Source organism: Nematostella vectensis, chromosome 9, assembly GCF_932526225.1.
Source record: "Nematostella vectensis chromosome 9, jaNemVect1.1, whole genome shotgun sequence".
In the NCBI taxonomy this organism is placed as follows: Eukaryota; Metazoa; Cnidaria; class Anthozoa; order Actiniaria; family Edwardsiidae; genus Nematostella; species Nematostella vectensis.
The window spans coordinates 12543730-12666376 of NC_064042.1; the positions used below are offsets into that span (position 1 = coordinate 12543730).

Genomic DNA, 122647 nt, shown 5'->3' on the forward strand with positions numbered 1-122647 from the left:
TTATCGCAAAGAACTTTAAATGAGAAACGTTACTTATTTGATTTTTTTCCATTAGTTCGTGTGTGTAATAATGCAGGCCGACACGGTCACGCGGTAACCAATAAGAAAGAAAAAGACTGCTTTGGTATGTGATTCTCCTTGGCCTTATGGGGTCATTTAAAATAAGAGGAAAATAGAGAAGGTACGCCTGATTGCAAAATGGGTGGAATTGAGATGAAATGACCCTCTACTACGAAAGCAATGTTGTGAAGTTTCATAATAATGAAAAATATATATTTCTGTGCTTTTATTGGTTCATTTGGGTGTTTTTTGGTTATTTTCTTTCGATTTTTAAAATTATTTCTATCCTTTCTAATCTCTACAATAGTCAATATATATATATATATATATATATATATATATATATATATATATATATATATATATATATATATATATATATATATATATATATATATATATATTATATATTTTTAAAATAAAATGTATTTCAAAACAATAAAAATTACCCCGAAATCATATTTCAAGATTTTTTCAGTTAAAAACCTGTTTTTTTTATATAGTGGCGATAAGGTAGTTGCGACTGTGTATGTTACTTGTGTATTGCAGCTAACACATGCTTGGGGCGTCCAAGTGTGTTTCGCCTTTGTGAAAATCGCCAAGGTACTCTACGGTGTCCAAAGGGAAAGGTCATCTTGGTGGCGTACGCGAACTACGGTCGCACGGCTAAAGGAGTGTGCCGACACAATTCGATAAAAACCACTCGTTGCTACTCCAGGAAATCCAAGATCCTTATTCGCAAAGCGTGCCATGGAGAAAACAAATGCGCACTCAATGCTCGTAACTCCGTCTACGGCGACCCATGTTATGGTACCTACAAGTACATCGAGGTCCTTTATCACTGCGTCTGAGTAAGCACGCTGTAATGATTGGTCCTTATCGAGGATGGAAAATGATTGGTCAATAAAAGAGTGAACATTTCAATTGAGTTGGATATTATTCTCCCCTAGCCTCCTCCGGAGGCGTCTCGAGTGATTTGGGAAAAAAGTTTTTTTTCGGTTTCGGGCTACCTGTGGCATGTTCAAGTAAGATTGGGGGCCTGGGTTAGGGGGAAAGGTTTTTCGCCATAGAAACCCCAATTCATAAAAATACTGAAAAATTATAAATGGAAAGCAAACTTGCATATGCATATCTTTGTAAAGCCACATTAAAGAGGGCCAATCCCGAGTCCATTTTACGCTCCTGCACAATGCCGACTCACGCATAAAGGAACCCATTCCATCGGCTAATTTAAGCAAGATATTTTTAATACAATATTATTAATGAGGCTTTACACTGAAATCGTTATTTTGAAGTTTTCTCAATCTGCTAATAGTAATGAAAGAAACTAGCTGAATTTACACTAGCTGTGCTAAATAAAAAAAGGAACGACAATCTGGGTATAAAAACTACTTGGCGGAAGAAATAAAAAAAGATCTGAGCAACTTCAGAAACGTGACAATTCCTATAAATGGCATAATTTAAAGTCCTATTTACGTTCTGCACTGTGAGCATATTTTCATGTGCACGCCCTACTGTTCTAAGTAGACCCTTTAGCAAAAAAAAAACAAACAATGCATTCATCTGTTATGCTGTATGTGTAGAGATTACCGCTGACCACTCTCGTCCCCAGAACTATGGGACGTGTGGAGAAAACAAGATGGCGGACTAAGGTTGACTTCACGAACTATACACCGCTTCACTGGGTTTAATCCACCAGTTTTTACCCATTTATAGTCGTAAGAGTCTCCTGTGTTTTGTTTATTACCTCGTTCATGTTATTCAAACGATTTATTGTTATCTATCTGATCATTGTCAGAGCGACTTTAACATCTTTGTCAATAAATTGATTTGTAATCGAGGAGTATTTATCTTCATGTTGAAGTCGTTGGCTCACTAGTGATTTCCCAGCACCACAGCTACAGACAGCCATGGTCATAGTCCGGTTCTCCGTCCCAAACTGCGAGTTTGCCACCGACGACGTTTCTGAAGCCCTGGCTATTACCCTTCTTACGAATCACGGACTCGCCCACCAGATTACACCGCCTCCCGTCTTAAGACCTACCCCAGCGCCTGCTCCCCGTGGCCCTAAACTCGAGCGCCCAAAAGTGGACATTGGCGTATCCACCGAAGGATAAAATGTCTTCACTCGCCGCTGGCAAGTTTTTCGCACTGGATCTGGCATCGATGACGACTCAGCGCCTTCCCAATTATTCCAGTGCGCAGGTACTGAGCTCGGCGACAGTTTGTTGAAAGCAAACCCGGCTGCCACCTCAAGCTCCCTGCAAGACCTCCTAGCTGCTATGCGATCCCTCGCCGTCATCCCAATCGCAACGGGTGTCCTACGCGCCGAGCTGCTGCAGATCCGCCAAGAACGCGACGAGCCGTTCCGCGCATTCTCTGAACGGGTACGCGGTAAGGCCGAGACGTGCTAGTTCGAGGCAGGGTGCGAGTGCGGAAGAAACCTCGACTACACTGACCACATCATCCGCGATGTCCTGCTAAACGGCATCAACGACCCAGACATCCGCCGGGAGGTACTGGGTACCAAGAACATCTTTAAAACCCTCGTTAATGACGTCCTCGCACTGGTCGAGGGTAAAGAGATGGCTCGGAACGCGCTACCATCGTCGTCCTTGTCCGCCATCTCGTCTTACCCACGGCAGCAAAAACCTCCCTCAAACAACCCCCCAGCAGCCCCTTCGCAACCTGACAGGGCCAGGCAGGCTGCCTGCCCGGATTGCCGCGCTCTTTTCCACGTATTTTTGGAAGGGACCAGGGGCTGGAACAGCAAGCCACACCAGACGTGCATCACGTGCCACCGATCCCGCCGCCGCCGCCACCGGCCACAACAACCACCCCATGCCCAAAAGCCTGCAGTCCAGACAGTGGAGTCAGAGCCGATATCTCAGATTGCAGCGCTCCACGACAAAGAAGCCAACGCTCCCCCACAACACACGCCCACCACCCATGGCACTGTGCACAACCCTACCGCTGTCACGCTTGATCACCATGTCTTCACCAAAGGCGAGTGGAAACGAGCACGCCTCCGCGCACACCCAGCCGTCCCGATCACCGTGTCGCTCGATAAGCAAACCACAACCAGACATAGCCACTCTGCACGCAATTCGTCTCTCCAAGCTGAGGTCTCGGCCATAGCGGACACTGGCGCACAATCTGACCTGTGGTCTCTCGCAGAATTCCTGGCATATGGCTTCTCGCTGGAGGACCTCTTCCCGGTACGCCTCGACTTCACCGCCGCCAACCGCTCGCCAATCGCCATCGATGGAGCGTTCTTCGCCCGACTGTTGACGATCACTCGTGACGGTGAAGCAGTGTCTTGCCGCTCAATGCTATACGTAAGCGGCAGCGTCCAAGCCATGTACTTATCGTACGAGTCCATGCTTAACCTGGGCATCTTATCACATGGCTTTCCCTCCGCCGAGCCCCTGAAGAACCCAACCGACGAGCACACCGATGACTCAGTCACCCCGCACAGACCCCTGACAGTCAACTCCACGCGAGCAGTCAACGAGGGCTGCAGCCAACCCGACAACACAGCGGGCACATGCTCGTGCCCCCAGCGCATCGCCGCCCCCCCCCCCACGCCCTCCAAAGCTACCATTCGAATGCACACCAGAGAACAACGTAAAGATGCGGGCCTGGCTGCTGGAGCGATATGCCTCCTCCACATTTAACACCTGCCCCCACCACGCGCTACCCTGCATGAAGGGGCCGCCAGTCGAGATCCACGTGGACCCTACCGCAACCCCGAAAGCATGCCACACCCCCGCCAATATCCCCCTTCATTGGCAGCAACAGGTATACGACGACCTCCTACGTGACGAAGCCCTGGGCGTGATCGAACGCGTTCCATATGGCGAACCCGTGACATGGTGTCACCGCATGGTGATCACACGGAAGCAGAATGGATCGCCACGACGCACGGTCGACCTCTCGCCACTCAATAAATTTTGCCAACGGGAGACATTCGCCATGGAGTCTCCGTTCCACCTCGCGCGACGCGTCCCGATGGACACCTGGAAAACCGTGACAAATGCCTGGAACGGCCACCACAGTGTTCCCCTCCGCGAAGCAAATCGACCTCTCACGACCTTCATCACACCATTTGGGCGCTGGCGTTATACTAGGGCGCCGCAAGGCTTCCTCTCATCGGGAGATGGATATAACCGCCGCTTCGACGCCGTTCTATCGAGCTTTGAGCGCAAGGAACGTTGTGTCGACGACACAATACACTACGAATCCGATCTGGAACAGCATTGGTGGAGGACCATCGACTTCCTCACCCGCGTTGGTGAAGCCGGCATCGTGCTTAACCCGGAGAAGTTTCAGTTTGCGCAGAAAAGCGTAGACTTTGCGGGCTTCCGCATCTCGGAATCCACCATCGAGCCCCTCCCCAAATACTTGGATGCCATCCGGGACTTCCCTACTCCGATCTCTACGACTGACATCCGAAGCTGGTTCGGCCTCGTAAACCAAGTGTCGAACTATGCACAGCTACGCGACATCATGGCGCCATTTAAGCCTTTCCTGAGCCCGCGCTGCAAGTTCTCCTGGTCATCCCAATTGGAAGAGGCATTTCAGGCGTCAAAAGCGGCCATTATCCAGGCCATACGCCAAGGCGTGGAGATCTTTGACATGCAGCGACGCACTTGTCTACGCCCCGACTGGTCGCAACGTGGCATCGGTTACTTCCTGCTGCAGCAGCATTGTGAATGCCCTTCTGACGTCCCCGACTGCTGCCCTGGGGGATGGCGTATCACCCTGGCCGGCTCGCGCTCCCTACTCTCGGCTGAACAGCGCTACGCAGCAATCGAAGGAGAGGCCTTAGCCGTAGCTTGGGGATTAGAACAAACCAAGTACTTCACACAAGGCTGCGACAATCTCCTCGTCGTCACCGACCATAAGCCGCTCGTGAAGATATTCGGCGACCGCACCCTTGACGAGATCACCAACACACGTCTGTTCCGCCTAAAACAGCGTACCCTTTAGTGGCGTTTCGACATCAAACATCTGCCTGGGACAAGTAACCTTGCAGCTGACGCAGCATCTCGACACCCGTCACCCACAGACCCTGACTGTCACTCCTCAACGGGATCGCCGAGCACCCCCGACATGGTAGAAGCAGCACACATGGCATCCATTTGCGACAACACTCAGGACATCAGTACCATATCATGGCCCCTCCTCGCACAAGAAACAGCCTCTGACACGTCGCTTAGCAACCTCCTTCAACAGATTGAACACGGAACGACAACTGCTGACAGCCGCGATCCTGATCTCGCACCCTTTGGGCCCATCCGTGATTCTATCTATGCACATGAAGGGGTCCTCTTGTACCAGGATCGCGTCATTGTCCCCACCTCTCTCCGTCCCCGTGTTCTTCTGCACCTCCACGCAGCCCACCAAGGCACCTCGTCAATGGAGCAACGTGCTCGCACAATAATCTACTGGCCAGGAATGGCAAGGGACATCCGTGCCATCAGAGAACGCTGTTCAGACTGCAATAGGAATGCACCATCACAAGCTGTCACCCCTCCCCTACCATCGCCGCCACCGTCTACCCCGTTCGAGGCGGACTTTGCCGACTTCTTCGACTACGGCGGGCATCACTACTTGGTCGCTGGCGACCGCCTCTCAGGGTGGGTAGAAGTGTTCGGTTCAAAAGTGGGGACCACCCTTGCAGGCGCTGCCGGCCTGACTCGCCATCTACGCTCCCTCTTTGCCACGTTCGGCGTACCGGAAGAGCTTTCCAGTGATGGGGGACCCGAGTTCACAGCAGGGGTCACACAGGACTTCCTCCGAGCATGGGCGTACTCGTGTGTCATCGGGCGTACCGTGTGTCATCCGCGCACTTCCCCCAGTCTAACGGACGGGCAGAGGTGGCCGTTGAAACGGCCAAGCGCCTCCTTATGTCAAACACTGGTCCGGCGGGTAGCCTCGACCATGACCGTTTCCTACGCGCTATGCTGCAGCTACGCAACACACCTGACCCAGACTGCAACGTCTCGCCCGCTCAGATTATCTTCGGTCGCCCCCTGAGGGACAAACTCTCTTTCGGCAACAGACTAGAGAAGTTCTCCAACCCTCACATCAGACCACTCTGGCGCGAGGCGTGGGCTGCCAAGGAAGACGCCCTCCGCTCCCGTATCACGCGTACTGCTGAGACACTGAAAGAACATTCGCGCCCACTAAGACCGCTTGCCGTCGGCGAGAGGGTCTTCCTCCAGAACCATCAAGAAAGAAACCCTAACAAGTGGGACAGGTCGGGAGTTGTAGTTGAGCCTCCAGGCCACGACCAGTACCGTGTCAAGGTTGACGGGTCCGGACGCCTAACCCTACGCAATCGTTGATTTCTACGGGCTTACACTCCAGCCTCTCCAGACATCAAGCCACCGCCCGCGGTAGCAACACCTCCACACCAACCTTGTCACACATCAGAGCAGCGACAACGGTCTCAACGCCCCCCAGCAAAGGACACCTACGGCGACGCCCTCGCCATCTGAGTTGGGATCACCAGAAAAGTCTCCCTTCGCAGACTCTGATCCAGTGGGTCCCGCAGCTCCCGCCCACCACCCTCACTACAGCCCTGCCGAGTCGGCGTGTGCACCACTTCCAAACAAAGAGCCTCCAGTGTCCCCTCCGCAACAGGAGAAGGCAGCGGCACCGCAGCCGCAGCTGCACTCCCCACGTCCATGCCGCGCACGCCGACCGCCAAAACGTTACGAGCCTGAGACTGCTGAATGGTACGAGCCGTAAGTCCGTCTATCTACGGTCGCCCGTAGCCTCCCGGACTGGGGGGATGTAGAGATTACCGCTGACCACTCTCGTTCCCAGGACTATGGGACGTGTGGAGAAAACAATATGGCGGACTAAGGTTGACTTCACGAACTATACACCGCTTCACTGGGTCTAATCCACCGGTTTTTACCCATTTATAGTCGTAAGAGTCTCCTGTGTTTTGTTTATTACCTCTTTCATGTTATTCAAACGATTTATTGTTATCTATCTTATCATTGTCAGAACGACTTCAACATCTTTGTCAATAAATTGAGTTGTCATCGAGGAGTATTTATCTTCAGTATGACCATTCAATTAAGGTCTCAGCTGCATATGTTTCTCTATAGTATAGATATGGAAAGAGTATCTATCTCAGTTTGCCGATGGTTAAGAAAGCAGCTAGCCTAAATTTAAGCTAAATGTGCTAAATAAAAAACGCTATAACCTGGATAAAAATAATACTTAGCAGGAGAAATAGGATAACACTTGACCAACTTTAGAAACTTTACAAACAACACCGATACGTGACATAACTTAAAATCCTATTTACGTTTTTACTGTGAATATATTTTTTGTGTGAACGCCCGACTGGTCTAAGTAGAACTTAAAACGAAGTAACAATGCATTCATCTGTTATGCTGTATGAGCACCCAATTAAGTTCTCTGCTGCAGATTCTTAAAATTATTTCTATCACTTCTAATCTCTACAATAGTCAATATATATATTTATATATATTACATTTTATTTTATATATATTACATTTTATTTTATATCTAATATATATTTCATAACAATAAAAAATACCCCGAAATCATATTTAAAAAATTTTTCAGTTAAAAACCTGTTTTTTTTATATAGTGGCGATAAGGTAGTTGCGACTGTGTATGTTACTTGTGTATTGCAGCTAACACGTGCTTGGGGCGTCCAAGTGTGTTTCGCCTTTGTGAAAATCGCCAAGGTACTCTACGGTGTCCAAAGGGAAAGGTCATCGTGGTGGCGTACGCGAACTACGGTCGCACGGCTAAAGGAGTGTGCCGACACAATTCGATAAAAACCACTTGTTGCTACTCCAGGAAATCCAAGATCCTTATTCGCAAAGCGTGCCATGGAAAAAACAAATGCGCACTCAATGCGCGTAACTCCGTCTACGGCGACCCATGTTATGGTACCTACAAGTACATCGAGGTCCTTTATCACTGCGTCTGAGTAAGCACGCTGTAATGATTGGTCCTCATTGAGGATGAAAAATGATTGGTCAATAAAAGAGTGAACATTTCAATTGAGTTGGATATTATTCTCCCCTAGCCTCCTCCGGAGGCGTCTCGAGTGATTTGGGAAAAAAGGCGTTTTTCGATTTCGGGCTTCCTGTGGCATGTTCAAGTAAGAGTGGGGCCTGGGTTAGGGGGAAAGGTTTTTCGCCATAGAAACCCCAATTCATAAAAATACTGAAAAATTATAAATGGAAAGCAAACTTGCATATGCATATCTTTGTAAAGCTACATTAAAGAAGGCCAATCCCGAGTCCATTTTACGCTCCTGCACAATGCCGACTCACGCATAAAGGAACCCATTTCCATCGGCTAATTTAAGCAAGATATTTTTAATAAAATATCATTAATTATGTGTTACACTTAAATCGTTATTTTGAAGTTTTCTCAATCTGCTAATAGTAATGAAAAAAACTAGCTGAATTTAAACTAGCTGTGCTAAATAAAAAAAGGAACGACAATCTGGGTATAAGAACTACTTGGCGGGAGAAATAAAAAAAAAAGATCTGAGCAACTTCAGAAACTTGACAATTCCTATACATGGCATAATTTAAAGTCCTATTTAAGTTCTGCTCTGTGAGCATATTTTCATGTGCACGCCCTACTGTTTTAAGTAGACCCTATAGCAAAATAAACAATGCATTCATCTGTTATGCTGTATGAGCATTCAATTAAGGTCAAATTAAGGCATAATTTAAAGTCCTATTTACGTTCTGCACTGTGAGCATATTTTCATGTGCACGCCCTACTGTTCTAAGTAGACCCTATAGCAAAAAAAACAACAACAATGCATTCATCTGTTATGCTGCATGAGCATTCAATTAAGGTATCAGCTGCATATGTTTCTCTATAGTATAGATATAGAAAGAGCATCTATCTCAGTTTGCCGATGGTGAAGAAAGCAGCTAGCCTAAATTTAAGCTAACTGTGCTAAATAAGAAACGCCATAACCTGGATAGAAATAATACTTAGCAGGAGAAATAAGATAACACTTGACCAACTTTAGAAACTTTACAAACAACACCGATACTTGACATAACTTAAAGTCCTATTTACGTTCTGCACTGTGAATATATTTTTCGCGTGCACGCCCGACTGGTCTAAGTAGAACTTAAAACAAAGTAACAATGCATTCATCTGTAATGCTGTATGAGCACCCAATTAAGTTCTCTGCTGCAGATTCCTCTCGATAGTACAGAAAGCATCTATCTGAATCTGCCGATATCAATGAAAAAAATAACTAGCTAAATTACACTAGCAGTGCTTGGCGGGAGAAATAAGAACAACTTCAGAATCTCGACCATTCCGATAATGACCTATTTACGTTGTGCACTATGAACATATCTTTCGTAAGTATCCCCTACTGGTCTAAGTAGACCTTTAAACAAAGAAACAATGCATTCCTCATTATGCATTCCTTTTATGCGCTAAGAAACCCCCTTAGGGAATATTTGTGCCTGATAGCATAAAGGGATCCAGCTCAAGACTTATTTGTCAATCGGACGAAACACATCCCAAGTAAAGAACTTCCAGAACAACTCTTGACAGCCGGTAGACTACTCAAGCAACATGAAGTTACTTGTCCTGACTGTGCTATGCTGCATTGCATTGGCAAGTTGTGTTCCTGATGCCCATGATAATGAGGAAGCTAAACCTGCTTCAACTCAAAATGAAGAGCTCTTGCAAGACGCCCCAGAAGTTGATGAAACCTCTGGAGAAATGAAGGAAGGTATGACATCTTAAAACCAGAGTACGTAGACATAGAGGAAACTTTGAAGAAGATAATACTGGAGTTATGAGATCGAAAAGAGAGTAAAGGCTGGGGGCCACATATTCTTGTTTTCTTCTGCCAGAACGTCTAATTCCAATCTAAAGTTAAGGCCGGGCTCTTTTTACTTCTGGAGCACATTAAGGCCTGAAAATGTTCTTAAAGTATCGGAAAGGAATTACACAAATTTTCCACAATATTTCCACTGTGTTTATTTTATTGGTGATTTGTTACAGATATCTCATTGGTAGTGGAAGATGATGATGAAAACGAAGAGGATGGAGATGATCGTAGGAGAAATCGTATGTAGAGTTCATTGAAATGAGGGATAGGGTTAGGGTAGGAAAGAAAAAAATAGATGATGAATAACTAAGTTGCAAAGCAAGGATTTACTTCTTACCTCTTAATTTTGTCTATAATCTCAGAGGCGAACATGATATTTCTGAAAAGCTTGGGGGAGAAAACACAAGTAGCATATGGCGGGAGTGAAATTTTAGACGGCTACCCTTATATTTTAATCAGACCAATCCCATACTGAATTCTGCAAGAAAAAGTTTTATTAGAAGAGACTATAAGAGTCTCTGGTGGACTCAGTCAATCCTTGGTTATCACACCTAGTGAAACAGCGCTACCAGCTGTCACATAATTTGTAGTTTAAGTATTTGTACCAAAGGTTTAAAATCGGTTGCTGCTACGGGATGCAATGAAATGTTGATGTGGCAATGTGATGATGCTAACTGTCTGTCCTTTTTTAAAAGTTGGGTTGAGCAACAAATGCCTCAAGACACTCGATAAAGGTAGGGTAGATTTTAAGCCACACCGTCAAATCACAACTCCCTGGTCAAATTTATCGCGAAGAACTTTAAATGAGAAACGTTACTTACTTGATTTTTTTCCATTAGTTCGTGTGTGTAATAATGCAGGCCGACACGGTCACGCGGTAACCAATAAGAAAGAAAAAGACTGCGTTGTTATGTGATTCTCCTTGGCCTTCGTATTTTTCTTCGCCATTTTTTAACGGGTAAATTCTAAATGCAATTTAAAAAAATGAATTAAATAGATACGAAGGAGAAACTCATCGTAAAATAAGATAACTGCTCAACAAAATAGGAAGAAATTATTGACAGTAAGTTTTCAAAGCTGTTTAATTGAATGACAAGTAACGAGGTCAGTGTAACGTGATAATTAATCCATTTGACTTGATGTGTTATACAGGAGTCGTAAGGATGATGTCGCTTCTAAGCTACGTCAACCGAGAGTTTGGGAAACTCAGAAATCAAATGAACGCTTGTAACAAAGGTCAGAACACTTTAGAACACAAACAACCCAAACAAAATTATCAAATTTAACGCACTTACCTTTTCAAATTTGATGCTCATCATTTTTAATCAATTTTGATTAAAATATGTTTTATTTTATTACACAAGTTAAAAGGAAACATTTTAACCTAAAAATAGTTGCGGAACAATTCTATTGGAAAAGTAATTTTCCTCTAAATAAGAGGAAAATAGAGAAGGTACGCCCTGATTGCAAAAGAGGTGGAATTGAGGTGAAATGACCCTCTACTACGAAAGCAATGTTGTGAAGTTTCGTAATAATGAAAAATATATATTTCTGTGCTTTTATTGGTTCATTTGGGTGTTTTTTGGTTATATTCTTTCGATTTTTAAAATTATTAAAATTATTATCACTTCTAATCTCTACAATAGTCAATATATATATATATATATTACATTTTATTTTATATATATATATATAATATATATTTCATAACAATAAAAAATACCCCGAAATCATATTTCAAGAATTTTTCAGTTAAAAACCTGTTTTTTTATATAGTGGCGATAATGTAGTTGCGACTGTGTATGTTACTTGTGTATTGCAGCTAACACGTGCTTGGGGCGTCCAAGTGTGTTTCGCCTTTGTGAAAATCGCCAAGGTACTCTACGGTGTCCAAAGGGAAAGGTCATCGTGGTGGCGTACGCGAACTACGGTCGCACGGCTAAAGGAGTGTGCCGACACAATTCGATAAAAACCACTTGTTGCTACTCCAGGAAATCCAAGATCCTTATTCGCAAAGCGTGCCATGGAAAAAACAAATGCGCACTCAATGCGCGTAACTCCGTCTACGGCGACCCATGTTATGGTACCTACAAGTACATCGAGGTCTTTTATCACTGCGTCTGAGGAAGCACGCTGTAATGATTGGTCCTTATCGAGGATGAAAAATGATTGGTCAATAAAAGAGTAAATATTTCAATTGAGTTGGATATTATTCTCCCCTAGCCTCCTCCGAAGGCGTCCCGAGTGATTTGGGAAAAAAGGCTTTTTTTGATTTCGGGCTTCCTGTGGCATGTTCAAGTAAGAGTGGGGGCCTGGGTTAGGGGGGAAGGTTTTTCGCCATAGAAACCCAAATTCATAAAAATACTGAAAAATTATAAATGGAAAGCAAACTTGCATATGCATATCTTTGTAAAGCTACATTAAAGAAGGCCAATCCCGAGTCCATTTTACGCTCCTGCACAATGCCGACTCACGCATAAAGGAACCCATTTCCATCGGCTAATTTAAGCAAGATATTTTTAATAAAATATCATTAATGAGGTGTTACACTTAAATCGTTATTTTGAAGTTTTCTCAATCTGCTAATAGTAATGAAAAAAAATAGCTGAATTTACACTAGCTGTGCTAAATAAAAAAAAGGAACGACAATCTGGGTATAAGAACTACTTGGCGGGAGAAATAAAAAAAAGATCTGAGCAACTTCAGAAACTTGACAATTCCTATACATGGCATAATTTAAAGTCCTATTTAAGTTCTGCTCTGTGAGCATATTTTCATGTGCACGCCCTACTGTTCTAAGTAGACCCTATAGCAAAATAAACAATGCATTCATCTGTTATGCTGTATGAGCATTCAATTAAGGTCAAATTAAGGCATAATTTAAAGTCCTATTTACGTTCTGCACTGTGAGCATATTTTCATGTGCACGCCCTACTGTTCTAAGTAGACCCTATAGCAAAAAAAAACAATGCATTCATCTGTTATGCTGTATGAGCATTCAATTAAGGTATCAGCTGCATATGTTTCTCTATAGTATAGATATAGAAAGAGCATCTATCTCAGTTTGCCGATGGTGAAGAAAGCAGCTAGCCTAAATTTAAGCTAACTGTGCTAAATAAAAAACGCCATAACCTGGATAAAAATAATACTTAGCAGGAGAAATAAGATAACACTTGACCAACTTTACAAACAACACCGATACGTGACATAACTTAAAGTCCTATTTACGTTCTGCACTCTGAATATATTTTTCGCGTGCACGCCCGACTGGTCTAAGTAGAACTTAAAACAAAGTAACAATGCATTCATCTGTTATGCTGTATGAGCACCCAATTAAGTTCTCTGCTGCAGATTCCTCTCGATAGTACAGAAAGCATCTATCTGAATCTGCCGATATCAATGAAAAAAATAACTAGCTAAATTACACTAGCAGTGCTTGGCGGGAGAAATAAGAACAACTTCAGAATCTCGACCATTCCGATAATGACCTATTTTCGTTCTGCACTATGAACATATCTTTCGTAAGTATCCCCTACTGGTCTAAGTAGACCTTTAAACAAAGAAACAATGCATTCCTCATTATGCATTCCTTTTATGCGCTAAGAAACCCCCTTAGGGAGTATTTGTGCCTGATAGCATAAAGGGATCCAGCTCAAGACTTATTTGTCAATCGGACGAAACACATCCCAAGTAAAGAACTTCCAGAACAACTCTTGACAGCCGGTAGACTACTCAAGCAACATGAAGTTACTTGTCCTGACTGTGCTATGCTGCATAGCATTGGCAAGTTGTGTTCCTGATGCCCATGATAATGAGGAAGCTAAACCTGCTTCAACTCAAAATGAAGAGCTCTTGCAAGACGCCCCAGAAGTTGATGAAACCTCTGGAGAAATGACGGAAGGTATGACATCTTAAAACCAGAGTACGTAGACATAGAGGAAACTTTGAAGAAAATAATACTGGAGTTATGAGATCGAAAAGACAGTAAAGGCTGGGGGCCACATATTCTTGTTTTCTTCTGCCAGAACGTCTAATTCCAATCTAAAGTTAAGGCCGGGCTCTTTTTACTTCTGGAGCACATTGAGGCCTGAAAATGTTCTTAAAGTATCGGAAAGGAATTACACAAATTTTCCACAATATTTCCACTGTGTTTATTTTATTGATGACTTGTTTCAGATATCCCAACGGTAGTGGAAGATGATGATGAAAACGAAGAGGATGGAGATGATCGTAGGAGAAATCGTATGTAGAGTTCATTGAAATGAGGGATAGGGTTAGGGTAGAGAAGAAAAAAAAATAGATGATGAATAACTAAGTTGCAAAGCAAGGATTTACTTCTTACCTCTTAATTTTATGTCTATAATCTCAGAGGCGAACATGATATTTCTGAAAAGCTTGGGGGAGAAAACACAAGTGCATATGGCGGGAGTGAAATTTTAGACGGCTACCCTTATATTTTAATCAGACCAATCTCATACTGAATTCTGCAAGAAAAAGTTTTATTTGAAGAGACTATAAAAATCTCTGGTGGACTCAGTCAATCCTTGGTTATCACACCTAGTGAAACAGAGCTACCAGCTGTCACATAATTTGTAGTTTAATTATTTGTACCAAAGGTTTAAAATCGGTTGCTGCTACGGGATGCAATGAAATGTTGATGTGGCAATGTGATGATGCTAACTGTCTGTCCTTTTTTAAAAGTTGGGTTGAGCAACAAATGCCTCAAGACACTAGATAAAGGTAGGGTAGATTTTGAGCCACACCGTCAAATCACAACTCCCTGGTCAAATTTATCGCAAAAAACTTTAAATGAGAAACGTTACTTATTTGATTTTTTTCCATTAGTTCGTGTGTGTAATAATGCAGGCCGACACGGTCACGCGGTAACCAATAAGAAAGAAAAAGACTGCTTTGTTATGTGATTCTCCTTGGCCTTCGTATTTTTCCTCGCCATTTTTTAACGGGTAAATTCTAAATGCAATTGAAAAAAATGAATTAAATAGATACGAAGGAGAAACTCATCGTAAAATAAGATAACTGCTTAACAAAATAGGAAGAAGTTATTGACAGTAAGTTTTCAAAGCTGTTTAATTGAATGACAAGTAGCGAGGTCAGTGTAACGTGATAATTAATCCATTTGACTTGATGTGTTATACAGGAGTCGTAAGGATGATGTCGCTTCTAAGCTACGTCAACCGAGAGTTTGGGAAACTCAGAAATCAAGTGAATGCTTGTAACAAAGGTCAGAACACTTTAGAACACAAACAACCCAAACAAAATTATCAAATTTAACGCACTTACCTTTTCAAATTTGATGCTCATCATTTTTAATCAATTTTGATTAAAAAATGTTTTATTTTATTACACTAGTTAAAAGGAAAAATTTTAACCTAAAAATAGTTGCGGAACAATTCTATTGGAAAAGTAATTTTCCTCTAAATAAGAGGAAAATAGAGAAGGTACGCCCTGATTGCAAAAGAGGTGGAATTGAGGTGAAATGACCCTCTACTACGAAAGCAATGTTGTGAAGTTTCGTAATAATGAAAAATATATATTTCTGTGCTTTTATTGGTTCATTTGGGTGTTTTTTGGTTATATTTTTTCGATTTTTAAAATTATTAAAATTATTATCACTTCTAATCTCTACAATAGTCAATATATATATATATTACATTTTATTTTATATATATATAATATATATTTCATAACAATAAAAAATACCCCGAAATCATATTTCAAGAATTTTTCAGTTAAAAACCTGTTTTTTTATATAGTGGCGATAAGGTAGTTGCGACTGTGTATGTTACTTGTGTATTGCAGCTAACACATGCTTGGGGCGTCCAAGTGTGTTTCGCCTTTGTGAAAATCGCCAAGGTACTCTACGGTGTCCAAAGGTAAAGGTCATCGTGGTGGCGTACGCGAACTACGGTCGCACGGCTAAAGGAGTGTGCCGGCACAATTCGATAAAAAACACTCGTTGCTACTCCAGGAAATCCAAGATCCTTATTCGCAAAGCGTGCCATGGAGAAAACAAATGCGCACTCAATGCGCGTAACTCCGTCTACGGCGACCCATGTTATGGTACCTACAAGTACATCGAGGTCCTTTATCACTGCGTCTGAGGAAGCACGCTGTAATGATTGGTCCTTATCGAGGATGAAAAATGATTGGTCAATAAAAGATTGAACATTTCAATTGAGTTGGATATTATTCTCCCCTAGCTTCCTCCGGAGGCGTCTCGAGTGATTTTGGGAAAAAGGCTTTTTTTGATTTCGGGCTTCCTGTGGCATGTTCAAGTAAGAGTGGGGGCCTGGGTTAGGGGGGAAGGTTTTTCGCCATAGAAACCCAAATTCATAAAAATACTGAAAAATTATAAATGGAAAGCAAACTTGCATATGCATATCTTTGTAAAGCTACATTAAAGAAGGCCAATCCCGAGTCCATTTTACGCTCCTGCACAATGCCGACTCACGGATAAAGGAACCCATTTCCATCGGCTAATTTAAGCAAGATATTTTTAATAAAATATCATTAATGAGGTGTTACACTTAAATCGTTATTTTGAAGTTTTCTCAATCTGCTAATAGTAATGAAAAAAACTAGCTGAATTTAAACTAGCTGTTCTAAATAAAAAAAGGAACGACAATCTGGGTATAAGAACTACTTGGCGGGAGAAATAAAAAAAGATCTGAGCAACTTCAGAAACTTGACAATTCCTATACATGGCATAATTTAAAGTCCTATTTAAGTTCTGCTCTGTGAGCATATTTTCATGTGCACGCCCTACTGTTCTAAGTAGACCCTATAGCAAAATAAACAATGCATTCATCTGTTATGCTGTATGAGCATTCAATTAATGTCAAATTAAGGCATAATTTAAAGTCCTATTTACGTTCTGCACTGTGAGCATATTTTTATGTGCACGCCCTACTGTTCTAAGTAGACCCTATAGCAAAAAAAACAATGCATTCATCTGTTATGCTGTATGAGCATTCAATTAAGGTATCAGCTGCATATGTTTCTCTATATTATAGATATAGAAAGAGCATCTATCTCAGTTAGCCGATGGTGAAGAAAGCAGCTAGCCTAAATTTAAGCTAACTGTGCTAAATTAAAAACGCCATAACCTGGATAAAAATAATACTTAGCAGGAGAAATAAGATAACACTTGACCAACTTTAGAAACTTTACAAACAACACCGATACGTGACATAACTTAAAGTCCTATTTACGTTCTGCACTGTGAATATATTTTTCGCGTGCACGCCCGACTGGTCTAAGTAGAACTTAAAACAAAGTAACAATGCATTCATCTGTTATGCTGTATGAGCACCCAATTAAGTTCTCTGCTGCAGATTCCTCTCGATAGTACAGAAAGCATCTATCTGAATCTGCCGATATCAATAAAAAAATAACTAGCTAAATTACACTAGCAGTGCTTGGCGGGAGAAATAAGAACAACTTCAGAATCTCGACCATTCCGATAATGACCTATTTACGTTCTGCACTATGAACATATCTTTCGTAAGTATCCCCTACTGGTCTAAGTAGACCTTTAAACAAAGAAACAATGCATTCCTCATTATGCATTCCTTTTATGCGCTAAGAAACCCCCTTAGGGAGTATTTGTGCCTGATAGCATAAAGGGATCCAGCTCAAGACTTATTTGTCAATCTGACGAAATACATCCCAAGTAAAGATTCTCCAGAACAGCTCTTGACAGCCGGTAGACTACTCAAGCAACATGAAGTTACTTGTCCTGACTGTGCTATGCTGCATAGCATTGGCAAGTTGTGTTCCTGATGCCCATGATAATGAGGAAGCTAAACCTGCTTCAACTCAAAATGAAGAGCTCTTGCAAGACGCCCCAGAAGTTGATGAAACCTCTAAAGAAATGACGGAAGGTATGACATCTTAAAACCAGAGTACGTAGACATAGAGGAAACTTTGAAGAAAATAATACTGGAGTTATGAGATCGAAAAGACAGTAAAGGCTGGTGGCCACATATTCTTGTTTTCTTCTGCCAGAACGTCTAATTCCAATCTAAAGTTAAGGCCGGGCTCTTTTTACTTCTGGAGCACATTAAGGCCTGAAAATGTTCTTAAAGTATCGGAAAGGAATTAAACAAATTTTTCACAATATTTCCACTGTGTTTATTTTATTGGTGATTTGTTCCAGATATCCCAACGGAAGTGGAAGATGATGATGAAAACGAAGAGGATGGAGGTGATCGTAGGAGAAATCGTATGTAGAGTTCATTGAAATGAGGGATAGGGTTAGGGTAGGGAAGAAAAAAAATAGATGATGAATAACTAAGTTGCAAAGCAAGGATTTACTTCTTATCTCTTACTTTTATGTCTATAATCTCAGAGGCGAACATGATATTTCTGAAAAGCTTGGGGGAGAAAACACAAGTAGCATATGGCGGGAGTGAAATTTTAGACGGCTACCCTTATATTTTAATCAGACCAATCCCATACTGAATTCTGCAAGAAAAAGTTTTATTAGAAGAGACTATAAGAGTCTCTGGTGGACTCAGTCAATCCTTGGTTATCACACCTAGTGAAACAGCGCTACCATCTGTCACATAATTTGTAGTTTAAGTATTTGTACCAAAGGTTTAAAATCGGTTGCTGCTACGGGATGCAATGAAATGTTGATGTGGCAATGTGATGATGCTAACTGTCTGTCCTTTTTTAAAAGTTGGGTTGAGCAACAAATGCCTCAAGACACTCGATAAAGGTAGGGTAGATTTTGAGCCACACCGTCAAATCACAACTCCCTGGTCAAATTTATCGCAAAAAACTTTAAATGAGAAACGTTACTTATTTGATTTTTTTCCATTAGTTCGTGTGTGTAATAATGCAGGCCGACACGGTCACGCGGTAACCAATAAGAAAGAAAAAGACTGCTTTGTTATGTGATTCTCCTTGGCCTTCGTATTTTTCTTCGCCATTTTTTAACGGGTAAATTCTAAATGCAATTGAAAAAAATGAATTAAATAGATACGAAGGAGAAACTCATCGTAAAATAAGATAACTGCTTAACAAAATAGGAAGAAGTTATTGACAGTAAGTTTTCAAAGCTGTTTAATTGAATGACAAGTAACGAGCTCAGTGTAACGTGATAATTAATCCATTTGACTTGATGTGTTATACAGGAGTCGTAAGGATGATGTCGCTTCTAAGCTACGTCAACCGAGAGTTTGGGAAACTCAGAAATCAAGTGAATGCTTGTAACAAAGGTCAGAACACTTTAGAACACAAACAACCCAAACAAAATTATCAAATTTAACGCACTTACCTTTTCAAATTTGATGCTCATCATTTTTAATCAATTTTGATTAAAAAATGTTTTATTTTATTACACTAGTTAAAAGGAAACATTTTAACCTAAAAATAATTGCGGAACAATTCTATTGGAAAAGTAATTTTCCTCTAAATAAGAGGAAAATAGAGAAGGTACGCCCTGATTGCAAAAGAGTTGGAATTGAGGTGAAATGACCCTCTACTACGAAAGCAATGTTGTGAAGTTTCGTAATAATGAAAAATATATATTTCGGTGCTTTTATTGGTTCATTTGGGTGTTTTTTGGTTATTTTCTTTCGATTTTTAAAATTATTTCTATCACTTGTAATCTCTACAATAGTCAATATATATTTATTACATTTTATTTTATATATATATAATATATATATATATTTCATAACAATAAAAAATACCCCGAAATCATATTTCAAGAATTTTTCAGTTAAAAACCTGTTTTTTTATATAGTGGCGATAAGGTAGTTGCGACTGTGTATGTTACTTGTGTATTGCAGCTAACACGTGCTTGGGGCGTCCAAGTGTGTTTCGCCTTTGTGAAAATCGCCAAGGTACTCTACGGTGTCCAAAGGAAAAGGTCATCGTCGTGGCGTACGCGAACTACGGCCGCACGGCTAAAGAAGTGTGCCGACACAATTCGATAAAAACCACTTGTTGCTACTCCAGGAAATCCAAGATACTTATTCGCAAAGCGTGCCATGGAGAAAACAAATGCGCACTCAATGCGCGTAACTCCGTCTACGGCGACCCATGTTATGGTACCTACAAGTACATCGAGGTCCTTTATCACTGCGTCTGAGTAAGCACGCTGTAATGATTGGTCCTTATCGAGGATGAAAAATGATTGGTCAATAAAAGAGTGAACATATCAATTGAGTTGGATATTATTCTCCCCTGGCCTCCTCCGGAGGCGTCTCGAGTGATTTGGGAAAAAAGGCGTTTTTCGATTTCGGGCTTCCTGTGGTATGTTCAAGTAAGAGTGGGGGCCTGGGTTAGGGGGGAAGGTTTTTCGCCATAGAAACCCAAATTCATAAAAATACTGAAAAATTATAAATGGAAAGCAAACTTGCATATGCATATCTTTGTAAAGCTACATTAAAGAAGGCCAATCCCGAGTCCATTTTACGCTCCTGCACAATGCCGACTCACGCATAAAGGAACCCATTTCCATCGGCTAATTTAAGCAAGATATTTTTAATAAAATATCATTAATGAGGTTTAACACTTTAATCGTTATTTTGAAGTTTTCTCAATCTGATAATAGTCATGAAAGAAACTAGCTGAATTTAAACTAGCTGTGCTGAATAAAAAAAGGAACGACAATCTGGGTATAAGAACTACTTGGCGGGAGAAATAAAAAAAGATCTGAGCAACTTCAGAAACTTGACAATTCCTATACATGGCATAATTTAAAGTCCTTTTTACGTTCTGCACTGTGAGCATATTTCCATGTGCACGCCCTACTGTTCTAGGTAGACCCTATAGCAAAAAAAAAACAATGCATTCATCTGTTATGCTGTATGAGCATTCAATAAAGGTCAAATTAAGGCATAATTTAAAGTCCTATTTACGTTCTGCACTGTGTGCATATTTTCATGTGCACGCCCTACTGTTCTAAGTAGACCCTATAGCAAAAAAACAAAAACAAAACAAACAATGCATTCATCTGTTATGCTGTATGAGCATTCAATTAAGGTCTCAGCTGCATATGTTTCTCTATAGTATAGATATAGAAAGAGTATCTATCTCAGTTTGTCGATGGTAAAGAAAGCAGCTAGCCTAAATTTAAGCTAAATGTGCTAAATAAAAAACGCCATAACCTGGATAAAAATAATACTTAGCAGGAGAAATAAGATAACACTTGACCAACCTAAGAAACTTTACAAACAACACCGATACGTGACATAACTTAAAGTCCTATTTACGTTCTGCACTGTGAATATATTTTTCGCGTGCACGCCCGACTGGTCTAAGTAGAACTTAAAACAAAGTAACAATGCATTCTCTGTTATGCTGTATGAGCACCCAATTAAGTGCACCAGTCCCTTAGATTCAACTGAGGAGTTCCAAATACGAAATTTCAAAATCGCCCAAAATTGGTTTAAAGTTAGCCCCTGGTTCTCTTATCATGGTAAAAAAGTTTGAGTTACAAACAATAAATATTTTTCGAGAAAAACCGAATTTACGATTTTGCCTATAAAATCGTCGATTTGGGGGCATTTTTCACCTTTCAAACAAAACCGTAAAATTCTATCTAAATATAGGCGGAATTTAAAAAAGCGCTACAAATCCTTAGAAAGGAGTGGATAAGGTATAAAACGAGTGGTTTCTTTACATTTTCCGGCAAGAAAAAATATATTTTATTGCTGTCTAAACATGTCAACAAAAAACGTCGACTAAAATATTAGTCTAAATTAGGGGCTTATAAATCCAATGGTACGTGGATTTTCGCAGAAATTTTGCACTTTGAGCAAAGATTGGTGTTATTTCTTTCGATTCAGCAAATAAAAAATTGGGGGAATCAAATTCCCGAATTATAATGAGGCCGAGCGCAACCCCATGTCGAGCTCAAATAACACACGATTTTCTTGACAGCCGTCTTTATTAGATACACATACCTGTTTGTACGGAAGACAAATCACAGAAAATAAACTCTATCCTTGCTGTATTCTTATTTTAGATGCTGTATAATAGTCTTGGTTCATCCTTGGAAGCTACTGGAAGTCAATAAAGACATTACAATGAAAAATATTTGCTATTTTGTACATACTTCAGTTCAGAACGCCTGCCGGAATGGCAAACTTTGAAGGATTTGTTTGGGTTTTAAAGTTTCTTTACGCTTCATTGAAGTAAATGATATTCAAGCACATCAGTTTTTACCTTCTGCCAAGAGGTTTCTAGGGATAAGGCCGATTTGTAAGATTAATTTCAATGCAAAGTCAAGTACTTGAACACGAGTCTGGTTTCAAGTGACAACAACTGATCAGCGGTCTGCCAGATGAGAATGCGTGACTTTCCACAGGTATCCTAATCCCCATAAGAACAGACAGTTTAGAGTCTTAGTCTTTCTTTATTAGAAAACCATATTTGATAAGAAGTCGATATCATGTCTTGTTTGTCTGTTTTTAAAAACATCTGATGATTTGGTAAAGAACTTAGGCGTAAGAGTAAAAATTGTATACGTATTTACGTTTATCTGCATATTAGTTGTGTGCTCATGAGCACTGCTTGATTACTGCTGAAATTGTATCAATAATGGGAGCGGGTCTCTGTAAAATGCAGACCGGACCTTCACAGACCTCGGCGGACCGGTTTTATTTATTTATTAGATAAAATAATAAAAATGTCGACAAAGAAAAAAAGCTTGCTTACATTTTGCGTGGGAGTCCTTAGGGCAAGTGTGCCGTTGTTGCGGGGCGCCGGTGGGACAGAGTTTCTTTTTCATTAAGGACTTTGCGCAAAATTTCCGACTTGCTCTAGGTGACTGAAGTAGTTTAAAAATCGGTAGCTGGGAAATCGGCAACTACCGTGAGAATAGTGACTTTAAATGGGCTGCTTCGCTACTTTGTAGCAAGAGAAAACAAATATCACTCTGTCCAAACACTGAGCTGTCAGTTAACTCAATGGAAACTGTTGATTGCCGTTAGAACAGTAACCCTCTATTGGCTACTTCCCTGCATTGTATTAAGAAGAAAACAAAAGCCGCTATGCACAAGCACAATCGTAGATTGCCGTGAAAACAGTAACTTGTTATTGGCTACTTTGCTTGATATAACAAGACCAACAACTGTGCAATGCCAACAAGATTGCCTGGAAAAGGGTTACAAATTCAGTTGGAGCTTGCGACAGATTGAATGAACATGTCTATGATTCCGCTACAGGCGACGATCTACTCCCCGTGTTTGAGAGGTAAAATAATACTTTCGCTAAACGAAAGATATAATGCTAATTGACATTGTTTTAATGCGAGGGATGTTTTAGCCTGTGAGCAAGTCTGTACTTTTGCGCAAAATCCGAAATAAAAAAGAAATCTCCGTCGCATACCCCCCCCCCCCCCCCCCCCCCACACACACACAACATCGACACACACATAAATTAATATCAGAATATAAGGAAAGCTGAGGTGCGTGATAAAGAAGTCAATTCTACCAAACGGGAGTTGAGTTGAAATAGGGACTCCCCAAAATATGTTCAGAGAACAAGCAAAATGCAGTCCCGTACCCAGGGGGGGAGGAGGGGAAGCTGGGGGTGCGAACGCATCCCCCCACAACGGCCGAAGGTCTTTCGGTTCCCAATGGAAGTGCTATTTGTAGACAAAACTATAAAGCATAAGCTAAATAACCCTGGTACGTAGCCAAATCCGACGATAAAAGTCCCGTAAAGATACTGCAAAGGCATAAAAAATCTCTCTTTGTTCTTTCGGGGGTAGTCAGATTTTTATTAGAGAACTCATTTTACTCGTCGTCGCTTTACTCGTTCCCCTCTCAGAACAGCCGAATTCCGAGCTACGAACAAGCAACCATTGCCTGGGCTACCTGTGATTACATTTGCGTTTCAAGAGTCACCTACGCGCGGGCTTAACAAATACTCCGGTCGTTAAATCATGATTCACTTACCAGCTCTAGCAAGAAGAAGTTCAAACTCAGTTTGAAGAGACTTGTCTGATATGTTAAGCAGCTTCTTTTGTCCATGAATATCCTTGTTACAGTCTTTCAGAAGAACGCATTTTGAATTGCTCGAGCAATCGACACTAGGGCCACAAGGAGCACCCACGCAAACAGTGTAATCACAGGTAGTCATGATCAAGAAAAATATCAAGCATCATCTGATTTACAATTCTAGCTTGCCTGATTTTATAAGAAGCAGATTAATGGGATCTCTTTGTGTTGCCCTAAAGCCTTTTGTGGCTGACGGAGGTGTTACTGTAACAGGATGCCGCTTTGAGGGAGTGTGACAATTCTTCCAGCTCATGCCCTTATGTCAACGAAGCATGTTTGCTTGTGGTATTTGTGTTTTATTCTTCGATTGGTGTTTTCTATCTAGAATTACGCTTTCACAACGTAGGCGAGCCAGCTGGGAAGAGATATCTCATACTTTCGGGTGATGTCCTGCTGCAAGAGACCATGATACATCATGGTCTCTTGCCTGCTGTGAGTGACACGATAATGTCAAGTAGCGCATACGCATATACATATCCCATATTAATTTTTGAAATAATTTTGGCATCATTAATATGTTTTTTTTAGAATGAAGAACATAAAATAAGAAACAATCTAAAATATAAAAACTGCAAGCCGACTAGTTGAACTATTCTTTATATCGGGTTTCCTTTGGAAATTCACGCATTCTCATCTGGTAGACCGCTGATCAGTTGTCATCTGAAACCAGACTCGTGTTCAAGTACTTGACCTTTGCATTGAAATTAATCTCATAAATCGGCCTTTTTCCCAGAAACATCTTGGGAGAAGGTAAGAACTGACGTACTTGAATATCTTTTACTTTAATGGAGCGTAAAGAAACTTTAAAACCCAAACAAATCCTTCAAAGTTTTCCATTCCGGCAGGCGTTCTTAACTGAAATCTGTACAAAATAGCAAATATTTTTCATTGTAATGTCTTTGTTGACTTCCAGTAACTTCCAAGAATGAACCAAGACAATTATACAGCATCTGAGATTAGTATACAGCAAGGGTAGAGTTTATTTTCTGTGATTTGTCTCCTGTTCAAACAGGTATGTGTATCTAATAAAGACGGCTGTTAAAAAAATCGCGTGTTATTTGAGCTCGACATGGGGTTGCGTTCGGCTTCATTATAATTCGGGAATTTGATTCCCCAATTTTTGTCTTTGCTGAATCGAAAGAAATAACACCAATCTTTGCTCAAAGTGCAAAATTTCTGCGAAAATCCATGTACCATCGGTTTTATAAGCCCCTAATTTAGACTATTATTCAAGTCGACATTTTTTATTGACATGTTTAGACAGCAATAAAATATATTTTTTTTGCCGGAAAAAGTAAAGAAACCACTCGATTTATACCTTATCAACTCCTTTCTAAGGATCTGTATCGCTATTTTTAATTCCGCGTATATTTAAAGAATATTTTGCGATTTTTTACGCAAGGTGAAAAATGCCCCCAAATCGGCGATTTTATAGGCAAAATCGTAAATTCGGAATTTCTCGAAAAATATTTAATGTATGTAACTCAAACTTTTTAACTATGATAAGGGAACCAGGGGCTAACTTTAAACCAATTTTGAGCGATTTTGAAATTTCGTATTTGGAACTCCTCAGTTGAATCTAAGGGACTGATGCACTCAAGTTTTCTGCTGCAGATTCTTCTCGATAGTACAGAAAGCATCTATCTGAATCTGCCGATATCAATGAAAAAAACAACTAGCTAAATTACACTAGCAGTGCTTGGCGGGAGAAATAAGAACAACTTCAGAATCTCGGCCATTCCGATAATGACCTATTTACGTTCTGCACTATCAACATATCTTTCGTAAGTATCCCCTACTGGTCTAAGTAGACCTTTAAACAAAGAGACAAAGCATTCCTCATTATGAATTCTTTTTATGCGCTAAGAAACCCCCTTAGGGAGTATTTGTGCCTGATAGCATAAAAAGGATCTAGTTCAAGAATTATTTGTCAATCGGACGAAACACATCCCAAGTAAAAAACTTCCAGAACAACTCTTGACAGCCGGTAGACTACTCAAGCAACATGAAGTTACTTGTCCTGACTGTGCTATGCTGCATAGCATTGGCAAGTTGTGTTCCTGATGCCCATGATAATGAGGAAGCTAAACCTGCTTCAACTCAAAATGAAGAGCTCTTGCAAGACGCCCCAGAAGTTGATGAAACCTCTAAAGAAATGACGGGAGGTATGACATCTTGAAACCAGAGTATGTAGACATAGAGGAAACTTTAAAGAAGATAATACTGGAGTTATGAGATCGAAAAGACAGTAAAGGCTGGGGTCCACATATTCTTGTTTTCTTCTGCCAGAACGTCTAATTCCAATCTAAAGTTAAGGCCGGGCTCTTTTTACTTCTGGAGCACATTAAGCCCTGATGAAAATATTTTTAAAGTATAGGAAAGAATTACACAAATATTTCCACTGTGTTTATTTTATTGGTGATTTGTTTCAGATATCCCAACGGAAGTGGAAGATGATGATGAAAACGAAGAGGATGGAGATGATCGTAGGAGAAATCGTATGTAGAGTTCATTGAAATGAGGGATAGGGTAAGGGTAGGGAAGAAAAAAAATAGATGATGAATAACTAAGTTGCAAAGCAAGGATTTACTTCTTACCTCTTAATTTTATGTCTATAATCTCAGAGGCGAACATAATATTTCTGAAAAGCTTGGGGGAGAAAACACAAGTAGCATATGGCGGGAGTGAAATTTTAGAAGGCTACCCTTATGTTTTAATCAGACCAATCCCATACTGAATTCTGCAAGAAAAAGTTTTATTAGAAGAGACTATAAGAGTCTCTGGTGGACTCAGTCAATCCTTGGTTATCACGCAAACTTATATGCATATGCATATCTTTGTAAAGCTACATTAAAGAAGGCCAATCCCGAGTCCTTTTTACGCTCCTGCACAATGCCGACTCACGCATAAAGGAACCCATTTCCATCGGCTAATTTAAGCAAGATATTTTTAATAAAATATCATTAATGAGGTGTTACACTTAAATCGTTATTTTTGAAGTTTTCTCAATCTGCTAATAGTAATGAAAGAAACTAGCTGAATTTACACTAGCTGTGCTAAATAAAAAAAGGAACGACAATCTGGGTATAAGAACTACTTGGCGGGAGAAATAAAAAAAGATCTGAGCAACTTCAGAAACTTGACAATTCCTATACATGGCATAATTTAAAGTCCTATTTAAGTTCTGCTCTGTGAGTATATTTTCATGTGCACGCCCTAATGTTCTAAGTAGACCCTATAGCAAAAAAAAAATGCATTAATCTGTTATGCTGTATGAAATGACCCTCTGGGAGGGACTGGGGGGTTTCAGAGAAACTAGTGGGAGGCGCGAATCGCTGAGGCGTAGATTAATAATTTAATCTACGTCGGGCCACTTCGCGTAGTTGGGTAAATCACTCCGCGTAGATGGGTAAATAGAGATGGTGTCGGGGACGTGTGCTAGGGCCGCGAAAACAAGAAGGGCCGCTGGCGTGGCGTTTAAACCTGAGCTTTACTCGAACACCTCGCTCCCGAACTCCTCGCGAATTTCTCGAAGCCTCTTTTTCATCTTTTCGCGCGTTTCTAGGGAGGGCCCTTTCTTGCTTTTTTTCTCACGCGATGCGAGGCCGTGTCGAGCTCTGATAGCGGCCTTGAGCGCGTAGTATTCCTCTTGTTCCTGAAGTATTAGCCGAAACTCTTCGTCTGAGATATACCCGTCTTGCAGAACCTTAGAGACCAGCTCGCTGATCGAGTTTTTCTTACTCTCCGCTAAAACCATCGTGTCTTCGTGTTTAGCCACCTTGCTCGTAAGACCCCTAGAGACTACCCCCGCGCCCGCGCCCACGACACCGACCAGCCCAGCGACCCCTGCCAGCGGATCGCCGATCAGAACCCCTATCCCAATCAAAGAGACCCCTACCCCGGCACTGGAAAGCGCCCCAGCAGCGATGCCGGATGCCACAGACACAGCATGGGTAACGGCAAAGGCGCGCTTATACTTCTTCCGCACCTGTCGATGATGCGTTATCTCGTTGTCTAGAACCGCCTGAGTGTCACATATTTTCTGGAGTCGGAAGCTTTGCACGTCGCCGCCGATGCTTGCCGGAGCGGTAGGCGTCATGTGCGCACCTTTCGGGGGGCAGACGCTGGGAAGCGAGGGGTATATGCCACCGCTGCTAACGTCGCTGTTTGCCATGCTTGTTATGTCGGACCTAGGTTAGCTCTAATACGAGGCGAACAGGCTTGCCCTTAAAGTCCACCCGTCTACCGCGGTCATCCCTGATCCATATTTGGATACTCGAGACAAACTAAGAGGAAGATGCTGCGACACAAACGGGGATGTCGGGCCCATAGACGACTTTCTCGTACGGCCTCCCGCGGGTTTCTAGGCAAGCGAGAACGTTTGAAGGCTCGTCTAAGGCGAGGCATTGCGTGCGGTTTACGATATCACAGAAGATGTAGAGGACCTCTAATTTCGGCAAAGTCACCTTAAGTGAGCCCCCCCCCAAGGGCAGTGCGAGGCCCCGCCCACCCAACTGATCGTCTTTAGCCTCTAGGCCAAATAGTGCGCAAAGCTCGGCATTCAGGAACGCAACGCCTTTGGACATGAGCGCGATTTTCCCGGTGAGGGGATCCAGCTTCGCGGTCAGAATCTTGCTTTCAGCGCGGTTGATCGTTTCCACGAAGGACTCGGCCGTGTTGTGCCCGGCTGGCAGAGTAGCGATGGGCGGGAAGGAGGCTATGGTCGGTATCTGATGCTCCCGCTCGAGATTATACCAGCTGTTAAACAGCGAGCACTGCCGCAGCGCCACGAATCGTGGGCGTTTTATCGGCTGCTCGAAGAAGAGAGTCAGTTCGCCTTCGGTGAACACAGCATGTAGGACCACTATTGTGTTGAACACAGCCCGCCTTCTTGTTTAATAAGGCTGAGCATGGATTGGGAAGGCTGGCGGATGCTGAACGAGGAGGCGATTCCCCGAAGGGAGGAGGAGGAGACGAAAAAGGCGGCAGTTGCGGCGGGAGCCTCTATAGCCGAACATATCAAACACGCTATAGCCGAACAAGTCAAACGCGCAAAAACTGGTTTCCCTAGGTCTCTGACCCTCGCGCAAAAGCTGCTCTACTCCGTGCCTGCGACCCCCGTGGAGAGCACGGCCTCAGACATCACCCCACTACTCACGCAGCTAGAGATACACGTGGCTGGAAACAAATCATTCACGACTAGGGTCCGAGACATATTCAAAGAGACAGTAGTCACGCACAAGTCCGCCAAGGAGTCTCGCCGGTGGCTATCGGAGCCTTCCTATGGGTACTGGCCACAGCAACTCAACTTTGCGGTCTGGTGGGCAACCGCTGGATGTGGGGTGCCCCTAGTCGACCCCGCTTTCGCCACGCTCCCCTCTGTCATCAGGGGATTTCTAAGGTTTCACGTCTACTTTACCACCCGGAGAATACTCTACAAGCTTGGCGCCCCCCTGCCTGGCGACAGCCCGTTCACGCAAAAAGGTAACCCCTACAAAAAGGCCGCTTTCGAGCGTCTATGTATAGAGTTCGGTTTGCCGCGTAAGCCGGACTTCCGATGGAAAGGCGGGCGGAACCACGGGCTAGGCGATGTGTTTGTGTTCTACCCGGGGGAGGGGTATCGCAACGTGCACGTGATCCGTGGCTACGACACGGTGGCGGACGAGTACCCGAGCCACCTCAATCTGTTTAGCGACGAAGGTGGGACGTACAATAGTGGGAAGCAGGTGGGTTACATACGCAACGACGACCTCGGGGGCTGACAAAAGCAGGGCTAGGAAGACTCGATTGCTCGGTCGAGGCGTTCGTCTACACAGTGCTTGGCGCGCAGGTAAACGTCCGTTCCTCTATCGAGGGGGCCGGTGAGCCGGCCATGGAGGCGCAGGCAGAGTTCACGAAGCTGCTTGAAGACGCGATCATAGAAAACGGCATCGCTCAAAGCGTGCAAAGGTACCAGTTAGCCGTGCAGGAGGCCAAGGTGAGACTGAGTCTTGCGGTCGCACCAGGAGTGTGGCTGATGCCGAGCGATCTGGTGATAAACACGCAAAGCGTCGTGGGCTACAACAATAAGCTGCAGAAAGCCACAGACTCCATGACGCTCGGCGCAAACGCGATCAACACCGAGACAAAGCCAGTCGGTGCTCATAACATGGCCGCTGGGCATCCTAGGAACAACACGTGACTGACCCCGGGATCGCCCGCATGCCGTCCCGGCGGCGAAGCAAGGCTTCCGCCCCTGCAAAAGTGCACGCAGAGGGCGCGGCCTCTGCCCCCTCTCCACGTGATGAGCGACGAATACTTTGAGAGTCTTCTTGAGGGGGGCGCTCCCGGCCGTCGAGTCGTTGGACTGCTCGACGCAGCCTGCCGGAACGGCAACCGGAGGTGAGCAAACTGAGATAGCAGACGCGAGGGAGAAACTCGCGATTCTCGTAGCCTCGGGGAAGTCGAGAGAGATGGTAGGCAAGGCCCTGACTCACGACGACGTCAAACGCATGAGCGCCGAGGAGGTGAGGAAGTACGAGAGGCGATACGAGACTTCTCTAGCCAGCCGGACTACAGACGCCCTGGCAGACAGCTTTCTGAAGCTTACGACCAAGCTAGTAGGCATGGCGCTGCCGATAGACAGTGTGGTCGATCTTCACAATGACCGACTACATCATCAACAACGAGCTCCGCACATTGTGCAGAAGCCTGTCTCTACGCTGCGGTCGTTTGATGGCTTTAGCCGTCGGGGCGTTACACGTAGCACGTCATGTGGACACCGCCGGAAAGGCAAGCGCTGACACGCGGTGTCAACACGAGTTAGCAGTCGCGGACTCACCAGTGGTTTGCCTGCCGGAACGGCAAACGCACAGTGGCGAGTCTGCCACCCCAGAGCAGACGTTCATTTGAAAGTTTGTCACTTCTTCAGCAACCAAGTAGTTGCACCACAAATGGAGGAATCTCAAGGAAGTACTAGTGCCCAGCATCTCGCGAAACCTGACGAACAAGCTGCGGAGCAAGCTGCTCATGAACCTGCACGTACGCCTTCGGCGTTGGCGGAGAGGATCACGAGCCACGAACCACCCGCGACCCGACCTAAACACCCTGGACGAGTCGAAGCCGGAAGGCGCTTGGCAAAGTGGAACCGAATTAAGAGAGCGAAGAAAAAGGCACTTCGTGTCGTGCAACACGTTGAGTCGCCGGTCGCTAGCGAGTCGCAGAGACTCGAGAGCTTGCGCGCGCGCGCCGAAGGCATACACACACCAGTCCCGGAAAGCAACTCTGCTTGGTCGGCTAGCTCGGTTATCGGAGTCGCTGGTCTTCTAGTGTCATTGATCGGCCTCTACACACGTAGGCGGGAGCTAGCTGCCGCGTTCACTCGTTAACCAGCTGTTAACCAGCGAGCTACCGATCCACTTGCTACCGAAGGTACCGACCGCGTGACTTCGCCCGCAAGGCCGCCGCTGGCGGCCGCACAGCAGACCAAGGATCGACCGCTTGCCGTTCCGGCGACAGCGCTTCGCGCTCCCGGACAACGCAAATCTCAACTGTTATCCATGGAGTAAGCAGACATTTAGACACGAGGGCCCCACCCATATCCGCACGTCCGTGTACCGCAATGTCGACGACGCAGCAGAGCAAGATTACAAAGACCATCACCGACGCCGCAGTCATAACCGGCCTCGCCGCCGGTATCGGCTGGTTTGGGCGCAAGGTCTTACGCGAGGACTTTACCAAAGACCCCTCCGCGAACGCCATGAACTACGCAAAAATGACTGCCGCCGTTGCAGGTGCTGTCGCTTTGAAGGGTTACCTTGAGGACCAGAAGATCCTGACCGTGTAGTCGTGTACACTACTACAGTAGTGCACACCACTGCGCGTGTGAGCCATGTATTAGACTCGTGTACGTTTCATGGGCATGCGCCGCCGAAGGCATACACACAGCACGTGAAGTGTGCGCACGTGAAACGTACACGCACTACTCGATGGCCTCCATCGCGATTTTGGTTGGCGGCGCCGTCCTAAACGCGACTGCATTCGTTGGCGGCAACTACCTCGCAAAGTTCCTGTCGGACGATGAGAGCCCTGCCTTAGCTGAGAAGGAGAGGCACGACAAGGCCCTAGAGAAATACCAACAAGACAATGGACGCTACCAACAGCGGCGACAAAAAATCCTCGATTGGCAGGCTCGAAGTCGCGAGGGAGGGTACCTCGCAAAGCATAACTTCACCGACACCGACTACGCGCTCAAACTCTACAACCAGACCCGGCCGAAACAATCTCTGGAGTCGATGCGGGCCCCCGAGCTGTCCGACTACTACATCCCCAGCAAAACCCAGAAGAACGCCGAGTTGGCGTACATTGGCGCCGGCGCTCTCGCCATCGGCTACGCAGCTAGCCGCTTGCTGTGATGCAGCTGCCGTTCCAGCGCTGCATCTAGGCGGCCTTTTTCCATGCTGCGCGTATACGTATAAGATGATTGCAGACCGAGTTCGCGCAGCACTGCCCGAGCAGACGGCAAACGCCTGTTGGAGACTGATACACCTGTTGCAATGCATCGCGATACACACGTAAAGGCCCGCCGGAACGGCAAGCGCATGTCCGACGAAGAACTCGGTGCATTCCTTCGTCCTATATACTACGCCAGAGGTGGCTTCCAGGGAGTGACCGCTCTGCCTGCCAAACTTACCAAGGGCTCAGCCTCCATAGATCGAGTGCGCAAGTGGGTAAGCTCGCAGCCCGTCGGGGGCTACACACAGACCCCCCCTCCGACTACCTACGCCCACTTCTCGGAGCAGATACCAAACCGTACCCACAAGTCGGACCTGCTATTCTTGCCAACCGACCGCGGGTACAAGTATGCCCTGACTGTCGTTGTCGTTGCTTCACGATATAAAGCCTCCCGCCCACTGAGGACTAAGAGCGCGGCCGTCGTCTCCCGCGAACTCGCTGGCATCTATGCAGAGGGACCTGTCACATGGCCTAAAGTCCTCATGGTTGATGACGGCACGGAGTTCAAGGGTGCTACCACAAAGCTCCTAACAGACCACGGGGTGGAGGTGCGACGGGCTGAGCCAGGGCACCACAGGAGCCAAGCTTTCGCCGAGTCTTTCCATCGCTGGCTAGCACAGCGCCTATTTCGTGCGCAGTACTCGAAGGAGCTTGCATCCGGCGAGACAAACCGCGAGTGGGTTACTGCATTGCCAATTGTCATCTCGGACATGAACGCAACGAAGACTCGCATGACTGGCTTTGCGCCTAAAGACGCCATAAAGCTGAGGCGCGTGCCTCTCAAAGCCGAAAAGCCCCCCTCCGTAGGAACGGAGGTGTACATCGCCGTAAACGAGGAAGACCTTCAGGACAAGGGCCGACGGCGAGCGACGGACCCGTGGTGGACAAGCAAGGCATACCCAATACTAAAGAGGGTCATGGAGCCCGGACAGTCAGTGTTGTATTACATGGCGTACTCTAAGCACGGCTTCACGCGTTCGCAGTTGCGTAGTGTGACGCTAGCGTGACAAAACAGATGAAAAAAATCTGCTGATCGCGCAAGCGTCACCTAGCGTGATCAGCGCTTGTGCCTTCTATTTCAGCTAAGGCACGTGAGTCTGACATTCCACTTGTAGTGACCCTGACTGTCGTCCAGCCGGTCGATACTGAAGCATTGGGGATAATTCTTGGTGTACCCCTGAAGCACAAGCTGAGGGCCACAGGACGTGCACTTCTTTTCCGCGTTAGCAATCATGCCGAGTACGTGGTCTACCGTCAAAACGTGGTGCGGCCCCGTGTACTTTGTGCGACCCTTTCGTCTGTAGTCTATAGCGTATCGCTTGATTCGCGCTATAATGAGCTCTTCACTGGGCGTAGCCTGCAGTCCTGTGGGAACCAAGGCACCGGGGGTGTTATCGGGGGGGATCACGCGGACTATCTGGTCGGCGCCCCGCACGCGGGAGATGCCGATGTATACAGCATTCGTGATCCAGCCCTCTAAGCTGTGGTCTATGATGAACAAACGTCTTGGAGTCTGGATAGTCTTGCCCTGCACCCGGTGGACTGTCCCCCAGCCCGTGTATTTCCACTCGAGGGGAAGCCCGTTAAGGACCGCGTCGAGAGGAACCTCGACTACCGTGCCTTTGTACGCGTCGACCTTCGCACCCCTTTTGCCTGGCACGGGCACCGGCCGCCCTTGCTTGCGATAACGATGCGCGACGCTGGGATCGGGGTCAAAGCGGATGATTGCTGGCAATCGGGGGTAATTTTTCCTGTGGTGCTCTACCAATTGCTGCTGAACAAGGGCCCCCATCTTGTTGGTCGAGCACACCCACATATCGCTTGGGTGGGCCTGCTCGATCGCCGCGTCGAACGCCACCCCATCCCACTCCTCTCGAAACACCTCAAGCTGTTGGGAATCTGGCTAACACCAAATCCGGCCCTTTATCTCGTGGAGCCTGGAGGAGGGCGCGGCAGAGCCGCAATCGCATGTACTGTTCGGCTTTCCGCAGTCTTCACACAGGCAGCGGTAGTCGGACTCTAACCAGCGGATGTTCCCTTGTGCCCACTGCTTGAGATGCTCACCGCCCACTCGGTCTTCCCCGATCCTCCTTGGCCTGCTAGATACATCTTTGCAGAGGTTGGGGCCACTAGATCGCACGGCAGGCTCGGCGCAGTGCTTGGCTCCCTAGCCAAGCTCCCCGACTTCTTCGGACCCCAAGCCGCTTCGGGTCGCCACTCGTACCCAGGCTTCTTGTGGCGCCACTCTCCATACCTCGGATTTCGCTCCACGAGCTTTACACCACTGGGCACCGCCTTTGCGTATATGGCATCTGTGCACACTCGGAGGACGTCTTCGCGAGGGATCCGCCTCAACATGCGTCGCAACGCTATGTTTGTGTACGCCAAGACGAAGGCCCTGATATGGTACCATTGTGAGCGCCGTACGCCGTATTTGTATTGGATCAGATGAGCCCCGTCGGCATGCTCGAAGTTAAGTGAGTGGTCGGTGCCCGCAAGGAGGTTTGTCATATACGCGGCTTCTACACGGTCGCGGACTACGATCGAGTACTCGTCGCCATGGCGAGCGCACTTGCCTACGAAGCGGACAGCGAGATCTCGACCCTCAGGGTACTGCGAGTCTTCGCCGCCGGGGCGGCACGCGATGGAGTGGGGGAACTTGATGGAGTCCTTTTTTCCGACGCTATACAACACCTCCCTCGCCGTGGCCATGACGAGGTCACCCGAGTCTAACAGGTCCTTGAGCTCTGGCGTGGTGATCCAGCCCTCGGTTTGCTCCAAGTGCTGCCCCACCCTTCCGGAAGTGTAGGGGTGGCAGGCCTCAGAGAACTCCCACTTGGTCAGCTGAATGGCCCCGGTAAGTTGAAGAACCTCGCTCAATGGCCATCCCACAACATCCGCGATACGATACACGTTCGTAGGGAAGCCGTTTTTCCGTACCAAATCAATGGCGTCCGGGGCGCCGCCGGAGAGACTGTCCTCGCATACTAGGTACTCCGCACGCATGTCGATGTGCGCATGAGGCTGCGCCCCTAAGTTTTCCTTGCTATTCCACACTTTGGACTCAACCTGCGCCGCTCGCCAGACGTCCCTGTACTTAAGAGGCGTTGGCCTGATGTTCTCTCTTTGGGTCCACTTCTTGAAGCGATACCCTATTGCACCGCCCATCGAGTGCGTAGTTTCGGTGTACTCTTGGTAGGCTGGGTGATCATCAGGGAGCCATTGAGGGTCATGTCCAGTCTCGTCTGTAAACGCCCTGTCGATAGCCGCTCCGTCCTGTTCCGATCGGTACAGTTTGCCTTCGTGCGTGACTATAACACGCCCACACAGCCAGATCCTCGTGCTTCTGGGTATCGCCCTGTTTATAAAGCAAATGAGCACCTCTCGCACTTTTGCCTCGCGCGTTTTTGTGGCGGCACTGGTAGCGCGAGGCGCTGCCTTCTCCTGACAAAACAAACGAAGCTCCCCCTCAGCCTCGAAGTCTAGGCCGTGGATTCTCGCGATCGCAGGTGGTTCAGTCGGAAGCTCCGCCCAGGCGTGGTTATTGTGGCAGGGGATGCGGATTTGTGTGCACCCCCTCTCGTACTTCCCCGAGTCCCACATAACGTTACCCAGGGCGTCCACGGCTACCAGCTTTATCTCGAGCTTCTTTTCCATCTCAAAGAGGTCTTCTTTGGTGCATCCCGTAGTGGCCAGCTTCTTGTCAAATCGCTCGAGGACCTTGCCTCGTGTCTTGGTCAGACCAAGGGAGCGCGAGGTGCCGCGATTCCTCAAGAAGTCGGCAACATAGCTCACAACACAGTTAGCGAAGGCGTCACTCCCCTCTCGCTCAAACATTGGCCCAGGCTCCCCATTTTGCTCAGGTAAAGGGCGAAGCTCGTATCTCACGTAGACTAGGTACTCTCGTCCTTTCTCCCAAATACCCGCATCGATGCCTTCCAGGGCGCCGGCTGCGATTTGGTCCCCTCTTTTGACTAACGACCCACCAATCTTGTGCTGCGAGCGCCCTTCCTCCTCCGTGATTGGCGCCAATGGCTCTGCGGGGGCCTTACCAACGACCGTGAAGAGTCCGTAACGCCGGTGGGGGTCTACCATCTCGAGCACCAGCGGCAGCACTGCGTTTGCCCTCAGAGACTCTCGCTCGTGCGAGACCCACCACACCGAACCGTCGTCATTAATATCAGGCCCCCGCATAACCGGCTTTAGAGCAATGACACCTGTTCCACCAAGATCCCGTATCTCCTGGTAAACACCGGCGCTTATGTCTTGGCCCCGAAGAGTGGAATCCACGCTTGGGAACCAAAGATGGGCGCCGCCGACGAAGAGAGAATAGTGCTCCTCGGGGTCTAAGCTCTCTGGGCCCTCTTGCCGCCGTCCCGGCAGCAAAGGGTCGAACTCGCGCTGGACTTCCTCTGTCCACACTTTCGCCGGTACGAGCGGCTTAAGCAGCTTGTGTTTGACATCGTCGGGGATGTCCTCGTCCAGGATGTTCTGGTCCAGCCCTGCCAGTACGGCGGGCGCCTCTTTGTCAGGCATGCTATCGAGAATCTCTTCTATATAAGCGTCCATGTTTGGGTATACCCTGTGCCACCCAGTCTCCGACTGCCCGTATCACAACCGGAGGGACGAGTGTTCGGGTATGACCTGTGCCACCCAGTATCAATTGCCCGTACCGCGGGCTGCGATGTCAGACAGGACGAGTGCGAACCATTTCCGAGCGCGCCTCTCGACGCCACGTATCCTCTGCCCTTCAAGATTCGCTCCGCAGGGGCAGCACAACCGCGTCTCCGACCGAGTCCCTATGCCGCAGATCCTGCACGGCACGGGGGGGATGCCTTTACGGAGCCTTTGGAGGTGCACCTTGCAGTAGGTGTCCATGCACCTCCGGCCGCACGTGCCTGCGTGGCCGACCTTTAGCCACCCGCAATAATCCTTTCCGCACCTCGTCCTTCGAACGCTCGGTATACCACAAGACAGACGGATGTCTAATTGCAAGTCCTTGGGGGTTCGAACTGCATCATTGGAAAAATATAGCCATGATACTTCATAACAGCTCCATTTATTAGGGTGCGAGTCACAAAGTCCTTAAAAACGTATGTCATGAAGTACCAAGCTGACGGCCAAGATGGCGGCTCGACTCAAACACGGGATTAGACCTAAAGTGCTTGGCTGGAAACTTTCAGTAACAGGGGAAAGAGGAGGACGCCTTCGTGGATGGAGTTTTAAAGAGTTCGACCGCCTCTCTGAAACTGTATTTTGGAAACAGGAGGCTTCAGTAGCAAACAAGGACTGCCATAAAATCGTAGACCTGCGGCCGGCGATCGAGCGTTCGATAAAAAGAACACACGACGGTATTCATCGCCCTATTATCGCTGCTTTAGCAGAGAAATCCCGAGAGAAGTTAGAAGTCATGAAAGCAAGCAAAATTGAACGGCCAAACTGGGGGATTGGGAGCACCACGTGAGTAAAACTCAGGCTTAAACGCCACGCCAGCGGCTTTGAATTTACGGCCGAAAAACGGTCATTCCGCGCTCCGTAGGTTGGCGGCCCTCCTCGTTTTCGCGGCCCTAGCACACGTTCCCGACACCATCGCTATTTACCCATCTACGCGGAGTGATTTACCCATCTACGCGAAGTGGCCCGACGTAGATTAGATTATTAATCTACGCGTCACCGAAAGACCCCAGCCTGGAGTGAGGCTGGCAGGCCCGGAGGGGCGATTCGCACCTCCCACTAGTTTCTCTGAAACCCCCCAGTCCCCCCCCCCCCTCTACTACGAAAGCAATGTTGTGAAGTTTCGTAATATTGAAAAATATATATTTCTGTGCTTTTATTGGTTCATTTGGGTGTTTTTTGGTTATTTTCTTTCGATTTTTAAAATTATTTCTATCACTTCTAATCTCTACAATAGTCAATATATATATATATATATATATATATATATTGACAATTTCGTGGTTGCCCACTCATCCCCTGATGAGTGGGCAACCACGAAACAGACCTGTAGGGAAACCTATGTAGTTTGTATTTTTCTCAAACCAACACTATATATATATATATATATATATATATATGTATATATATATATATATATATATATATATATATATATATATATATATATATATATATATATATATATATATATATATATATATATATATATATATATATATATATATATATATATATATATATTATATATTATATATTATATATATAAAATAAAATGTATTTCATAACAATAAAAAATACCCCGAAATCATATTTCAAGAATTTTTCAGTTAAAGACCTGTTTTTTTTATATAGTGGCGATAAGGTAGTTGCGACTGTGTATGTTAATTGTGTATAGCAGCCAACACATGCTTGGGGCGTCCAAGTATGTTTCGCCTTTGTGAAAATCGCCAAGGTACTCTACGGTGTCCAAAGGGAAAGGTCATCGTGGTGGCGTACGCGAACTACGGTCGCACGGCTAAAGGAGTGTGCTGACACAATTCGATAAAAACCACTGGTTGCTACTACAGGAAATCCAAGAACCTTATTCGCAAAGCGTGCCATGGAGAAAACAAATGCGCACTCAATGCGCGTAACTCAGTCTACGGCGACCCATGTTATGGTACCTACAAGTACATCGAGGTCCTTTATCACTGCGTCTGAGTAAGCACGCTGTAATGATTGGTCCTTATCGAGGATGAAAAATGATTGGTCAATAAAAGAGTGAACATTTCAATTGAGTTGGATATTATTCTCCCCTAGCCTCCTCCGGAGGCTTCTCGAGTGATTTGACGAAAAAGGCTTTTTTTTCGATTTCGGGCTTCCTGTGGCATGTCAAGTAAGAGCGGGGGCCTGGGTTAGGGGGAAAGGTTTTTCGCCATAAAAACCCCAATTCATAAAAATACTGAAAAATTATAAATGGAAAGCAAACTTGCATATGCATATCTTTGTAAAGCTACATCAAAGAAGGCCAATCCCGAGTCCATTTTACGCTACTGCACAATGCCGACCCCATTTCCATCGGCTAATTTAAGCAAGATATTTTTAATAAAATATCATTAATGAGGTGTTACACTTAAATCGTTATTTTGAAGTTTTCTCACAAAAAAAAAACGATGTATTTTCGATTGTAAACAGTAATTTATAAAGGAGTCGTTGATCAACATTCTTTAAAAAATAAAGAAAAGGAAAAGGGGATTTTGAAGGGGCTAAATTTAAATGGGAGCTGTGGCAGAGCAAGTCAGAATTTAAGAAAAAAAACTTTTTGGATTTTCGGTTTCTTTGAGGATGTGATTGATTTTTTAGAGCGGATGGCCTGTTAAATATCTCAGATTCAGATAGATTCTTTAGTATTTTAACGGTTGAGGTTTCCGTCGGACCTCCGGAAGTAAACAGGTAACAATGCGGCTTTAAAATAGGAAATATTACAAAACTAAAGACAGCATCCTGTTCTTATATGTTGTAACCGTCGGAACTTGACATTCACCGTGCGGTTACGAAAAATGTAGAAACAAATGCAATACTGAAAGCAAAACTATCAGGTTCTGACACCAGCCAAAAAGTAGGCAAAAATAAATGGAATGAAAAGAAAACGATCGAGCGAAAGGCAACGTGAGAACGAATACATGATGCAAGGCATGGTCTTATAAGGATTTATTAACAAATTAAATAATAAACTTTAAGTGATAACAAACATAGTCAAATCCGGGTGACCTTAGCCAAAGGCTAGTTTTAAAAACAAAGTACTTACAACAAGTAAATCAAACTGAACACAACTGGCGTGACAGGCCCGTACGGACAGCGCTCTAAGCTTGTAGCTTATCTCTGCTGACTGTTGTCCCTGAGTAACTGCATATCTCGCTCCCGCATCACGCCGCGCAAGCAATGCGTCTCCTTTGCTCAACGGTACTAAACTAAACAAAAACTAACAGATACTGTAAAAACAGCCGCTTTTATACTCGCTTTTGGACGCGCATTTTTCTAGGGACGCTAACATTTACTACCGTTCACTCAGCGTCCATTGTCCTGTCAAATTTAGAAACTAATCTTCCTGGGAAATGGTAAAAGGACGCTTACTTGATTCAATTATCACTATCAAGCTATTGATACTAATCTAAAGGAATTTGAAACATGTTGAAAGTAAATTCCTAAACGTGTACGGATCGAATTAGAATCACGTTTGAGAAACAATCCGTAAAATACGTAAAACAATTACAATCGCTTCCTTAAAATCTTAGCAAAATCTAAAATAACCCAAAATACCACCCGGTCACAATGTGAATAAAATAACTATCCAAATTTCACAATCTTATTTGAATCCCACGTTGCTCATGACCGTGTAGAGGGGTCACAGTTTGAGGTTACATTATTATCATGGTCTATTTTTGGTAACCTTTTCATGGCTTTGTGTTGTAAATTTAGCCAAGATTCCTGCTCCACAGGACATTGCACTAGTTTGTTTCGCTTCTTGACTCTAAAACATTTCGTTATCCCCTGCGACTAAGCTCTTTTCACACAAATCGTATGAATCCGCAACGTTCACACGTATACGACAATTATGCAAGCGAATCCGCAAAACTTTTTAAATCCGCAAACCGTATAGGTGTAGACGGTCGAATCCGGGACTTTTGGATTACGATTACGTCAATATCACCTCCAGTCTCTTGCCGTGTGATAAAAACAATACAATGAACTTCATTTCACGAGGGTTGCATATCAACCTTTTTACAGTTTTTTTAATATATGGCGCAGATAGTATCCCTTCTTCTTGGGTAAAATTTCCAGTCTTATGGCCTGTGTCCAGGATAATTATATCCAATTTTCTTGGTAAAATTTCCAGTCTTCTTGGCGTCTGTTGGACGAATAGTTCAACAGAAGCAGTTTTAGCAGCTTTTAAAAACGGCGTGGAAGAAACCAACCACGTCCTATCTGCCGATTAATGTAATACTAACTTATCTAATAAAACAGTCTCAGGACGTGAGTAGTATATGATAGTGCCGATATCCTGGAATTAGCATATTGAGCATATTCAAATGAGGATGACGTCATAGGACCTGTCAAAAGGAAACCAATCAAAAAAGCAGAGATATATTCCGCAAATTAGCATAGTGAGAGGATGCAAATGAAGACCCAAAGCTGCTCAGGAATGTGTGGAATGTGTAAACCTGTCAATCTGTCGAAAAGGGGACCCGTCAAGCGTGGGAAAAACGGAAGGCGTCGAAAGAGGGTAAAGAAAAAGGAAAAATGATGCAAATGGACAGAACAAAACCGCTGCGGAGTGAGGAGTCCTACACTTCTGGTTCTTGGACGTGAGGGAGGAGATCGTGATGCCTACAACCTTCGGGTCAGCTACGACATGAGCGCTCCTCGTTTGTCTCGTAACTGCCCTGAAGGTAGTCCTGGCGTCTTTACCAATACGGTGTGTGTCTCTCCGAGAACCCTGAGCTGAAGGCCCTTATGAAACGTTTTTTTCTTCTTACTGATTTTATTAGTAGTTCAGATCATGATGAATAAAGAGAGTGTTGTTTTTTCTAAGGTGTCTTCGTCTTGGTCTAAGGTCTGTAGCGCGAGAGCCAGGCGCCTAGCGGGTGGACGGGTCCGGGCATGGTCGTTTCGCTTTTTTGGTAGACGTCGAGTTTGAAGGTTCGCTTGAGGAGTTGGCCCAGCTGGCTTTCGAGCATGTCTCGGCAGAGGTTCAAGGCTTTGCGTCTCTTGCACCCCAGTTGGCCAAGAGCGAGGCTGCGAAGTTCGGCTTCGATGAGTTTGTAGAGTTGTTCGGCAAAGTGACGAATATGGTGGGGGTCGACGGACCAGAATGCGTTCTCCGTGTTGCTCCCAAATAGTGAATTCAGGTTTTTCGTTTTCGTGTTGGTGTGCTGCGGAGGAGGACGTGCTTGTCATGGTGAAACAAGGCTCGAAATGACGGGGTGACGCTTGGTGGGGTCTTTTTTCTTTCTTTTAGGTTTGGGGTGACTGACAGGTGACAGGTGGTGTGACGTGAAAGACAGGAATGCAAAAGTCGAAAACCCTCGCTTCATTAGCACATTGCGATAAACATCGGAGAAGGTATGGCGGACCGTTTACAGGCTATTACGTGTGTGATGAGTGCGATGAGATTTCCGGTGGGACCGACGACTCAAACGCAGCGCGGACCTCTCGATGCGGTGTGGCCTAAAGAGATCGGGTTCAGTTATGGCTCGTTCCGCGATATGAGTGAGCAGGGGGTGAAGGGACAGTTTTTCCGTTTTCCACGGCCGTTTTCTCATCTATCGTTGCGAAATCGCCGTTCGGTTCGATGGTTGTTGCCGCGTTTGGGCTTGGAGTTCTCGACGATGAACCGTGCTCCAGGGGTGAGGCCTTTGCACGAGGTAGCCAACACGATTTTCGAGTTGTACGAGACCTATGGGAACGAGGGAACACTGGCGTGGGCGGATGCGGTCTCGGCCTCGCTGGTGGCACCGCTGGGGATACCGTCCGTGATGTTGTCTTGGTACGACTGCCCGTCGTACCAAACGTTACACCACCGGTATTACCCGAGAACCGCCGCGGATTCGGCAGGATGGGACTTTGCCGAGAAGTTGAGTTCAGCGGTGTGTGGGGTTCATGGGGCCGCGTCGTCGCCGCGTATCTCTTGTCCACGAGTTCGAGCGATGGTCTTTTAGCGTTTGGTGATGGAACAACAGCGGAAGGGAAACGACGACGAGGAGGAGGAGGGTGATGGGGAGAGAGAAGAGAAGATGCATGACACTTTTTTTTAAAATAAAGTGTGTTTTATTAGAATGCCAAGGTCTTTGGTCTTTTAGTGTTGTTATTGTCTTTTAGTAGCGGGACCATTTCTTGATGGCTTGCCGTGAGGGTTTCATCCGTTTTCGTCGCGGCTGGGTGAGAAAGTCGGCGAGATCGGGCAGGGCCGAGGGGGGTGAGGGTCCCAAGGGACGGTCCGCTTTGGCCTTTCGCATGGGTTGCCGCTTGCCCGTCTTTTTAGGCCGAGGCGTCTCGAGGGGAGGGACGGGTAGGTCCAGGTCCAGGTCCGGCTCCGGTTCAGGCTCGGGAACAGGTGGGGGTGGCGCGGCTCTCGAGGCTCCTGGGAGTTGGGCGAGGCGACACATGGCCCGGTACTCGTTGTAGAGTTGGGCGTACCGTTGCATCCGGACGTCGGGAGGGAGGGTACCGTCTTCGAGAAAGGCTCCCAGGCGTTGCTCCATAGCCACCATGATTTGGAGTTCAGGGGCCGCGGACCACCAGCGTTCGGTGACGAGTCCTTGGACGATCTCCTTGGGCACCAGGGCCATGCGACGCAAGGCCGGTGTGGGTGGCGTCTTGCGGGTGGGCATGGTGGTGGCGCAAACTGAAGGGATTCGGGGGTGGGGCTTTCCTTTTCTAGGCTGCGATCAACTTGGGTCCCGGTGTGGGTCGAGGTTTAGCCCTAGGTTTGGGTTGGACCCTAGGTGGTGGGGGTGGGGGGTCTTCCTCGTCACCGTTGTCGTCGTCGAGGTCTTCGACGGGAGGAAGGTGTCGGCGCTTGGGCTGACGTGGGAGGGGGAGGTCGAGGTCGAGGTCCTTGATCAGCTCACAGCCATGGTGCTGGAGGCGACGGGTCACGTTGGGGGCCTTGTCTTGGGCGCTGTCGAGCATGTGTCCCACAAACCCTCCGGCGATGGGGAGGGCACGTTTTTGGCAAGGGCTTGGAGGTAGCGTTTGGCCACGGCAGGGAGGAGGGGCGCCAGAGCGTTCCCTCCATGTTGTTGGAGGACCTGGCGGCGACGGCGGCTGGCCAATTTACGGGTGGCCAGAGCACGGAGTTGGTTTCGGTGGGGGTACAGTTTCCGGTACATCCCACGGCTCAAGGGGATGTTCCGGTTGACGACATTGAGGGCCAGTTCGCTGACGGTGTTGATTTGTTCGGGGGTAGCGTGGAGGACCAGTTTCTTGCGTACCGCCGGGGAGGCTTTACCGGGGACTTGGAGAAAGGTGGCGTTGCGTCGGGTAGACGGTTTGGGCACGCCAGTTCCGGCCCAGTTGCTCGAGGCGGATGTCGGGGACGAGGGGGAGGCCCCTACCCCGTTGTTGGGTGCTGACGGTATGGGTGGTGGTCTCAGTGATGGGGCCCCGGCGCTTGGTGGACGTCTTAGATCGTGTGGTGGTCCGAGTGGTGCGTCCTTTTCCTTTTCCTTCCCCTCGGACGAGGTTCAGGTTCAGGTCTTGGGTGTTCATGGGATGTCGTACACCAGCTGCCTTTGGGCGCCGACCTGGACGATCCGCTTGAGCTCACCACCAATGAGTGCGGTGTACGCCTTGGTCGTGGCTTGTGTGAAGTCGACGTAGATGTCGACAATGCCTTTATGCTGTGGGTGAGCGAACCCCGAGGCCGCGTTGCCCGCAGGGGTCAGGTCAAACACCATGACGCCGTACCCATTGGCGAACTCCTTGCGGGTGGTGGACACCAACCCCATCGATTGGTTGACCGTTCCAGCGATGGCCCCCAGGGTGTTGTAGTAGAGGTCAGCACTCCACCCGTCGGTCATCTTGTATTGGGGAGCGGGCATCTTGATACCGTCCACGACCACCTTGATCGCGCTGAACATGTTGGTGGGGAAGTGAAACGGGTTAAGGCGGTAGCTCCCGTTGTACCCCTCGCTGTCCACAAAGGCCACGAAGATGCGGTTGGGACGGTCTCCCACAAACACGTCTTGCAACTTGGTGGAGCGTGGTCCCTGGGGGACCTCTCGGGTCTTGATGATCAGGGGACGGACAGGGAACTTCTCGGGGGCGGTGCTGTGGACCACCCCTTCCTCGCTGGGGGAAGCCTTCTTCGCTCCCATCAGGCGCCCCTCGACGGACAGACGGAGGTGGGGACCACGTGAAAGAGGCTCAACTGGGCGTCGACGATCCTCACGATCTCGTTCTGGTTCTCTGACATAAGGACAAAGGCGTCAGGGTTGAGGTCCAGCTTGAGCTTCACGGAGACCCCGTCGGGGAGGTACCGGTCCGATTGGAAGAGCTCGGTGTGGAGGACACCATGGAGCCCTACGTTCACCCCCAGGGCCGTGTAGGTGGCGCGCTCCACGAGGCCTTTGTTGGTCCCTGCAGCCGCCACGTCGAAGGACTCCATGGCCCCTGGGGTGTAGCGGTCCAAGAGTCCCGCCGACAGGGCGGTCTCCTGAGCCTGTTTGGTGTATCCGGTCAACGCTTCGACGTAGCCCCGGTAGGCGGACGTGTCCGTTTGGCTGCAGACCAACGTTCCGTTCAGGTGTAGGGTGATCTGCTTGATGAGGGACGCGAGGGCTTAATTGACAAAGCCCACCTTCTGGTCGGCGTCCAGGGCGGCCCCGTCCGTTTTCCTAATCTGGACCGTGAGGTGCAGTTGTGTCTTCTCGAGGGCAATGTAATCCCCACCCGCCGGGACGTAGAAGAGGATTTTGTCGCGGGTGATGGTCTCGGCAGGGGCGTAGTGGCTCCACTTGTCCATGGCCAAGGTCCCGTCGGTGTTGGGCACGGAGAAGAGGTCGATGCCCTGGTTGGCACAGACCGTGGAGAAGGGGTTGACGCTCATGGCTGTGTTCACTGTCCTCCAGCGAAAGGAGGACTGGACGTGGCGGAAGTGAGAGGGCAGGGTTTATACCCTCTTGCAGTACCGACCAAAGGCGTCTTGGCACACCCGGCGTCGCTTCCATGACCCGCCTCCCGGCTCTGGGTTTGGGTCTGGATCTTGGTCTTTTTTTTGCTCCCCAGACCCCCACTGTCCGCGCGGGTGGGTTGGCTCTGGAGGGAAGGGGTGGGGGTGGGTAGCGTTAAAAGGATGCCATAGACTCCCCGACGGTGGTCGTAGGGCTCTCTTGCTCCACCCCCTAGGCCCCCACCGCGTTGGGGGATGTAGACGGGAGAACCCTGGAACACCCCACTCCCCCGTTGGGGGATGTAGACGGGGGTGGCCTTGGAAAACCCCCTTTCCACGTTGGGGGATGTACACGGGGTAGCCGCGGAACACGCCTTTGCCCTCTTAGATTACCCCCAACTTGCGTAGAAGGGCTTCTTGGGCTACAGCGCTGGTCTTTCCGACGACGTTGGAGATGAACCTCTGGGTGAGCTCGTTGGTGGTGGTCTGGACAGCGCTCTTGACGAGGGGCTTGACGATGGGCCCGACTAGGGCGGGAAGGAGGGACTCCATCGTGGCTCTAGGTGCGGCGGCGGCGGATGTGGAGTGTCGCTTTGACGGCGCCGGCCCAAAATGGGACGGGTCGGCCCGTGTCGTCGGTTATGTACAGGCGTACCCGGTAGAGGGACCGCACCCGGGCCGGGTAGTAGAACACCTTTTGGAAGACGCGCTCTACGGCCTTTAGTCGTCACGTGGGTCTGGGACAATCACCCTGAGGAGGTGACGGGCTGCGCTGCCAAAGACGAAGTTCCCGTCGGTGAGGTTTGTGTAGATGGGCAGGTTTTGGAAGTACCTCTTGGCAGAGACGTTGGGGTCAATCTGCTGGCTCTCCCAGATTTCTAGGTTGCCCGTAGCGTGGGCCGGTTTATCGTTGGCCCCTTGAAAGACCACCCAATGGGTGGGGGGATCGAGAGCGTAGTGGTCCAGGATCCTCGTGGGGTCCGTGCGGCGGCGTGTGGTGGTGGAGTAGTAGTGGTCCGGGAACGTGGGACTGGTGTTGGCCTGGTTGAGAGTGATGTCCATGCCTTTGTACTCGAGGGGATTGTCACGGACCGTGTAGGCCCGGCTGGGTTGGATGAGCCCCAGGACCCGGGCCAGCTCCACAGGACGAGCAGTTGGGCAAACTGCGGTAGTTTGACCGCCACCTTACCCTTCCCTTCCTCCGGGTGGACGGACCACCAGGCGTCTCGTCCCACATCGACGTCAAAGTAGCGTTGGCTGAGTTTAACGTAGGTGGGCATGCGGGCTTGGTTCCACCGATTCACGGCCAGAGTGACTTTCTTGTAAACGTCGAAAGGCCAGGCCGAGCGGAGGGGGCCCACGGTGATTTTCTGCCAGACGTGTTTTCGGGTGGTCTCACCAGGTTGCAGGGGTTCCGCCTGGCTGGGGAAGACCCATAGGTGGTACTCGTACTCGGGATCCACTTGATTCCACGTTTGAGGGTAGATGAACTGGGACAACCCCACCTCCCACTCTACATCTTTGGGAACCGAGATGTTGTCTGGGGCTTTGAGGGTGAAGTCCCCGATTTGGTTGGCGGCGTCGGCCCCCTCCACCGCGTTGCTCGAGAGAGTTACGTACATGCTGCTCGAGTCCTCGCCCATGGTGTTTCTGCGACTCCCCCTAGGGTAGACTGGGGGGAGTGAAGGGGTCTCACAGGACCTTATGCACCTCCGTGGCCGGAACCCAGCTGTTGTATTTGTCGGGCCATCCTTTCCAATGGACTCAATACTCGTCGCGCCCCCCACGCTTCCGGGTTTTCACTACACGGTCGATTTTGAAGTGTTGGGTCTCTGTCACGTGCACCTTCTGTAGCTCCGGCTCGTAGAGGCGCCCCCCCAATGCGTCACCGTCCCACTCGTGGAAGATGTAGGCCGTGGGGGTGGTGTGGTCATACACCTGCCCTATCGTGAAGACCTCTTCGGTCCAGTTGGGGAGGTACCCCTTGGTAAAAGTCCTCTTCACTTTGCTGAGGCGCACCTGATCCCCCACCTTGAAGCGCGGTGATTTCTTCTTCTTTTCCCTCGTCGTCGTCGTCTCTTTCTCTCCGGTGATGGCCTCAGCCCAAGGAGCCTCGGGGTACAACGTGGCCCACACCTCTTGGGCATCGCCGGGGGTCACCACCTCCGCGGGGGCCTTCCGAATGCTGCGGTGGTACGAGTGGTTGTAGTTGGTCACCAAGTCGGGAAGGATGTCCAGGTACCGTCGGGTCTCGTGGTGGGTAAAGTAGCGCCACATCGACCCCTTAAACGTTCGGTTGAACCGCTCCACCACGCTGGCTTGGTCTCGTTCTTGGTAGAAAAGTGCCGAATCCCTCGCTTCTTCAGAAACGCTTGAAACACCCGGTTACGTAACTCGGTCCCATCGTCCGTCTGCAGTTTCTCGGGGACACGAGAAACTGAGCTGCTGAGCACGTCGATCACCGTCAAGAGGTACTTGATCCCATCGTTGTCCTGGTGGAACGCTTGCATGTCGCACAAGTCGGCCTGCCACTGCTCGTCCATGCCTTGGACCATCACCTGTTGCCGGGGGTAGGTCCTACGCGCGGGCGCGTGAAGGTTGAAGGTGGGTTATGAGCGTAACCAGTTCTTCACGTAGCTCAGGCTCGGGCCCGTCTTCCTCCTCACGGCCCGCGCCAACTTGGTCACACCCCCCAAGCTCCCCGCACTCCGTGGGTTGTAGTACGTCCTGTGGAGGAGCGCATCCCAAGCCTTTTTCTTCTTTTTGGTCTCCACGGACCTCGCGTTTCTCGTAGGGGGGTGCCATCCAGTTGGGAGGCGTGGATCACGATGTGCCCTCGACAGCACGCAAGCATACAGCGAAGGCGTTCCCACCTAGAGCGGCACTGTACAAAAGGGTTCGTGGGGTCTGGCGCGCAGCACGGCATCGTTCTGTACACTGAAAAGGGGGGTGGTGGCGTTTTCTCTTTTATGCGTGGGACAAACCCACGTGACCGTAAGGTATGTTGTGGATCCCTTCCTGGAGAAGCACCCGCATGTCGTAGACCATACGGAAGGTCTTCCTAGAGGGGACGGTGTGTAAGGTCTTCCGCTGCACGTCGCTCTGAATGGAAAACGGCTCGGTGACCACGCGGAAACCTTCCAGACCTTCCTCGAGCAGCGCCTCCATGGTCTGCATGGTCATCACGTCGGCGCTCCGCACGTTGAGGTGCAACCCCTTGATCTTACAGACCGAGACGCCACCGCGGGTGCGGTAGGAGAAGCTCTTGGGGCCTGTGGGGACGAACTTCACGATGGTATCCCCAGGGGGTAGCTCACTGGTCAAGTCACCCAAGTAGTTGCCTAGACGTGGTTCCCAATCTCCCGGCGTCCAGACGTAGATCACGCTATCGGTGTCGCGATACAGGCACCGGTCCTTCAGCTGGCTCATCACGTCGTACAGCTTGAGGCGGGCGTACGTGGTGGTCAGCGCGGCGTACACCACGTTGGTGTGGCGTCGGGGTGTCACGAACTCCTCGTTCATCTCGTACTGAACCTGGAGCATGTCCTCGCTGACCACCATCACGTCCTTGACTTCGGCTTGATCTCCAATCAGCAGCTCGATGTAGCGTGAGGGCTCTGTCACGTACTCCGTCTGGCGGCGGTTGGGCCGCTCTCCAAACTTGCCCCGCATGCTGTTGAGGAGCAGCTTGGCCATCGCCCGCAGTCCGGGGTTGCTCTGGATCTTGGTGCGCTCCAGACGGATGCCCTGACGCGCAGCGTACTCGGCTAGGTACTCCTCCTTCTGCGCCTCTGTCGTGCACTCGGAAGGCCATCCTGAAGCCTCCTGCTTCATCTTCAGGAAGGTACTCACGTAGTCCTGGAACAAGACTTCCCAGTCTTCCCAGTGCCACACTTCGTAGACCTCCAGCACCCTTTAACCCTGGCGCAGGGCCTCGTTCACCTCGGGGTGGCACCGGGTCCCCAGCAGGGCACGCTCCTCGTCGTTGGTATGGGGGCACGCCCCTTTCACCGAGGCTTCAGCACAAGCCGCGCAGAAGGGAAACACCAGCTTGCTATCAGGTGAACGTGTAAGACCGGTAAGAACAAGTCGTTGGGCAGAAGGATCTTGAGCTTGAGGAGTCCCTGATAGACCGTGAGATCCTCCTCGAACTGCTCCGTGATGATCTCAGGGTGGCCCACCGGGTTAGGTTAGTAGAAATTCACCCAGGGGTACAGGGAGCAAAAGTCCACGTAGCGAATCTCGCTTCCCTCAGGAAGGTCCTCCACGTTCTGGCGCAGCATGATGGCGTTAGTCCGTCCCCCGAAGAAGACGTCACGAGGGTTTAAGGGCACTTCTCCACGGTCACGGCTAGAGACCTCAGGATTGGAATTCTTTGAGCACCTAGTCAAAGGCACACTCCCAGACCTCCACCATCTTGTACCCTTGAGCCTTGATGGTCGCGCTTCGTTGCAACGTCATGTCGTGCAGTGCCCCCATGGTGAGCTTCTTGTTGGAGCTCGGGGTCTCGGGATTCTGATAACACTGAGGGCAGCCGTGGTAATAGCACCCGTGGTACTCGTAGACCGTCCTGGTGGCCTCGGCGTACTCGTCCACTTTGTAGTCCCCCACCCGAAACTCGCCTTGGGCACTCGTGGCGGTCTGAAGGGTCACCTCATCGCGCTGGCTGCGGTACTGGAGCCAAAGAAGCGCTTTGGCGGACTGCACATCGTGTGGACGGTACCCACGGTAAGGAAGGATGGCCACGGTGTCCTCGGGCAGGTAGGAGGTGCGCAGAACCCTGCTGCCCAGTGAAGCAATCGTCACACAGTCTTCAAAGGGGTCCACGGTGGTCAAGGAGTACACCAGGTGACGGAAGGCCAGGACGGCCCGCTTGAGAACCTCGACATCTTGGTGGCAATACGCGGCAAGCTGGTCCTTCAGCACCCATCGAATCCCCCGCTGCACCTGCTCAGCGTGCCACTCCCTCAGGGCCGCCGCTTCGACCGGTGACTTGCTCTCAAGATCGTAGTAGCTCAGATCAGGGATAGGGCCCTCGTACCCTTGGTGCTCGGGGTGTTGAAGAAATGGGGAAACACGCCTTTGCAAGCCACATCCTCAAAACCAAAGACTTTAGGAAATTTAGCCAAGGCCATCTGAAAAAAGTTCAAGGTGCACTTCAACGTGATCTTCTACTCGGGGACACTGAGGTACATCACTTTTCCACCATTGAAGATCACTCCTCCTCCTCCTCCTCCTCCTCCTCCTCCTCCTCCTCCTCCTCCTCCTCCTCCTCCTCCTCCTCCTCCTCCTCCTCCTCCTTCTTCTTCTTCTTCTTCTTCTTCTTCTTCTTCTTCTTCTTCTTCTTCTTGTGTTAGACAGTTCCTAAGGCCGCTCGCCTGCCCACACAAAACTGTCACACGGAAGGTTGGGGGCTGGAACGCAACACTTGAAGTACACACGGCCCTTGTTCTTCTCGCTTCCGGACACCAAGGGTTTAGTGATCAAGTCGTGCTCACAATTCGGAAACTCGTTCACTCTGGTCCCCTCGGGAATGGCCTTCCGAATATCAAGCACTTGCTCCTCCGTGTAATAGAATCCACAGCCCACCACGCGGTTGGCGTAGTCCACTTCCGTGCCACACCGTACCGAAGCGCCTGAACGTTTCACGGTCTCGCCACAAAAACAATTCATACCTCAAACCCTGTGAAGACTCAACTGAACCCTGCAAGCTACCTTCTTAACAAAATAACACCTCCCTCCCCACATTACTGAGCCGGTTATTTTTGCTTTTGCATCAATTAAACGATTCAATTTTAACCCTTTGTTCTTTTTTGACAGGTCCTTTGACGGGTTGTCACATTCCATACATTCCTGAGCAGCTTTGGGTCCTCATTTGTATCCCCTCACTATGCTAATTTGCGGATATACCTCTGCTTTTTTTATTGGTTCCCTTTTGACAGGTCCTATGACGTCATCCTCATTTAAATATGCTCAATATGCTAATTCCAGGATATCGGCACTATCATATACTACTGACGTGTGAGGAGTAAATAATTACATATGTCTGTTACAAAACTAATGGGACACTTTCCCTCCCCCTTCCTCAATGTTGGAGGGCAAATGATCATCTTGCTACTGCTTGTTTTTTGAGCTGAAAAATCGCCTCTAACCAATATTAATCTGGGGGAGGGGGTTGGCGGTTGTTCGTATGGGAAGTGTCCCACTTACTTTTGTTGTGGATATGTAGCTATGTTACTTTAAAAGCTGAGACAACCTGATGAAATAAAAAACAGGACGATGCTTGTGAAAAAGAGATGTGTTCATTCAAAGTTATTTACATTCGGCTATATTAGCATATAATTGCTAGTAATGCATTTAATATTTTGTGGATGAAAGAAATCCAAAATCGAGCCAGACAATGCCGCAAAAGATAATAGCATCGACGTTCCTCAAGAAACAGAAGTCAATGCGAATGTGAGCATAAGGAGAAATACAGTAGGAACTCAGACTAAATACCCGAAATATTCTCTGCGCTACCGTTGCTTAGTTCTATTATTATATCAGAGACCTTACGCAAGAACGACGGCATCAAGAACGGCGCGCGCGCTCAGGAACTGCTCACACAACACGGCGTGTCGTCCGCGACGGCAAATCTAGAACGGCATTTTCCAATTTTCGCGTTCTACATGCGCCGTCAGGACGTCCTTGCGTAAGGTCTCTATTTTATAAATAAAACGATAAAAAAAGGAAGCCTAACTTCGAAGTTTTGCAACACTTCTGCCTCGTAAAGTCTTGGTGTGTGATCTGCTGCAATGCAATGAATACCACCGATACCAAACCACCCTGGCGCAAAACTTCATTTTCCCTGAGAACTGTTAACTCGCGACGATCCTCTGCGTTTTGACTTGATCACTAAAACTCGATAAAATTCACTAAAATCACGGAGATTCGCTAAGAAAATGTAACCGGTACAATCCAACGAAAACCAGTACAAGTCGGCGACATCCCAGGCAGCCAGCAAGGGGTGAATGACGTATGCAAAAAAGCGGATTCTAATTGGGTGATGTTGATTACAGAACGTAAGATCGTGCCGCACGCTCTTAACAACGGAATTTTTTACCCCGGCCCCTGTGGAGATCGTTGCTTTTTGAGCATATCTTTGATTGAATACAGAACAATACAATAAACTTTATTTTACGAGACACCAAAACCTGGTATTCGATTAATTTTTGTCTTTAATAACTCTTCTTCAGGACAAACTTTATTTTACGAGAGAATACATAGTAACCATAAGTATGGTTTTAGTTTTCTAACCTATTGCCCTCCCTGCTCTACTATGATAAGAAAATATGCCAAGATAGATTAAAAAGGAGAATGGCGGACCACTTATGTTACATGTAAACTGAAAAAACCACACTACCTACAGTGGAATGAAGAGACCAATACAAAAAGACATCCAACACTAACATTTGACATTTGCAAAAAAAAAAAAAAAAAAACAATGATTGTAGAAAAGACAGGAAAACGTTTAAAAATCAACAAGAGCAAAACAGCGACAATTTCGATAAAAACGACACTTGTGACATTTTCGTCATTTTTCATGTTTTCACTATTGGTCTAATATATAGATTTAGGCACTGCCTAAAAGCGGAGCCTGCGTGGATGCACTTTTTTTAGCAATACTTGTAGCAAATTTAAGGATATAGGGGATGCATTTCCAAGTAAATCCTGGTGTCTTGGGTACATTACTAATTTCTGCCATGACCCCCACCCCCTGGGGTTTGACTCTCCCAAAAAGTAGATGGGGTGTAGATAATCATCTTTTAGGGTATAAACTTCACCCAACTACTATCCCTCAGGGGGTGTTCAATGGTTATTCTGATACTGCTATCCTTTAGGGGTATCAAGTTAATGAATTTTTGTATTCAATAACAACTGATATATTTCCCTCCACTCCCCAAGGAAGACTACCCAAGATTATGATGGATGAATGAATTGAATTGAGCACGAGAATGACAATAAATACTTTTATTAACAAATGGGTGCCTTTTTGAGAATGCTTGTTTTTATTATGATTGTACAAATGCACCATTATTTGACATGAAAAAGCCAAAGCTGTATGGGATTGCTTTTAGTAGGAAAGTGGTGTATACACGTAAGTAGGAAAAATGCATGATGTTAAAAAGGTGTTATTCTGAATTATTAAGAAATCATGGCTTTTAATTTAAAAGCATTTATTTAGGCTGGTGTCTTATCACATATAATTTGGTTGTGAAAAATTGTGCAAGCCATAATAGAAATAATATTGTATTGACACAGGAAATGAAAATGGTTCATTCAAAATTATTCATTTCTAAAGTTAGGCTCGTGTCCTATCCTTTATAATTTGGCTATGAAAAATTGTGCATGGCTTTGAAAAATTGTGCACACCACAATATGAATATTGCAATGACATGAAAAAAAATAAAATGGTTCATTCAAAAAGTATTCATGTATAAAATTATGCTTGTGTCTTATCATTGATAATTTGGCAATGAAAAATCATGCACAACCTAATAAAATATTGTATTGTCATGAGAACCTATTGGTTATTTAGATGAAGAATAATAAAATATAACGGGTTAGGATATTTTTGAAATATATATTATACACCTATTTCAAACAAGCTATTGCATTGGAGGATCAATGTGTGGTAACACTGATTGTTCATTCAAAAGACACACAAAAAGAAACATGGGTAAGCTTTGATCTATGCTTATTTGTTGGCTCATTTTATATCTTTGAAGCACTGCAGTTTGTGACATTGGTATTGCAACCTCATTTGAAATAGGTGTATTATATAAAATAATAAATGTTAAAACATTTATTAATAAAGAGACAACAGTTTGTCTACCACGTAACAATTAATTTCCATATTTAGAGGAGGCACCAAAAGCACTCCCCTAAATATGGAAGACAAACCACCACTGCTGCCGCCTATAGCTGCATCACCTCTTTTTATCTTGTTGTTGTTCTTCTCTATAAAAAAAAAGGATTAAAGAAGTATCAAATTATATATTTTCCAAACGTTAGGGCTCACCTAAAATACACCAATAAACACCATCTAGGATCTATGTATCATACCGGCATAGGTTCATGGGTAACATATCAATTAATTAATGGGTCATGTAAATATGCGATTTTTTTTTATGCTGTAATTGACACACAACAACCTTGCAAAACATCTTTGAGAACTGAGGGGAAAAAAGCATAAAATGTGTCAGATAAATAAGACTTGACTGGAATCATTTAGCCATATTTCTTTCATACTATCAAAGTGAATCGGGTTCATTTACACCAAAGTCTTGATATACAGCTTACTTATTAAATAATTTATCAGTGTTTTTTTTACACTTACCTCATTAAGTGGGAAAAAGGAATTAAAACCTACCTGGTCCCCCTAAGAAAAAAGCTCTTATGTTGTATGCAAAGTAAAGAAGGATTTCAAAAATACAAACTTACTTTGTGTTAGAATATCTTTCTCCATGTTTATATCAGCAATGAGTCAAATGTAAAACAGTTTAGAATCTAACCTTCAGTGTGTCTACAATTAGTGTATGTAGCATCTACACATTCATCTGGTATCTTTAAATTATATAGTCTGCTATGGCAGAGTCTGCTAACAGGACTTTATGCTTGTACTCCTGGATTTCAAAATAGTACACCTGTCATTTAAAGTATCTTTCATTGAAAATTGTTGTGCAAAATTGATATTTTAACTATAAAAGGGGTAACATCAAAACTTTAAAACTTTTAGAAATACGACAGATCACCACCTACAATATGTATGTATGTATACGAGATTTAACTAAAACACAACTATAATATTTATGAAACATCTGAGGTAACAAAAACACAACTATCATAATTATGCATTATTTTATGCAACAAAAACTATAATAATTATGCATTATATTTTGGGTGCCAAAACTAAACCCAACTATGATATTTATGCAATATTTGAGGTGACAAGAAATAAGACAACTATTATATTTTGAAATATTTGAGTTGACAAAAACAAACACGTCTATAATATTTCTCTTTCGGATAGGCCTTTTGATTACTGTACACGAAGTTTACAAACAATTATAATGCAGAACGAGAATTTCACTCAACAGGATTGGGCTTAAAGTTCGCTTATGATCAAACCGCCTAGAAAGCCGTAAATTTGCTAGATCCTGAGCAAGATACCTAATCTAAGCACTGGTCTAGTCAGATTGCTGTAAATGATAGTGGAACCATGTAGAAATTTTCATTAAATATTGTAGGTTTACGTCCGCCATTGATTTGCCGTGTCCCTTTGACCTGGTTACCTTGCGCCTGTCAAAATGTCAAACTAACCAGGACGTGACGTCACATACTCAATACGCTTTAGGAGCACATGGCTAATTTACTTACTCGAAAGAGATAAACATAAGATAACTCATAAAACTTTTCGCTTTATCGCATTTAAAATGACCGGATCTCGATGCGTTGTTCAGGACTGTGAAAACAATCATAAAACAGGGAAAAGCCTTCGTTTGAGCCCAAAATCGGGTCCAAAAAAGGCGGAGTGGATACGACTCCACTCGAAGAATTTCAATCCGTTGGGTCGTTTTGTTGTGTGCTCGGACCACTTCGAGAGAGAATGCTATCACTTTGGCGAGGGGTCCGAGTTAAAGCGCTATTTGATAAAGGGATCCGTACCAACAATTTGGAAACCAAAGAAAACCATTGCTTCACCATCGGACCGGGAATTGCGTCAAAGAGCAAAGGTGAGTTTTATAAATATCTCTACATGCTATTTTTCCTTTTCACCAATAACTGCCATGGAAATTTCTTTCCCCGGCCTAAATAATTTCTTAGGTACAGTTCTTTTGCATTTAACGGATATTTATCAAATAGTTTACATTCACTTCTTATTACAACTCTCCCTGTACTCATGTTTACAATGATTTCACGCATATATTATTGCTAATCCCCAACATTTCCTTTCTAAAATTCAAGTAAGTACTTAACTTGTAGGCTAGCTCGCAGTCTTCGAGTGGTTTTCAAAATCCCGTGAAGTACTATTTAGTTTATTTACTACTAATACACTGCAATGTCTTTGTTCTCTTTTGTTCTGGCTTGACTATTACATTAAAAAAATTTGTTTAACGGGATTTTGAAAACCACTCTATCTTTCTATTACGTGATTACTGTTGGAGAAAGCGGAATTTTTCACTACATAATCTGTTTAATATCCCAATTACAGGAAATTAAGGAGCTTTTAGCAACAGCAGGTGACAGTGGAATGGTAATAATATTTGTTTTTTTTTCTTATATTTTTTCTTTTTAGATAATAAATTACTCTAGTCAATTAAAAAAGGTTTTTTAAAAGCAGGAAGTTCTTTAAAAGCAGGAAGTATTTTAATTCAAAATGTCTGAAATCCTTGAGAAAACATATTTTTGCTCTCACGTGTTACATTGGCTATCTGACTGTATGTTCTTTTGATGGCTTTCTGAACTCAATCCTTAATTATTTTCTAGGTGCGAGCTCATGAATCTGCCACAACATCTTCCACGGTCTCTACCTTGGACCTACCCGCCTCAGCTGAAGACACACCAACTGAAACCATGCCCCCCCCTTAGAAACCCTCCCCATAGACCAACCTGCCCCAGTTGGAGACATGTCAACTGATAACTTGCACCTCCAAGAATCCCACCCGGTAGACCCACCGGCCCCACTTGGAGATGCGCTAATCAATACCATTACTTCACAAGGATCTCACCCCATAGACCCACCCGCCCTAGCAGAAGACACACCCATAGATGCTACGACCATACCTCCCAGAGCCAATGTGTTCCATGTAGTTGATTAGGGTAGTGAGGGGTCATTATTTATAAACAAATGATCTAAGATTTCTGTTTTTATGTCAGCATAATGGAACGAGCTGAAAATATGTACATACAATTGTCAATTCAGAGCAATTTGGCTAACATGGAAACTGATTAATGAGAAATAAATACGATGTTTCACTGCTCAATTCCACCAGGTGCAAGTGCTTGCATTGTTCACTTAAGAGATTAGTCATAAAGGAAGAATACCAATGCTGCATAGAGCTTGCAAAAAACAGCAAAACAAATTGAGAATGTGGGTATATAGAGATGTATTGTTGACCATCCAGGGCTCAGTGTAGATTGTCCCAACGAGTGGTTACTATGCACAGAAGCTGTTGGAATAAAAACAAGGAAGAAAAATCCTATTCAAACTCCATGTCTTCAGAGTTTGCATCCTCCTTATCCTCTTCAAATCCATGAAATGTTTCGCTAGGGAATGCTTCCCGTATTTTGTTGTAGACACAACTTGGGAGTGATGCCCTCTTTGACCACCCGACACACTCATATACCAGGCGCACGTATTGTCTGTAGGCCACAGACCTCAGAAATCTGAAGAAATAATAATAATATCCTGAAAATGAGTTATTGGAATGGGAGCATTGGAGTTTTGACAATAGGAAATGAGTGTGGGATTGTGGAGTGAATTCAAAGAGGTCAAGATGCATTAATAAATATACTGTATGCTTTGCTTTCAAATTATAAGCTTAATCAGCATTAAAAGCTTCTTGGTTTTAGGACTTCAATACTGAAATAATATAATATGTTTGACTTTTGATCAGATTTAAGACATTATGTATCTCTTGCTTTTTCATTTTCCTAAATATAAATCCTCTCCCCTCCTTTTCTTTTGTTAGCTAGTGGGAGCATATATTTACATAGATCTTTTATCTTTAGAAACTTACTCAGATTCAGATGCATTTTTTGCAGATTTGACAGAAGTATAGGATTTTTTCTTCCTTGTTTTTAGTCCAACAGCTGCTGTCCGTAGTACCCACTCGTTGAGGCAATTCACACTGAATCCTGGATGGTCAACAATACATCCCTCCAAACCAACTTCTTGTAATTTTTCGCTGCATGTTGCAAACTCTGTGCAGCATCGGCATTCTTTCTTTGTGACTAATAACTTGAGCGAACAGTTCGAGCACTTGAACCTGGGAAAATTGGATCACCATGAGCAGTTGGTCGTTACGAAACATCAAAACAACAATATAAAAATACCTACCATGTGGAAATACTTGCTCCCTTGAAAATCTTCGGAGAAGCTCCTCTTCTTGCTCATTCTCCTCGTGGAGTTGCTGCTCGTATTCAGCAGCCTCTTCCTCGTTTGGGACGGGATCGAGACTTTCGTCGTAGCCATGAAATTCACTATACAAAAGCTCGGGTTGTGATTCAAGAAGCTCCGACTCTGAGTCAAAACTAGAGCTTACGGATAACTCTTCGCTTTCTGAAATACTGCGCTGCCTCGTTAACTAAGCCATAAGACTTTAGTTCGGAAAGTGTCGAGATAAAAGAAATTCTTGAGTATTTTCAACTAGAAGCGGCGTCTGAGCTCGCGAAGCGTATTGAGTATGTGACGTAGGAGGTGAGAAACCGCATCCTTTTCGTGGGCTCAAGAGAGATCACACCAAAACAATGGCGGACGTAAAAACGATGTTTTAAATGCCATAATTCACACGCCCAAATTCACTAATTAAATAGATTATGCACTTGAAGTATACATTGAAGATGTAGGAAGGACTCGAAGTTAATAGAAGCTTGAAAATACAGGTCTAAATCTGGTCATAAGCGGACTTTAACACTTTCAGCTTATTATGCATTTTACACAACCAAGCTAAGTATGCCACATCTGGCACATTTAGCTTGATAAATAAACTAAATGACAAATAAACTAATTCTGCATTACTGATTCTAGTTTGCTTTATTTGAGGTATTTGCTCTTACTCTCAATAGAAAATGATAGCCTTAGTCTAAGAAGAAGAAACAAAACAAATGAGAATATCGATACAATTACAAAAGAATATCGATACAATATAGACATTATTTTACTCAAAGAAAACTCACCAACAAAAGCGGTAGCAGTGGAGGGCTGCCTCTGTTGTTTTCTCCTGAGTCTAGACGCCCTCTGTCGCTCACGAGCCCTTTCTCTTTGCCTTTGAGCAAACAAGCTGTCTTCCGCCATCATTGCACGCAGGGCGTTGAGTGTTTCTAAGTTTCTCTGCCTCTTATGAGCTCTCTGCTCTTGATCTAGTTCGTACTCCGAGTCCTTTTGCCCTTTCCGGACTCTTTGCTTACCACTTAACCTGTATTCGGAGCTCCTCTGTCTTTTTCGCACTTCTTTCCTCCTCGGTGAGTACAAGGTCACGCGCTCTCTTCCGAGCTCTTTGTTCTTCTGTCAACACTCGTGGCCTGCGTGACCTCTCCCCCTCATTATTTCGCTCCTCCCCTCTTCTTGGTTCTTCTTCAACTATTATAGATCGAAACGAGATGACATGATATGAAAATTAGCCCAATGGTATAAAATATACCTAAAAAGTAAACACAAGCGCGCGCAAGACTACCGCCATCTTGTTTTTGGGCGCGAGTTTTAACAAAACCATTGTACACACACGTTCTTCTCTGTACAATAGAAGTATTTTATTCTTAAAAATAACATGCTAGTATCGTCTGATAATAAATCCGTGAAAAACCTTTCTAACATATACTTAAAAAGGCACTCAGTTCAAAACCGTTTGTTTTTTTTAACATAATACCTACTGGATGTAAACATAAAACTATAATAGTTGTGCACTTACCTCTTTTATCACCACGTGAAAGGTCGTCCATGGTCACAGTGGAAATAAAAAAACTTCTCAATATTCAATTTCTTGTTTCGCTTTGCGGGTTTGCGTTGTTCATAAAAGAACTTTAAAGCATAAGTACGGAAGTTTGGGGGTGGTGGTAAAAAATGTTATTTCCAGTTAGACTGGTTATAAACCGGTTATGTCCAGTTTTGGTGAGTTAACATTCTCATGACGTCATCGTGATTGACGTGTCACTTGACGATGACTCCTTTCTAGTTGGGTGAGTGGGGCCTGGGAGTTGCACGATTTACTGGATTGTGACACACAGGGTACCCGAGCGATGACCACAAAAACCAAGTCGCATAGTTATACCATATTTCTATACCTATGGGGCTCCGCTATAATACACTACCTAAAGGTGTAATTAAGAATTTTCTCGATACTACAGAAAGCATCTTCAATCATTACTTTCTCATGTGTGGTTTCCAGCCAACTACCTTACCTAAAGGGTACTAAATAATATCCAGATTTGTTTGGCTTTACCTAGCTAGACCAATACTTTTCATTCCAGATAAACTTAGTTTAAATGTGGTTTTGCTAGAGATCACTGTGAAAGATGGTAATGAGCCATTTTTGGCAGGTCAGCATTTTAAACAGTGCTAGCTTGCAATCCAGGAGGGGGGGTTCTACAGGGTAAAAGTGTCAGGGGTGCTCGTCGGGAAATAGAAAAATACCCCTAAAAAGTACCTGCATGCAGAAAATTGCTATCCTCACGATACCCGATAAGCCCTAAAAATACAATTTCTAGTTATTAAAAAAGCCTCTTATGAAATACTTGAGGCCCGATTTTACTCGAAACGTCAGAGCAACCACTCTGTTTCACAAAGGCGTTCAACATACCTTTTGAACCTTGTGTTCACTTATACCTTGTCTACACCACGCCTAGGCAGATCATCTAGTTTTTCTACAGCTTGCCTGTAGTCTTTCTAGTTATACCATTTAACCTGGATATAGAGTGGTTTACAAAAACCCGTGAAATAATATTTAGTTTATTTTGTACTAATACATTGTAATGTCTTTGTTCTCTTTTGTTCTGGCTTAACTATTACACTATAACAATTTACACTTTGCTTCACAGGATTTTGAAAACCACTCTAAAAACTACTTGGCGGAACACCAGAAACTTGACAAACGATTCCAATACATAGCATAATATATCACGTCCTATTAATGTTCTGCGTTATGAGCATATCTTTTATTGAATACAGAACAATACAAAAAACTTTATTTTACGAGGGTATACATAGTAATTATAAATATAGTTTTCTAACCTATTGGCCCCTCTACTCTACCATTTTATTCAAAGATATACTTACAGTCGACGGAAGAGACTATTACAAAAAAAATATCAAACACTAAGAAAACTAACACGGGACAACCTGGGTATAAATACTAGTTTGATATATACATGGCATAATTTAATATCTTTCGTGTGCAGCTCCTACTGGTCTAAGTAGACCCTAAAGCAAAGTAACAATGCATTCATCTTTTATGCTGTATGAGCATTCAATTGAGGTCTATGCTGCCGATTTTTCACGATAGTACAGAAGGCATCTATCACAATCTACTAATAGTAATGAAAGAAACTAGCTGAATTTACACTAGCTCGCCTCATTTTCCTATTGCTCTCCATAATATAACAGGAAAACAACAGCTATTCCGTAAAAACGCTATCGCTAACAATTATATAAAGAAGATGTTTTAGGGATATAATGAGAAAGAATTATTTTTATAGTCCACCCTTCTGTTACCTTTTACAATCACGATTCAAAGGCAAATAATATTATGAATATTTGAAATAACAATCTGAAAATGTTTAAACTTTATTCACAACATTTAATCCCAAAAAAATATTGCAATAGGTTTTCTAAATCAGCCGATGAAAATAGCTGTTTTCTCATGCTTTTTGTTTAATTGTGTTAGGACATATAAATGTCGACATTAAATATGAAGTCATTTAGCGTTCACGTCTCTCAGTTTGATACTGGTTTGTCAGTTTATGGCTGGTGCACACGGTAAGTGTGGTCTTACGGCATTATTGCGTCGTCTGTACCATCTCTTTAAAGCAAGGATTCCAAGAAGTCTAAAAAGTTCTCGTCTGAAGTGCCCATTACGCGCCGTGTAGACAATAGGATGCAGACACGAAGACATGTGCACTACATTCAAAGCAAAGATGTAGGCCGGACGTGGAATGATTGTTGAACTATTGCCAAGCTTCATGGCCCCACAAACTCCTATAGGAAGAAAACATAGAGTGGAAACACCAATGATAAGTAGAATGGTAAAAGTCACCTTACGATCCTGTAAAGTATCCGGATTCGATCCACTCCTAAGAGCTTTCCAAATGCGCAAGTACAAGAAACGGGGGGGGGGGAGAATGGGGGGTTTCATAGAAACTTGTGGGAGGCGCGGATCGCCCCTCGGGGCCTCCCAACCTCATCTTAGGTTTGGGAGGCGCGAATCTCCCCTCCGAGCCCCCCAGCCCCGTCTCCCTCCTTCTACATATCAAGCGTATAATTTTTCACGTACATGAATAATTGGGGCAATTGTGCATGTAGGCAGGGGCCGTTTCACGTACATGAATAATTGGGGCAATTGTGCATGTAGGCATTCAGGAACGCAACGCCTTTGGACACGAGCGCGATCTTCCCGGTGAGGGGATCCAGCTTCGCGGTCAGAATCTTGCTTTCAGCGCGGTTGATCGTTTACACGATGGACTCGGCCGTGTGGTGCCCGGCTGGCAGAGTAGCGATGGGCGGGAGGGAGGCTATAGTCGTTATCTGATGCTCCCGCTCGAGATTATACCAGCTGTTAAACAGCGAGCACTGCTGGAGAGCCACGAAGCGTGGGCGCCTTATCGGCTGCTCGAAGAAGAGCGTCAGTTCGCCTCCGGTGAACACAGCATGTAGGACCACTATTGTGTTGAACATAGCCGCCTTCGTGTTTAATAGGGCTGAGCATGGATTGGGAAGGCTGGCGGATGCTGAACGAGGAGGCGATTCCCCGAAGGGAGGAGGAGGAGACGAAGAAGGCGGCAGTTGCGGCGGGAGACTCTATAGCCGAACATATCGAACACGCTATAGCCGAACAAGTCAAACGCGCAAAAACCGGTTTCCCTAGGTCTCTGACCCTCGCGCAAAAACTGCTCTACGCCGTTCCCGCGACCCCCGTGGAGAGCACGGCCTCAGACATCACCACATTACTTACGCAGCTGGAGATACACGTGGCTGAGGACGAATCATTCACGACTAGGGTCCGAGACATATTCAAAGAGACAGTAGTCACGCACAAGTCCGCCAAGGAGTCTCGCCGGTGGCTATCGGAGCCTTCCTATGGGTACTGGCCACAGCAACTCAACTTTGCGGTCTGGTGCGCAACCGCCGGATGTGGGGTGTCCCTAGTCGACCCCGCTTTCGCCACGCTCCCCTCTGTCATCAGGGGATTTCTAAAGTTTCACGTCTACTTTACCACCCGGAGGATACTCTACGAGCTCGGCGCCCCCCTGCCTGGCGACAGCCCGTTCACGCAAAAAGGTAACCCCTACAAGAAGGCCGCTTTCGAGCGTATAGAGTTCGGTTTGCCGCGTAAGCCGGACTTCCAATGGAAAGGCGGGCGGAACCACGGGCTAGGCGATGTGTTTGTGTTCTACCCGGGGGAGGGGTATCGCAACGTGCACGTGATCCGTGGCTACGACACGGCGGCGGACGAGTACTCGAGCCACCTCAATCTGTTTATCGACGAAGGTGGGACGTACAATAGTGGGAAGCAGGTGGGTTACATACGCAACGACGACTACGGGGGCGTGCAATATAGCTGGTTTGCGCCTCCCAAAGGTGAGGGGCTGACAAAAGCAGGGCTAGGAAGACTCGATCGCTTGGTCGAGGCGTTCGTCTACACAGTGCTTGGCGCGCAGGTAAACGTCCGTTCCTCTATCGCAAACGCGATCAACACCGAGACAAAGCCAGTCGGTGCTTATAACATGGCCGGTGGGCATCCTAGGGTGCAGCACGTGGATGACCCTGGGATCGACCGCGTGCCGTCCAGGCGGCAAAGCAAGGATTCCGCCCCTGCGAAAGTGCACGCAGAGGGCGCGGCCCCTGCCCCCTCTCCACGTACGCACGCTGCGCATAGCATGACTGCCGCTGGAGCGGGCGAAAAAAGTGACCACACCGCCCTCAAGGGGGGTTGTCGGCACTCGCGGTGGCCGCGGCGTATTACTTGTTCCGATGACTGCTTTGCATTCGACGGACCAAACGGACCAAGACACGGCTACGGCTAGAACGAGCAGCCACGCATTTTCGCCAAGGAATTTCACCGTTTCTCCTGCAGCCTTAAACACGAAGTTCGCGATGCTGCCTACTAGCCCGGGGAGAGGCTCGCCTAGCTTTTTCCCGATGGCCTTAAGCCCGTTACCTACCCCTCTGGCCACAGAGGAGAGCGACCTGCCGACCGGCGTCACAATGGCCGCGATAGTCGTCGCTACGGCCCACCCGATAGCGGTGACGGTAAAGCCGTACTTTTTGAAGATGGCTTTGATGCGCTCTCTTAGCGGCTTTTGGTTCTCGAGCTCTCAGTTTTCGCGTTCTAGTTCGTCAATCTCGGATAGCCTCTCCTCGTTGCGCTCACGGGCCTCTTGGCGGCGACTCTCTGACGTGTTAGGGTCGTCGATGGTCTCCTTGTCTGTGGCTACCACCCCTTTCAGCTCTTGGACTCGTTCTGTGTTCTCCTGTATGACCGCGTCAATCTCTGCCACGGACCCCATCGCCATCTTGAAGCCTTTCAGCTTTGCAACGTCCTGTCGAACGCCCCCGTTCTCATTGAACAGCTGTCTTGGTTTAGTCCAACCTCCTTTGCCGAGGTTGCGAAGCTGTATTAGCGTCTTTTCCCTCCGGTCTGACTGGAACCGTATCAGATTCTCGTTAAGGTCTGGGTATTCCTTCCTAAGGGACTGGAGACCGAGTCTTGTCGCTGCATCCCCTATGGTGAACGAGGTTTCAGCGCTTGCCGTTCCTGCGGTTTGTGTTGCGCTTCGCGAAGCCATGCTATGCGCAGCATGCATACGCGATGACGTGCTCGTCATTGGGATCGACTCCCCATCGTCGGGGTCAAACGGGATGAGGGGCGTCGTCTCGTCGTCCCCCGCCCCGCGATCGGCGGACGCACACGGCAAGGTATCGTCAATGCCAACGTCAACGTCACCCATGATGCGTGCGCATAACTCGTGCTATGCTATGTTAGACATGTCTAACAGTCCGCACCATAGCCACGCGGCTTCGTACATTATGTGTATATAGTACATGTGCGCGCACACGTATACGATGTCAGTCAGCGAAAACTTGACCCCCAACGAACACCAAGAACTTCTCTGGGGTTGAAAGCCGAGAGAACTGTTCACCAGGTCACTCTCAACCCGTCGACGGCCTCCCCAGGCGAGACGCTATATGTGGCGGTCCCAAAGCTATCGGAAGGCGGCACACTCGTTCCTGGCTCCTTGAGGGTCGGTCTCGATCTCTCCGTCTCAGGCCATGCGAATAATACCGTCGTGAACAACGTCGGCCGAAATCTCGTGAGCCGCCTGAAAATCACGTTTGCAGGAGAAACGCTCTAGGACACCAACCGCTACGACGTCTTCAAGACGTATGAGGAGCTTTACCTGTCCAAGGTCGAGAGAGAGGACCGCCTGGAGCAGGGCGTACAGTCAGAAAACATGCGCAAGCTTCGCTCCAAGGCCGGCGATAAAGCGATCAGTAACGCCAAGGAGAACAATCTAAACGCCGCCCACGGGGCGAGGTACACCATCCCGCTAGACCATTCTCTGCTGACGGACCACGGCGTGCTGTACCCAAGAGCGCTCTCCGAGGCGCTGCTCTTCGAGATCACGTTCGCAGCGGTTGATCAGGTAGTAGTCGGAAGCGATGCCACCAAATTATCCTATGGCATCAAAAATCTAGAGCTGGAGTACGAAAGCCTGAGGGACGACAACCTCGCCCGGTCTGCAGCCGCCGCCTACCAAAACGGCACAACGTCCTTCTACGAGCAAGTGAACCTTCACAAGACCTTCGTGATTAGCAAAGGGACGGACAGCATAATCAACGAGAGTGTCAACCTGCCGCGAAGGTCTATGAGTGGTCTGTTGCTCCTCTTTGTGGAGCCATACACGGCAGGGGCTCGCGACTCTGAGAAGTTCGTGTACCCCGACATCAAGAGCGTTCGCTTTACGATCGACGGCATGCCAAACAAGGTCTTCAGCCAGGGCCTGCGCCCCACGGATTTCTGGAGGGAGGCAAAAAGGCGGTTCGTCCGCCCCTCCCCGGGGGGGAGAGGGGCACAGCGGTGCGCCCGCCGCCCCGGCAATCGGTCCCGAGTCGTTCTATTGCTCTGTGGATCGACCTTCGAACGACGGACGACAGTGCTATCCATGGGGGTGGTCTTCGATTGGTCAATACCCGCGACGGTGTGCACCACGAGATAAAACGCACGGCGAGCGGCACGGGTACCGTAAACTGTCACGTGTTTGTGGTGGCCGACGCCCAGATGAACCTTATGAACGGACTGCTAGAGGCCATACAATACTGAGCACATACGCCGGAGCGGTATGGACCCGAAAAACATCCCATTTAACGCTCTCATCGTGGGCCCGACGTCATGCGGGAAGACCCAATTCGTAGTGGACCGGCTGCGCGGCCCTTTCCGGGGCAAGTTTGACTACGTCGTACTCGTGTGCCCTACCTTTGTCTACAACAAAACATACGACGGCTTCGGCGAGGACGACAATCGTCTGTTTGTCATCGCACCTGAGGCGGGTCAGATCGACATACTGCTGAGGTTTGTCTCCGCTCTCTTCGAAGGCACTAATACGCTAATCATACTCGACGACTGTGCGGCCTCGTAAGACGTAAAGGGGCGCTCTGACCAGCTCGTCAACTTGGCGTTCAGCGCGCGCCACGTGGGTATTAGCGTGTGGGTGATCACGCAGCAGCTCACCAGCATCACGAAGCCGTTCCGCGAGAACATCGCGGCCCTGGTGGTCTTCTATACCCCAAGCAAGGCGGACATGAAAGCTATCCTGCATGACTACGGCGCGGAGCTCTCAGAAGAGAAGATGAAAGAGTACATGAAGGCCCTCAAGACGAAAAAGTTCTCGAAGTTAGAGTTTTGCTTGCGTCACCCTTATACCATCGCCCTAGTTGAACGGTAACCACCGCCCTAGGGCATAACGTATACGTACGTATATGCACCTCAGCCACGGCATGATGAGCGACGAATACTTTGAGAGTCTTCTTGAGGGGGTCGCCGCAGGCCTCCCGGCCGTCGAGTCGTTGGACTGCTCGACGCATCCTGCCGGAACGGCAACCGGAGGTGAGCAAACTGAGATAGCAGACGCGAGGGAGAAACTCGCGATTCTCGTAGCCTCGGGGAAGTCGAGAGAAATGGTAGGCAAGGCCCTGACTCACGACGACGTCAAACGCATGAGCGCCGAGGAGGTGAGGAAGTACGAGAGGCGATACGAGACCGCTCTAGCCAGCCGGACTACAGACGCCCTGGCAGACAGCTTTCTGAAGCTTACGACCAAGCTAGTAGGCATGGCGCTGCCGATAGACAGTGTGGTCGATCTTCACAATGACCTAGTGTCCGACTACATCATCAACAACGAGCTCCGCACATTGTGCGGAAGCCTGTCTCTACGCTGCGGTCGTTTGATGGCTTTAGCCGCCGGGGCGTTACACATAGCACGTCATGTGAACACCGCCGGAACGGCAAGCGCTGACACGCGGTGTCAACAAGAGGTAGCAGCCGAAACTCACCTGTGGTTTGCCTGCCGGAACGGCACACGGACAGTGGCGAGTCTGTCAATCCAGAGTAGACGTTCATTTGAAAGCTCGCCACTTCTTCTACCACTCGGTACCAAGTAGTTGACGCCGCATGTGTGTTGACACACACACAAATGGAGGAACCTCAAGGAAGTACTAGTGCCCAGCCTGCCGGAACGTCAGCGGAACCTGACAAACAAGCTGCTCAAGAACCTGCACGTACGCCTTCGGTGCTGGCGGAGAGAATCACGAGCCCCGAACCACCCGCGACCCGACCTAAACACCCTGGGCGAGTTGAAGCTGGAAGGCGCTTGGCAAAGTGGAACCGAATTAACAGAGCGAAGAAAGAGACACTTTGTGTCGCGCAGTCGCCAGTGGCCCCGGGGCAGAGCGAGCCGCAGGGACGCGAGGGCTTGCGCGCCGACGATGCCGCCGCCGGAACGGCAAGCGCTGGCATCGCACACACACCAGTCCCGGAAAGCAACTCTGCCTGGTCGGCTAGCTCTGTTATCGGGGTCGCTGGTCTTCTAGTGTCACTGATCGGCCTCTACACACGTAGGCGGGAGCTAGCTGCAGCGTCCACTCGCACACCAGCTGTTAACCAGCGAGCTACCGATCCGCACGTAGCGGCCGACAACGTGACTCTTCCCGCAAGGCCGCCGCTGGCGGCCGCACAGCAGACCAAGGAGCGCGTTCCGGCGACAGCGCTTCGCGCTCCCGGATCTCGGGTGTTATCCATGGAGTAAGCAGACATTTAGACACGAGGGCCCCACCCATATCCGCACGTCCGTGCATCGCAATGTCGACGACGCAGCAGAGCAAGATTACAAAGACCATCACCGACGCCGCAGTCATAACCGGCCTTGTCGCCGGTATCGGCTGGGTTGGGCGCAAGGTCTCGCGCGAGGACTTCACCAAAGACCCCTCCTCGAACGCCATGAACTTCGCAAAAATGACTGCCGCCGTTGCAGGTGCTATCGCTTTGAAGGGTTACCTTGAGGACCAGAAGATCCTGCCCATGCAGTAGTGTACTGTGGCGTGCGTAGGCCGCGTATTAGACTCGTGCGCGCTTCGCGCGTACACACAGCACGTGAAGTGTGCTTCGCACAAACATGGCCTCTATCGCGATTTTGGTTGGCGGCGCCGTCCTAAACGCGACTGCATTCGTTGGTGGCAACTACCTCGCAAAGTTCCTGTCGAACGATGAGAGCCCTGCCTTAGCTGAGAAGGAGAGGCACGACAAGGCCCTAGAGAAATACCAACAAGACAATGGACGCTACCAACAGCGGCGACAAACAATGCGGCTGGTGCCCAATTATAAAAATTATATTTATTTTTCTCCTTTTCTTATTTAATAAGTAATATCTGTATAATAGAGGGTGCTAATAAAAATATGTTGTTGTTGTTGTTGTTGTTGTTGTTGTAGAGAGGGTCCCTCGCAAAGCAGAACTTCACCGACACCGACTACGCGCTCAACCTCTACAACCAGACCCGGCCGAAACAATCCCTGGAGAAGATGCGGGCCCCCGAGCTGTCCGACTACTACGTCCCCAGCAAAACGCAGAAGAACGCCGAGTTGGCGTACATTGGCGCCGGCGCTCTCGCCATCGGCTACGCAGCTAGCCGCTTGCTGTGATGCAGCTGCCGTCGAAACGCGTTCCGGCGTCTAGGCGGCCTTTTTCCATGCTGCGCGTATACGCATGCGTATACATACGCCGAAGGCGTAGCAGACGGAATCCGCCTGTTGGAGACTGATGCATGCGTTGCAACGCATTGCGATGTATCGCGACGGCAAGCGCATGTCCGACGAAGAACTCGACGCGTATGTGGTCTACCGTCAGAACGTGGTGCGGCCCCGTGTACTTCGTGCGACCCTTTTGCCTGTCGTCTATAGCGTATCGCTTGATTCGCGCTATAATGAGCTCTTCACTGGGCGTAGCCTGCAGTCCTGTGGGAACCAAGGCACCTGGGATGTCATCGGGTGGGATCACGCGGACTATCTGGCCGGCGAGCCGCACCCGGGAGATGCCGGTGTATACAGCATTCGTGATCCAGCCCTCTAAGCTGTGGGCTATGATTAACAGACGCCTTGGAGTCTGGATGGTCTTGCCCTGCACCCGTTGGACTGTCCCCCAGCCCGCGTATTTCCACTCGAGGGGAAGCCCGTTAAGGACCACCCCGAGAGGGACCTCGACTACCGTGCCTTTGTACGCGTCGACCTTCTCACCCCTTTTGCCTGACACGGGCACCGGCCGCCCTTGCTTGCGATAACGATGCGCGACGCTAGGATCGGAGTCAAAGCGGATGGTAGTTTTTCCTGTGGTGCTCTACCAATCGCTGCTGAACAAGGGCCCCCATCTTGTTGGTCGAGCACACCCACATATCGCTTGGGTGGGCCTGCTCGATCGCCGCGTCGAACGCCACCCCACCCTACTCCTCTCGAAACACCTCAAGCTGTTGGGAATCTGGCTGACACCAAATCCGGCCCTTTATGTCGTGGAGCCTGGAGGATTGCGCGGCAGAGCCCCAGTCTCATGTACTGTACGGCTTTCCGCAGTCTTCACACAGGCAGCGGTAGTCGGACTCGAACCAGCGGATGTTCCCTTGTGCCCACTCCTTGAGCATATCGTGAGGCCCCTCTTTATCTCCCCAGGGCGGGACCTGCCCATAGTCGCCACAACACACTACCTGACACGGCCGCGTGGCGAGATACCCTAGGATGGCGCGTAGCACTTTAGTCTGTACCTTACAGCACTCGTCAATGATAATCACTTCTGCGAGGCGGTCGAGTTTGTGCCCCAGCTCGGAAGGTCTCCACTCCTCTATGGGCTTCTCCGCTGGTATGCAGAGGTAGTGGTGGTAGGTTTGAGCCTTCACCGCGAGGCGCGGGTTGTTGCAATGGTCGTGGGCGAGGTCGTTCTCGGGGGTGAGCACCACAACGTTGCGGCCGCGGAACATGCTCACCGCCCACACGGTCTTCCCCGATCCTCCCTGGCCGGCTAGATACATCCTTGCAGAGGTCGCGGCCACTAGATCGCACGGCAGACTCGGCGCAGTGCTTGGCTCCCTAGCCAAGCACCCCGACCTCTTCGGACCCCAAGCCGCCTCGGACCGCCACTCGTACCCAGGCTTCTTGTGGCGCCACTCTCCATACCTCGGATTTCGCTCCACGAGCTTCACACCACTGGGCACCGCCTTTGCGTATATGGCATCTGTGCACATTCGGAGGACGTCTTCGCGAGGGATCCGCCTCAACATGCGTCGCAACGCTATGTTTGTGTACGCCAAGACGAAGGCTTTGATATGGTACCATTGTGAGCGCCGGGCACCGTCTTTGTATTTGATCAGATGAGCCCCGTCGGCATGCTCGAAGTTAGGTAAGTGGTCGGTGCCCGCAAGGAGGTTTGTCAGATACGCGGCTTCTTCACGGTCGCGGACTACGATCGAGGACTCGTCGCCATGGTGAGCGCACTTGCCTACGGAGCGAGGGAACTTGATGGAGTCCTTTTTTCCGACGCTATACAACACCTCCCTCGCCGCGGCCATGACGAGGTCACCCGAGTCTAGCAGGTCCTTGAGCTCTGGCGTGGTGATCCAGCCCTCGTTTTGTTCCAAGTGCTGCCCTACCCTCCCGGAAGTGTAGGGTTGGCAGGCCTCAGAGAACCCCCACTCGGTCAGCTGAATGGCCCCGGTCAGTTGAAGAACCTCGCTCAATGGCCGTCCCGCAACATCCGCGATACGATACACGTTCGTAGGGAAGCCGTATCTCCGTACCAGATCAATGGCGTCCGAGGCGCCGCCAAAGACACTGTCCTCGCATCCTAGGTACGCCGCACGCATGTCGATGTGCGCATGAGGCTGCGCGCCTAAGTTTTCCCTGCTATTCCACACTTTGGACTCAACCTGCGCCGCTCGCCAGACGTCCCTGTATTTAAGAGGCGTTGGCCTGATGTTCTCTCTTAGGTCCCCTTATTGAAGCGATACCCTATTGCGCCGCCCATCGAGTGCGTAGCTTCGGTGTACTCTTGGTAGGCTGGGTTATCATCAGGGAGCCATTGAGGATCATGTCCAGTCTCGTCTGTAAACGCCCTGTCGATAGCCCATCCGTCTTGTCCCGATCGGTACAGTTTGGCTTCGTGCGTGACTATAACACGCCCACACAGCCAGACCCTCGTGCTTCTGGGGATCGCCCTGTTTATAAAGCGAATGAGCACCTCTCGCACTTTCGCCTCGCGCGTTTTTGTGGCGGCACTGGTAGCGCGAGGCGCTGCCTTCCCCTGACATAACGAACGAAGCTCCCTCTTAGCCTCGAAGTCTAGGCCGTGGACGCTCGCGATCGCAGGTGGTTCAGTCGGAAGCTCCTCCCAGGCGTGGTTATTGTGGCAGGGGATGCGGTTTTGTGTGTACCCCCTCTCGTACTTCCCCGGGTCCCACAGGACGTTGCCCAGGGCGTCCACGGCTACCAGTTTTATCCCGAGCTTCTTTTCCATCTCAAAGAGGTCTTCTTTGGCGCATCCCGTAGTGGCCAGCTTCTTGTCGAATCGCTCGCGGATCTTGCCTCGTGTCTTGGTTAGACCAAGGGAGCGCGAGGTGCCGCGATTCCTCAAGAAGTCGGCAACATAGCTCACAACACAGTTAGCGAAGGCGTCGCTCCCCTCCCGCACAAACATTGGCCCAGGCTCACCATTTTGCTCAGGTAAAGGGCGAAGCTCGTATCTCACGTAGACGAGGTACTCTCGCCCTTTCTCCCAAATGCCCGCATCGATGCCCTCCAGGGCGCCGACTGCGATTTGGCCCCCCCTTTTGACTAACGACCCACCTATCTTGTGCTCCGAGCGCCCCTCCTCCTCTGTGATTGGCGCCAATGGCTCTGCGGGGGCCTTACCAACGACCGTAAAGAGTCTGTAACGCCGGTCGGGGTCTACCCTCTCGAGCACCAGCGGAAGCACTGCGTTCGCCCGCAGAGACTCGCGCTCGTGCGAGATCCACCACACCGAGCCGTCGTCATTAATATCAGGCCCCCGCACAACCAGCTTTAGAGCAATGACACCTGTTCCACCAAGATCTCGTATCTCCTGGGAAACACTGGCGCTTATGTCTTGGCCCCGAAGATGGGCGCCGCCGACGAAGAGAGGGTGGTACTCCTCGGAGTCTAAGCCCTCTGGGCCCCCTTGCCGCCGTCCCGGCAGCAGAGGGTCGACTTCCTCTGTCCACACTCTCACCGGTACGAGCGGCTTAAGCAGCTTGTGTTTGACATCGCCGGGGATGTCCTCGTCCAGGATGTACTGGACCAGCCCTGCCAGTACGGCGGGCGCCTCTTTGTCAGGCATGCTATAGAGAATCTCCTGGTAAACACCGGCGCTTATGTCTCGGCCCCGAAGAGTGGCATCCACGCTTGGGAACCGAAGATGAGCGCCCCCGGCGAAGAGAGAATAGTACTCCTCGGGGTCTAAGCCCTCCGGGCCCCCTTGCCGCCGTCCCGGCAGCAAAGGGTCGACTTCCTCTGTCCACACTTTCTCCGGTACGAGCGGCTTTAAGCAGCCTGTGTTTGACATCGTCGGGGATGTCCTCGTCCAGGATGTTCTGGACCAGCCCTGCCAGTACGGCGGGCGCCTCTTTGTCACGCATGCTATCGAGAATCTCCTCTATATAAGCGTCCATGTTTGGGTATACCCTGTGCCACCCGATCTCCGACTGCCCGTATCACAACCGGCGGGACGAGTGTTCGGGTATGACCCGTGCCACCCAGTCTCTAATTGCCCGTACCGCAGCCGGCCGGACGAGCGTTTGGGTGTGCCTTGTGCCACCCAGCCCCTAATCGCCCGTACCGCGGGCCGCGGGTGTCGGACAGGACGTTTGGGTATGCCTTGTGTCACCCAGTATCAATTGCCCGTGCCGCGGGCTGCGATGTCAGACAGGACGAGTGCGAACCATTTCCGAGCGCGTCTCTCGACGCCACGCATCCTCTGCCCTACACGATTCGCTCCGCAGGGGCGGCACAACTGCGTCTCCGACCGAGTCCCTATGCCGCAGATCCTGCACGGCACGGGGAGGGGGATGCCCTTACGGAGCCTTTGGAGGTGCATCTTGCAGTAGGTGTCCATGCACCTTCGGCCGCACGTGTTTGCGTGACCGACCTCATCCTTCGAACGCTCGGTATACCACAGGACAGACGGATGTCTAATTGCAAGTCCGCCTCCCAGCCGCCCGGCCTACAGCCCTAATTAATTATTCATGTACGCGAAACGCGCCCACCGGCCTGCAGCCCTAATTAATTATTCATGTACGCAGTCCTAATTAGTTATTCATGTACGTGAAATCGATTTGGCCTACATGAACGATTGCCAAAAGCTTATGTACGTGAAATCGATTTGGCCTACATTAGCGATTGCCAAAAGCTTATGTACGTGAAATCGATTTGGCCTACATTAGCTTTTGCCGATTGTTTATGTACGTGAAGCATTATCTGCCTGACATATAGAGACGGGGCTGGGAGGCCCGGAGGCGCGATTCGCACCTCCCAGGCCGTTTCACTGAAACCCCCTGGTCCCCCCCATTGTATTCTAGCTCTTACTGCCGAACAGACCTTCTAATAAAATTGTGTAGATGAACTGCTAAAAGTTGTGTATTTGATTGTATACTCTCGTCTCAATGAGTCTTTGCATTAAAAACTGTTGTAAAATGAGGGTCGCTCTTCGGGATTGAACAGAGTAGGAGAACTGGTATATAGAACCTGAAGGATAACAGAATAAGTTACATGCTACCCTATAATAAGACAAAAAAAATCTATCTGGGTATAGAAAGCATAATACAATTTATATGTGGGCTATGTGTGCAGAATCAAAAACAACTCCTTTTTTCTCGAATGGCTCCAATCTCTTGAAAACATTTCATAGTCTGGGAGAGTGTTGATACAATGAAATAATCAGTCATCAATTGTTTCGGAATTAAAATTGCTGTCTGGTTTATTAGATGATTTGGCCAAAAAAACTCTCAAAGTATACCAGATTCAATTCAATTCTTCAGTTCTGAAATACCAAACTCTACTAGAGACTATGATTAACATGCTTACTGGAATTAAAGCGCCAAATCATAAAAACAGGCTTATGTTTACGGTAAAATTCTTGTAAAAAGCAACCCTTTTTTTTCATTGCATTTCAAGTTATCATGCAGTAGAGAGCGTGCATGGTATGGTGTTCACCATCTTGGTAAAATATGAACTATAACAAATTTGGAATCACCATAACAGCATCAAGACTTCCCTAGTAAGCCTCACTAGTCAGCTCCCGGGACAATTTTGCTTTGTCAAGAAGAGGGGTCTTAAAAGAAAATAGAAATAGGGGGTTTAGAATGATAGAAATAGGGGTTTTATTTCAAAATCTCTGTCTCTAGCTTTTGGCACTTGGTGATTTTAGCCCCTAGTTAGCAAAGCTTTTACTGTGTTCACATAGTAGGTAGCACTAAGCAATAAGCTAATAGATGTTCATATAAAATAAGACAAGACAACTCCTCTCTATTTCCGCCATTTATTGGTTCAACAAAAGAATGAATATAAGATTTCTGCTGAGCATTAGTGCATTTCCAAGGGAATTGCAGCCCCAATCCAACAACCACGTCCCCCTCATTGACACACTCCAGGCTACAGGCAAGGGGTACACTATACAAAATCATATAAAAACTAGTTTAGATATTGGCAAAGTGTGGTGCCATGATTTTGTCCATAGAAAACTAAAAGGGTTGATCTTTTTGCCCAATCTATTAATGATTGATATTGATTGTGTTCAAGTAAAAGTCTAACACTGACCCATAACCCTAGGAGATCACTCCAAGCAATTTAGTGCTGTGTGAGATTCAGATATTTGCAATTTTATTGAAACAAGTCTGTTAGTATATTCCATATAGTCAAAATAATTGTAGATTCACATATATAGCACTGCTGCACAACCTTTTATTGTGGTACAGGTGTGAAGCATGAAGTTATTCTTTTTAGGTTCTTCATCAGTGCAATCCTTGCATTTAAACATTCTCATATACTGGTAACATTTGATTGGACTTTTATCATGCAGAGGTGGGGAATGCAGTCATCAACCACATTCCAGAAAATGATAAGCAGCACATCACATTGTGATTGCCACCAAATGAACAAATAAAATGACTGTTTGTACAATAGTATTTTAAGTCGCTAGCTTGATTCTTCATTTTTAGAGCATAACTCTAATGAAAAAAATATTTTGCTGCTATCTGAGCATTGGCATGTTCTTAAAATTTGGCGAAACCCCAGCCTGGACGTTCTTATTAAAAAAAGGAGTGTATTTATGATAACTTACAGTACTTTCATATTATAAAAGAGTCCAAATACCAACAGACAGTCAAGAGGCTATATTAAAACACTACAGTAGGCATCCATGAGTTCAAATAATTGTGTAAAAAGTAGCCAATAAAATGATGGTTGTACTTTATTGACTGAAAAACATTACAGCATCATTGCAGTATAAATGTTAAATAATATATAATGTATATTAAAAAACAAATGATATATGAACTATTTTCAAAAAACGCCATTCATATTATAAAATACAAATTAAAACCATGCCAGTCAAAGCTATTACAGTAACATTAATAAATATATTTCGCAAAATAAAGAAGAATGAAAACCTGAAGTTTCTAAATAAATTCTCATTATAGCCTAGCGTATGAATGATGCAATTTCGGATGTCATGTAACACAATTGACTTCCAAGTCGCTAGCTTGATTCTTCATTTTTAGAGCATAACTCTAATGAAAAAAATATTTTGCTGCTATCTGAGCATTGGCATGTTCTTAAAATTTGGCGAAACCCCAGCCTGGACGTTCTTATTAAAAAAAGGAGTGTATTTTTTATAACTTACAGTACTTTCATATTATATATTTACAGTACTTTCATATTATATTATTGTGTCATGTAACACAATTGACTTCAAAGCAAAGTACTCGAAATAATATAAGACAAGGAAAATGATTTACCTGAATCTTCTGATTCATTTTCAAGTACTTAAAAGCTTATTTTACCCATTTTAAGGCTTGCAATAACTTCATTAACAGCACGACAAAGTTTTTACGCACATGTACACCGATTCCTCAGATCCATTGTCGTTTGGTTGTGATATGCTTGCTCTTGCCTAGTTTGAGCTAGGATGATTCAACGTGAGGTTGTTTGATGCAACGTGGAATGAGACGAAAACAAATGGCTGCCACAAAGTTTCAGCGGTAATCCCAAAGATCCACATAGACCACGCCATCTTTTTCATACAGTACGTCACAAAAGCCACCGCTGACAGTTTATGCGCTGACGAGCAAAACATCCAAGATGGCGGCGAAACGTCGAATTTCTCAAAAACGAATAATAACCGCGCGAAAAAACCTACAGCAAGCGTTTTTTTGTTTGTTTTTACATCAAAATATGAGTCTTGGTTGTATTTAGCTTGCAGTTCCCCTTTAATAGTTTTGTCTAGAAATAATAGCACGTCTATTGAGAACCGAAAGTGGACATTTGGCCGTCGTGGTGTGTTCGCATCCCCCCCCCCCCCCCCCCCCCCCCCGGGTACGGGACTGGAGAGTAAGGCACCTACTTTAGTTATTTGTCAACGAAGTGATCATATTATCGTGGACTTTAAAAGCACACTTGCATACACACATTGGCACCAGTCGGGCCAAGACGGGACGCTAGCACAGTCTATTACCCGTGCAGTTCGGCAACCATGGACAGCTGTTTCGTCCTTATTAGGACTCGTCAGCATGGTATAGCCGGTTTGCCTCAGTTAAACTTCATCGGCAAAAAAACTGCAGGGCGACTTCGACTCGAACGAAGTGCTTTAAACCAGAGCTCAGATCCATGTGGGATCTAGAGCTGCGACCGGGCTAGCGTGATGCCAATTGTGCAGATCACGCATGCGACCTTTGCTAGTCTAAAACTCCGTCGGAAAGTAATTGGTTAGTGTTGATGGCTTGGAAAGGCAAAAATTGCCAGCTTCTTTGCATGCTATACTACTTCAGTGGAACCTCTATATAACGACACCCTAGGGACCGTGAAAAGTGTCCCTTATATAGAGTTCTCCGTCAATGGAGTTTGCCTTTTTTTAATCAAACTCGAGAGTAAACACATTCTTTTTATTGACTTTACCTGAGAGTGCATAACTAGCTGTCTCAGTTTTTGGGCAATCTTCTTATTGCTCAAGACGCGATCGCTATACTTCACAAGGCTACAGCAGGGGGTCGGGCATTGGGGCACGTGCCTCCCAATATTTTCATAAATTATAAGGAAATGACCAGTAGGGGCGTGGCCGTGCCCGTACAAATTTCCTTGTGATTCTGAACGGTGCTACGGCTCTGGAAGAGTGTGATGCTTTTTCTAAGAAATGTGGGTTTGTCAAGACATCATCAAGTCCCAACTTTCCTCAGTCCAACGGGTATGCGGAAAGAGTGGTAAACACAGCAAAATAATTACTTATCAAGGCTAAGTTGGACCACAGGAATCCCTACCTGAGCCTGCTCAAGAACCGGAACACATCCATTGATAATTTAGGATTGCAAGCGCAAACACTGATGGGACGACGCCTTAGGTTCATACTTCTAACAAATAATGCACAGTTGACACCGAAGACACATGATTTAGAAGAAACCAAGTTTAACTAGTCAAGCAACAAGGACCTTTAATATTTTTTTCATCATTCTTGTATTTTTATATTTACAAAAGAAAGGGATGCAACATATTGGGCACCCTGTGCCACTTACCCTGCATGCTTTGCAGCAATTTTTCGTTGTTTGTTCGAAAAAAGTTACATCATTATTCTGAAAGATAAAGTTTCTATGTTATGTTTATCGTTGGTGGTTATGCCGTTTGCGGTTTCATGGCATTGCCATAAGAAAATCTCGTAAAAAGAAGCAACGGTGTCCGCTGAATAGAGGTAAAAAATGCAGAGATTTCTAAAGATTGGAGCGTGAGATATTTCCGCAAGCGCTTGATTGAAGTATCTTCTTGATGGAGGTTTGATTTATTGAATTTTTGTGGCTAAATAGAGGGTGTCCGCTTGAGTGGTCCGTACATACAGAGGTTCCGCTGTGTATGTTTCCGACGTGCCCCACTCCCTGCGACGACCCTACCTTTAAAAGTTTTTGGTTAAAAGCGGGTATTCGTACCATGGTACCTGGGGAGAAGGGGGGGCATAAAATAGGGGTAATGGTTGTGATACGGGTAGAGGTAGGTGGCAGGGGTGAGGGCGGGAGGGTAATTGTGGGGATAAAGCTACGGTGAGTGGAGTTGGACTATAAGGAGTGTATGGGATAGTGATGCATTTGTGCTTACCATAGCGTAGTGGGTAGGGGGTATAGACCGGAAAACAAAAAGGCTGATAAGGGGTAAGGTTTTAGCGAAGAGTAAGAAAAACTCGATCAGCGAGCTGGTCTCTAAAGCTCTGCAAGACGGGCATATCTCAGACGAAGAGTTTCGGCTGATACTTCGGGAATAAGAGAGATACTACGCGCTCAAGGCCGCTATCAGAGCTGGAAACACGCGAAAAGATGAAAAAGAGGCTGGGAGAAATTCGCGAAGAGTTCGGGAGCGAGGTGTTCGAGTAAAACTCGAATTTACGGCCGAAAAACGGTTATTTCGCGCTCCGTAGGGTGGCGGTCCAATCCAATGCTATGCACATGTGTATATATACGTACGTACGCACATGTGCATATACTACAGGGCAGACGGGGTCTAATTGCAAAGTTCCCACCCGTTTCTATGAAAGGCCCCAGTCCCTCTTCTGTCGATAGACAGCGGATTAATGATTGCTAACCATTGCTAATTATTTATCTACGCGAAGTGGTCCCGACGTAGTTTAGCAAATGCCAATTATTGCCAATTATTTATCTACGCGAAGTTGTCCCGACGTAGATTAGTACGTCATCAACATCCTCGCTCATATCTGATTTGCTGTCTTCCTCTCTCTGTTTCTTTTCTTTCTCTTACTTCACTTTTCTCGCAAGGAGAAGAACGAAACGCCTTTTCTACGTCATATATAGCAAAAACCTTTCTCAGGTTGACAACCTGGGTTTAGTCGCACCTTTGAGAAATTGAGTGCCTTTACTTTTTCTGAATTAATGTTTTCAGCGAATTCTTTCCCCTCCACTTTCTGACCAGCTTGCAGCTATTCTCTTGATCCTGTTCCTTTGACATTGACGTTTGCGTTTCTTCCTTTGCTCCTTCATTCTTTGGTTTTCTGGAGGGGAAGGAGGGAGGGGAGACAGAAAATATGGGGGAAGCATAAGGGGCGGCATGGAAAATTTTGTTCCTCCTGAAGGGGGCAACTAATTTTACCCCTTACTTCTATCAAAATACTCACGACCCCAACCCTCCTTCCCCTCAGGATAATAAATGAACTTTCCCTTAAATGATTTTTGTCCACTTTAGCTATAGGTGGATGTTTTTTTTTTTTTTTTTTGCTGTGCAACTGCAACAATAACACATTAAGGTCAAAACACAAGCATGTCGAAGTAACAGGGTAAACGAATGTTATGGTTTACCGGGCTTACCTGGGCTTGCTGGTTTGGCAGCCATGGGTGGCATCACTCTACCGTAGACACAACGAGCGCCAGGCTTTCTTGCATTTCTCACCCCGCTCCATCCTTTAGCTGGCTTAGACGGCACAAACCTCAGGTCTCCGATTGGCGGTTCAGCATATGGGATGCCATAGAATGATTCGGCCTCTCGCTCTGTACCAGAAACACTCTCTCGAAGACCACGCAATTTGCCCACGGATAAATGAACGACAACATCGTCGGAAGTACCTTCTCTAGCTTGAGAGCCATACAAAAATATTGATAGAAAGACAATAAAGAAAACTCTGGCTTTGAAAGCCATGTCTTTTTTTAAATAACAGATCTGCCTTGACAGATGTGCAGTTTTTCACGAACAACAACAAGAACAGACCCTGTATCCTAGTCCCCCCTTTCACTCTGGCCTTCACACCACAGGTTACCTATTAAATTACTCAAGATTTCTACTGTTTTTTATGTTCTTTTATTAAAATAAAACCATGACCTTTTATCTAAAATCATCATCCTTGATAAAGAAACTCTGACTGATTGCGAAACACTTGTTGTTTATCCCATGGTTAAATTTGGTTAGTGTGACTGCTTGGGCCTCCTGTGGTAGTAATAAATCTGTCAAAGTGCAAAATGAGGACCAGAATATCTCTCCATTTACTATCACTCTTTCCTTTTCTATTTAGCGTCTGTTCGCTGGCAGAGCAGGATGTAGTTATATCCCTAGACCAGGGTAAGATTCAAGGAATGCGCGAACCTGTTCCGGGTGGGTACGAAGTTGAAATATTTCTAGAAATACCTTATGCCCGCGCTCCGGTTGGCGAGTTGAGGTTTGCAGATCCTCAGCCTCCACTAGAATGGACAGGAATACGTGATGCGAAGTCTTATAGAGCTGTTTGCCCACAAGCACCATTTCTACCGAATTTTCAACCGCTCACAGAAAACGGTAAGCTCACAAAAAGTGGTAGATGGGTTATTGATAATACGTAAGGAAAAACAGCTTGATATCTTTATTACGGAAGAAATTATTATATAATCTAATAATGTATGAAATAAAACGATTGTCAATAATGCACTAGTCAATTGAAACCCCCACCCCCATGCTCCCGGCGAAGGGTGGGGGATTAGACTTTGACTCTGTACAAAACTAAGAAAATCCCCCACGTCCTCAGGACAAAACTGCAGTCAAATGCCCAAGGGGGGGGGGGGGGATCTAGCTTTTTGCCAAGAGGGGAGGGGGGTGACCCAAAAATTTTCCTCATTATTTTACATTCCTAACGATTTTGGAATAAACAGACACAATGAAAACAATAAAAAAGGCAGCCACCCACCCGTAGACCCGCTAGTGCTACTGACAACAAGTCATCCGAAATAAGCCTTTATCCTTCAAAGCCAGTACATTTTAGCGAGTAAATTTGTACCAATAACTATGAAGATGACTGTTACTAAAAAACCCAAACCCCTAGGATGGTGACAAAGTAAATTTGTGCCAATAACTATGAAGATGACTGTTACTAAAAAACTCAAACCCCTAGGGTGGTGACAAGTCTTTGATTCAAAAACTGTCAATTCCCCCACCCCTTCGGGACAAAACTGCTCTGAAACCAAAACGTTAACCCCACACTTCTCCAGAACCATATGGGTGTGGGGGTTTCAAATGACTAGTGCATAAGCCTGCTGCTATTTTAAAAATTCTGTGATCTCTCGCCGATGACTTCCAGCAGCTAAAATTGCCTGGCTTCTATCATTCAAAATCATTGAAGCCTGATTCAATGGCCAGAAACTAAATAGTTTCAAATCAAGCCACATCTCCAAAGTGGCTACCAAAAAGCCCCAAATGCAGTTGCCTTTTAAGCAGTTAGAAATTGTTGACAAGAGTTTGCAGAATATTGAAAATTGCAGTGAGCTGTAGACTTTTGTTATGAAACTTTTTTATCAGTGTTTCAAAAACATATTTAAATGCCACAAATCACACCATCATTCCGCATAGATACTCCTCCCAGTCTAGGTAAAGAGGTGGAAATAATGGGATGGTCCTCTTGCACTCATTTGTGTTGTGTAACTAGCCAATGATTAATAGCAACATTTAAATGTATTGTATAATTCAGACTCTAAAAAGGGTGTAGACAAACTAGAAAATGGAAATGGAAAGGTGTCGGTAATACAAAGAATGTAACAGAAATTAATCATAATAGAGGATGAATAGGGGAATCTGTTTACAGCCAGCTTTTGCACTCTTTGCCTGTTTAGGATAAAGCTTGAAGCTATCATCCATCACCCTAGTTAAAAAAGTAGCAAGCCCGAGGGGGGGAGGGGGGGGAAATATTTGAATTTAGTGCACTGTACGAATTATTATTAAAACAAGTTATTTTATTTACTTTTTACAGACACAGCAGTAATATGATGCACTGGATGCTACGGGCTAGTCAAGGAGCAAAGAAGAAGATACAGTAGTTTGCCATATGATTGACTACCTTTTTTGTAATTGCTAAAAGGTTATTTGGGAATGTTTTGTATGTGCTAATGTTTACTGTAAGACAAGCAGGCATCCCTCTTGAAAAAAAGCATTTCCATCAAACACGGGCTAGTCTTTTCTTATTCTCAGAGTTTCATTGATCTAAATAATTGGATTGTTATTATTATTATAGGATATCCTATCGATAGAGATAGCTCAGTGAATTTGATTGTACATTTAAAGTTAAATAAAGTGTGTATTTATTGTATATTGGTGTGTGTGCTTATTTTTTAAATGATTTATATAAAACTATTGCATACGGGTCCGCAATACGTAAATGTATGCAAAATCCGGACATAAAGGTTCAATTTAATATATAATATAAAGTTTAATGGACATTTCTATACTTATACGCAACGTTTAATGGAATAACATGTCCTGGATAGTCTCAGAAAGGTTATATTTAAAGGTCTTTCCAGATAAAATTTAATGGATTTACGTGTTCTCGATAGTTTTATAAAGTTTACATTCAAAATAACACATTTCGAAACCTTTGAAAAAGTTAATATTCCAGCCTACTGAAAGGAACACTGAAATCTAAAGTTTAGATTTTTTATTTCATCCCCGGGTTGCGGACATGCACAAAGTCGACGTTGAAGGATGCAGGATTTATTACCTTTCTTTTTTTTTAACGGGAAATCAAGAGAGCTGTGTGATGCGGAATTGGGCATAAAATTGAGCGGAAATGTGGGATCAGAACCCCTTTCAAGACCACACGTTCAGGTACAATCAAAAGAAACCCAGAAGAATCTGTGAATTAATAAGGCTATTAATGTGTTAACATGTCACCACTAGCTCCCGCTTTTGAGTATCGTATATCAGTGTTTATTATCCGGTATTTTTTACCCGATAATTTATCGGGTATTTTACCCGATGTTTTATCGGGTATTTTTACCCGATGTTTTATCGGGTATTTATACCCGATGCTTCATCGGGTATTTATACCCGATGTTTCATCGGGTATTTATACCCGATGTTTCATCGGGTATTTACCCTTTTAGTTAATGGTTATATTATAAATAATATTTTAATTACCCGATCCAGTATTTGTATTAGTATACCTAATATACTGGTATTGACTATTAGTATACCTAAGAGTTGACGCTCTATGACTCTTTGAATACCAAAGAGTTGACGCTCTATGGCTCTTAGCATACCTAAGAGTTGACGCTCTATGGCTCTTAGTATACCTAAGAGTTGACACTCTATGACTCTTTGAATACCAAAGAGTTGACGCTCTATGACTCTTTGAATACCAAAGAGTTGACGCTCTATGGCTCTTAAAATACCTAAGAGTTGACGCTCTATGGCTCTTAGAATACCTAAGAGTTGACGCTTTATGATACTAAGTGTACCTAAAAGTTGACGCTTTATGGCTTATAGAATACCTAAGAGTTGACGCTCTATGACTCTTTGAATACCAAAGAGTTGACGCTCTATGGCTCTTAGAATATCTAAGAGTTGACGCTTAATGGCTCTTAGAATACCTAAGAGTTGACGCTCTATGGCTCTAAGTATACCTAAGAGTTGACGCTTTATGGCTTATAGAATACCTAAGAGTTGACGCTCTATGGCTCTTAGTATACCTAAGAGTTGATGCTTTATGACTCTTAGTATACCTAAGTATTGACACTCTATGGCTCTTAGTATACCTAGGAGTTGACACTCTATGGCTCTTAGTATACCTAAGAGTTGACGCTCTATGACTCTTAGAATACCTAAGAGTTACCGCTCTATGGCACTTAGCATACCTAAGAGTTGACGCTCTATGGCTCTTAGAATACCAAAGAGTTGAGGCTCTATGGCTCTTAGAATACCAAAGAGTTGAGGCTCTATGGCTCTTAGTATACCTAAGAGTTGACGCTCTATGACTCTTAGTATACCTAAAAGTTGACGCTATATGACCTTTAGTATACCTGAGAGTTGACGCTCTATGGCACTTAGTATACCTAAGAGTTGACGCTTTATGGCTTTTAGTATACGTAAAAGTTGAAGCTCTATTGCTCTTAGCATACTTTAGAGTTGACGCTCTATTACTCTTAGTATACCTAAAAGTTGACGCTCTATGGCTCTTAGTATACTTTAGAGTTGAAGCTCTATTACTCTTAGTATACCTAAAAGTTGACACTCTATGGCTCTTAGTATACCTAAGAGTTGACACTCTATGGCTCTTAGTATACCTAAGAGTAGACACTCCTTGACTCTTAGTATACCTAAGAGTTGCCGCTCTATGGCTCTTAGTATACCTAAGAGTGGACCCTCTATTACTCTTAGTATACCTAAGAGTTGACACTCTATGGCTCTTAGTATACCTAAGAGTTGACGCTCTATTACTCTTAGTATACCTAAGAGTTGACGCTCTATGATTCTTAGTATACCTAAGAGTTGACGCTCTATGACTTAGTATACCTAAGAGTTGACGCTCTATGACTTAGTATACCTAAGAGTTGACGCTCTATGGCTTTTAGTATACCTAAGAGTTGACGCTCTATGATTCTTAGTATACCTAAGAGTTGACGCTCTATGATTCTTAAAATACCTAAGAGTTGACGCTCTATGACTCTTAGTATACCTAAGAGTTGATGCTTTATGATTCTTAGTATACATAAGAGTTGACGCTCTATGGCTCTTAGAATACCTAAGAGTTGAGGCTCTATGGCTCTAAGTATACTTTAGAGTTGACGCTCTATGACTCTTAGAATACCTAAGAGTTGACGCTTTATGGCTCTTAGAATACCTAAGAGTTGAGGCTCTATGGCTCTAAGTATACCTAAGAGTTGACGCTCTATGGCTCTTAGAATACCTAAGAGTTGACGCTTTATGACTCTTAGTATACCTAAGAGTTGACGCTCTATGGCTCTTAGTATACCTAAGAGTTGACGCTCTATGGCTCTTAGTACAGCTAAGAGTAGACGCTCTATGACTCTAAGAATACCTAAGAGTTGCCGCTCTATGACTTAGTATACCTAAGAGTTGACGCTCTATGGCTCTTAGGATACCTAAGAGTTGACGCTCTATGACTCTTAGTATATCTAAGAGTTGACGCTCTTTGACTCTTAGTATACCTAAGAGTTGTCGCTCTATTACTCTTAGTATACCTAAGAGTTGACGCTCTTTGATTCTTAAAATACCTAAGAGTTGACGCTCTATGACTCTTAGTATACCTAAGAGTTGATGCTTTATGATTCTTAGTATACATAAGAGTTGACGCTCTATGGCTCTTAGAATACCTAAGAGTTGAGGCTCTATGGCTTTTAGTATACCTAAGAGTTGACGCTCTATGATTCTTAGTATACCGAAGAGTTGACGCTCTATGATTCTTAAAATACCTAAGAGTTGACGCTCTATGACTCTTAGTATACCTAAGAGTTGATGCTTTAAGATTCTTAGTATACATAAGAGTTGACGCTCTATGGCTTTTAGAATACCTAAGAGTTGAGGCTCTATGGCTCTAAGTATACCTAAGAGTTGACGCTCTATGACTCTTAGAATACCTAAGAGTTGACGCTTTATGGCTCTTAGAATACCTAAGAGTTGAGGCTCTATGGCTCTAAGTATACCTAAGAGTTGACGCTCTATGGCTCGTAGAATACCTAAGAGTTGACGCTTTATAACTCTTAGTATACCTAAGAGTTGACGCTCTATGGCTCTTAGTATACCTAAGAGTTGACGCTCTATGGCTCTTAGTACAGCTAAGAGTAGATGCTCTATGACTCTAAGAATGCCTAAGAGTTGACGCTTTATGGCTCTTAGAATACCTAAGAGTTGAGGCTCTATGGCTCTAAGTATACCTAAGAGTTGACGCTCTATGGCTCTTAGAATACCTAAGAGTTGACGCTTTATGACTCTTAGTATACCTAAGAGTTGACGCTCTATGGCTCTTAGTATATCTAAGAGTTGACGCTTTATGGCTCTTAGTACAGCTAAGAGTAGACGCTCTATGACTCTAAGAATACCTAAGAGTTGCCGCTCTATGACTTAGTATACCTAAGAGTTGACGCTCTATGGCTCTTAGGATACCTAAGAGTTGACGCTCTATGACTCTTAGTATATCTAAGAGTTGACGCTCTTTGACTCTTAGTATACCTAAGAGTTGTCGCTCTATTACTTTTAGTATACCTAAGAGTTGACGCTCTTTGACTCTTAGTATACCTGAGAGTTGACGCTCTATTGCTCTTAGAATAAATAAGAGTTGACGCTCTATGACTCTAAAAATACCTAAGAGTTGCCGCTCTATGACTTAGTATACCTAAGAGTTGACGCTCTACGATTCTTAGAATACCTAAGAGTTGACGCTCTATGACTCTTAGTATACCTAAGAGTTGACGCTCTTTGACTCTTAGTATACCTAAGAGTTGATGCGGTATTACTTTTAGTATACCTAAGATTTGACGCTATATGACTCTTAGTATACCTAAGTGTTGACGCTCTATGGCTCTTAGTATACCTAAGAGTTGATGCTTTATGACTCTTAGTATACCTAAGAGGTGATGCTTTATGATTCTTAGTATGCCTAAGAGTTGACGCTCTGTGACTCTTAGTATACCTAGGAGTCGACGATCTATCGCTCTTAGTATACCTTAGAGTTGATGCTTTATGATTCTTAGAATACCTAAGAGTTGACGCTATATGACTCTTAGTATATCTAAGAGGTGATGCTTTATGATTCTTAGTATACCTAAGAGTTGACGCTCTTTGACTCTTAGTATACCTAAGTGTTGACACTCTATGACTCTTAGTATACCTAAGAGTTGTCGCTCTATTACTCTTAGTATACCTAAGAGTTGACGCTCTTTGACTCTTAGTATACCTAAGAGTTGACGCTCTATTACTCTTAGAATACATAAGAGTTCACGCTCTATGACTCTAAGAATACCTAAGAGTTGACGCTCTATGGCTCTTAGTATACCTAGGGGTTGACGCTCTATGTCTCTTAGTATACCTAGGAGTTGACGCTCTTTGACTTTTAGTATACCTAAGAGTTGACGCTCTATTACTCTTAGAATACATAAGAGTTGACGCTCTTTGACTTTTAGTATACCCAAGAGTTGACGCTATATGGCTTATAAAATACCTAAGTGTTGACACTCTATGGCTCTTAGTATACCTAAGAGTTGACGCTCTATGGCTCTTAGTATAACAAAGAGTTGACGCTCTATGATTCTTAGTATACCTAAGAGTTGACACTCTATGGCTCTTAGTATACCTAAGTGTTGACACTCTATTACTCTTAGTATAGCTATCCTTTTTTGTCCATTATCTCAGGCGCACTCCACCGATTGTCCAAAGAGGGCTGGAAGTTATAGGCATCATATGGAAAAAGCATGGTATTTGAATATTCCTTTATAAGAAATGACCCACTTTTTGGCCTCCCATAGGGTTGGGAGAGGGTGGGTGGGTGGGGGCGGGGGTTGTGCTTTCGCACCCTGTGTACGCGCCTGTATTTCCTAGAAGTTGAGTTCACTGACCACGGATCAATTAAGTTAAAATCGGTGTCCTTAGCAATGGTAATAAGTCACTAGATCCATCTATAAACTGCTTCTACCCAGATTTACCGCCTTGAAATTAACCGTCTTCTTAACTACCAACAGAGGGGTCAACCGGGGTCGAGCTTATCTCACATGAGCAATGTGGGGCCCAGACCCCTCAGACCTCCCCCTTTCTGGACACTGCCTGCTTGATGAGAAATACTGATATTTTAGGGAACAAACTTAACATGGTAGAAACAAATCCCAACTGTTCTTTTACTAACATTAAAATCAAGCGATAATTTCTCTATTCAGACCGAATCAATAAACAATTACAATATGCGTTTTTGTTGAATCCTGCAATAACTGGAAACTAATTTTACCAATTTCTACAATGAACAATCACACCAGACTTAAGTTCTTACTAACCGTCCGTCTCACACGTAGTATACACAAGAGCCGTACTGCTGTCGGCGAACAATAGAAGACCTGCAACTTGTCTTCTGATCGATATTTGTCTTTCGAAAGTACATAAGTCACTTGGCGCTATTGTATTGACAGGTAGTAATGTCTTGCTATGTTTAGCAAGTCTGTTGTTCAAGAAGCTAGCGCTCTACCACCTTTTAATTGCATCATCAATTTCAATTCAGCTGTGAAGAAATAGTCAGTGTGCGCGGTGATGAAGGACTTTCTTTTCACGATAAACATTCGCTGTTTGTGCAATTTAAGATTACCAAGTAGCACAGTTGACACTTTTGTAGGAGTTTTTTTCTACTGGAATGGTGTACACACTAACTATAGTAACCAACAAAACATCACGTTCCCGCCAATAGAGTTAATTCTTTCATTCGACTACGTTTTGAGGTTTTATTCTAAGTTGAATATATCTCCCCAAGTCTTCTTGCTTTACTCTTTCTTATTTATCCCCTTAGTTTTCTAGCGTATGATATTCATTTATGTCTTTCAAATCAATTTGCAAACCTTTTTCTATATGTTATCGTCAATTTTACCAACATTAAATGCAATTTGCAATAATTGCCTTGGCTAAAAATGACAAATCAGTGGACAGCATACACGTGATCATTCCTTGTCAATCTAATTGAATTCAAACCAACTACAAATAGAACAGTTTCCCCAGATAGACCAACCACTACCCTGTGACCCATTAAACATGACTAATGACCATGTGCGTCGTGAAGGCTTGTGTTGCTCTGCTTTCTTTCTTTATTACTATACATAACACACGGTGTGGACTGTGGAAAGGAGACAGGGGTAAGATCAAAATCACGCAAATTCTCCTTAAGTGTCGGATTTAAACCTTAAATCTTTACTTTCGAATTTGAAATGTCTTTAACAGTTTTAGGTAATTGCTTTGAAGACAATTTATTGGTGTATTTTAGATTTACTCGCAGCTGAAATGGTCTATTGTTTTGTAAATAATCATCGTTATAGCCGGCTCACAATCGATATTTGAAAATCGCGCGCTTCGACAAAGTGCTCTGTGATTGGTTTATTCTTATATTGTCGCTCTTCCACTCGATATAAAAAACGCACCAAACCGCTTGAGCATAAAAAGGCATTATTCAATTTTCCGTTTACGTAGTCTTATAGAAACTACTGGAGTATATGGAGGTAGTGTGTTAGTTCTCCTAATGCTGTTCCAGTCTAATTTATTTTTTCGGTATGACTAGCAATAATATGGCCAAAAATGGTCGTTTTCGCCAATCCCGGTCACTTTCATATAAAGAAGCTAAGTCCACGTTTACTATTCATACTATAGAATTTAAAGGTGGCCGTACCACAGGGGCTTTGTTGACTTTATTACTTTTATAAGAGAAAATAAAGAAAAAATTCCTGGGTGTCAGACTCCAAAACGACAACGTTTTCTTCATATGTAGCAACTTATAGTAATCTTAAGTCAAAGCGGTAAAACACCAAAAGCAGTATCACAGTTCTGTTTCATAATAATTAAGCACTTTATTTACTATCTGCTTTTAAGGTGGTACAGTTTACGCCTTTCATCTATTGAAAGAGTAATTCTTTAAAACAACTTCGGTTATATTACTACGTAGAAAAATACAAACAGGGCAGTAGCAGGGCCAAACATTCTAAGGGACTTTGACATCAATTCAAGGGTCCTACGGTAGAAAAATAGCAAAAAATAGCAATAGCAGAAAATTATACCTCTTTATCTAGAGAAAATACAACGTAGAGTGGCATAAAATTTATGTTTCGTTGTATTGCCTAAGGAATGTCTATCGACCGATCTCTAGTGAAGCTTCAATTTAGAGCATTGAAAATCCCGCGAATTTTGAGCAAAAACGGTTTGACTGGTCCATGATAAAGATATATTGTGCTGCAAAAATTCAAATAGCATTCACTCGCTTGATAAAGCGCGTTAACCGATATATCGTTCCAGCTTTGTGCTGGTATAACCTAATTGAGCATATAAGCATTGTAGCTTTACTTGCTAAAAATTGTATTTTAAATGTATTTCGACATTAATGTGTTGGTTTCTTTTATCGTCAGCCCAGACGAAGAATTCCACGCTGCACTGCTTCCATTTTATCCCATTTATTGCTGACTTTGCATTCAACAAATATATCAATCTCTTCATTCTGAACAGATTGCGGATGGCGCCCCTCCCTGCCTGACAAAGAATTTAAGAGAATCGTAGGGGGAGAAGAGACAGTCCCCGGGGCGTGGCCATGGCAAGCAGCGCTGGTTTTCAATGGAAGTCAGGTGTGCGGTGGAACACTTATCAGCAGGGGATGGGTGGTGACAGCAGCACATTGTTTTCACGGTAAAAAGACGACGATGATGATGATAATGATGATGGAGGGTGATGATGATAATGATGATGGAGGGTGATGATGCTGATGATGATAATGATGATGTTGGCTGATGATGCTGATGATGATAATGATGATGGAGGGTGATGATGATGATGATAATGATGATGGACGGTGATGTGCTGACGATGATGATGATGATAATGAAGAACGAGGGTGATGGTGCTGATGGTGATGATGATAATGATGATGGAGGGATGGTGCTGATGGTGACGGTGATGATGATAAGAGGGTGATGATGGAGGATGATGATGCTGATGGTGACGGTGATAATAATGGAGGGTGATGATGCTCATGGAAACAAATATGGTGACGATGAGGATGTTTATGATGATGATAATGATGAGTATGACGATGGTGATGATAATGATGATGGAGGGTGATACAGCCGGTAATTAATATAGTAAGGATGATTATGATGACGATGATGACGATGATGACGAGTTTAAGGATTTATAGCGGAGCGAAGCGCGGCCCCATAGGCACGCGCGTAGCCCCATAGGCATAGAAATATGGTATAGGTATGCGACTTGGTTTTTGTAGTCATCGCGCGGATACCCTGTGGTGTCACTCGCCAGCCAGCCAGTCAGTCAGTCAGCCGAGCGACTCCCAGGCCCCACTCGGCCCCGAAATGGCGACTAAATACAAGCACGGAGCAAGGGAAAAAGTTCTTGTCGATTATGCGATGATTATTTATTTTGCCTCAAATTTTGTGACTTAAGGATAAGTGAACTAGAGGAGATCTACTAACATTCATTCACGCCAAGATTTATCTGGTTTTAGCTAGTGAATTTAAGCAAGTATCAGTTCACATTAAAAAGCGAACACAACCACAATAAAGCGACCAAAAAAAAACAAAAAAAACAATGCAAGGTGAGTTTCGGACGACGATTTGTATTGTCTATTGAGGATATGACAGTTATTAGGCTTTTTGTTGTCCTTTTTATATGCTTTGATAATGCGAGTACTTAACTTAGTAATAAAATTATTTGAGCATAACAGGTTTTGTTTTGACATTCTTCGTTTTATCTATATTCTTGATTGTGTTGAATAAAATACAATACAGCAAAAACTGGAATTCGTCTTTAATAAGTCTTCTTCAGGGCAGATTGATTGTGTTGAGATATTTCATAAAGGCTAACCAATATCGTGTTGTGCTAAAGAAGACCGTTCTTGTCTTTATATCCTGTGCTTTTAGTCCTAAGAAGATACATATCCTTGATACAGCAACTTTTTCAACTTACAAGAGAAATTTTAATTACCGAGGATAAAAAAAAACCCTATTTCAATATGTATTGTTGTTATTGTCTGCATCTTGCATCTCATGTGTTTATTTTTTTTTCAAATAGTTGTGGAAATTAGTTAAATTATAAATGGCTTGATAAAAAGATTGTTTTGAAATAAATAATAAATAATTGTTTTCACTCTTTTATGAACCAGGAACTACCTGAGGGCCAAGATAAATGCTAAAGACTGGAAGACATGAGAATTAAAAATCATGTCTTGAAGAGAACAGTGGGATGTTCTTATTCACTACTCATTTGATACCCCCACACCCATGGTCCCAGGGAAGGGTGGGGGATTAAACTTTACAAGTTAAGAGTAAAAAACAGTCAATACCACCACCCCTCTTGACATATTCTGGTTAAAAAGTGGTCTAAAACCCCACATTAACCCCTGACTTCTGCGGGACCATAAGGGAGGGGGCGCAAATGACTAGTTCATTACTATGTGATTCAGCAGTACACACTCATAGGTTTTTTTTAGAACAAGATACTTTATAATATAAAACTAAAAACAAACTTTTGCTTTTTAAATAATAAATCTGTAAAGAAAACAGTTTTCTATCAACCTAAAGATAATGGGAAAGGGGATATTTTAGAAAAGCACTGAATATAATTATCACATTATTGTTATTATATTTTCTTTTGAAACATTTAAGGAAGAGTCATATTTCTTCTTTTTTCTTCTCCCTGTTGACTATTTTTTATGCAATTGATGCTCTTCCCCATTTCTGCTCTACACCAAAAATAAATTAATGAACAGATTTGATTTTTAAATTAGAAATTTTCATTTATTATTTTCACTTATATTTTCTTTCTAGGATTTTCTTTCCAAGTCTCTTGCCCATTACATTTATTTTAGATGTTTAGATTTATTTCATTGGAATAGTTAGATCCAGGGTTTCTCAAAACACCAAAATATAATGCATTAATGGATGTATATTTGTAGATATTAATTCCCATGGGGATGGAAAATCACCACTTAAAATGGTACATTAAATCTTCAGCATTGCATCTTAAAATTGTGTCTGACACTATATTCCATCTTTAAAATCCTGTTTCATCCATTGTTCTTCGCAAGGACAAAGCTTGTCAGAATGTAGCTTTACAAATGTACATTAATGAAACTTTAAAGGGGAAGGGTTTTTTAGGGCAAGATACTTAAACTTATAACACTAGCAAAAACCTTGTTCTTTTTCAATAATAGAATTCTGGTCACATAGCTTGGATAGCAAAGACATGGCCTCTTTAGAGGCCTGTGGTGGTGAAAGGGTTAAGATAATGGGAAAGGGGAAATGTCAAGAAATGCTCAATCAAATTATTTTCATTACTGTTATATTTTTTCCCCCAAACCTTTCAAGTTGAGTCAATTCACTTTATATCTCCTCTCCCGTCGATTATTTTTTAGTCAATTGATATTCTTTGCTTCCTCTCTACCCCAAGCATAGATCAATGAAAGGGTTTGGTTTGAAATTAGAAGTTAGCATTTTAGCACTGTCAGTGCTGCCTTGGATGTTTTTTTTTTAGGATTTGCTTCCAAAATAAATTTCTTCATTGCATTCATTTGGGAGTAGGCCACCAACAACAAGGCCACTATATGGTAAAGGGGGGTGCACCAATATGTAATGCATGAAAGGAGATATATTTTTGGATTTTAATTTCCAGACATTTTTTTGAATATTCGGTCCAATGAAGGAGAGAATCGCCTCTAAATCAATACATAAAAATTACAGTATGGCATCTAAACAGTCTAAATATATTATTTTGAATCTTTGGAATGCTGTTACATCCATGACATTTTCTGCACAAGAGCAAAGCTTGTCAGAGTATTGTTTTGATTAAAAAAATATTCATAATGGAACTTCTATGATGGGACATAAGAATTTACCATTAGACTCTTGACAACTTGGACAGCCATATTCACACCAGGAATTGTGTTTGTTAACTTTGATGTACTGCATAATTTAAATTATTGAATAAGGCCTGTATCCATTTGGTTGGTACAATAAATAAATCTCAATAAAGAGCAGGATCCTAGATCGCCCAAAAATACCTCGATCAGTCAACACAAAAGGTGTTCAATGCTGGCTCCGCTTTTAGGCAGTGCCTAAATCTATATATTATTACAATATACCGTGGTGCCATTTGTTGTGGCGATAACAGTTGTTTATGGTGATGATGATGTAAGGATAGATGATAGATGATTTTTATGATGATGGTATTGGTGTTGATAGCAACGTCCTTCTTTAACAGATCTGGCGAGTGATAATTTCCTGGCAGCCCTTAACGGGTTGCCTTTTTTTTTACCGAGTCGGTGCAATTTCCCAATTTTTTTTTTCTTTTTTGGTTCTGCGCAAACTTTTTCCACCATATCAGAGTGAAATTGTACCAGGGAAGGAATACTATGACACATAGGCAAAAAAATTTAACAAGTTGGTCGTTTCACATACAAGGTAAGTGGTGGTGGTGGTGGTGGTGGGGGGGGGGGGGTATTGCAGCAGCATAAACACTTTACAACAATCAAATTACTGAGCCAAACGAGCTACATGTTAACGTGCAGTGCATAAATAGGGGTTATTGCGCCAGCGAAAACATACTTTGAGCGAGAAGCGCCCGCAAAATATCGATTCTGGGACCTAGGGCAGATATAGGAATCTCCGGACCGCTCTATAAGCCAACCAGAATGCAGGATTCGTTACCGTGACCATTAAAAAAAGTGGCTGTTATACGTGCTTTTTTCCCTCTAGGGACCCCGGTATGTGGAGTGTGACTCTGGAAGAGCATCATCTACGAGAGAAAGAAGGGTTCGAACAAATAATCGGCGTGGATAAGATCATTATACACCAACAGAACAACTTGGATCTTCTGCTACAGCTTATGACGATAGCTACAACGCCACCTGACTACGATCTGGGTATGGATAACAGCAAAAAAAAGAGCCTAGATACTGTGGCTTATAGCACTTAAGTTAAGTTAGTCGTAAAGGCGCCCTGAAGTTAATTGCCGATAAAGTTTACTTGCCATGCTTGTGAGTACCGACAAGGACGAAACAGATTTCCAGGGTCCGAAGTTCACGGTTTATACTGCACTAGCGTTCCATCATTGCCACAACTGGTGCCAAAATGTGCATAGCTATTGTACTTTAATAGTTCGCGAAATTTATATTATTTTTTATCGGTTTCTGCAATATCGAATAAAGTTTTAAAATAATTTAGACATTTAGAAATTTAACCGGATTCCTGACCCTGACCGATTTTCTATCGTAGAATCTGATTGGCTCTTTACATAAGGGGATGTCAAATTTTTTACCGTAGAATCTGATTGGCTATTTACATAAGGGGATGTCAAATTTTTTACCGTAGAATCTGATTGGCTATTTGCATAAGGGAATGTGAAAGATTTCCTTCCGTAGAATCTGATTGGCTCTTTGCATAAGGGAATGTGAAAGATTTTCTACCGTAAAATTTGATTGGCTCATTACATAAGGGAGTGTGAATTCCATGTCATTTTGGATCTAGACGACATTTTCTTGTTTTTTTTTTTTTTCAGCTCTCCTAAAACTCTCGAAGTCAGCCAAACTGAACAGAAACGTGCACCCGATATGTCTCCTACCTCCCAGCAAAAAGCTCCCTTGGGGCAGGAGATGTTACATATCCGGGTGGTGTGCGACGGAGTATGAAGGACCAAAACCCGAAACCATACGTGAAGCTACAGAACAACTTGTCCCCCCGGAAATCTGCAACCAAGTTGAGTCGTATAACGGAACCATCCATTCCCGCGCGTTGTGTGCCGGGTTCGATCAGGGGGGTGTAGATGCGTGCCAGTTCGACAGTGCGGGGCCCCTCAGCTGCAGTATCGGAAGCAGGTTTTAAATGACAGGGGTGGTGTCGTGGGTTCACGAGTGCGCACGGCCTAAGAAGTACGGTGTGTATGCGACCATGATGAGGATGACGGGCTGGGTACGAGACACTATCGCGGAGGTCGAGGAGAACCCTGGGTACCATTGATTTTTACAAGTCGACACCAGAAGTTAAATACGTTTTTCACCATCTTTACAAGCTCTATGATTATAATATTAAAACCCTGCGGCCAGATTCAATTTATTTTACAGCATGTTATAAGCTTAAGCCTTAGTATTATGCAACCTTTCATTGTATTGATACACTGTACATCCTATTATATCATTTATATTTTAATAAAAACTATTAAAATGTTTTCAATTATGATATCAAGGTTGGAAATCTTTCCCACACCAGCAAAATAACAAAATGTAATTAGAGAAGCGACGCGGTATTTCAGGCGCCCCTTAGACTAGCCCCAGATCTCTCGAGCGGCCATCCAAAAAGCTAACAAAAAAAAAATAAGAACGAGTTCGCGTATTCTCGGATAGAAAATTGCTCTGAAACTCAGCATACGCAGGCTAGTGGATATCAATTGGAAAATGTATATTTGACGATTTTTCCTTACCCTAGCGAAGTACCAACGTAAAAAAAAAGAATCAATTTACGTCGCCTGGTCTGGGGATACCAATGCACTACCTACCGATTGAATTTGGTAAATAAAGTATAAAACTTGAGATGTTTTTTTTATAGATATTAACACAATGTCTGCCCTCCATTACTTAATTAATACAATAACAAAGGTTTAACTGACGAGGGCCCTTCAAAGGAGAGACACTTTTGGTGCTCGAGGAGTAAGCCGCGTCCCCTTCATGCATGCATCCGTGGCTCGCTAACGCTTTTGCTTATGACAAGAAATAAAAATATATAGTCCGCCTATGATTTAAACTACGTTAGGCTTATCATAACCAAGGAATGCCGAACGTTTTTTATCGACAAATAGTTGTCCAGTGGGAACTTGTATTTTTAAATAAAAAGAGATTTTGGATGCCAATATCACAGTTAACTCCTGACAACTTGAACCATCAGGACGGAACAATTCTTGCTATGGTGCTTTAGGGATGTACTCAACAATCAGTCAAATTTATTAGTGTGCACTAAATATTTATCCGTACCTAAATATTCATTATTGGGTCAATTCTGCAATAATAAGGCCACATACTTTTTCTTAACGAATATACATTATAACAAAACAGATTGAAAAAAAGATACGCAATAAGATGTATGGATAATTATTCGAAATTATATATATATATTTCTGATGTTTATAGATATTCGTAATTCAAATGCATTTTTATAGTTATGACTGGTTAGTGAAAGTTTTAAACAGTTAATTCTAACTGTGAAAGCACATTTGGGACATCGAAATTAACATCCTTTAGCGGAGTTGTTCACGTCAGGGCCGTAGCAGGGGGTGGGGCACTGGGGGCATGTGCCCCCTCCAAAATATTTCAAAATTTTCAATATTTTCTTAATGTTTCTGTATTGTGCCCCCCCCCCCCCCCAATCTTATATGGCCTACTTTTTGCTTGGGGGCATTTGCTAAGTGAAAAAGGGGGTGAGGGGGGGTAAATGTTTTGTTACATATGGCTTTATGGCAGCCCAAAGGGGGTTTAACCACCCTAAACCCTCCCCCTAGATCCGCTACTGAAAATGACTATTGTAGCGTGTAAAAGCGGGAATTTTAAATATCTTTTGGAAAAAGCTCAAAGCAGTGCTATTTCTTCCACAGTAGTTTCAAAATTTACTTTACTGCAATCAGAAAAGGGTGGCTGTTCGCAATTGTTTATTGAACAATTAACATAGCAAGACATTACCACTTATCGAAAGACAAATATCTGTCAGAAACAAGTTGCAGGTCTCCTATTGTTCGCCGACAGGAGTACGGCTGTTGTGTAAATACCCTATTACCCTTTATTTTCGCGACGTCAAAATTTCGCGATTTTAAGATGGCGATATTTCGCGACAAGTCCAACTCAACCCCTTGCCGTACTATATGTATATTAGATGACTAGATAAGGTGTTTACATAAAGCTTATTAAACGGCCAATATTCCCCCTAAGACTTCGTGTACTCACTTAATTCACTCACTTAATTTAAAAGTGTAATAAGGTACTACGTGTGAAACGGACCGTTAATAGTTCTGCAATTAACTTTTCCGCCCCGCTTCGAAATAGCATCCTCTCGTTATGCAAGCATTAACTGTAAACGATTGATATGGCTTCCAAACTTATAACTAATAACATAAAAAGTTACTTTGACTCAGTTTTCTTTTTCGTTTTTGAAATCATATTTTACCTTACAATCATCCCTTTAAAAGTCGTTTTTTAAAAACTTTGTAAAAATCGGCCCTTTAAAATGCATTTCAGTTGTTATCTATTTTCATATGTCAATCAGAAACACCGCAATATGCTCGCTGTACTGTTACAGGGGAGTTTCACCCCTCCCCTGACAGTACTGCTTTAGCTTAGGTACAAACTTGTTCCAGAACGCAACCCGATCGGCGTGTGGCATCCTGCGAACTCTAGTAACCAGGTCTATTTCGAGGTACTTCTGTCGCTCGGCCGAGTATAGGGGCCAGGTTACGGTTTCGTTTGGGTCTCTAAAAAAACGACAAAAAAGGTAAGTTATATGTATTACCGCCGTTTGCATTACTATGCTGCCAGACGAAGTCTTGAATCCAAACTTTTAATACGTTTTTCAATGAACGTGTTGCTTGCAGTGGAATAATTAGCCTAATGCTTGTATTTTTACGTAACTTTCGCTCACACGAAGAACATCTGCTATTTTCAAAATAAATAAGCCATCTTAGCTTGGCTTAAGTTGTATAACCTATTCTCTATTGAAAAAAAAGCAATATGCTTGTAAATAATCGTCAACATCAACATCAATGATGTTGATGATGATGCTGAGGTTGATGACATTTTCGATGATGATGATGATGATGATGATGATGATGATGATGATAAAGATGATGATGTTAATGATGATGATGGTGATGATGATGATGATGATGATGATGAAAGGAAATGCTGTATTTGTCAAGGCGTAATGTGTGTATATATTGGCGATTTGAAATACCTGTTCTTTGCGAAGTCTGTCCAGAGCTTCATCAGAAACGAGCTCAATCCCCTCTCGACCTCCGTGTACCCGGATGTGAGACCAATCTTGGGGTTCGGTTTCCATGGCGACCCAAACACGTACTGCACCTCAACAAAGTGACAAACACCTGTTTCAGGCGGAAACATCGAAAACGTCGAGCGGTGAGTAAAAAGGTACATATACGTCGAGATCCCCGCTTTTGCCAAGCTGTTCGCTGTTCGCGTGACCGGCGCAAAGAAGAACGTATCTCCCATGAGGTTTTTCCAGTTCTCCCACAAGTTCCATGGATTGCTGGGGTCGCTGTGGTTAGTGTATCTATGTATAGCCGCCTGCTTGAGAAGTTCGCAGTCGTCGCCGTTCTGGGTGAGGGTGACTTCATGGACGGCTTTGTGGAAGGCGCCAATAGACGGAGGTGCGTAGGTCACGGGCTCCGCTGAAGAGTATAAGAAAGTGCCCTCGTCTTTGTTGAATCCAATGATAACTGATTCGATCTTGTTGAATCGTCCTGCGAGAAGTAACGCTTCAGGTTCGTCGGGTAGAAATACCTTATCCACTGTTGGGACAGGGAACATGGGTCCGGGCATTCGAGGGTCCACACCCCCTACAGCACGCTCAAAATCCTCAAAGGGTTTCTCTCTAAGACAATTTAGCAGGTTCTCTTTATCAAAGCAACCCAGTCTTTCGATAAATACGTCATAGTGGTTGCTGGCCCGAGGGGAGTATGCGCCAAAGGGAGAGACCGCTGAACCGCTCTCTATGATTGCGGTCTGAAACAATCCCGCGGAGAGCGGCGACAAAATATGCAGCGTAACGCTCGCTGCGCCAGAGCTCTCACCAAATAAGGTCACGTGGGAAGGATTCCCACCAAAACTTGCAATGTTTTGCTGGACCCACTTCAGCGCCTGCACTTGATCTAGCATCCCATAATTCCCTCGGAGCTGAGTTCCAGGGATATGCAGGAAGCCCAACAGGGCTAGGCGGTAATTAATCGTAACGACGATGACGTTATTATGTGACGCGAGCACGGAACCGTCGAACCAATTAGCGGTCGCGTGGTAGTAACCGCCACCGTGTATCCAGACCATAACGGGTAGCTTGTGGTTGAATTTGGTCGGGCGGTAGACGTTGAGGAAGAGGCAGTCCTCAGAAATGGTATCTGGGAGTCAAATTGAAAGAATCATTGCGCTTTTCTCATATGTGTGGCATAAAATTGCTTATTTAAGAGGGGATGCCTTGATGCTTGGTGCTAAAACGAGCAATTTGTCAAAAACTACGCTAGGTGGATACATGGCTAATAACATTTACACGCAATGCATGCACCAGGAGTATTCTCTTATTTATATTATTACCTATATATTATTTATTTCTATATTTACTTGATCGGATGGGTCGGTAAAGAAAATACCAAAATAAATGTCGAGCAAGCAGAAATATATATTAAACGATCAAAAGGCAATCTATTGCCAGGCTCAGGGATACCCCAGACAAGAGCTAGCCGCTTGGTTGCTAAACAAATATCGAGAAAAAAACATATGTTGGCTCTGCTTCAGATATTAAATGGTCGATCCCTTATGAACAGAACAAGTCAAAGCAATCTTTCTATTAGTGTAAATTGATTCAATAGACGACTCGCACAACAAAGTCACGTGACTTTTTGTATGGGAAATCCACGGCAAAATAAAAATAAAATTGCTTTTTGTTGTTGTTATTTTGCCTAAAAATTCAAACATGGATAGTTAGTTCCTAATCTGTTCGTGGAAGAAATTATATCAGTCATCGTACAGCACAAAGAAACGTCTAGCATGCTGTAATCACAGGCTTCCCACCCTAGTCTCCTGCGCAGCCGTCCTTAGTGTCAGTCTCGATTCGTTGGGATGTAAATTTATCCGTCTGTTGTGTTTTGTTTCTCCCTAGACTTTTACGAGCTTAGAGCGATAAGTTTGTCTTTTATTTTGTGTCGATACAAGGCTGGAAACTTAATTCTAACTATCGCAGCTTTAACGCCTTTTTCTGACAGATTTTAAGCATTACGAAAACACTGACACCGGTAGAGGATAGGAGAGGGATGGAACTATCCGAATCGATTCTTCGAGCAGTCCGCTCAAAAACCAGACTGTGGTTATATGCAATATAATATTGGCTTGACCGACCGACATAGCCAACTTTTTACAGGCCCGTACCCAGGAGGGGGGGTGAGGTGGGGGTGCAGGGGGTGCGAACTCACCCCCCCCCCCCACACACACACACACACACACACACACACACAACGGCCGAAAGTCCACTTTCGGTTCTCAATAGACGTGCTATTTGTAGGAAAAACTATAAAGCATAAGCCAGATTACTCAGGTATGTCATAAATCCATAAGTCAGACTTGTATTTGTAGTCAAATCCGACAATAAACGTCCCGTGGAGATACTGCAAAGGCAAAAAAATTCATTTTTGTTCTTTCAGGGGTGGTCAGATTCTTATTAGAAAACTCACTCACTCACTCCCCTCCCCCCCCCTCCCCCTGAAAAATTAGGTCCACTTTTTCGGATTTCGCACCCCCCATCCCCCCCCCCAAGAAAAAATACTGCATGTATTAGTTCTCGATTTATTATTTCGGATAATTATTTCTCGATTTTCTAAGTGTTCGAATTTTTATCAGACCCATTAAAATGAGAAAAACTTTATCAATAAATGTGCACTCTGTCTATATGTTTTAACAATCGCCATTGCTGATCGATGAAAGTACCGTAAAGTGATCTAGCGCCCCCTATCTAAAGATCGCATCCTATCTAATGAACGCCTCCCCTCAGCTTACAAGTTTATATTGAACACCCCTCTCTAATAAATGCCCCTCTGTATTTAACGTCCCATCTCGAGTCCTGGATCGCAACCTAGGTACCCTCAGTTTCATAATGATAAAAAAAAATATATCTGTGCTTTTACTGGTTTATTCAAGGTCTTTTTTAGTTATTTTTTCTCGATTTTTACAATTATTTCTATCACTTCTAATCTTCTAATTTTTACAATAGTCAAGTATATAAATAAAAAATTTAAATGTATTTCAGAACATAAAAAATACCCCGAAATCAGAAACTTAGTACAGTCATATTTCAAGAAATTTTAAGTTAAAACATGTTTTATTTGATATAGTGGTGATAAGGTGGTTTCGACTGTGTGTGTTATTTGTTATTTTGTATGGTATTGCAGCTAAAACATGCACGGGGCGTCTGTGAGTGTTTCGTCCTCATCCAGAGTAAAATATGATTGACGGACAATAAAAGAATGAACATTTCACAATTGAGCTGGATATTATTCTTCCCGGCCTTTGTCACGTTTCAATATTATAAATGGAAAACAAACTTGCATATGCACGTCTTTGTAAAGCTACATTAAAGAAGGCCAATCACGAGTCCATTTGACGCATCTACTTCTACATTATTGACCAACAACGTTTTCACATCGAGTTGGTATAACATAAAAATATATAAATAATACATACACACTACATATGTACATAGAATATTTAAAAAGATCTACACTGTGTTAAAAGTAAATAATTAATTAATGAATAAAAATAATAATATAATAAAAATAAATAAAATCATTCATGTCTATTGGTTGCGGTGCAGTTCTTTAAAAGATAAGATAGATGGGAGATCCTTAATATGGCTAGGTAAAAAGTTCCAGTCTATAATGGTTCTAGGGAAAAAGCTGTAAAGATAATAATCATGTTTTCAGCTGGGCTGAATAAAGTCATGGCCAAAAAAAGCCCTAGTAGGACGTAGCTTTGGTAAAAAAATAATCTGGTATGGGTAATGCAATGTTGTTATGAATTGCTTGATAAAATATACTCAACCTATGAGTTCCACGTCTGTCCTTCAAGGGGGGGGCAGAGGGTAAATTTAAAGAATTAAGTATTTCTGTTATACTAGAGTATCTAATATAATCCCCCATTATAAATCTTGCTGCCACATTTGGACTGCTTTAATGGCAATTTGATCTTGTCTATATGGATCCCACACTGACGTAGCATACAATACCGACTCACGTACAATACTGACTCACGCAAAAGAACACATTTCTATCGGCTAATTTCAATAACATATAATTAATTTTGAAGTTTTCTCGCAAATAAATCAATTGTAAACAAAAATAAAAAAGTGTTTGATCGACATTCTTTAAAATAAGAAAAGGAAGAGGGGATTTTGAAGAAGGGGCTAAATTTTCAGGGACGCTGTGGCATTTTGCCTGCCTCTAAGTCAGAATTTAAGAGAATTGACTAAGCCTGATATATTTAATATACAACCAAACCAAAAAATTTGCCCAGCCTTAATTTCAAAATGCATCACACCTGGAGTTACTTGATGATACAGACGTTGATTTGAAAAGGGAAATATTAAAAATCTTAAGTTAGCATCCTGTTCTTTATGTGGATAAAAAAACTTTCCAAGTTTTCCAATCTTATTTGATTCCCACGTTGCTCATAACCGTGTCCCAGTCTGAGGTTACATTATTGTAATTGTCTATTTTTGGTTCCCTTTTCATGGCTTTGTGTTGTAAATTCAACTAAGATTCCTGCACAACAGGACATTGAGCTAATTTGTTTCGCTTTTTGACTCTAAAACATTTCGTTATTTCCTACGACTAAGACTCTTTCCACACAAATCGGATTAATCCGTATCGTTCACACGTATACGATGATATGCAGGCGAAACCGCAACTTAATTAATCCGCCAACCGTATACGGTCGAATGCGGGACTTTTGGATTACGATGACGTCAAAATCACCTCCTGTATCTTGCCATGTGATAAAACAAAAATAGCGCAGATAGGTATCCCTCTTTCTTGGGTAAAATTTTCAGTCTTATAGCCTGCGTACAGGATACCGTATTTACTCGGGCGCTTATTAAATGTTTCGATTCTCAACCTCTATTTGAAATAGTTGTATACAGGGGAGGAGAAACCAGACCTGATAAATATTACCGATATATTAGCGAGAATGGATTAATTCAGGGCGGGCTGAGCTAAATGTTCAAGGGGTTAGGCTTAGGATTAGAGGCATAATTTAAAGACTTTTCTAGGGCCATAGGGAAAATTGTCCAAAACTATGAAAAATGCTCAAACTCTATGGGAAACTGCTTAATTAGGTCCGTTCACCGAATCCTTTCATTTGTGTCATTTATTTACATACCAATATGAATATTTTTCACCTCATACTAGTCTCTGTAGTAACGAAATAACAACAAGTTTCGGCATAAAAATAACAAGGTTTAAGACTGCTAGCTATTGTTACTTAAAAATCTAGGACAACCTGATGAAAAAAAAACAGGATGACACTTGAGATGAAGCAAGATTACTATTACTATCTTTGATAGTAAAGAAAAAATCTAGCTTAATTTCCGGTAGTTGTAAAATATAAAAAACAATAAGAAAACCTGGATAAAAGTACCTCTAGGCCGGGGAAATAAGAAAACACCTGACGAACATAAAATCCGATACATGGCATAATTTAAAGTCTTATTTACGTTCAGCCCTATGACAATGTCTTTCGTGTGTACCAACTGCTGGCCTAAGCATACCTTAAAACAAAGCATTGTTAATAGTCTCCTTCTATTAACTATGAACAGGTATCGATGCATTCATCTGTTATATGCTGTACGAGCATCCATATTGGGTTTCTGCTGCATCAGTATTGAAGTTAGAAATATAATAGCATGTTTCCAAATCTGCCAATAGTAACGAAAGAATCCAGCTGAATTTCCCGATAGTAAAAAAAGGATTGATAGCTGAATTTAAGCTAGTTGTGCTAAATAAAAAAACCTGTAACCTGGATATAAGTAATCGACTTGGCAGGAAAAATAAGAAAAGACTTGACTAACTTCAGAAAATTGACAAATAATTCCGATACGTGGCATAATTCAAAGTCCTATTTACGTTCATCTGTTATACTGTATGAGCATCCAATAAAATTCTCTACTTTATCTTTCTCGATAGTCTAGAAAGCATTTATCTGGCTCTGTCAACAGTAAATAAAAAACTAGCTAGATAGAAGATAAAAAAACTGGGACAACCTGGATATAGATACTACTTGGCGGGAAAATAAAACAAGACTTGACCAACTTCAGAAACTTGACAAACAAGACCGATACATGGCATAATTTATCAGCATATTTTTCGTGTGTACCACCTACTGATCTAAGTAGACCTTAAAACAAAGTAACAATGCATTATCTGTTATGCTGTATGAGCAATCAATTAAGACCTCTCCCGCAGATTGTTCTCGATCTGCCGATAGTAAGAAACTAACTAGCTGAATTTGAGCTTGCTGTGTTAAACAAAACAAAAAAATGCCATAACCTAGATAAAGTTATACTTAGCGTGCAGAAATAAGATAACACTTGACCAACTTCAGAAATTTGACAAACAACACCCCGATACGTGCCATTTATTACGTTCTGCACTATATGTGCATATCTTTCGTGTGCACCCCCAACTTGTCTAAATAGACCTTTTAAACCAAGTAATGCATTCATATGTTATGCTGTATGAGAATTCAATCAAGGATAGCTGTGCTAAATAAAAACACTGGGACAACCTGGATATAAAAACTACTTGGCGGAAAAAAAACCCGAGGAACATCAAAAACTTGACAAACGATTCCGATACATAGCATAATTTTATCAAGTCCTATTTATGTTCTGCATTATGAGCATATATTTTATTGAATACAGAACAATACAAAAAAACTTAATTTTACGAGGGTATACATAGTAACCATAAATATAGTTTTCTAACCTATTGGCCCCTCTACTCATTTTATTCAAAGATAAGAAAATATTATACACATAGATAAAATAAGAGAATGCAGGACTATCTAAGTTACATCTAAACTGAAAAAGTATATTACTTTCAGGCGACGAAAAGACTAGTACATAAAAAAAATTTTCAAACACTAACACGGGACAACCTGACTATAAATACTAGTTTGATATATACATGGCATAATTTGATATCTCTCGTGTGCAGCTCCTACTGGTCGAAGTAGACCCTAAAGCAAAGAAACAATGCATTTATCTGTTATGCTGTATGAGCATTCGATTGAGGTCTCTGCTGCCGATTTTTTCTCGATAGTACAGAAGGCATCTATCACAATCTGCTAATAGTAATAAAAGAAACAAGCTGAATTTAAACTAGCTGTGCTAAATAAAAAACGCAGCGACAATCTGGGTATAAAAACTACTTGGCGGGAGAAATAAGAAAAGATCTAAGCAACTTCAGAAACTTGACAATTCTTATACAAGGCATAATTTAAAGTCCTATTTACGTTCTGCACTATGAGCATATTTTTCATGTGCACGACCTACTGTTCTAAGTAGACCCTAAAGCAAAGTAACAATGCATTCATCTGTTATGCTGTATGAGCATTCGATTAAGGTCTCAGCTGCATATGTTTCTCGATAGTATAGATATAGAAAGAGCATCTATCTCACTTTGCCGATGGTAAAGAAAGCAGCTAGCCTAAATTTAAGCTGTGCTAAATAAAAAAAAGCCATAACGCGTCTAAAGATGCTTTCTTTACTATCGAGAAACATCTGCAGCAGAGACCTTAATTGGATGCTCATACAGTATAACAGAATTCACGTTAGTGATGACAGAAATAGAAATTCAGCCAAAATCCGCTAAATAGCGGAAAAATCGCTGTAAAAAATATGTTGACTCCATAATTCTAAGCAGAAAATAGGAAGTTTTGAATTTTTTTGGTTATTAACAATTACCCCCTCCTTGCTATTAGTTTCTGAATCTGTTTAGTATCTAAGAAATTTTAGTATCTAGGATCACCGCGGTCAGCCCTACTTTGAGCATATCTTTCGTAGCACATCGTTCAGAAGAACTTAAAACAACAGTAACAATGCATTTATCTGTTATGCTGTATGAGCAATCCATTAAGGTCTCTCCTGCAGATTTTTCTCGATCTGCCGATAGTAAGAAACTAGCTGAATTTAAGCTTGCTGTGCTAAACAAAACAAAAACGCCATAACCTAGATAAAAGTTATACTTAGCGTGCAGAAAAAAGATAACACTTGAACAACTTCAGAAATTTGACAAACAACACCCCGATACCCTAAAGCAAAGGAACAATGCATTCATCTGTTATGCTGTATGAGCATTCAATTAAGGTCTCAGCTGCATGTTTCTCGATAGTATAGATATAGAAAGCATCTATCTCAGTTTGCCGATGGTAAAGAAAGCAGCTAGCCTAAATTTAAGCTGTGCTAAATAAAAAAAGCCATAACCTGGATAAAAATAATACTTAGCAGGAGAAATAAGATAACACTTGGCCAACTTTAGAAACTTTACAAACAACACCGATACGTGACAAAACTTAAAGTCCTATTAAAGTTCTGCACTGAGTATATTTCATGCGCACGCCCTACTGTTCTAAGTAGACCTTAAAACAAAGTAACAATGCATTCATCTGTTATGCTGTATGAGCATTCAATTAAGGTCTCTGCTGTAGATGTTTCTAGATACTAAAGAAAGCATCTTTCTGAATCTGCTAATAGTAATGAAAAAACGTGCGGAAATTAAGCTAGTTGTGCTAAATAAAAAAAAGGATATAAGTATTACTTGAGAAATTTCAGAAACTGTGCAAACAACACAGATACGTGACATAACTTAAAGTCCTATTTACGTTCTGCACTGTGAATATATTTTTCGCGTGCACGCCCGACTGGTCTAAGTAGAACTTAAAACAAAGTAACAATGCATTCATCTGTTATGCTGTATGAGCACCCAATTAAGTTCTCTGCTGCAGATTCTTCTCGATAGTACAGAAAGCATCTATCTGAATCTGCCGATATCAATGAAAAACAAAAATTAGCTAAATTACACTAGCAGTGCTTGGCGGGAGAAATAATAACAACTTCAGAATCTTGACCATTCCGAGAAAGACCTATTTACGTTCTGCACTATGAACATATCTTTCGTGAGTATCCCCTACTGGTCTAAGTTGACCTTCAAACAAAGTAACAATGCATTTCTCATTATGCATTTCTTTTATGCGCTAAGAAACCCCCTTAAGGAGTATTTGTGCCTGATAGCATAAAAGGGATCGAGCTCAAGACTTATTTGTCAATCGGACGAAACACATCCCAAGTACAGAACCTCCAGAGCAACACTTGACAGCCGGTAGACTACTCAAGCAACATGAAGTTACTTGTCCTGACTGTGCTATGCTTGATAGCATTGGCAAGTTGTGTTCCTGATGCCCATGATGAGGAAGCTAAACCTGCTTCAACTCAAAATGAAGAGCTCTTGCAAGACGCCCCAGAAGTTGATGAAACCCCTAAAGAAATGACGGAAGATGAGACGGAAGGTATGACATCTTAAAACCAGAGTACGTAGACATAGAGGGAACTTTGAAGAAGATAATACTGGAGTTATGAGATCGAAAAGACAGTAAAGGCTGGGGGCCACATATTCTTGTTTTCTTCTGCCAGAACGTCTAATTCCAATCTAAAGTTAAGGCCGGGCTCTTTTTACTTCTGGAGCACATTAAGGCCTGAGAATGTTTTTAAAGTATCGGAAAGGAATTACACAAATTTTCCACAATATTTCGACTGTGTTTATTTTATTGATGATTTGTTTCAGATATCCCAACGGAAGTGGAAGATGATGATGAAAACGTAGAGGATGGTGATGATCGTAGGAGATATCGTATGTAGAGTCCATTGAAATGAGGGATAGGGTTAGGGTAGGGAAGAAAAAAATAGATGATGAATAACTAAGTTGTAAAGCAATGATTTACTTCTTACCTCTTAATTTTATGTCTATAATCTCAGAGGCGAACATAATATTTCTGAAAAGCTTGGGGGAGAAAACACAAGTAGCATATGGCGGGAGTGAAATTTTAGACGGCTACCCTTATGTTTTAATCAGACCAATCCCATACTGAATTCTGCAAGAAAAAGTTTTATTAGAAGAGACTATAAGAGTCTCTGGTGGACTCAGTCAATCCTTGGTTATCACACCTAGTGAAACAGCGCTACCAGCTGTCACATAATTTGTAGTTTAAGTATTTGTACCAAAGGTTTAAAATCGGTTGCTGCTACGGGATGCAATGAAATGTTGATGTGGCAATGTGATGATGCTGACTGTCTGTCTTTTTTTTAAAGTTGGGTTGCGCTGTCAACTGGCGCAGTGTGAGCGGCGACGGGCGTATTATCAGCGGCAATTTGCGCAGTGTAAGCGGCGACAGGCGCGGTATCAGAGACAAGTGAAGCAGCATAAGTTGCGACTGGTGCAGTGCAGCCGGCGACTCGCGATCGCCTTGAGAAGAAAAGGAAATCTCTTACGTAAGAATATTGTAAAATGGTTGAGTTAATTTGTGTAGCGTTTTTAAGATCCAAGATTTTTTTCCTGCATAACCATGGCTGATATTGCATAACTTTATTCTTTTGCGCCAGCAATGGCCTTTTCTAACTTTTGTATTCGTGTATTGTGCATCTATAGAGAAACACTTTCGTCTTTGTGAGGGGCAGACCAATTCTCTGCGCTGCCCAAAAGGAAAAATAAAGGTGCTTGAATCCTACTATGGGCGCACAAGCAAAAATCATTGCATCAGAGCCGGGCTTATGAAAAACACCGACTGCATCAGCGCCATTTCAAGAAACAAAATCCGCAGTGCATGCGAAGGAAAGAGGGAATGCAAACTGGAAGCGAAGAACTCCGTCTATGGTGACCCTTGCATTGGAACCTATAAGTATGTCGAGGTCCTCTACAATTGTGTTGTTTAAAAGCACAGTTTTTACAAACAATGACCAAAAGGCAAAAACTCTTTTTTGGTGCTTTAAGCCTACTTTTACTACAGAAAATTTTGAAGAATGTCAAGTGACTAATGCAAAAAGAGAATGTAAGCTGACTTTTTTTTTCATTTTAACTTCTCCACTGTTGTCACAAAGGTTAAATCCGTAAAAATAATTAAGTGTAACTGAAGGTCAATAAAATGTGAGATAATCTCAATTTTGTAGTTTCTTTAAATAAGAACTGGTTAGGAACATGGGAGGGAAAATTGTCTATTTTTCAGTATGTATGATGTGTAGCAGAAACACCGAATGTATCAATGAAGTAAACTAAGCTCATCAGCCAAGGGCTACAGCATGGGGCGAGGAACTAAAACACCTCCCAACCCCATTTAATTAAAAAAAAATTGGGTGTATCTGTGCTAACAATTTTCTTAATATTTCTGTATCGTGCCTCCTCCAAGGAGGCCTCCTACAGCTACATATCGAAACAAGTAAGCAATTAATGACTCTCTTGATCGTAGAAACTGTAGCTTAACTTTTCATGGGAAAAAAACTATAATTTGTTTTAGTTCTTTGTTGATAAAGTATTTTATGAGAAATGAACAACTGTCAACTCTTCTCATCAATCATTACTTTGTCATGTGTGATTACCAGTCAACTGCCTTACCTAAGTGGTACTAAATAATATCCAGATTCGTTTGCCCTTACCTAGCAAGACCGCACTTTTTTGCCATATAAACTTAGTTCAAAATGTTGGTTTTGCTAGAAAACACTGTGAAAGATGGTAATGAGCCATTTCAGGCAGGTCAGCATTTTAAACAGTGGTAGCTGGGGGGGTTCATGGTAAAAGTGTTAGGGATTCTCGACGGGAAATTAAAAATTACCCCTAAAAAGTACCTGCATGCAGAAAATTGCTATCCTCACGATACCTGAGAAGCCCCAAAAACATCATTTCTAATTATAAGAAAAGCAATTTTCTCTCTGATACCCCTTATGAAATACCTGAGGCCCGATTTTGACCCCAAAATTTTGACGAGCATCCCTATCTGGGAAGAAGCCCAACCTCCCCCCCCCCCCCCCCCCCCCCGGGCTTGCTACTTTTTTAACTAGGGTGATGGATGATAGCTTCAAGCTTTATCCTAAACAGGCAAAGAGTGCAAAAGCTGGCTGTAAACAGATTCTCCTATTCATCCTCCATCATGATTAATTTCTGTTACATTCTTTGTATTACCGACACCTTTCTATTTCCATTTTCTAGTTTGTCTACACCTCTTTTTAGAGTCTGAATTATACAATACATTTAAATGTTGTCATTAATTATTGGCTAGTTACACAACAAAAATGAGTGCAAGAGGATCATCCCATTATTTCCACCTCTTTACCTAGACTGGGAGGAGTATCTATGCGGATGGTGTGATTGTGGCATTTAAATATGTTTTTGAAACACTGATAAAAAAGTTTCACAACAAAAGTCTACAGCTCACTGCAATTTTCAATATTCTGCAAACTCTTGTCAACAATTGGAAGTCATCAGCGAGAGATCACAGAATTTTTAAAATAGCAGTAGGCTTATGCACTAGTCATTTGAAACCCCCCACACCCATGGTTCTGGAGAAGTGTGGGGTTAACGTTTTGGTTTCAGAGCAGTTTTGTCCCGAAGGGGTGGGGGAATTGACAGTTTTTGAATCAAATACTTTTCACCACCCTAGGGGTTTGTTTTTTTTAGTAACAGTCATCTTCATAGTTATTGGTACAAATTTACTCGCTAAAATGTACTGGCTTTGAAGGATAAAGGCTTATTTCGGATGACTTGTTGTCAGTAGCATTAGCGGGTCTACGGGTGGGTGGCTGCCTTTTTTATTGTTTTCATTGTGTCTGTTTATTCCAAAATCGTTAGGAATGTAAAATAATGAGGAAAATTTTTGGGTCACCCCCCTCCCCTCTTGGCAAAAAGCTAGATTCCCCCCCCCCCCCCCCCCCCCCCCTGGGCATTTGACTGCAGTTTTGTCCTGAGGACGTGGGGGATTTTCTTAGTTTTGTACAGAGTCAAAGTCTAATCCCCCACCCTTCGCCGGGACCATGGGGGTGGGGGTTTCAATTGACTAGTGCATTATTGACAATCGTTTTATTTCATAAATTATTAGATTATATAATAATTTCTTCCGTAATAAAGATATCAAGCTGTTTTTCCTTACGTATTATCAATAACCCATCTACCACTTTTTGTGAGCTTACCGTTTTCTGTGAGCGGTTGAAAATTCGGTAGAAATGGTGCTTGTGGGCAAACAGCTCTATAAGACTTCGCATCACGTATTCCTGTCCATTCTAGTGGAGGCTGAGGATCTGCAAACCTCAACTCGCCAACCGGAGCGCGGGCATAAGGTATTCCTAGAAATATTTCAACTTCGTACCCACCCGGAACAGGTTCGCGCATTCCTTGAATCTTACCCTGCTCTAGGGTTATAACTACATCCTGCTCTGCCAGCGAACAGACGCTAAATAGAAAAGGAAAGAGTGATAGTAAATGGAGACATATTCTGGTCCTCATTTTGCTCTTTGACAGATTTACTACTACCACAGGAGGCCCAAGCAGTCACACTAACCAAATTATTCATGGAATAAACAATAAGTGTTTCGCAATCAGTCAGAGGTTCTTTATCAAGGATGATGATTTTAGATAAAAGGTCATGGTTTTATTTTAATAAAAGAACATACAAAACAGTAGAAATCTTGAGTAGTGTTTAATGGGTAACCTGTGGTGTGAAGGCCAGAGTGAAAGGGGGGACTAGGATACAGGGTCTGTTCTTGTTGTTGTTCGTGAAAAACTGCACATCTTTCAAGGCAGATCTGTTATTTAAAAAAAGACATGGCTTTCAAAGCCAAAGTTTTCTTTATTGTCTTTCTATCAATATTTTTGTATGGCTCTCAAGCTAGAGAAGGTGCTTCCGACGATGTTGTCGTTCATTTATCCGTGGGCAAATTGCGCGGTATTCGAGAGAGTGTTTCTGGTACAGAGCGAGAGGCCGAATCATTCTATGGCATCCCATTTGCTGAACCGCCAATCGGAGACCTGAGGTTTGTGCCGTCTAAGCCAGCTAAAGGATGGAGCGGGGTGAGAAATGCGAGAAAGCCTGGCGCTCGTTGTGTCTACGGTAGAGTGATGCCACCCATGGCTGCCAAACCAGCAAGCCCAGGTAAGCCCAGTAAACCATAACATTCGTTTACCCTGTTACTTCGACATGCTTGTGTTTTGACGTTAATGTGTTATTGTTGCAGTTGCACAGCAAAAAAAAAAAAAAAAAAAAAAACACCCACCTATAGCTAAAGTGGACAAAAATCATTTAAGGGAAAGTTCATTTATTATCCTGAGGGGAAGGAGGGTTTGTGGCGTGAGTATTTTAATAGAAGTAAGGGGTAAAATTAGTTGCCCCCTTCAGGAGGAACAAAATTTTCCATGCCGCCCCTTATGCTTCCCCCATATTTTCTGTCTCCCCCTCCCTCCTTCCCCTCCAGAAAACCAAAGAATGAAGGAGCAAAGGAAGAAACGCAAACGTCAATGTCAAAGGAACAGGATCAAGAGAATAGCTGCAAGCTGGTCAGAAAGTGGAGGGGAAAGAATTCGCTGAAAACATTAATTCAGAAAAAGTAAAGGCACTCAATTTCTCAAAGTTGCGACTTAACCCAGGTTGTCAACCTGAGAAAGGTTGTTGCTATATATGACGTAGAAAAAGGCGTTTCGTTCTTCTCCTTGCGAGAAAAGTGAAGTAAGAGAAAGTAAAGTAACAGAGAGAGGAAGACAGCAAATCAAATATGAGGATGTTGATGATGCTTATAGAGTTAGACGTTTTGTTAATAATTTGAAATAGGGAACATATGCACTTAAATATCATATAGCGGAAACCATGAAAAGAAATTTATATATGGTGTAAATAAACAGGTTTGCATTCCATAGATAAAACCTGGCTTCATATGTACCGTGGACTCCTGGATTGTGCATGCCAAATAACTGCCCCCAAACCAAGACTTGTTGAACCAAGAAATCTGATTTGACACTTAATCAAATTATATGGTAGAGACAACATCAAAAGAATAAATCAGTGTCCCACCTGTTTAAAATCCATACACTTTCGACGCCCCCCCTTTAGACCTTCGAAATTTCTTGAGGCCCCCCACAGTATCTTCACGCCCCCCCCCCCTCCCCCACCCTCGGGATAATAAATGAATTTTCCCTTAGTTTGAACAATGAAATTTTTCAATTATTATTTGTATGTTCTTATGTAAAATATAATTAATGAGTGTTTCTTTTAAATAGATAAGTGCCCCATATCAGATGTATAGTTAAAATAGCTAACACCTTTTAAGTATTTTTCACATGAACCTTTGATGTAAAAAACAAAAAATTGTTCGCAATGTGCCCCCCTCCCCTCCATGTCCAGTGTTGACAATGATGTTTGAGGATAGAGCCAGATAAGAGGGGAATGAATTCAAGGGTCTGTAAGGCATGCATTGTCATTGTTTATGGGAGGATTTTTTTTAAATAAAGCTGTATTGTTTGCTTATTGTAATAACCTTTGTTGTTTGTTTAAATTTCAGACAGTATGAGCGAGGATTGCCTTTTCCTTAACGTGTTCAGGCCAGCAGGGACAAAGGCCACGAAAGACCTACCTGTCATGGTATTCATCCATGGGGGTGGCTACTACCGAGGCTCAGGCGATGTATACGATGGCACCCCATTGGCAGCATACAATGATGTGATAGTTGTGACAATGAATTACAGGCTTGGTCTTTTAGGTTTTCTGCATGTTGCGGGTACAGACGTAACCGGAAACTATGCCATGTACGACCAGATCCTAGCACTTAAGTGGGTTCAACAGCACATTGGTTGCTTTGGTGGGGACCCCTCCCAAGTGACCCTTTTTGGCCAAAGTGCTGGTGGTGCAAGTGTTCTTCTACTCACCCTATCCCCCCTTAGTAAAGGTCTATTCAAGAGGGCTATACTTGAAAGTCCAACAGAGACATATGGCACCTATCCGACCAACAATACTAAGGTTTACATTGATCGACTTGGTTGCCATGGTGAAAAGGTGCTTGCATGCTTGCAGAGTAAGTCGCTAGAGGAAATATTAAAAGCACAGGGCATTGCTGACTTTTTGTTACTTGGTATTGTCTTCCCTGTGCCAGCGGTTGATGGATCTTTCCTTGGAAAAGACCCAGACGTTATGATTGCTGAAGGCCAAGTGCACCCCTTAGATGCTGTTATTGTTGGTGTCAATAGTAATGAAGGTGGCTTCCATTGGCATGGAGTCATGGAGACACCAGATTCTCAACCGTCAGTGTCCATGTTTAAAGAGTCCATCGTGAATGTAAGCTTTACTAAGCAAGGGGACTGTGATATTGTGAAAGAGGCAATCATGTACCGCTACACCAACCACACTGAACCATTCTCTCCTCACAATTTGCTGCACAACTGGCAAAGACTGGTCACAGAGTACCGTTTCTTTGCGCCTGCCATTAGAATGGCCCAAGCATACGTCAAGGCTGGCATTCCAACCTACTTCTACCATTTCTCCCATTGGTCAACATTCTCAAAGCGGCCTAAGTCTGTGGGTGTTGTGCATTTTGATGAGATCCCGTATGTCTTTGGGTTGCCATGGAAACCAAACAAAGGGATTCAGGTTGCAACCAAGTACACAGATGTCGAGAGGGGACTGAGTACTATGGTCATGCGCATGTGGGGTGAATTTGCCTACACTGGGTAAGGCTGTTAGTCTTATTTTAAAGTCTGGTTCACACTATGGCATAGGTAACACCCCAACCATTTTGTCCATAGTGTTCATATTTAAATTGTTTCTGATGCAACAGTAGCATGTTATTGCTGTTAACGGATTAAGCTGCTTTTGTTTCCATTACTGCTGATAGCATTGTGTAAACTGACCTTTAATGGCAATAACAGTCAGACTTTCAATGAGCACATTACGGTGTAAATATTTGAAAAATGCATAATTGCCTCTGATTTAGCCATAATTCTACCATTGTTTGCATCTTTAGCACATAATCCCAGCACATATCATCTTTTGCATATAATCATATTTTTACAAATTTTATAATGTTTTTACAATGTTCATTAACCATTGTCATCTTTTACACAATATAATTCCTTAATTGCCTATCCAACCCACCAATACTATTTCAGGGCTATAGGAAAGGTAGATTCAAGGTTCATCCACTCCCCGCCCCCCTCCCAGCCCTGCCCCTCCTTCAGCCCCTCCAGTTCTTTAGCTGGCCATAAAGAGCTCAGTATTCTCAAAACTGTAGCCTATTCACTTTACAACAGACTTAAACTTTTATTATTATTTCATTTTACAGGTCACCAATGAAAGCTGGTGACTCCCCACAAAATGTGACCTGGCCTCTTTACTCAACCGAGCAAGAAGAGTATCTGGATATAGGTCTGCAGCTCAGTGTTCACAGAAAACTACGACCAGACGGCATGGCCTTTTGGAATGAATTTGTGCCCCTACTGACAAAACATTGCCAGCAAAACTAGAAAAAATCGTGTAATAGTTGCACAAAGCAGGGCCATAGCCATTAATCAGAGTATTAAATATTTTGCGCAATACTTAATACCGTATACTACTTTTAAAGTTGATTTTTCCCCAATGCTATGATAGATAGCGGTGTAAAGAAAAAGATGGACGCAAGATACAGTATAAGCTGCAATCATAGGAAGACTAGCTTATATAGCTTATTGTATTTAGATTTTTTTCAAATGCCTTGAACTGAGATGCAGTCTGCTTTGTGCAGGAGAGTAGGATATCTTATGTTTTAACGTTGAACCGTGCTTAGCATGTTTCTTAGATGTTGTTGTTATTGTTATATGGTTTGTTAAAAACAATTATTTTAGAGGCTCTTAGAGTTTACTTTGGAGTATGTCTAGTTTTAATATATTATATGTTAAAATAAAGTATATATATATATATAATGCCATTTTATTTTGCTTGTATGTTACAGAATCATTTTGTTCTTCGTGTATTTTTTAATGAAAAAGTGTGCATATATGAATAGTAACGACTTATTTGATACGATATGATGGTGTCTATTTCTGCCTACAAGAAACAGCAGGAAAACCACCCCTTTCTTCCTAAAAAATGGTTTCAAAGGATGTTTCATTGGCTATGGCAAGGAGTTTATAATGTACTTTATTGATTCATATTGTTTCATGGGTTGATGATAAATAGCACTGTTCAACAAATACATTTTTTTAAATTGGCTATGGTAAGGAAAAAGTACTTAAAAAGCTATGGTTGAAAAAGTACTTTGTTCGTTCATGGGTTGATAAGCACTGCTCAAAGAATACATTCACAAGGGCGAATACTTCTTGTGAGAATATCCTTCGCGGCTTCTATTGACTACAAAATATATACAGAGCCATAGCGGAGGGTTGGGGCACCTGCACTGCCAATATTTAAAAATATATATAACGAAATGACCATGAGGGGTGTGGGTGTACCCCCAATATTGTCTGTACCATGCCCCCCCCCCCCCCCTCCCCCGCTCGGGGCCTGCTACAGGTCTGATATATTTGGACAGCTGCCCTTCCTACTGCTCTGGAGTGAGCTGGGGTGAGAGTGAATAAAATATGTAACATTGCTTTAAGGCTTTTCTTCTCCCTGTCACATCAGTGTGTTTACATGAAATTAAGAAAAGGATACTTAAAGAGCTAGAAAGGAGACTGATGCTAGCTCAAGATACTACATGTTTAGTTTATTCAATAAATCTGTTAATTTGCCGCAAGTAAAATCAAATTAAAGCGACACCAAGAAATAAATATGCGCATCACGTTGTCCTCTATGCACATTAATTAGAATAATATACAATAATAAAGAATTAACGTTCACATTTTTCAGAGTATTGCAGGACGGAAGCAGACCTCAAATATTTGGGGAAGTGTAGTGTCCGCCGCGTTGCATTATGGATTGTTAAGGTGCGCAATGCACCATGGTAAAACACATGTTAGAGATCCGCCATCTTGTATTAAATGTGGAAGACCACGAGTCTGTTTCTTTTTGCTTTGTTCCTTGCCGAACACCACATTCTGGCGACGAGGATGGGATCAACAACTGGATAAACACATACTGAAGTTAAATCTGTCAAAAAAAGCCGGTATGGCCGTCTGTTTATCAGGATTACCAACGCCAAAAGCCTTCGACTGCATTGGCGAACCAGCCACGCTGGAACAAAGATGGACAATCTGGAAGTCCGAATTTGAGCTCTACTGCACTGCATCTGGCATCAAAGACTCGAAACAACAACGAGCAATACTTCTTCACCTAGCAGGAGCTGGAATACGAGAAATTTTTCACGCTTTTACGGCTGAACAACAGGGGGAGGACTATAAAACAGCCATGGACTCCCTCACTCAACACTTCAAACTCAAGAAAAACGTACCGATGGCCAGGCAAGCCTTCTTGACAGCGGTACCAAAACCCGGTGAGAGGATTCATCAATTTGCAATTAGACTGCAAACCCTTTGCGAACACTGCGAGTACAACGACCAAAAGGACAGTCAAATTCGAGATAGAATTTTGACCTTTATATTGGATAAACCCCTCAAAGCAAAACTCTTTCGTGAGGAAGGTCTGACTCTCAGCAAGCTCCTGGAAATTGTCAACACGTACCATGACAAAGAAGCACTAGTTCTTGTGCCAGATCAAGGTGGTGTTAACCAATTGAGAGTACAACAGAAGCCTGACAGTGCTGGTCCCAAGTTTGATGGCAGATGTCATCGTTGCAATAAGCAGGGTCATAAAGCTGCTGACTGCAGATGTAGCCAAAATCACCAATGTGAAAAATGTGGGAAAATAGGACATTTCAAGGTCTGCTGCAAATCAAAGCAGACATCTGGAAAAGCAAAGTCTGCAAGTGGACCAAAATCAAAGGGCAGGAAGCCATCTCATGTAAGACAAGTGAAAGCTGTTGATGTTCAAGAAACTGATAGCGAAGAGGAAGAAGATGTTTTTAATGTATTCTGCACGCACACAGAGTCACCGCCTGGTACTATGGAGATATCTATTGGAGGTGTTATACAGAATGTCATCATTGATTCGGGTGCAAGCTGTAACCTTATGTCAGAAAGGACATTCAATGACTTATCAAAAGGAGACATTGTTTTGAAGCCAAGTAGCAAGCAAATTTTTGCATATTCGTCTAGTGATGCTTTAAATCTTAAGGGTAGTTGTATGCTTAATGTGCATGTACCAGAAACAAATGTGGATAAGCGCGCAAAGTTTTTCATTGTCTCTGGAAAAGCGTCAACTTTGTTAGGTCGTGAGTTATCTGAAGCTCTAGGCATACTCAAAGTAGGAGTTCAGGTTAATAGTTGTAGCTCAGATTTCTCAGATATAAATACTCAGTTAAACAGCAAAGCAGCGCTTAAGGCCAAATTTCCTAATGTTTTTCATGGTTTGGGCAAGCTTAAAGGTTTTAAACTCAAGTTACATATTGATCAGAATATTAAGCCAGTAGCACAACCATTGCGTAGGATTCCCTTTAGTCGCAGGCAGAAGGTCGCTGACAAGTTGGAGGAACTTGAGAAGCTTGGTGTGGTGGAAAAGGTAAACAGTCCTACAAGTTGGATCAATCCCCTTGTGGCAGTCGAAAAGCCAAATGGAGATGTTCGCATTTGTTTGGACATGCGCCAGGCCAATCAGGCTATCTTAAGAGAAAGACACCCAGTACCTACTATGCAAGAAACCCTACAAGAAATCTCAGATGCAAAGATTTTCACCAAATTGGATTTAAACATGGCTTTCCATCAAATCGAGTTATCCCCAGAGTCCCGAGACATAACTACTTTCGCAGCGCCAACAGGTTTATATCGCTACTGTCGATTGCTCTTCGGTGTGAACATGGCTACCGAGAAGTTCCAGAACCTGATATGGCAAGTTTTGAAAGACTGCCCTGGAGCCTTCAACATGCATGACGACATTCTTATAGTGGGTAGGAACCAAAAGGAGCATGACGAGAACCTGGAAAGAGCTGTCCAAAAGCTGCAAGACAGCGGGCTCACCCTCAACTATGAGAAATGTGTGGTAGGAGCCTCGAGTATGGATTTCATGGGAGACACCATTTCTGCAGATGGTCTTAAGTTATCTGACAAAAGAGTCGAAGCAATTGTCGAGGCACCTGCACCAACCAACCAACCAATCAGAGGTGAGAAGTTTCCTTGGTTCTGCTCAATTTTGTGCCAAATTCATTCCACAGTTTGCAACCATTTCTGCTCCCCTGTGGGATCTTACCAGTAAAAATGCTAAATGGAAATGGGGTGCCAAAGAGGCAGAATCATTTGCACAAATTAAGCACTTGCTAACATGTGCACCAGTCATGTCTTATTTTACACAGGGAGCCCAGATCAGGATTATCACTGACGCCTCACCAGTTGGCCTGGGGGCCATACTAGAGCAAAGACAACCTGGTGATGGTCAATTTCGACCAGTGTACTACGCAAGTCGTAAGCTTAGTAAGGTTGAACAGCGCTACTCACAGTTCGAGCGAGAGGCCCTTGCTGTCAAATGGGCCTGTGAGAAATTTCACATGTTCCTTTATGGAACCCATTTTGAAATACTAACTGATCACAAACCCTTAATTTCAGTCCTAGGTCCAACGTCTAAACCCCCGTCTGCTAGGATTGAACGCTGGCTGTTGTACCTTCAGCAATTCAGCTATGTGGTCAGGCACATTTCCGGAAAGGAAAATTCAGCCGACGCCCTGAGTCGTTTACCAGTTGGTCCAGTACAGACAGCTGATTCTAAAGCAACCAGCGAGTATGTGTTTAGCACTGCAAAGGCCGCAGTACCTGTCGCCATGACCCCAAAGCATGTAGAGGTTGTTTCAGAGAAGGACCCAACCCTTATTCTGGTACGCGAAGCAATTAGAAGTGGAGACTTCACCCGCCTCACAGGTACCTTGTACAAAGCAGTGTCAAAGGAGTTGTGGATTGCCGGACAATTAGTGATGCGTGGAAACCGAATTGTGCTACCAGAATCCCTATGGAAGCAAGCAATTATTTTAGCTCATGAGGGACACCAAGGAATGGTGCGCACAAAATCCCGCCTGCGAAGCAAACTATGGTGGCCGCAGATGGATGCACAGGCTGAACAGTTCATCAAGGCCTGCTACCCCTGCCAGCTAGTTGGACCACGTGGCAAACCGGAACCTGTTCGATCAACAGAACTACCTGAAGAACCATGGGAGGACCTCGCCACAGATTTGACTGAGATACCTGGAGGAAACCACTTGCTGGTAGTTGTGGATAACTACTCCAGATGGCCAGAGGTAGTACTCCTTAAGAAAACCGATGCACCACACGTCATCACGGCATTGGAGGGAATATTCAGAACACATGGCATACCATACACGGTTCGCAGCGACAACGGACCGCCCTTTGCCTCGAAAGAATTTGAGAATTTCTTAGAGTTCTTAGGCATAGAACATAAGAAAGGAATTCCATATTGGCCACAGAGCAACGGCGAAGTGGAACGATGTAACAG

At 44.3% G+C, this 122647-nt stretch overlaps 12 protein-coding genes and 2 long non-coding RNA genes across 25 annotated transcripts; 8 read left to right on the forward strand and 6 right to left on the reverse strand.

The window, feature by feature from the left end:
• Positions 1-9574: 9574 nt before the first annotated feature.
• Positions 9575-12137, forward strand: LOC5500813 (L-rhamnose-binding lectin ELEL-1). Of its 3 annotated transcripts, XM_032369197.2 has the most exons (5): positions 9575-9838; positions 10114-10179; positions 10636-10674; positions 11093-11176; positions 11763-12137. In XM_032369197.2, the coding sequence occupies exons 1-5, from the start codon at positions 9679-9681 to the stop codon at positions 12062-12064; spliced, it is 651 nt and encodes a 216-aa protein (XP_032225088.2). In that variant the 5' UTR covers positions 9575-9678; the 3' UTR covers positions 12065-12137. The 3 variants fall into 3 exon arrangements, with proteins under 3 accessions (XP_032225088.2, XP_001622196.3, XP_048588451.1); XM_001622146.3 differs by lacking the exon at positions 10636-10674; XM_048732494.1 differs by lacking the exons at positions 10636-10674; positions 11093-11176 and having other exon boundaries at positions 9577-9838.
• A 1439-nt stretch (positions 12138-13576) lies between these two features.
• Positions 13577-20136, forward strand: LOC5506785 (L-rhamnose-binding lectin ELEL-1). 9 transcript variants are annotated; one of them, XM_048732488.1, is made up of 5 exons: positions 13577-13841; positions 18120-18185; positions 18645-18683; positions 19102-19185; positions 19762-20136. In XM_048732488.1, exons 1-5 carry the CDS (start codon positions 13682-13684, stop codon positions 20061-20063), a joined length of 651 nt encoding a protein of 216 aa, XP_048588445.1. In that variant the 5' UTR covers positions 13577-13681; the 3' UTR covers positions 20064-20136. The 9 variants fall into 9 exon arrangements, with proteins under 9 accessions (XP_048588445.1, XP_048588447.1, XP_048588450.1 ...); XM_048732487.1 differs by lacking the exons at positions 18120-18185; positions 18645-18683; positions 19102-19185; positions 19762-20136 and adding exons at positions 14117-14182; positions 14642-14680; positions 15099-15182; positions 15761-16135 and having other exon boundaries at positions 13582-13841; XM_048732486.1 differs by lacking the exon at positions 13577-13841 and adding an exon at positions 17599-17844.
• A 303-nt stretch (positions 20137-20439) lies between these two features.
• Positions 20440-22255, reverse strand: LOC125572248. Its single transcript, XR_007313697.1, has 2 exons — positions 21883-22255; positions 20440-20743 (listed from the first exon to the last, which is right to left on the reverse strand). It is a non-coding gene; the product is annotated as an uncharacterized LOC125572248 (long non-coding RNA).
• A 3658-nt stretch (positions 22256-25913) lies between these two features.
• Positions 25914-39205, forward strand: LOC5510634. Its single transcript, XM_032379858.2, has 3 exons — positions 25914-26147; positions 26415-26480; positions 38831-39205. The coding sequence occupies exons 1-3, from the start codon at positions 25988-25990 to the stop codon at positions 38962-38964; spliced, it is 360 nt and encodes a 119-aa protein (XP_032235749.1). The 5' UTR covers positions 25914-25987; the 3' UTR covers positions 38965-39205.
• Positions 39206-47848: 8643 nt separating this feature from the next.
• On the reverse strand, positions 47849-48639 carry LOC116617271. Its single transcript, XM_032379849.2, has 2 exons — positions 48474-48639; positions 47849-48414 (listed from the first exon to the last, which is right to left on the reverse strand). Exons 1-2 carry the CDS (start codon positions 48637-48639, stop codon positions 47849-47851), a joined length of 732 nt encoding a protein of 243 aa, XP_032235740.2.
• A 5440-nt stretch (positions 48640-54079) lies between these two features.
• Positions 54080-60787, reverse strand: LOC125572415. The gene is made up of 5 exons (XM_048732914.1): positions 60757-60787; positions 60265-60428; positions 59196-59433; positions 58867-59116; positions 54080-58513 (listed from the first exon to the last, which is right to left on the reverse strand). The coding sequence occupies exons 1-5, from the start codon at positions 60785-60787 to the stop codon at positions 58327-58329; spliced, it is 870 nt and encodes a 289-aa protein (XP_048588871.1). The 3' UTR covers positions 54080-58326.
• Positions 56560-58115, forward strand: LOC116606214. Its single transcript, XM_032368645.2, has 3 exons — positions 56560-56859; positions 57339-57380; positions 57614-58115. Exons 1-3 carry the CDS (start codon positions 56560-56562, stop codon positions 57713-57715), a joined length of 444 nt encoding a protein of 147 aa, XP_032224536.2. The 3' UTR covers positions 57716-58115.
• Positions 60788-76127: 15340 nt separating the features above from the next.
• LOC116614346 lies at positions 76128-77903 on the reverse strand. Its single transcript, XR_004294479.2, has 2 exons — positions 77718-77903; positions 76128-76272 (listed from the first exon to the last, which is right to left on the reverse strand). It is a non-coding gene; the product is annotated as an uncharacterized LOC116614346 (long non-coding RNA).
• Positions 77904-80685: 2782 nt separating this feature from the next.
• LOC5506804 (liver carboxylesterase 1F) lies at positions 80686-81514 on the reverse strand. Its single transcript, XM_032375241.2, has 2 exons — positions 81174-81514; positions 80686-80860 (listed from the first exon to the last, which is right to left on the reverse strand). The coding sequence occupies exons 1-2, from the start codon at positions 81499-81501 to the stop codon at positions 80748-80750; spliced, it is 441 nt and encodes a 146-aa protein (XP_032231132.1). The 5' UTR covers positions 81502-81514; the 3' UTR covers positions 80686-80747.
• Positions 81515-90361: 8847 nt separating this feature from the next.
• On the forward strand, positions 90362-97620 carry LOC116614351 (transmembrane protease serine 9-like). The gene is made up of 4 exons (XM_032375260.2): positions 90362-90440; positions 91795-91971; positions 96051-96217; positions 96853-97620. Exons 2-4 carry the CDS (start codon positions 91877-91879, stop codon positions 97173-97175), a joined length of 585 nt encoding a protein of 194 aa, XP_032231151.1. The 5' UTR covers positions 90362-90440; positions 91795-91876; the 3' UTR covers positions 97176-97620.
• A 1351-nt stretch (positions 97621-98971) lies between these two features.
• Positions 98972-113659, reverse strand: LOC5506779 (acetylcholinesterase). The gene is made up of 3 exons (XM_001627440.3): positions 113334-113659; positions 100284-101460; positions 98972-99804 (listed from the first exon to the last, which is right to left on the reverse strand). Exons 1-3 carry the CDS (start codon positions 113644-113646, stop codon positions 99627-99629), a joined length of 1668 nt encoding a protein of 555 aa, XP_001627490.1. The 5' UTR covers positions 113647-113659; the 3' UTR covers positions 98972-99626.
• Positions 109405-111315, forward strand: LOC116614342. 2 transcript variants are annotated; one of them, XM_048732994.1, is made up of 4 exons: positions 109405-109657; positions 109945-110010; positions 110469-110648; positions 110806-111315. In XM_048732994.1, the coding sequence occupies exons 1-4, from the start codon at positions 109501-109503 to the stop codon at positions 111087-111089; spliced, it is 687 nt and encodes a 228-aa protein (XP_048588951.1). In that variant the 5' UTR covers positions 109405-109500; the 3' UTR covers positions 111090-111315. The 2 variants fall into 2 exon arrangements, with proteins under 2 accessions (XP_048588951.1, XP_032231137.1); XM_032375246.2 differs by having other exon boundaries at positions 109406-109669.
• Positions 113660-113870: 211 nt separating the features above from the next.
• LOC5506781 (cocaine esterase) lies at positions 113871-118185 on the forward strand. The gene is made up of 3 exons (XM_001627422.3): positions 113871-114292; positions 115692-116853; positions 117465-118185. The coding sequence occupies exons 1-3, from the start codon at positions 113965-113967 to the stop codon at positions 117643-117645; spliced, it is 1671 nt and encodes a 556-aa protein (XP_001627472.1). The 5' UTR covers positions 113871-113964; the 3' UTR covers positions 117646-118185.
• Positions 118186-119263: 1078 nt separating this feature from the next.
• Positions 119264-121402, forward strand: LOC116614352. Its single transcript, XM_048732915.1, has one exon. The coding sequence runs from the start codon at positions 119264-119266 to the stop codon at positions 121400-121402; it is 2139 nt and encodes a 712-aa protein (XP_048588872.1).
• Positions 121403-122647: the final 1245 nt, after the last annotated feature.

What these genes read in the sequence shown, in the direction of transcription:
- LOC5500813 (XM_032369197.2), top strand. Translation starts at nt 9,679, where the DNA reads ATGAAGTTACTTGTCCTGACTGTGCTATGCTGCATTGCATTGGCAAGT. An exon ending in AGATGATCGTAGGAGAAATC is followed by an intron (nt 10,180 to 10,635) that starts GTATGTAGAGTT and finishes CTTTTTTAAAAG; the next exon opens with TTGGGTTGAGCAACAAATGC. An exon ending in AATGAACGCTTGTAACAAAG is followed by an intron (nt 11,177 to 11,762) that starts GTCAGAACACTT and finishes TGTGTATTGCAG; the next exon opens with CTAACACGTGCTTGGGGCGT.
- LOC5506785 (XM_048732488.1), top strand. Translation starts at nt 13,682, where the DNA reads ATGAAGTTACTTGTCCTGACTGTGCTATGCTGCATAGCATTGGCAAGT. An exon ending in CCTCAAGACACTCGATAAAG is followed by an intron (nt 18,684 to 19,101) that starts GTAGGGTAGATT and finishes TGTGTTATACAG; the next exon opens with GAGTCGTAAGGATGATGTCG. An exon ending in AGTGAATGCTTGTAACAAAG is followed by an intron (nt 19,186 to 19,761) that starts GTCAGAACACTT and finishes TGTGTATTGCAG; the next exon opens with CTAACACGTGCTTGGGGCGT.
- LOC5510634 (XM_032379858.2), top strand. Translation starts at nt 25,988, where the DNA reads ATGAAGTTACTTGTCCTGACTGTGCTATGCTGCATAGCATTGGCAAGT. An exon ending in CTCTAAAGAAATGACGGGAG is followed by an intron (nt 26,148 to 26,414) that starts GTATGACATCTT and finishes GATTTGTTTCAG; the next exon opens with ATATCCCAACGGAAGTGGAA. An exon ending in AGATGATCGTAGGAGAAATC is followed by an intron (nt 26,481 to 38,830) that starts GTATGTAGAGTT and finishes TGTGTATAGCAG; the next exon opens with CCAACACATGCTTGGGGCGT.
- LOC116617271 (XM_032379849.2), bottom strand. Translation starts at nt 48,639, where the DNA reads ATGGTCCAAGGCATGGACGAGCAGTGGCAGGCCGACTTGTGCGACATG. An exon ending in GGACGATGGGACCGAGTTAC is followed by an intron (nt 48,415 to 48,473) that starts GTAACCGGGTGT and finishes TTTTCTACCAAG; the next exon opens with AACGAGACCAAGCCAGCGTG.
- LOC116606214 (XM_032368645.2), top strand. Translation starts at nt 56,560, where the DNA reads ATGACCGGATCTCGATGCGTTGTTCAGGACTGTGAAAACAATCATAAA. An exon ending in AATTGCGTCAAAGAGCAAAG is followed by an intron (nt 56,860 to 57,338) that starts GTGAGTTTTATA and finishes TCCCAATTACAG; the next exon opens with GAAATTAAGGAGCTTTTAGC. An exon ending in CAGCAGGTGACAGTGGAATG is followed by an intron (nt 57,381 to 57,613) that starts GTAATAATATTT and finishes ATTATTTTCTAG; the next exon opens with GTGCGAGCTCATGAATCTGC.
- LOC125572415 (XM_048732914.1), bottom strand. Translation starts at nt 60,787, where the DNA reads ATGGACGACCTTTCACGTGGTGATAAAAGAG. An exon ending in CAGAGGAGCTCCGAATACAG is followed by an intron (nt 59,434 to 60,264) that starts GTTAAGTGGTAA and finishes CTTATGGCTTAG; the next exon opens with TTAACGAGGCAGCGCAGTAT. An exon ending in ATTTTCAAGGGAGCAAGTAT is followed by an intron (nt 59,117 to 59,195) that starts TTCCACATGGTA and finishes CCAATTTTCCCA; the next exon opens with GGTTCAAGTGCTCGAACTGT.
- LOC5506804 (XM_032375241.2), bottom strand. Translation starts at nt 81,501, where the DNA reads ATGGCTTTCAAAGCCAGAGTTTTCTTTATTGTCTTTCTATCAATATTT. An exon ending in TGCCAAACCAGCAAGCCCAG is followed by an intron (nt 80,861 to 81,173) that starts GTAAGCCCGGTA and finishes CTTCCCCTCCAG; the next exon opens with AAAACCAAAGAATGAAGGAG.
- LOC116614351 (XM_032375260.2), top strand. Translation starts at nt 91,877, where the DNA reads ATGGCAAGCAGCGCTGGTTTTCAATGGAAGTCAGGTGTGCGGTGGAAC. An exon ending in AGCAGCACATTGTTTTCACG is followed by an intron (nt 91,972 to 96,050) that starts GTAAAAAGACGA and finishes TTTTCCCTCTAG; the next exon opens with GGACCCCGGTATGTGGAGTG. An exon ending in GCCACCTGACTACGATCTGG is followed by an intron (nt 96,218 to 96,852) that starts GTATGGATAACA and finishes TTTTTTTTTCAG; the next exon opens with CTCTCCTAAAACTCTCGAAG.
- LOC116614342 (XM_032375246.2), top strand. Translation starts at nt 109,501, where the DNA reads ATGAAGTTACTTGTCCTGACTGTGCTATGCTTGATAGCATTGGCAAGT. An exon ending in GACGGAAGATGAGACGGAAG is followed by an intron (nt 109,670 to 109,944) that starts GTATGACATCTT and finishes GATTTGTTTCAG; the next exon opens with ATATCCCAACGGAAGTGGAA. An exon ending in AAGAAAAGGAAATCTCTTAC is followed by an intron (nt 110,649 to 110,805) that starts GTAAGAATATTG and finishes GTGCATCTATAG; the next exon opens with AGAAACACTTTCGTCTTTGT.
- LOC5506779 (XM_001627440.3), bottom strand. Translation starts at nt 113,646, where the DNA reads ATGAGGACCAGAATATGTCTCCATTTACTATCACTCTTTCCTTTTCTA. An exon ending in TCAACCGCTCACAGAAAACG is followed by an intron (nt 101,461 to 113,333) that starts GTAAGCTCACAA and finishes TTTGACTCCCAG; the next exon opens with ATACCATTTCTGAGGACTGC. An exon ending in ACAGACTTCGCAAAGAACAG is followed by an intron (nt 99,805 to 100,283) that starts GTATTTCAAATC and finishes TCGTTTTTTTAG; the next exon opens with AGACCCAAACGAAACCGTAA.
- LOC5506781 (XM_001627422.3), top strand. Translation starts at nt 113,965, where the DNA reads ATGGCTTTCAAAGCCAAAGTTTTCTTTATTGTCTTTCTATCAATATTT. An exon ending in TGCCAAACCAGCAAGCCCAG is followed by an intron (nt 114,293 to 115,691) that starts GTAAGCCCAGTA and finishes TTTAAATTTCAG; the next exon opens with ACAGTATGAGCGAGGATTGC. An exon ending in GGTGAATTTGCCTACACTGG is followed by an intron (nt 116,854 to 117,464) that starts GTAAGGCTGTTA and finishes TTCATTTTACAG; the next exon opens with GTCACCAATGAAAGCTGGTG.
- LOC116614352 (XM_048732915.1), top strand. Translation starts at nt 119,264, where the DNA reads ATGGCCGTCTGTTTATCAGGATTACCAACGCCAAAAGCCTTCGACTGC.